Below are 144,179 nucleotides of genomic sequence, written 5' to 3'. Positions count from 1 at the left end.
GCATGCGCATAAATACTCACCAAAATCTCATCGCAATCGGATGAATGGTATAGTGACGCATACGGCACAAAGAAACGGAAATTAAAGACATGACAAACGCATCAAACGATGGTGCGTTTAAAATTCAAGGCAACTCTATCTATTGATGAAGTTAAGAACAAAACTGTTATTAGCGCCTTTATTTTGCTAGCCGCTGCGAGCTCCACTAAGCTGGCTGGTCTCACCAAGGAGAAAAATATGAATTTGCCAGACCTTACTATGTGTATGATCGTGTGGCAGACATAGAAAATGACACTCACTCACGATTTGTATGTCTATGACCTATGATTTTTTTCTGTTATAAAATGAAATTATCATTTTTTCACTCCCTTCGGGATGGAATTTCATATTAATATGTTGTCTATGTGTTAATCAAGGGTATTAACTCGATGTAGGCCAAATTTCATCCAGATCCGTTCAGCCGTTCTGGCGTGATTGAGTAACAAACATCCATCCATCCAAACTTTCACATTTATAATATTAATGGGATGTTGATTTGTATGCTTTAAGCAGCTGTGAAAACAAAACACACATAAATGTTGTAAGTGCATTAACATGACAAAATAAGTCGCAAAGTTTTTTTTTATCACGAGTAGGATACATAGGCCAACATAACATTTACGCATCGCACACGACGTGTAGTGTATAACAAGCGACGAAATTTACAACACATAATTTTTATTGTTTAAATTATTCAGTGTAGCATAAAAAATAAATTTAGATTTTCGGCTTTCATGACCTGAGTACTTATTTGCTGTAAGGTAGAGTTCACGTTAATGAAAATGATGGTGTGTCCACTAATTTATTTAATTAAATTGAATGATGCGGCCATCTTCAAGGGTGGTAAACCTCTGAATGACTGAAATTTTTACAAAGAAATATATAAAAGGGTTATTCGCAACTGACCTGCAATTTGCTTCGGTTAGCAACCATCAGCAAGGCATGTACGTTATTATTGCAACTGAACATGCCCTCTACCTAAAATGCAAGAAATAGTTAATCCGTAGGAATTGTTCAGATAAAAAAATTTAAAAGGTTTTTAATACCAAATAAATAGTGATTCACGGCTTTAAAAGTATCTGGAAAATTTACTCCTTACTAGTAAACATTAAATGAGATAGCTTTAATGCCCCACCCGTTTTGTCAAAACTTAAGTTTTCTTATTAATTAAAATTTTTAATGATAGAAAATAAGTCGATTCGTATGCTTTGACAAACTGTGAAAACACACTAATATGTATGAATCATAGAATACCCGAATCTTGTACATTACAGGACATATTACTGGATACATTCATCTCAATCAAAAGTAGTTCATATGTAACAACTGTAATTAGGAAAAAGTTTTATTTATGTCACAAACATATCCAATTAGATTCGTAATAAACCATTTTAACTAACTAAAGTTGAAAAAATAGAGGTAATAACTATTTTATGAAATGTGTGGTAATACACTTTAAAGGCGAAATCCAGAATATGGACATTATTAATGTATTCACCTCAACAGCAAACAGAAAAAAATCGGAACACACCCGAAGACTCACGAACCACTTAAGCAGGTGAAGCAAAGCTTTGCGGGACTGCACTGGAAACGTTAAGACGCGAGCGCTGTGTTCGCACGCTTGCAGCTCCGGAAGGGAAGCAATGCTCATGAGGGGTTAGGGGTGGCGGGTAGATAATTCAAGGCAGCGGGTAGTTTACGAGGGTTGGAAGGGAGAGATTCGGATGCGGTTACATCCGCATTATTCGGAGGGCCACGCCACCCCACCCCCCGCCCCTTCTCATCGTGGAAATGGATTTGCATTCGCTGAAAAGCGGGCCCCGAGAAAAGATGAGCAGCGAAGCGCGTGTGGAATACAGATTCCATCTCCTTCCGGAGAAGCGCTCCCAGCCCGCCTTCGTTACAGGCAACAAATGTCCTCGACTTAAAAGGGGTGTTGCAATTGAGAGAGTAGGTTCCTGAATTATTTCAAATCTCAATTTTTTCAGTGATTAAAACTGAATAAAAATATATAGAATTCTAGTTGATAGCATATAAATTTGTTTATTCAATTCAATACACGATTTTTAATTGCTTTGCAAACTAATGAAAATTTGTATTTCAATACTAATATTAATTTAGTGTACGAAATCATGCGTTTTCAATCCTTAATAAATATATTAATTTTTCCTAAAACCCTCAAAATATCAGGTTTCTACACTTTTGCAAAAAAAAAAAAAATATTTATTTTAGTAACGAATGGTATACTAAAAAATAGTGTTTTACGACTCGACAAAAGCCACACAAACGTTTAACTCAAATCTGCATTCCACACAATGACATGATCGTTGTTCATGCTAGGATGGAAATGTAAATTGGCCTTTAATAGTCTAAGAACCATGAAATAACAATTACAAAATTTATAAGATCACTAATAAAACAATCACTCATAGTATAATTATTTATTTATTAAAAATAAAAGAATACGACTTTATAGGAGCACAGCAATTTTTATTATTACGCTCTTGCAAGGCTCTTTGGTTCACTTTAGTGGCTACGGAAAATAACACAGCGTACCTTTGTGAATGAAAACTTTAACCGCTGTGTATTACACATCTGCAGAAACGCTTTATTGCTGCTGCTGCTGCTGCTGCTGCTGCTGCTGCTGATGATGATGATGATGATGATTATGATGATGATGATGATTATGATGATGATTATGATTATGATAGTTTGACAAGTCTGTGGACTGTTTTGGATTCCTAGCCATGACTATGTGACGCTACATGTCGATGTTAATTTTCACTATACACAAACATGCAACTTTTGAACTGCATTATTTAGTTCAACAGAAATAATAAAATGACAGCGCAGCCTTTATACAAAATGGTGGCCAACGAATATTTTGGGGAAAAAAAGTTTGTTATAGATATTTTAATTTTTTTTTTTTGAACAAACAGCTAGCTGGTAATGAATAACAACAAAAAATCGTTGTTTATAACCAATAAGCAGGGGAGAAAAATCTGTTGGATTCGCAAGGGGCCCCGCGGAAATTTTCGGTGTCCAGCAGGGGGAGGGGGGGGGGGGCAGAGTTAACGTAGGGTTAACCAACATCAGTAAACTCTGGATACTGTGCTTGTATGTTGTATACTGTCCTCATTTTGGCCTACATGTGTGCAATAAGCAGAAAAATTAAAATATCCAAAAAGATTTCTGTAAGACATAGTTTGGACATCAAACCCGTTTCACAGTCACGCTTTTGCAAGTGCAAGCAGGCTTCTTAATTCCAGTGGGGAGGGGTGGGTACCCCTACCCCCCTCCCACCCCGGATCTACCCCATGCTAATAAGCTTGGCTTAACAAAGTCTTTTTTTCCCCAAGTGATTTCATTTAATTACTTAATTCCTTATTTTAAAAAATCCTGCGTAGTGTACTAAGAAACTTAAGCGTACGATAAAACAAATATTATTCTTAAAACGTTGTTTTGTTGAAACAAAATGATCCTTGGTATCAAAATAATTTTTTTTTAATTTAAAATTTAAAAAAAAAATTAAATCTCAAATTATGCAGCTAAGGTAAGTTCTATAAATAATAAATTAACATTCAGTTACATATGAATTTGTTGATACATTACTAAAAAATATTACAAAATCGAATTTGGTTTCAATTGGCCAAAATTGTTGGTTCTAAACAAACCTTAATAAATAAAATTAATTTGAAAAAATACTAAACCTACAAATTATTCTTAAAGTTTTTTCGTAATTTTGTTTCATCCGTTAATTAAATGTTCATGAATACATATGGACTACATACTCCTAATCCAAAAATCTGCATTTGTGTACTTGAAGATCAAGAAGGAGAAATATTAAATAAAAGTTATGTCAGCAAACAAATTATACATATTTGTGAAAGCTAAAACGCTCCGAAAGCTTTCAATTATTCAAACTATTATTTTGTGTCTGGTTTACTAGAAAATGGGTTTGAGACACGGAGCAGGTTCAATCTAGCGGATCGGAGTGGAACTAATTGCACGCGTGAACTCACGGCTTCGGTGAAGATGGCGCGCGACACTAGACGTCAGATTAGCGTAGCACAGGCATGCGATGGCCGATTTAAAAATTGTGGTTCTCTTAGGTGTAAATTGGGCTCAGTGTCACGTCGACTACGAGCTTACTAGCAGCAGCGGTCGCGGGGATAAGGGGTATATCCTCCCCAGAAGTTGTGACAATTTTTTTTTTTCAAAATGTCAGCTGTAGACCCATATGTCAATGTGTTAGTGTCAAAAGTAATGTTAACTTTTTTTAATACAGTTGTTCAATTTTTTTCTAGTTTTTTAACCACAAACCACCCTTTACTCCACAAAAAAATCTTTATGCGCTACTGGTTAGGTACTGGAGACAGTTAAAATATTGAAACCAGTGATATTCGGGGGGGGGGGGGGGGGGGGGGAAATCAGCCTGAGTATTTTCCAGCGGTTTTTTTTTAAATGATATTCTATTGTTGGTGGTAAAGATAATGTTTCTTGGATATTTTAGGATTTTTGAGGGGGGTGGGCGAAATTACCCACTTGCTTACGCCCCTGCCATTGAGAGAGTTTTCTAACGTTTTATAAGTAACTTCTCGAGTAAATTGTAACAATTTTTTAGACATGAAGTAGCAAAGAACTGTAAAAAAAAGTTTTTAGGCAAAATAAAATTTATCCGAGGATGCATAAAGTATTGCAACAAATTCTAGAATTTAAAAGTTATCACCTTACGATTCATACCGTGTTTTATTTTCCTGGGCGAGTGACCTTACCTCGAATTTCCTTAAGCATTACGCCTGTTTCAGTATGCTTGAAAATTTTAAAGTAGCTAAAAGCCTTGTAATTTTTCAAGATAAGAAGGGTCGTATTTCAAAATCCATAGTGGTTCTTGGAATTGTCAATTAAGTGAAGTTCAAAATATAGCTTTTGGTATGACTTTGTGATAAGATTTTCTGGGTGCAACGCAGTATGTTTCTAGACATCAGCAAACGTGTTTTTGAATTTCACTTCGTCCAAACGTTAAAAAAAATTCGACCTTGGAGTTGGTACTTGTGGTGAATGTTAAGGCTGATGGATTCCTGGTGTAGGAGACAAGTCTTAAGGCCACTACATTTAAACAAGCGAGGAGTTTGCCCAGAGGTTGCCAACAAATAAGTACTTCGGTAAATGTGACGTCTTACCATATAGAAATAATTTTAGTGGTTAAACTCTTGTATATTCTTAGTATAATAAAATCGCATAACCTAAAATAAAAGTCACTTACGAATAAACAGACAATGTGTTAAAATATATTTGTAATAATTCACTCAGTTTTCGAAAGAAACAACCGAATTTTCTTGTACTAAATAAAACAAATATGTTATAAGTTACGATGGTTCATAATTTTAAGCAATTAAACAATAAAATAGTAAATGAATGATTTATCTTTCCTACGTTAGAAATTGCTCTGCAAGTTCTTGGTGAAGCTAATTTTTTTTATCAGTACTAGGTTTAAATGTGAGTTTTCTTAATTACATTTTGCACATTAATTTGTGTAAGTAAACAAAATTATTTACACACTGCGGACTAATTCATATCTTGCTTAAAGGTATCCAGTAGAGGCCGGTGATGTTAAATTATGGGTGTTCACACACTCATACATACACACATGCGAACACATATGCATATATAAGACCTCCTACCTTACTGCGTTCTTGAAGCCTTTTTTGGTGTCAGATTATCTGTGTTGGTGCGGCACTGTAGCAGTTATTGATTATCTTGCAGTCGTGAAAGATATATTTCGATTATTACACAAACTCATGTCTGTATTTGTAGCCCGAATTAACACAACGAAGCTTATTGAGCAGTCTAGCTTTTTTAACAGATTTTAAATTGCAATTCAAAATGGTAGATCGCTGATCAAGCCTCACATAAATAATAAAAAATTATATTTGATGTTCTTGATTTTTTAAATTTGTGGCTGGGCTTAAGCATATCAAAGTGTTGCACCTGAAAGCAATGTGAAGCTAAAAAGTGTGATTTGACAAACTTTAATGCTACAAAGGTATTGCACCATTATTTATTTGTAAAAAAATCCATTCTTCTGGTTTTCAGCTGAGCAAACATGTTGATGACTCTATGATTAAAATCATGCATGCTATTTATTAGAGTCTTTTCTATTGACAACATTGCCAAAGCAGTAAGTCTTTCTTCTGACATAGTGTTCCGAAGAAAAGTCTTGACCCTCTTGAGAGTAGAGAAGCACCGTTCAGCTTCACTTGTTGTCATGGGAGTTGTTACAATAATCCTCAGAAGACTACTAAGTCGAGGAAATGTGTCCTGGTCCTGATTATTGCTCAAAAGAAACTGCTGTATAACCAAAGCACCATCAGCTTGATGAAAGTCATTCCTACCATACAAAACTTGCAGCTCTGTTCGCAGTTGCTCCTTTGATAGAAACGGGTATGTTTCAAGAGCTACTCTAAATTCTTCTTCTGGAAATGCATTTGAAAACACTGTAAAACTATTGACGTGAAGTTTAGAAACTATCAAATGACCATCAAACGAAAATCTATCTTTAATGCCAACAATAATTGCATCGCAGACTTCTTTAGCATTTGCAGTTATGGATGTAAATGATAATTTTCTCTTTTTGTTTTGATCAGTTTGCTCCACTGAAGTACACATGACCACCACTACTTTATCTCTAGCAACCTGTACAAAACTTGCAAACTGCTCAATACATGTTTTGATTTTTCCAGAGTCAATGTCAGTGGTTTGCAGTTGTTTGAACAAAATTTCAGCGTGCGGCATGATACGATAAAAAAACTCGAGCCAAAAAAAAAATACTGGGTCGTGTAAATTAGAAACAAGTCCACTGCTTTCTCGTCGTGTTTTGCCTTCTACTCGCTCTGAATTACAGATATCTTCTAAGCACTCAATCAGCTCGTTCTTTTGCTCAAATACAGTGTTAACTGACCGAATGTTGAAAACCCATCTTGTGGCTGCCAATCTTGGAAGTCTCTTTTTCACAACACTGTCAAGTAGTTTTGTCCTCTGCGAAGACCGAGTAAAGAATGCTGGGAAACCTGACAAATTGGAGAAAAATATTTTCACATAACTGTTTATGGCTGCAGCTTTCGGCAAAACTAAATTAAACTGATGAGCATAGCAGTGAATTTAATACGCAAAAGGATTCTTTACTCTCACTTTTGTTTGCACTCCATTAACACGGCCACTCATGACAGCAGCACCATCATAGCACTGCGCAATTAATTTTGTCTTGTTCTCTCCCAGTTGCGAGTCTACTTCTGAATAAACAGCTTTGTATATAGATTCAGCATCTAAACCTTCTGGATTAAAAACCCCCAAAATCCCTCAAAAATGATTCCATTTCTTTCGTATCGAAATACTAATACCATTTGTTGTGAAGTGGACACATCAGTGGTTTCATCTACCATTACAGCTAAATAACTTGCTTGTTTTATTTCCTCTGAAATTCTTTCCCTGCAAACACACAACATGCATTCTAACAATTCATTCTTGATCGTCTTTGAAGTACCTTTAAACTCAGTGGCATTTTCTACGTGTTCTTTCATTGCAATGTCGATCGAGCTTACAAAATTAACGAGGCACCTGAAGACACCGGGATTTTCAGATGTTTCACTTTCATCATGCCCTCGTAACGCCATTTCAAACGCTCCACAAAATTTTACACAATCTATCAGTCAACCGACAATATATCTGTTCCTGTCCACTTGTTCATTATGTTTTTAACAGACTCTCTGTAAGCACTGTCTAGCTGTGTACTGATGTTTATTCTACCTAACAATGTAAGTTCAATATTGGCATTTTTGTGAGCAAGAGAGTTTTCATGTTTATTAATTTTCTCGCCCAAATGTACGAGGTCCTTATAACCTGACTTTGTCCACGCGCCAACTTCTGCACTAAAAATCCGGCACGGAAAACAAAACGGAGCATTTGTTTTTACACAGCCACATAGCCACTTGTGTTTTGTGTAAATGTTTTTGTTAAGTTTACGTCTGAAAATACGTTTTTGTGACTTTGTTTCCGTAGTTATTTCTAAATGAGGCTGATCAGGACCTATATTTTTAAATGTTAACTTTTCCTCGTACGTAAGTCTTCTGTTCGCTAAAATTGTTTGTACGGAATTCATTATGGTGATTTTTAAAAATGTACATGTTTGCTGTACGCGCCAAAAACGCAGTCACATTTTCACAGTTAAAAGTCTTACAACAAAGGTAAACTTTATAACATACCTCAGAAAAATGTTGTGCTGCGTAAGGCACAGAAAAATATTTTACAAACGCACACGCACACTAATTATTTAAAGATATTTACGCTCGCATTGAACCACACGCAACTACTTGTTTCCACTGGACATAAAAAAAACTGAAAACGAAAAGTTTGTTTGGTTAGGGTGATAGTATTGGAGTGGACAATACTGGAATCTACCGGGCTGATTCATAAGTTATGACTTACTTCTCTGAACGGTGCTGCTGTGCGTGCTGAAATTTGGAACTCCATCAATGAGCAACGAAACGCCAGGACAATCACGAGCACACCATAGTCCTGCACTCGTCCAGTGTTAAATGTCCCGTAGGAGGTGACGTAATTCCTTCGTGCGCATGCGCAAAAGGACCGAGACAGGCATGCAGGCAGCGCGTTTCGTGCATAGATCCATTTTACAGCGTTTCCGTATCGCCGCAATCGTAAAAATAAAAACAGACGTCCGTGACAGAGGCAAACAAAGCGACGAGTGTGACTCTGGCAGCTGCCACTGGTAAAAGTAGATAGAAAGGAACTTTTAACTCTACAAATAAATAAATGTTCTGTAGAAAACTGTGTGTGCACGTGCACCTCTGCTCTTTAATACCGGCCGCTACTGGGGGTATCAGTTTATGCAGTCGAGCATTGAGAAGCGCGTAAGATCATAATTTAAATTACTTTAAATATGTATTGAATAACTTGATTGTTTTCAGTCCTTGGCGCAATCCTTTGTTGCTGCAAAAAAAATAACTTAATTTAACCTAAAAATATTTATGAAATTACATTTGGTGAAAATCATAAAAGTGGCTCGAATTCTGACATCACCGTCGCTAGTAAGCCGCTAATGTAATTTGGGCCGCTATCCTTAAAAATCTGTCATTCTGAACCTTAAAATAAAGAAAAACTATATAAAAAAGAATAAAAAACATTTTAAAATGTACCTATTAATATATTATTTAATTCGATCAATTTGCATCCTTTGTTCGATCATTTGTCACTGCTAAGATTAATTAAAGCTAAAAATCATTACTTAAATTCTTTTTTTGCCATTATCTTTTGTCGAGTTTATTAATCATCCTCACTCTAAAAAATTACTTTATATAAGACAATTAAATAAATGTCTCCTCGATATCATTGTACCAACCACTTATGCCATATTCGGTACACAATATGACTATTAGATGGCCAATTAAATTCATATAAGTCAAGTGTCTCCGAACAATGAGGCTTTATTCGTGGGAACTTGACTTGCATTTCAAACAAGCCATGACCAATGCCAGGCATATAGGCCAAGCATCTCCAACCAAGATCCCGTCTTTTTCAATACATGACATAACTTTTAACCAGGTTATGTACAATGTTGACATATATGCCAAGTGTATCCGAACCAAGAGACCTACTTTTTCGATATTTGTCATACCTTTCAAGCAAACCATGAATTATTTTAAGCCAATAAGACAAGAGTCTCCTAACTGATAATATATATATAACAGTGTATATATATTATATATATTATATATATAACCAATTACAAGCATATAATACAACTAACATGGAATGTTTTACGTTTACTATTGGCAGAAAATGGTTCAACTTACTGCAAGACCAAGAGGTTCTGAACCATTTATTCTTCAGTCCTTACTAAAGATATGACAATGCAAATTTGGGCACACATTCAACAAAAAGAACACAAATCTGGACACATATTTAACAAAATTACACACACATTCGTCTTCTAGGGACACACATTTGAACATAATGTTACGATATATTATTTGGGGAGAACTGGGTTCATAAAGAATAGCCAAGTTACGTTTTATACACAGTTTTATTGACTACTAATATTTACATTGTACTTAAAAACGCATAATCACCAATTACGTGTGCTTAAAAATGTTTATTCTCAAGTCACTCAGTGTGTGTCAAGTTCCACAGTCCGCTCTCCCCACTGGGCCGCACTCCTCGCGGAACTCTGTCGCCAAAAACCTGTCGCCGAACTCACCGCGGAACTCCTTCGCGGGACTCTGTCGCCAAACTCTTGCCGCACTCCGTCGCCGACGTCGCTCTCCCCTTCACTTCGAATCCGCTCGGATCTGCCGTGCGGGCCGGCGTCGCGGCTTAAGTAGCGTGCGGCGCCTTTTCCAGAACCGACTAGCGCCGTTGTGACAATTCGCGTCATCCCGGGCCGACCCAACGCCCGAAGCATCGAGAATAGCGTCGCTCGCTCACGTCACTTCACGCGGCGGCCCGCTGAATTCCCAAGGCCGCTCACCGATAGATAACGGCGAGAAACCTCAAAGCCATCGCCCTATGCGAGTTGCTCAACGCCATGCTTTAATGGGATCGGCCTTGAACGTTACGCTTGCACACGAGTGTGATGAATTGTCTTTACTTATCGTGAATTCACGATTGCCTAGCTAGCTAGAGACTGGTAGTGCACTTCAACACGTTTTTCTCCAACAATGTACTGATAGCCTAATGGGTAAATGCCCTGGTAGATTTAGCCCAAGCACAAATTAAGACGCTGAATAACTAAGGCTATGAAGATTTGCCATGGTAGATTTTCCTAAACGACAAAACCGAATGCAACCGTGGAATTCGATCCGTAGCGTGACATAAAGTTTTTCCTACATCATGTGACCTCGAAGGACGCAATCTGAAAATAAAAGAACGTTTTTAGCCGGACTGGTTAATTTTTTTAAGACACGTGTTGGATGACATTTCGAAATAAATTGGATGCAAATTTTCTATTACTATATCTGTTCTTAAAATTGCCTTCATTTATGATCGTTTTTCGGTCCCGTAAGTAAATTTTGAATCGAACTTTAAAGAAAATCTCAATTTAATGATGTACTTTGTTTTGCAAAATTAGGTCAAAAATACATCAATTAATCCAGTGCCGAATCTCTCACACTGAGCTCCGTCGTTTGCTCTCTCTTCACGCATCTTTTTTTTTTGTAGTTTGCAGCACCCTAAGCATAAATTTGCATCTGAACTGTAGTTCAAGTTGAACGCTCGTGCACAGAGGTTAAAAGGTACACCAATGATTAAAGTGAGTTATGAGCTATGTTAACCAACTTGAAGTTAATAAATTGATTAACTTCATAAACTATGTTGTTGATATTATTATTTACTATTTGATTCAATTTTATACTCTGAGTGCTATTTATGTACTTAATTAAAGTTGTTTTGATCTCAGTTATGAATGGGAAACTGAAGAAGGACCACAAAGTAAGCTGCCAGCGATGCCGCCATTGTTCCCAGCAGAGACATGTCTAAAGTGTGGAAACCACCCGCAGTAAAGCAGGTATCTCGGCTGGTTATCTGTGTGCTAAAATCTTCCAGTTGCTCGCGTAATTGACCATTATGTTGATGCTTAAGCAACAGATCTTCTAAAACCTCTAAACTGTTTTGTATCTCTGAGTGAACAGTTTTGCCAGACAAAATAATGAAAAGTGTTTGGGACATGTAGAGCAGTGTCCTCAAGATGGCAACATACACGGAGCGATCAGTGTAAAAGCCTGAATCAAAGTAAGAAGTCTTGGCTATGGCTATGGTAGTATATAACATAGAATGGAGGGTGACTGTGAAACTCGTAAACAATATTAATGCTATCTGATTTCCATGCACTTTATTTAACAATGTCATAGCTTGAAGAATTTTATCGTAGATTCTCCTCAATAATGATATTTCAGCGTATGCTAGATATTCTTGATAAAAAAGTGAAGCATCAGACCTTCTTTCGCCTCCTACAAAACGATTCTGCAAAATTATACTACCAGCACGAGCTTGGCTTTCAACTGTCAAATCCAACTTTCGCATTTTTATGTTTATGATGCGCAATCTGTCTCTCACAAGACTAGCCATATGGACGAAGTTTAGAGTAAGTTTCAGGTGAACCAAATCCCCGAAATACCACAAAGAGATCACAGACAATGCATTGCCCAAAGTAACTTCCTGATGCCAAGACCAAATTTGCATGCAAACTTCAGCTGTAATGTAGGAAACCACGGCCGCGATCACTTTGAACGAACGCAGAGGACAACCATCGAAGTCACTGGTTCGGCGAACGCTCAACGACTCGTCGAACTCAACCAGGTTTCGGATGATTTCCTGTCTCGCCCCGCACTTGAAGCACATCCTCACCTGGCCTGCGACACACGTCGCCAACAGCGAGGTCAGTGATATGTTTGCGGTGGCGGCGACGGGGTCGTTGTTCAGCAGACTCTCTTTCCTGACCAGCACCACGTACAACCAGACGGAAACTGCGCCCAGCGCGCAGAGAAGGTTGTACGCCGTGCCGGGCAGCGACCGCTCCCAGCTGACCCGCACACCGCCGTCGGCCCGCCTCCGGCAGCGACAGCGGAAAGCGTCCAGCCCGAACAAGCCGCGGATTCCGCGCAGGAAACGCCCGGAAGCGAGGAAGTCCGGCGGCTGTGTGGCCGCCATCTCCACCTGCAAGTTGCAACAACAACAAAAAAACACACAGCCTGCGCGGGTAACAAGCGATCAACTCGAGGAAAGAATCGCCGTGTTAACTCTCACGCCTGTGACACCCGGCATTTCGTGCTGGCGAATGTTTCCGCAATTTACGTATCTGGATTATTTTTGAAATCCTTAAATATTTCTCTCCTTAAGAATTAGTGATAGAATCCGAAAGCGCATTTTAAAATTAAGCTTTCTTCAGAAATAACAATCTTCTATTGTATTTAATTAAAAATTTGGCTTCGTTAAGACGTAAAATGCTTAAAGTTCACAATACTGATACCAACAAACAATTAGATCACTCATTGCATAATTAAGGGCTCAGAGTTTAATTAAATTCGAAGAATTACGTCAATAGTCGCGCTTTTACAAACTCCGAAAACCTCACTTAACAGAAGAAAATTTTCAGTAATGAACGATTTAAGAGTGATTTGTCATACTATAGGCTCAACGGCCTTATGAGCTTCTAACTCCCTTTGAATACGTCTATCCCTTTTTGACGTGATAACGTCTAATAAATCGATGAACGCCGGCTGCACGCACGAAAAAGTGTCCCACTACGGATGTGACGTGTTTGCTCATTGTACGCATGCGTGGCATCTCTCTTCATGCTCATTGTACGCATGCGCGGCATCTCTCTTCCACTCGATTGGAACAACCATCGAATTGACTTTTCAATCATATTTTCGTCGTTTGAATTATTAATATTATGTAATTTAACGATCGTCCACCGATTTTCAGCACAATTGGTACGGTTATTTAAAAGTAATGTTTAATATTCAAATACGTTTTGAACCAACAATGGAGTTTTACAGTTACACATAATAATTCAAATTAGGTACACCCGGGGTCTTTTGCACAATGTTTTAAAAAACATTGTAACACATTATAAATAAGTTTGGTGTATTTGGGATGCGTATTTGTTATCAAATCGTGTTATAAAAACGAAATAATATTATTCACCTACCCTGAAAAAAAGTTTATAATATATATATATGTCATTTGAAACAATTGGTTTCATGTATGGCCTCATGGTCTTTCGGTCAGCGTCGCAAACTTTCCTTTCAAAGGAAATCGGTTCGAATTCTGGCAGGTGTAAAAAATTTTTTTGTACTTCTAAAAATAAATACGGCACACGCAACATTTCAATAGTAATAAATATATTTGAATTAAGAATTAATGCAACTAAAAGTAAATTTATTAATTAAATTGTACATTTCATTTCACTCCTTTGTATCCATACAAAATAGTGATAATTCAATAAAAATGATTGAAATTAAAAAAAAAAATTTCTTCCTCAAAGAATATAATATTTTTAATGCCTAAATGGTTTGGTTGCAGAAGCCTATTACGGCTCAGTCTCAGGCCGAATATGATATTTCCTTTTCTTCTGGATCAATCATTTCATCAATGTTTTGTTATGACGTTGTCACGTAAAACTATCGTCTGTAAACCGACTTTACAGACAACCAATTTTTTCCAAGCAATTTAAATTATATTAAACAACAACAGTTTGATGACTGCTGCAGGTTAACTGAAGTCATGGAATGCAATCTCTTATTATTTAGAGTCTGTACTAAGAGATTTGACACAACAGTAAAACGTTGAACAAGCATTAGGAGGTTTAGGCTTCCAATTTCGGTCCATCCATATTGATTTTTGATTTTCGATGTTTTAACAAAATCATTTACGAAAATATTTGGGATAGTTTTTTTTAATCATTGAACTACCGCTAATACTTTACAAAAATTTCCTTTTCTTATTTTGGATATAATATATGTTTTTAAGTAAATTATGGAAATTATATTTTAATATTTCGATAACTAGTTGCTAAACTATCAAAACAGTCATCGTCAACTTCGTCCAGATAATTTTGCAATTGGTCATTTATAAGGCTGGAAAATCGATATTGAAGGATTATTTCATTCTTCAGGTTATACAATGAACTATTTTGTGTGTTGTGAATTTACAACTGTCGAATATATACATGGACTAAATACTTAAATATGAGACAAAACAATTATTTATACTGTCTGTCAGAATATAAAAAACGGCTATTCATGATGTTCACCATTAAGAATTCATGATCATGGCTGCACTCGAATAATGCATTTTGCGGTTTTTCGGAAATCATAAGTTATAAGCTTCACATACTGCCAACTTGAGTCTGTCCGGCTAAAGAATTTTTTAAAGTTACTTTAATTTTTTTGCTTTTTATAGTACAAATATGCATTTGATAGAAAGTTGTACTCTGTTGTCAAAAATGTGCAGAGGTTTAGAAAGAAACGCACACTCAAAACATGGTGAATATTTATAAATAATATATTGTTAGGGAAGGTATTTAAGAAACTGACATCACTAGGGCTATTTTTTCGGCGGATTCTTTAGAAGATTGTAATTTTTACTGCGTAAAATTAGCTAACATCGGCCTTTTTGTCATCATTTTAAGAATCGTAAATCCTGGTATAAAATCTTAAATGTTTTGTTGAGCCATGAAGCGTAACTTAACCTTAACGTTTTCTTACTTTATATAGTAAAGGTTTTTTTTTTTGATTCAGTCACACGCAAAACTTAGTTTGTGCACGTATATTCCAGCTTGACTTGTTGAATAAAAACGCGGCGAGTGAATCAAATGTAACGACGGTGCGTGGTTGGGATCATTGCAAAGCTTGCTGGTGAACGATGGTTTTGATGTTCATTGGTTATAAAGTTCGCAGTTATGAAACATGCACACTTCAACTGAAAATTCCACCAAGTAAATCAACTAACACGTGAATATTAAAAAAAATGTGACGTTGTTGGTTTGTATTAAATAATACTTATATATACTTACAAATTAAGAGACTATTATAACTTTTTTGTCATGTTGGACCTTGCATCTCTTTGTTCAGATCAAATCTCCAGATAGCTCAATTATTAGTCCGGTGCCACTGATGCTGGAGGCTTGAATTAAGCACAGTAACATTCGTGTTGTATATCTTACCTTCAGGCCGTAGTGCAAAATGTACTGGAATCCCTCATAAATACGGTAGTTCTTCCCTTTTCCAACAGTGGCTCCCCGTTTTTATTCACTCCAGGGCAATTGAAGGAATACGTACATAGCACTCTTCGTTTTATACACAGCCAGACTTTGGAGGCGAGAAGGTTATTTTGAAGTTTTTTTTTTTTGTTGGCCATTTCACGTCGTAAAAACCTTGTCCCATCAAAGCACTAAAGTAAACAGAACATTTTTGTTGTATTTTTCAGGTCCCATATTCTACGATGGCTATTTGAGATATAAGTCGATTGTTATTCCTTTCAAAATATTCTCCAATGCGTCGCTTCATTTTATTTTCCTAACAACATCATTTATTAATGAAGAACTACTTGTCACTCAAGTGCTATGTTTCTTTTATGTTTCATTTCTTCGTTCTCCCTGGACGAGGAACAGAAATACATGATTTCATAAGAAAAAAAATTGTTTTAATATTTCATCGCTCGAAAGGAAAACGAGAGTAGGCGTAGTAATGATGTTTATAGGAATAGTACAATAAATTACAAGAAAAAGCTTTTTATGTTTTGAAATTTTTTATGATTTTTTACCAATTTTAAAAAATTATTTTATTATGTCATTCCAGCAAAGTTTTGCTGATTTATTTCGTTGCAGGTTTGCATGAAAACACTAACAGTTAAACATTTACGTTGCTTTTATTATTGCTCTTTGGTTCACCATTATTTTATCCCGCCCTGCAAGACTCTAGACCAACGAAAATCAGGAAGGCTACAGGCCACAGGGTATGAACAACTTCTACCCCAACTGAGAGAAGGTTTGGGTTTGCACAAATAAATCAGCCAATTACAGCGTAGCTGGAGCTCGAGAAGACATACACGTTGAGGCTCGGTCTCTCTCGCACGCCATGTTGATAATTTAATTTTATGGCATTACTTTGCTCGAAAGGCTATTTCTGCGAATTTAAACACTATACGTCTCTTGCAGTTTTTCGGTCACACTTTTTTTTTCAACAGATACTCACTAAGTGTAAAAAAAAAGTCAAGGGCGAACGCAGGGGGGTGGGATATATCGACGATATATCTCCCTTCCCACAAAAAAGAAACTAAATCATCTATCATTTCTACCAACAAAAGGAAATGGACAGTATCCGAATTATTTTTCTGCTAGCACCACCTGCTAACAGTTGGTCATACAATGCTTTCTTAGCCATGTTAAAAGTCGTGATATCTAAAAATATTCAATAACACGTAAATAACAACGAGCGATTTAAAATATTTAAGTTAGTGTGGTATTATAAATGTTAGCCATCAAAATAAAAAAAATATGAATCTCAAATTATAACATTTTCTAATAAGCATTATATACCCCTCTTTAAGTTTAAATTTACCTTTAGATAATTTTTATACGTCTTTATTTGAGTTACCACATACCCTTATAACGTTTTAATCAAATCTTATGGTGAAAATTAATTATCAAAAAAATAAAATATGATTCCGAAGCTAATGGATGCAGGGATGCATCAGTAGATGGGAGTGTCGCATCCCTAGAAACCTCAATTTAGTGTATGCAATTAGGGATGCATCGGTATCCCTTGTGACAATTCTAAATAAGACGATGTTATATCGATATATCGAAAATATCGATATTTTGGTTCAAAATATCCAGTATTTGATATGATGATTACTGCCGATAATTTTTAATATCGATATTTTGTTTTTGTTCCGATAGTTTCGAATTTTAATAAAATAATATTTTTCAAGTAAAAGGGATTTTATTAAAATTACCTGTAAATAATTTTGGCAGTAAAATATAAAATGGTAGACCGAAGCCTTCGGAACTAACAAATTTATATTTAAAAGGAAGGTAACAAAGGGAAATACTGGAGTTCAGAGTAGAGAATTTCATATGTTGGTAAGCAGGGGCGTAGCCAGGGGAGGGGGGGGTTTAGGGGTTCAACCCCCCCCCCCTTCCACCCTTAGCACCCAATCTTTAATTAATTTCTTATTCATCACTCAAACAAATTTCATATTAAAATTAATAAAATTTTTACGATTACAATATTTAAATTTAAGTACCGAAAACTGCTAAAATAGCACTATTTTACACCTTAAAATCCAAATTTTCCCGGGGGAGGACCCCCGGACCCCCCGCTTTAATACGGAGGGGGGGGGGGCCATGCTTCTTAACACCCCCCATACACAAATCCTGGCTACGCCACTGTTGGTAAGTAGAAGCATTGCAGTGCAGTGACAGGTTTACAGCAGAGCATGGGTAGTGGCAAGTGACGTGGAAGTAGATACGTGGGCGTATGGCTAGTAACTGATATTATATTCGTATTCAGTCTTTTAAATGTTGAAATGTAACGGAGTGATTTTTTATTGTGTTGTGAAGGTATGGCCACTAAAAGTGACATGTGGAATAACATATAAGTACTTAAATAATAATTTCATAGTAAGGAAAGCACGGGTTATTATAATATACCGATATATAGAAAAAAATACCGATATTTAATCGGCATCGATGTATAACGAAAGTCTGATATGTCTATGTGTTGAAGATTTTTTCCATCCCTAATTCAGAAGCGACTCAGATAGCCGCGTCCACTACGAAACACTTTCGATGTGATCCATTAGCCGCCGTTTCCTCATATGCTCGGCCAGGAGCGTTTGACAGCGATACCAGGAACTCTTACGTTCCCATAACTCGCTATATCCATCAGGCTATTGATCGGATTCAACTTATATCAAATAGTGAGAAAATAATCTTCGTTCTAGCAATGTAGATTTAACATATAGGTACGTTATTTATTTTGTTCGTTCTCTGGGATAAATAATCTTTCATTTAATATCTAGGTATTTACTGTAATAATCTGTATACATTATTCGGTTAACTGTATTTTACAATAACATGACAAGAGTAGCCGCCGACATCTTCCGACTGGTTGAGCGAATGCTCGAGACGGGACCACCGACCAAGCAGTTCCACCTTCGCCCGCTAGATGACGCGCAGGTAGGTGTGCGCGCTTTTTTTTCTTCTTTCTAGTTCCCCGCGCGGCGGCTAGGTGCCGCGCAGGTGGCGGTCGTCCCTGCAGCCCCTGTAGAGGGCGGCGCAGTCTTCGCCTCTCAGCCCGGCCATGCCGGCGTCTTGCACCAGACGCGCCCAATCAGACCTCGCGGGTCGCTCGCTGCTCGTCTGGCTGGAACATTCATCATGACTCACGTTGTGGATAATATCTCTCGCACGTTCCTACTAAACTGTTTGCTTTATTTAATACACACACATAAATATTCATTATAACAGCTTGACAGATAATTTCAGATTTGTTTCTGGAACGTTGCAGTAACATTTCAATGTTTCGGAACGATAATTTTACGTAAACGCAATTGAAACAGTAAATGCTAGCTAGTTTACTAGAAGAAAAAATATTAATTTTAATTCAAAATGGAAACAAAACCAACTTGCAATAATACGAGGTTTAGGTGCTACTAAAATACGTCCATCCAGAACATGAAATTAGCTACACTTTTTAAAAACTAATGTAATTACTTTGTAATAAGATACAAAAAGTATTTTTTTTATTTTTAAAAACGCCAATGTGATAGTGCTTATTACATTTTAATCATATAAATATTGTAAACCCTTTTTTAACAGATTGAACAGAAATTATGGTATTTTAGCCAGCGTGGCATCCTTATCACCCTGTTGCAACAGAGAAACACCGAACAGTTTTTATCTGACAGCCAGTATTGTAAGCATCAGGTTACATGCGTGTGCACGCCTATCTGAACTCTAATTTCTGGGCTTAGAACACAAAATATGGGAATACGGAAACAAAATAGCCTAGACCACGGTCATATAGACAGGTCTGGCAACTAACATAATTCTCCGTCGGCTTAGTGAAGCTCGCGGCGGCCTGCGAACTAACGGCGCTAGTAGTAGTTGAGCCCATCATTAACACTGGATTAAATGGGAGTTTCATATAAAAGTAGGTATATTTAAAAAAAAGTGTTTCTTTTGAAACATCGGGTAAAGTTTAGGGTTTTTCATTTATTTGGAAGCTTTGTAGGGTTTGAATACACAGCAATAATTTGTAACTTTGCCGCAAAAAGTCAAGTTTTAATCTAACAAAGATACTATTGAACCGATATTTTTTCTTCGATTCTTAAGACAGTGGCGTGGTGCAGACAGTCTGCCTTGGGAGTCCGAGAGGCGCGCAGACGTGTGCACACGTGTGCGTGTGAGTGCGTTTCGACGAACGTGAGTACTTACGTGCCGCGCGATTAAAGACTGTTTCAGCTGGGCTCTGCCTGCATGCATCTACCTACACAACAACAAACACCGCCGTACTAGCCTGTTAACACGGATGCGCATACACCTACGAAACGCGCCAACACGCTTCGTGTGAAGTGTCGAACAAAGCCATTGGCCGTGGATCTACACAACTGGAAGGACGAGACACTCCGCATGCAGGAAGACGAACTGGTGGTTGTACAGATTGACGGTCGACAACGAAGCATCTTTACCAAGCTGACTTCAACGACACACTGCGAGAGGATCATGCGAACGACTGACGGGTCATCTCAGATTCTAACAGCGTCGGGTGAGTCCATTTTGGCCGACATTCATATTGCCATGGACAACCTCAAAACAGTGCTTGTTATCAACATGTATGTTGAAGTTAAAAATTAAAATATTGTTAATGCTCTGACACCATATGGTAAATTTTTGTCTTTAACTGACGAGCTCTTGGGGGGGGAGGGGACATTACAAATACAAAGTGTAAACCAGGAAACGCGTTGTCAGGATTGAGTTGGATAAAGACATACCGTCGATACTGACAGTTGAAGGTCGCACAGGCGTGGCCGTGTCACAGACACGCAGTCTGTGACACGCACCGGGACAGTGCGACACGTGTGGGCGACCTGCCCCATTTAACCGCGTCGCGACACGCACGTCATGGCCTCAGGCGCTCGCTATGTGGACTGCGCAACCCGGCTCCGGGCAAGAGCGACACAAGAGACATAGCAATGCCGTCCCACCGGAGAACACCGGTACAAACCCCGACAGGTGACCACACGGCTGACAGTTCGGGACAGATGGTTCCCTTTCAGCGTAGCCTACACTATCAAACACGTCTCCCTTTTTGGAGCAAGACAAGGGGGAGTTAATCATGTCACACTGACAAGGAAAGGATTCCAATAATCTTGGGGATAAGTGGAACAACAGGAAGATGATGAGATGTCAGGGGGGAGTGTAAGGGACAGGTGACGACAAGCATAATGCAAGGAGGAAAGGGAGTACCGAGGATTTGCGTGATGTAAGTCGTAAAGAGAAAAAAAATATTTCGTCACAACAGTCATAGCCCCCAACGGAATAAAATTTTCCCCGACAGCCCTCAATCACAGAGAGCTCACTCGGGTGGTTGTAACTAAGCAGGCCATTGAACACTGTAAGGAGGCCTCCCACGGCTCGCCTTCGGTGCAAAATCAATAACTGTAGAAAATAAGCTGAGTGTAATGACAGTAGCAACGGTGAATGGCCGTGCCATGGAGTTGGCATACAAATATCAGTCTAGAGAACGATCATGCCATTAATGTCATTTTCATACAAGAATTGACTTTTAAATAAGATCCCGCACTTTGAAAAATTGCAATGTGTATACAAATGTTGGCACACAAAGAAGAGGGACTGGCATCATTACACGTAGGATTTCCGCAACCTACGTTCAATACTATCAACATGCTGCGAACTAATGCCAAGTCGCAGATATCTCTGAATTGGATACTGTACGAAGAATTTAATACCTATCATGTCCTCCGTGCGCCAAGTAGATAACTACATGCTAGAATTTTAGTAAATGATCATTTTTTTCAGAACCTCACCTGATCATTAAAATTTTTAAACACATTTAATTTCTGTAACTAATAGTTTAATTTTGCCAGAAATATTAAAATGAAAATTTGAAAGAAAAAAAGCGATCCTCAAGGATAGCAAACCTGAGCCCGCATATTATAAGTCCATGCATTTTACCACTATACCACGCCACTGACTTAACAAGTAAAGAAAAATATTGGTTTAATAGTACCTTTGTTACATTAAAACTTTAACTGAAAATTGCGGCAAAGTTACAAGTTATCGCCATGTATTCAAACCCTACAAAGCTTCCAAATAAATTAAAAACTCTGTCCTCTTTGTGGTGGGGGGAAGGCAGCACGCCGAGGAAACACATAGCAACGTCTGTCAAGTTTCCCAACTGTCACAAAATCGTTGTTTTTAACACACCGGGAATCGAATCCAAAATATACAAATAAAAATTTACTTAACAAAAAACTAATTCTGCAACTCTAATTACTACGTGACATCTTGGTTTAGACCTCGCATGGGAAACTAATGCCGAACTTTGGCCACACCATCATTTTCACGACGTCATCTCATTTCAGAATACAAGAAGTACTTTTGTGACTTTACAGAGGAAACCAAAATTTCTATGCTTTTACAGAACATTCCTTTGGAAACCAGTTTCCAAGAATAGTTTGTAATACCACTTTGTACAACACATTTCTATGGTTAATTTCTAAATACGTTTTTCGAGATAATACTGAGTATTTCTCACGTAAAATGGCCCATAAAGCAAGCATAATATTTTTAAACGATGTATACGCTAATTCAAGCGAATATTCAATCATTTGACTCTATTTTTATTTTATGATGCATATTAAAGGTGCGCAGTTAATACTGGAAAGCTATCCAGGGAACGGTTTACAAATAACTTTAACTATTGAAGGTACTGGGGGCAACACAAAGCATAAATACCCGGTTAAAAATTCCGAACCCAGAATTACTGCGAACAGTATTTTACAGTGATATAGTTGTTTTCACGTAAATGTACAATTTTACAAATATCTGTAAATTTGAATGAATATTTCTGTTCCATTTACCGATACATAATGACATTGTGGCCTTGAGAACGTACGGTCTGGATGTGGTCGCCGCGGCGACGTCGGAGCGAAAGCCGTCGCGTGCTGCGGGCCGCAGGACGTCTCCCGAGGAAGAAGGGTCCGTGGTTGCGGGCGCTGACCCGGGGCGGGTGTACCGGCGCCGGCCCGTCAGCCCGTACCTCGTCACCAGCCGTCTGTTCGCCTCGCACGTCCTCCGCTGGGCGCAGCGCAGCTCGCTGTCTTCGAGTAGCAGCCACTGGTGGTCCCCGTGTACCTGCGCCGAGATCGCCCTTTCGTCACATGCATCACCTGTTCCTGTGCTGTTGTCTTTCCCGATGCTAAGGGAGCATCCAACTTTCTGGTCAGCTGAGTGGGGTAGGGGGCCGAAGGTGGTACACATGCTGGGATGGATAGCCCCAGCCCCTGTGTATATAGCCCGAAGCTCTAACGCCCTTCCCGGTTGCGTATGCGGCGTGAACCGCACCCATGCCCATGGGGGGCCCCAGGGCGGTAGGGCCATTAGGCTAAGAGCGCTGGGTCAAAAAAGAAAAGAGGGGGGGGGGGAGAAACCCCCTTGCACGACATAATAACATAATAATAATGTCTTTCCGGGTGGCACGAGGCCCCCGCCTACCCGGGCACACACACTGTTCGCAGAGATTCAGGGGAAAACAACGCGATTTCAAAACTAATCATCATATCCGAGTAGGGTCTGTTTACGAAAAGCATTTAAGAACTCGCTGAGGGCCGAAAAGTACTTTTTGATTTCGGGTTGAGTTTCTAAAATGTAACTTCAGGAGAGTTAAATAAAAATAGCTAAAAGGCGTGTTTTCAGAGTAGTTTTTAGGCTTATAACAACCGGTACAGATTCTTGAAAGCACTCAAGGGACTTGCATTGCAACTTTATCTTTATTTCTATGCCAAATAATGTTACGGTCACCGCTCGAATTTCACAGTTGTCCTATTCTCTATAAGAAGACTGCGCGCTAGTTCACAGCTTTGCGCTTAGAGGCGACACCGCGCTAGAAGCACCGGCGAGCGTTGCGCCTCACTAGCATACACCCCGACTAGACGGGCTCCTTAAGCGCTACAGGATGGCTCCCAATTTCAAGCCTGGAATTTTTTTAGATGCTCTAGCGACTCGCCCCGGCTTCGCAAGGACGCGCGACCTACTATCGTGACGTCATTTAGATTTAATAGGCAAGTACATGTATGATATGGTGTATTTTGATCTCAAATGTAGTGCCTTAGCTAACAATCATATTTAATTGGATAAAAATCAATCATCAAAATAGTTTCACAATGAACTCATAATTATTCAACCAATTTTGAAAGGTAAAAATGATTACTGTTGTTTATCCTTAGAAGACAGACATATGGTATCGCGGAATTTTCTGTAGGTCTTTTTAAGATATACAATTCTGCAGTGCATTAATTTGATGTATCAGTCGTATATAAGTCAGTGTAAGACGTGTAAGCGCCCTTAAAAGCGTCTTTTTACGAATTTATTACAATGCAATGAGATTTCTCTACTATCTTTAAATTAAATATGAATGAATTATTCACATAAAACTTTCGGAAGATATTCACTTAATAATGGTGAAAACCGGATCAAAATACATTGTGCAGTTTAGAATAAATAAAGGAACAAACGGACAGACGCGTATAGCGAATTTATCCAATTGAAACTAATTAAATATTTAGCAGAAAACTATGTAACTGTTTATTATTTAATTATTTTACTAATATTAGTTTATTTATGAAACTAAAGTTATGAGTCAATTATTTAATATATAATTAATGATGATTATTCATATGCACATGTATAAAATTGTATTTTAGTTATACAATGAAAATATCATTTTTAAACCAATCTTAGTACATTGAAATATAAACAGAATTATCTAAATAATGTATTTTTATCTCTTGTTTAGAATATAAAATATAATTTTATAAAATTTAATTTTATAAAATATAATTTTATCCTAGTGATATGCCTCTATTATGGTTTTAAAAAAAATTGGTTGTCTGTAAAGTCGGTTTACGGACGATAGTTTAACGTGACAACGTCATGACAAAACATTGATGAAATGATTGATCCAGAAGAAAAGGAACTATCATATTCGGCCTGAGACACAGCCGTAATAGGTTTTTGCAACCAAACCATTTAGGCATTAAAAATATTATATTCTTTGAGGAAGAATTTTTTTTAAATTTTTCTATCTTTTGTATTATAAAATTACCTCTGCATACTTTTATGAATAAAATTGAATCATTTTTATTGAATTATCACTATTTTGTATGGATACAAAGGAGTGAAATGAAATGTTCAATTTAATTTATAAATTTACTTTTATTTGCATTCATTATTCAAATATATTTATTACTTTTGAAATGTTACGTGCGTCGTATTAGTTTTACAAGTACGAAATATTTTTGCACCTGCCGGGATTCGATCCAACTACCTTTCAATTGGAAGATAACGTCGCTGATCGCTCACCCACGAGGTCATATTCGATAATAATTTGTTTCAGATGTTATATATACATTTATAAAAATTTTGTTTGCGGTAGGGGAATAATATTATTTCGGTTTTTATAACTCTATTTTATAACAAATACGCATCCCAAATATACCAAACTTATTTATAATATGTTACAATATTTTTTAAAACATTGTGCAAAAGATCCCGGTTGTAATTTGCATTATTATGTGTAAATGTAAAACACCATTGTTGGTTCAAAACGTATTTGAATATTCAACATTACTTTTGAATAACTGTACCGATTGTGCTGAAAATCGGTGGATAATCGTTAAATAACATAATATTAATAATTCAAACGACGAAAATATGATTGAAAAGTCAAATAGATGGTTGTTCCAATCGAGTGGAAGAGAGATGCCACGCATGCGTAGGCCCTACAATGAGCATGAAGAGAGATGCCACGCATGCGTACAATGAGCAAATAGGACACATCCGTAGTGGGACATCCGTAGTGGGACACTTTTTCGTGCGTGCAGCCGGCGTTCATCGATTTATTAGACGTTGTCACGTCAAAATTAATAAATATAAATTTTGATATCAATATGGGTTGAAAAGAAATGCATATATGATGCTTCGTATTTGAGAATAACTATTGCAAAACAATACTTTCTGAATTCAGTTACAGATTCGAAATTTATATTTTGAAAGTGTCTCTGGATGTAGTTTTAGTCTTCGTCAGTGCAAAAGTGACCCACAAATTGGAAAATAATAATTTATAAAATGAAATTAATGTTTACTACAAACAAAACATCAAAAGTAATTTACATCATCATGCCACCCAAAAAGTAATAATTGTGTATATTTGAGTCTAAACGTGCGAAGTTGACAATTTGCAGGTAGAGATTTTCTCTGCGAATACCTACTAGTTTTTTTCTATGTGAATTTAATGTCAAATGTTGAAAATATTCGCTAAGTCGAATCAAATTTGGAATATTGTTCTCAGCGAAGCTGTATTAAACTTACTGTATAAAACACAGTATAAAAGTAAAAAAATAATCATTTTAGGTTGTAATGTCTGAACTAGTGATAGGTCAGTCCCGGTTCTCGATTCGGCCGGTATGCTGCCAAACCTATATAAAGTGTATACAAAAGTGTGAACATTTTTTTATACGGAGTATAGCAGTGCGATGGCCGACCACTAATGCACAGACTATTGCATGCTGATCTTCGGTGCTAGGGACTGTGGTTTCAAATCTCATGTAATTGACAAAACAGGTCACAACTCTGGTCACTAAAATTTTTAAATCGAAAATAATCTCGTCATAAGTTATGTAGTAATTCAATGTCAGCTTCATTTAATTTGTACCGGATAACTTAAAAGTTAAAATGAATTTAGCCCAAGGTCGCTGGCCTTAAAACGCACAAACATAAAGTTTACAATTTATTCTTGAACCATATGTTCGTAGGTTTAAAAAGCCTAGAATGCGATTGAATACCAAAAGAAATGTTCTGTTATTTTTACAAATGCGTTAGACTTAAACGTTGATGCCCCTGTACCATGAACTGGCTACATCGATTTTTTTAGAAGTACTTCATTAAAACTACTCTCAGGATGCTTGGTAAAGTCTTGGCCTGTTAAGAACACAGGTGGACTAAACTTCTTCTGATATTACAGGTCCTACACAGAGCTACGGCAATCTGGGAATTTAAAGAATAATTTACGTTAAGATATATGACCTTGGTGCACTTGTCTCTCTATTTATGTCCGTGGTTTGTAATGTCCTCTGAAACTTTCATACATCGTAATTCTATAATAAAACCGTTACGTCATACTTCCTCCTCTCATTGGTTGCCAAACTTGTAATGTTCTGCGTACACTGTTTAAAATAAGTGAAAATATAAGGGATTTTAAAACAAAGATTCCACTCTTCGTAGCCCCAGACATCTGATTTTTACATGCTTTATATTAGCTTCACCTGTATGTTTGTCTGTCCGTCTGTAACTCTGTCTGTCCGTCTGTAACTTTTTCGACTAAGAGTGAGTGACTGATGACTGTAAAATGTCCCACCCATTTCATTACATTCGTTAGCCGAGCGGTCTAAGGCGCGCGACTTCTGTGACGTCAGCTTTCGGATTCAGCGATCGTGGGTTCTACTCCCGGCCACGCCGAAAAAAAATATGTTTTTTTTTTCCCGGTAAATTCTAATATTATATCCATACATCTAACTGCAAATGATTCGTAGAGACTTTACCATTTCTTTGTGACGTTGCAACTCCAAATAGTTATCTCAGATGGTAATAGGTAGTGTCGGTAACTCATTTCCCTGTGATAATTATACATAAATATAGTTTAAAAAACTAAAAAAACATGCTTTTAAAGAATATTAAACTAAAAAGTTAAAAATAAATATAGTTTAAAAAACTAAAAAACATGCTTTTAAAGAATATCAAACTAAAAAGTTAAAAATAAATATAGTTTAAAAAACTAAAAAACATGCTTTTAAAGAATATCAAACTAAAAAGTTAAAAATAAATATAGTTTAAAAAACTAAAGAAACATGCTTTTAAAGATTATCAAACTAAAAAGTAAAAAATAATTTTAAAATTAAATTTATGACAATAGTATATAAGCAATACTAGTATAAATGAGAAAAAAGCATGGGGCGCTTAATATTCAAAAAATATGGCACAAAGCGCCTCAAGCTTTTTTCTCATTTATACTAGTATTGCTTATATACTATTGTCATAAATTTAATTTTAAAATTATTTTTTACTTTTTAGTTTGATAATCTTTAAAAGCATGTTTCTTTAGTTTTTTAAACTATATTTATTCGTTAATACCTACGCTGGGTTCGTATTTCCAAATTGTGTTGTTCCGTTATGAACAGAGAAACCAAGCCCGTGGAAGGAAGAAGACTGACTTTACGATAGATTTTAAAAATCTCCGATTTATGTTTACACTAATTTAAGAAGAGTCCTGAGATTTCACTTATGACGTGAGGATAAACAGTAGCTGTATATTTAGGAATATCTCTGAATGATTACTAGCATGATTTGATAAATAATTTGGTAAGCTTACTTATAGATAGCGCAAGTGTTATCTGCATACATAGTCATAAAGTTTAAGTCCTATGAGTAAGTAATCTGTGATCTCAAAGTCATTCTGCCAGTAATTAATTGTTAAACCATTGTTTACTAAAAAAATTATGTGGAGTTACATTAAAGAAGAATAAAATTGTAATTCGTGGTGCGATTAATTTTTTTTCCACTATAAATTAAATCCACGAAGGAAATCCATGAGGAGACCTTTACATACTTTGCGTGACTCATGTCCAAACTATTATGAATTTTTTTCGGTTTTGAGTAAATGAATTTCCACCTTCACAGAACAAGCATCTAGTATGAACCATTTCCTGATACACGTAAATCAGCTGTCACGCCCAAATTCATCTATAAAGGTCCATGGTTTGGTTTAAGCTGGCCACAGACGAGTGGAATCGGACGAGATAGGTTCTTCGAAGATTCAAGGGTGAACAAATTTGACGGTGTAGACGCGGCGACGCCAAGTCGGTGGAGCTCTTGTACGCAAAAGGTCCCCCCCCCCCCCACCACAACCATTTCCTTTTCCAACGAACGCAGTGTCTCGCACGCAGCCATTGGCGGAGCTGAGCGCATCACTAGTCGACCCTTCGGTCGCCAGGCGTCGCTGGATAGCCCTTCCGCGCGGTGTTCGTCTCCTGTGTGTGTGTGTTCTTTTTTTTTCAAATCCCGCGGCCTTCTAATTAGAGCGTGGTTTGCGCATGTGGAGGGTCCCTGCGCCCTCTCACTACTACACCCCCTTCCTACTTCTTGCCCTCTTGTTAATCAGCGAGGGGAATGAGTCACGACGGAGAGAGAGAGAGCTGCTGTCGGTTTCGAGTTCGTCCCGGCGTTCCCGGGGTTCCAGCCTGTGATTTGCTTCCCTGGTCGCTCGTCCCGCTGAACAGAATAACCCAGGAGTCCTCTTGTTCACCTTGCTTCGTCAGAGGCCAGTCTTGTATGCATCAAATTATTTTGTTTCTGTTTGAATCTAGAGAAATATAAATAGTGATGGGTCATATCCCAGTATTCTCGAATCCGAATCACAAATTAGAATCCCCAAGACTACCTCAAATATACCCCTCGAATCCGAATTGCCGTCTCAAGTGTCCAAAATAGAATAATGTATAATAAATTTTAAAAAATATATTAACTTTGATGTTGAAGTATTATACCACTTAAATTGTTGTTTCCTGAACTAAGTTTCCAGAACCAAGATAAAATGTAGTTTTATTTACATAATTGCATATTAAAGCTACAATATCTTAGGGAATGGTTACAAGATTAATTTTAAAAAAATAGAACTAGTTAACTTCAGATGTTATCAGTGTTGATTTTTTTTTATTTAATTTTTTCCTCTAATATTTTTCTTGTAATCTTTTACCTCGAATAACTAATCATTCCAATACTAAGAATAATATGGTATTTTATGATTTGAGGATTTGATTTGTCCATCCATAATCAAAATGTATGTTCTTAGTCATTGTTAAATAAAATTCTCAAGCGAAGATAGTAAAATAGGGTTCTATTTCCCCTTCTCATGACTTTTACCTTACGTTACTGCAAATAAAATCTTATGTCCGTCATTGATTTTGCAGCACAACTAAATGTAAATATGAATCAAAATAACAATATTGAAAACATTTGGAGGTATGTACAATATGATAAACACAATGTTAGGTGACTTTTTATTCCATTTTTACCATCAACAATTTTAAGTTTAGTATACATCTTACTAGATCTCACAATAAATTATTTTAAATATTACAAAGAATTTTACATGTACTATACTGGTAGCACAAAACTATCATTTTCTTAGACCTGTTATAAAAACAAACCACAAAGTTCTTGGTATAAATGGTTTTAAAATATTCAACTATTTATTTCCCTACAGGTTCATTATAAGTTTTCATTTTAGGTACTTTGCAGGAGTAATTTAAAACCTTTTGATATGTTATGGATATAGATACAACACACAGTGTCGTAAAACTCTTACCTTATAAAAGAAATGTAAGTTCTGACCCATGTGTGACGTAACTAATAGTTTTACCCACAAGGTGAAACCCTCGTTGACGTAGTTGAACTTCTGAGGCTGCGCCTTAGGTGTATGGAATGCTACCCGCACAACAGTTGGGAGTAGCGCATTGCCTCTTTCGCCTGTCGCCGAGGCACGTTTCTCGCAATAAATAATTTATTTAATTCACTGAATTCAAAATTTCGCGTTACGTTTTTCTCAAAGTTGTATTGAATGAAAATTGAAAGCGTTAACTGAAATACTTTTTACATGCTTTTGATTTGACTTACTTAAAAAAATTCTAATAATGTTTATTTTATTATTATTATTTAAATGAATTTATTTTTTTATTCTTGTAAGTGAACTGTTTTATTGTGTTTTCTTAACCGTTGAAATTCACTAATGGTTTTTTAAAGTTACATTTCTAGATTGATTTTTCATCTATATTAACTAATGAGTTTTTATAAAATTATTTTATTTAGAAAGTTTTGTGAGACAGAATATTACAACTTAATTACGTACGCTACTTAACATTTATTCAAGAAAAATTATAAATAAATAGGACTTGCCTTGAAGGTAGAAGAAAATTGCATTGACTCTCGCAGGAGTCTGTCATCCTATGCTAGGTTATTTCGTCTTGAATGGAATTTTTATCCCCGCAATTAATTACTTTAAAAACTTTAATGCATTTAGACTTAACTCTGAGTGCACTGACTTATCTTCTTATACAAGTGAAAGAACTTGGAAAATATGAATAAAGAATAACTTTGCCTTCAAGTGAAATGTATTTCGTTTTTAGACCAGTGATTTGTAACAATTATGGCCGAAATTGCTTTGTGGAACTTTACTTCAAATATTAAGAGAAAAATATGTATTTTTAACATGAAGTAAATTTAAGATGATATTAAAATCAATAAATTTAAAAGTTTTACAGTATGTTTTGTGTTCAATAGTTTTAGTAGGCCATTTTCTTAGTTACTAATAAAATTAAAACGTTTGTTATCTCTCTCTCTATATATATATATATATATATATATATATATATATATATATATAGACATACATATAGTGTTTTTTAATAATAGATACTTTTTAAATGAATAATTTTATAAAGTTATTTTTAGGAAAGAGTAACATTAATATATAAAATTTGTAAGTTAACATAATTCACTTCTTATTTATCTGACATCACACTTCTATGGTTATGATCGCTAAGTTTTTATGTTTATTGGTCAAGGGTTTTGGCCTATAGTGGCTTCTATCCAACTGCCATTACATTATTCTTCACTATGAGGAACATGTAGGTCAATTAGTGGTACAGCTATTTCTATTATCTTACGGATGTCTCTTCAGCGCACTAGTGCATTAAAAAATTACATAAAGCTTTACATTTACCTTTAAACTTTCGCTTAGATAACACAAAGATGATTTTTTTTCCTTGATGCTACGATTTTTTAAGTCACCATTTCGTTGGTCTATTTCTATTTGTTACACAGACAGGGGTCAAGTTTGAAATGGCGGTTGCATGAGTGAGAGCATATACCTGGGGACTCGGTGTCACCTGTAAGGGTGACATGGAGTGTGAGGTCACTTCTGGTGGCTATGTTTGGAAGATTCATTCACTTTTTTTAAGGAGATATGTACTTTAAATAATTTTGATTTAAAACAGTACTTGCACGCAGGTCACTGAGAAGCTTCGTGTGATAGCAAGTATAGCAATAATAGGGATGAATATGTGATCACAACCAGAGAAAAAACACATCGAAGAACCATAATATCATTGCAATTATTAGAATTTTATTTTGCTTCAAAACTTGTAGTTAACTATATGTTTGGTTGGAAGACACAATAATTTCAAATACCCTATACAGATTCACAATATTTTTTCATGTCACTTTCATTTCTAGCAACTAACATATTCTAAAATTATTCAGCTGAACCAGTTCACAAATCTCATAAATATTTTGTCTTGTTTTTGTTTTTTTTTTTTATCTCGGCTACTCACGAACGGTAATTCCCGTACAGGGGAAATTGTTTAAAAAACAAAAGCAGAGAGTAATCGTGACTCAATAATTCTTAGATTCTTTTTCAAAGTTTTGCGACAAATGGTCTCGTCACGGGCTCGTCAAGGCCATGAAGCAAGTGCAAAAATGTTTTGCAAAGCGCACAACTAAAATTTGAACATTTCTTCAAAACTTTACTTTAATGGAAACTTGAATACATAACGCAAAATTGTACATTGTGAAATTATAGGAATTAAAAAATAAAACTGTAATACAACTATTATTTAATATCTACTTTGTTTTATAATTTATAGTCACAAAAATAAATGACAACTTTATTAGAATCCTGGCATTAAAATTTTTACAACCCTTAGTAAACTTTTAAATGCAGAGATAGCTAGAGACACCTAAAAGTTTTAGCCTACATATATTCGACGCAATAAAAAAATAAAATAATTTTGCGATGAAAATTTTTCTGTTAGATCTTAAATGTTGAACCACTTCAATGAGGTGGAGGTTTTTTTGAAAGAATTATCTACAGGCTGATTTCAAATTGTTTAAGCAAAAACAAATATGCAAACATAGGTACTTAGTGTTATAATGTATGTTTTAAAATGCCTCAGGTTAATATTTTAGTAATTCCATAGAAGTATAACTTCTCACGTATGTGTCTAAGAACACACTCCCTTTTTGATAAATAATTCCACGTTTAATTTCGTAACCAAGTTTTATATCATAAGTGTTTTAGCAACATGAGAACACATGAATTTTCTAGTTGCCGAGGTAATATACTACGCATCCCTGGCGAGAATTGAAAGAAACGCTCATATTTTTTTTTCAAAACCTTTTGCACGTATCCTAGTGGCATTCTCGGTATTCCACAAACAGCATAAAAACATTTAAATATTTTAGTTTAATACAAATAATATACCTTTAAATAATATATTTCATTTAATTATAATCACATAGTATCACTGAAATTGACTATACAGATAGGTTAATGTGTTCTTTAAATGATTCATGAAACGGGGGAATTTCGATTTAATGCAGTTTTTTGGACATACACCACTGCAGATTTTGGTTTAAGTGTGCGTAGAGAAACATTGAAATAATAGCTTTAGCATAAAAATATATCAATTTGATACGAAACTTTGAAATAAATTTAAGTACCCGAAATCAGGAGGAGGTATAAAGTAAGTAACAACGTATATTGGTCCTCATGTAACAAAAAAAATTTCAAGTTGATCTAGTAAACGAATAAAAAAAAAATACTAAGTATTTTCCATGTTTATACACCTACTTCAAAAACAAATCACGTATGTAAACTCTCGATGAATTTTTTAAAATAAACATCCTGAATATATGGAATTCTATATGTGGATTGTTTGTATTTTCGAAACAGCCATTTTATTTTTTAGTTTCCTTCGTCTGAAAATATGAACTGAATAAAATAAATTTATTTTATTTATTAAATTTACGATGAATTTAAAAATGTGTAAAACTACAGCGAGACAAAATAATAAAATATATTCAGTGCCTCTGAAATGTTATGATCCAAATGTATTTCATAACTTAACAATTAACCATGTTGTACGGGTTGTTCCTTCAAATAATTAATAGTTATGCAAACAAATAATGGTTTTGCAAAAAAAAATTGTTTTGCCATGTACTGTAATAACAATTTGAATATTTTTTTTCTTACAAGCAGTGGATTCGTGCAACGTCATAACTTGAAAAAAAATCTAATGTAGGTCAACATCCATTACCTTGGGTAAACATGCATTATCCTCGATCATCACTTCGTTTGTTCTTGTGCGTAGTTAATGCCGGGGCGTTCGGAAACCAGCTAGTGATTTCAGTGTCGTGTTTCAGTAAGCAAAGGGAGGTTTTTGTGTAGTTTAGGCTTAACACGACCTTCGCAGTTAAGTTATTTAAGGTGTTGCATTTTGAACTCTAGTATACCGAGTGATCCTTAAAATTGTTCATTTAAAGTTGTCAACTAATGTTTCTTCAGTTCAAGTTAAACTTGCCGCTTAAGTAAAAATAACATTTTACTATGGCTTTACTTTTAAATCTAGTATGTGTCAAGCAACGTTAATTTATATCGTGTGATGCAAAATATAATATATTCTCGTGCATTGAACAAAATTTTAAAACATATTGATAAAAAAACATTTACTATTATAAATTCGAAAGTTGTACTTCACAGCTAAGTGAATTTTATCTTCTAATGATTGATGTGCGTAAGTTACCTCTTCTTTATATGTAACATAACTTTGCTCATGAAACGCGCTATCATAAATTTTTGTCAAGGTTTACCTTAGACTGCTCGATATTGCTGTAATTATCGTAACAGTCTGTGTAGCTGTAAAGAAGTTAAAGACTGATTATAGGTTATTTTAGTCATTAGTGTAAGTAAATCAGGAATAAACCAAAAAATATGTTTCAAAACTTCAATTTATGTTCCATTCCCTGAATTTTTGTAAATATTTTCATATACTTTAATCAACATCTGTTAGTTTAATCATTTTGGATTTTTAAGGAGCCTAGATATGTTTATATTAAGTTACTTTTGTTTGTGCATTAAATTAATCATCTGTTGCCAGTAAAAAAACTTTTATAGATGTATATTTATCAACCGCATGCAAAAAATTAATCAAGCTTTTTCTTGAAATAAAATTACATGAATTTATAACAATGATAGAGTTTTGTCAGATATGTTGTCAGAAGTTTAGAGTCTTACAAAATTACCAGTATTAAATATGCTTTTAAGATTTTTGAGTGGAAATTTTTATGTTAAATCATAGTTATATTGTACGTTTAGATAGGATAGGCAAATATTGGGCAGGAAAATGCTGGTCGGCGTTCTGGTATTTGTTCTAAGCTGAGTTTGGGTCACACACTGATATACGAGACAGTTAACGAAACATTTAGATTTATATTTTATCTTGAAAACATTTATAACAAATAATATGAGAGATGACCATTATTAACAAACGTAAATACAGCCTTAAATCTTTAAAAAAAAATTTATATCAGTTACATTTTAGTAACAAACGTAAAAAATAAATATTCTTGTTCAATGAAATGAAATATTAATACTGTGTATGGAATCATGTGTTCATCAAGGATCAACATAATTTGGAAACACATAATACTAAAACAAAATGATATAGCTAGGACAAGTATAATTAAACATTCGTACCAAACTACCAAGCGGAACTATTGTAACATTAGAGTTAAAATTCATAAAGTAAGACTTAAGACTGTCAAAGAAAAAATAGACGATCTATTTGCTTGTGTTTTAGCTAGGAACAGTGAGATTTAAGACAAAACGGTGCGACATGCACAAAAATTATGGCAAATCTAGCCGCTTGTTTGCTGATAACCACACACCAAATATCCTTCAATTTATTTTGTTTGATTTACGTTATTTTGTCATGAGAAGATGTTACATAACAAGCAGCTGCAAATACTTTCCCCCTCCTCATAAAAATGTTTTAGATATTAAAGTTTTTTAAGTAAAAGTGTTTCATTGAGAAAAGTTTTGCAAGTAATTGCCAATTGTGCTTAAAGAAACTAATTTATTTGTTGGAGATCTAGCATATAAAGTCTGAAAATATTCTGCCGTTCACTCCCCATTGTGTCACGTGGCACTTTAAAGGAAATAAATGTCCTTCTTTGGTATCAGACTGGAAATTTAAAGCTACTATTTTATAACTTAGGTTTTTGAGTGACGTACCTTGTTTGAACCGTACAGTTGTTGCTCTGTATCTCGACGTTTTCGGCCATGCAAAGCCTCCAGCAAGGAGGTCTGCTTCGAAAGGGTGATCAAACCAGTCTGAAATATTTGTACAATGTTTTACTTTATTTAGCTAATAAGGCTCATAAAAATGTATTTCAAAAGATTTTATTTTAAAATTTAAGTCCATATACGCAGAAAAGTAGTCAAAACTAAGTAAGAAAAGAAAGTGATTAATAACGTATCTAATTATATTAAAGTACCTTACAGGTATCCACACGGCACGTAAATGGAAAACAAAATGGGGGCAAAATTACACGTAAGGAAATTGACAAGAACAATCCTCCATATTAAGGATTTATATCAATTAAGTCAAAGCTCATTAATTAACTTTCGGTAAAAACATGTAACTAAATTTGCTATGTTCACTTACGCTCTAATAGTACGTTTTGCATAACTGTCAAAGACAGAGAACTGATTTAGAAATGAATATTATATCCCTTACTATCACTATAAAGCAAACATTGGAAAACATTTAAGATACATTAAAAAAATTCCCACAAATACAAATTAGGAATTATTTTACTAATTTCTCTTTAAAACAACTTTTGTATTTTTTATTTTTGTCCAAAAATAATCCGTAATTTTCTTCATTTACACGCTACCTAATTAATGCCCGGCGTGCGTTGCAATTTCTCATACAATAGTTTTTTTTTAATTTTAAGTAGATACATATATACAAAGCATATCTATATATCTCTCTATATATATCTTTATATCTCTATACCTCATTATCCCTCTACATTTCTATATATCCCTATACCTCTACATTTATACATATCCATATCTCTCTACCACTCAATGTCTCTCTATCTCTCTGTACCTTTCTAGCTCTCTATATCTTTATCTCTCGATATATATCCCTCTATAACACCCATTATCTATTTCCTCTATATACCTATATCTATGTATCTGTCTATTTGTCTCTATATATCTTTATCTATCTCTATAGTTCATTCTCTGTACTTCTCTCTATTTCCCTCTATTTATATAGCTTTCTCTAACACTCTATCGCTCTCAATCTCTCTTTTATTTTTAATTCAATTCAATTCTGTCATGCATGTGCACTCACACAACGAAAATAAACGAACTGCCACTAAACTATATTAAATAAATACATTTGTTGAAACGACTCACGCGCTACCTATTGTAAAATGGTTTAACTAACTCAGACAACCTTCTCAGGCATGCTCATAACAACTCACTAAAGTTTCATCGCAATCGGATGAATGGTATAGCAACACATACGGCACAAACAAACCAATGTTCATACATATTCATAAATATTTGCTTTATACAGCTACACTTTGTTTTACTATCCAATTGCTAATACTTGACTTCAACTTCAGAACAGACACCCACTACAAAGACTAATATCTCCATGGATACAACTCGCCTGTCATCTATTGTACGTTATCTCACCTTCGCAGTAACCTTCCTCGTGTTTCAAAGGTCAAGTTTGCAAAATTTCATAGATATCGGATGAATGATGCATTAACAATTAAATGGCGAAATATCATCAAGAATAATTAAATTATGCTTTAAGGTTTATCTTTATCGAAATCTCGCCTAAACATTGATCATCCTCGTGTTTCAAAGGTCAAGTATGCAAAGTTTCATCGAAATCGGATCAATAGTTTAGGAACGTATAAGGAACAAACATTAATTTATATATGTAGATATATATTCCTTGGTTTATTGCAAAAAAAGTGTGAAAAACATACGAGATTAAACTAATTTATTATATTACAGTCTTCAGACTTCAGTTGCATTCCATAAACAGGTGAAGTAGTATACTGTCAGTCATTTAAATAATATATAAAATGTTAATTTACTCCAGGCGTTTATTTGTTGACACTTTTAAAATTATTTTTTTAATTCACAATAAGGTAGGCATAAATAAAAATAATAATTCATACTAACGTACAAAACAATTGCATATAAATACTAATACAGAGATTAAAAGTGAGAGGAAATTATTTATGTGAAATTTGTGAGATATAATGCAGCGTACCTGTAACGTACTGAGGACAATCAGGAACCCAATCAGCCCCATTGCTATGTCGCTTTTATATCTGTGAGGTCTGAAAAAAAAGCATTTTCATAAAGATACATTTCGTACAAATATGCATTTAAATACAACACAGAAGATATTTTTAACTTAAAAAATTTACTAAACATACCTATACTAGAGCGATGAAAAATATTTACGTTGCCAGTATCACATGTTAAGCACTAACAACAATTATTTTCCTTTTAGCCTGACATGTCACAGAAGACTTTTTGAATATTTAATTATGAAACCCGAATAAATAAAAAGTTTTGTATTTCTAAGCTCAAATTTACTTGTAACATTTAAATGAGTTAGCCATTTTCTTACAATTTGACATCATATGTACCACATTTTTTTGATATCCTAGCTTCGCTTTTTAAATCTTTTATATTTCTAGGGTGTTACTTTTAAAGAACACGCATATATTTATGTTCTAATTATAGAAGAATTCGGGTACAAATAAGCAGTGACGAGTTCATAGTTATATAATATTGGGAAAACCTTAAGAATGTGTTTGTTTTAGAGATTGTCTGAATGTTATTTTTGTAGCTTCAGAAATAAGGTTTGGGAAATATTCAAAAATAAATAATTATAAAATTTTCCATAAAGACAACATAATTTGTTAAGGTTATCAAGCTTTGTAAAGGCTTCTTTTAATCTAAAATCATCATTTAATTTAAACTTTCTTGCATTAATTTTTTTCTCAAATTTAAAAACACTACAGAATCAAAATTCCCCGAAATTGATATCTGTGGGAAGATTTCATTTTTCAGATATCGTTGTATTGGTTGAAATTTCTTAACCTTGAGAAAATTTAGAAAATTCCGTTAAAAAATGTCGTTACATTGTATAAAATATGTTTTGTTTACATTTAAGACAAGGCCAAAATTTACTTGAATTTATTTTCTTCAATGTTCTGTAACATTTAAACATCTAATTATGGAGACATAAAATGTTTACACGTTTAAAAAGCTGATAGGGCCAACTTCTCAATTTATTTCCTCTCAAATTCCCATGAACGCAACATTTTTTTTCTTTTTTTTTTTTTTTTGGTAGCTAGAGAGTTATCTGAACGTTTGTTAGGGGAGCATATAGCCTTTCAAACGAACGCATTTGTGAATATTGAATGCCACCCTATTTTTATGCACATAGTCTCTTTCAGTTTGCGAAATGTTCAAAAACAATTAATTAATCATAAATACTAAGCAGATATCATTAAATATTATCTAGGAGCATATGTTTATTAATATTCTAGATTATCTACTCTAGAGTTCAGCACTTAGCGATTGCCAAACTTTACATTTATTGATACTTAGACACTTATTTATTTTATGAAACCAATAAATTTATTGTTTTCTTATAACTTTTAATGTAGTATTATATAAATCCTAATACAATTTTTGCCAAACTTCTGATGGGGTTTTTCGTGAGCTTGCAATACTAAGCTTTTTTATTTTAATAGTTGATAGGCATTAATTTAAAAATCTGCAGAAAATTATTTATCTACAATTTTTACAGCACCCGGGCACCCAAATCACTGATGACATTCTTTGAGGATCAACTATTCAAAGACAACTTTACATGTTGCCACGCCTAAACTCATATACGACTAAACAAAACATTTCAATCAGCATGCAAGTTTTCCTTTTCCATAACAAAAATGAGAAATATCTGAGTGCAGATATTAAAAGAGTCAAATGCATTAAGAGCATGCCTATGTAAGCATGCACATCTCACCCCTCGTGGCCCTCCAAATGTTCCCGCCCACCATGATGGTCCAGACCGTGGTTGAAAGGGCTGAAGTGGTCTCCATGTGGCACTGGGCTGAAATGGTCTCCCTGTGGCACGTGGCTGAAGTGCTCACCATGGGCCGCGTACCCTATGGCATGGTTATCGGCAGGGTGTCCTGAAATATATGTTGATACACAGTGATGTACAACTTATTTCAGTGACGCATATAATGGTATCAGTGACTTACTCAAAGCATATGTATAAAATACATGATTTTTCATGTTATGTACATACATTTAAGTAATTATAGCTTTTAAGTTCAAACTAAAAAATCCAGTTAAAGCAAGGAATATTTCACCAAACTCGTACCATTCAATTGCCAAACTGCAAATTTCGCTCTGCAAATCGAATGATACGATAGTCAACGTAGCTGCTCCGGCAGCGAATTCTAGCGGCGGGTGCGGAAACTACGTGTGATTCGCGTCCGGTAATGTAGCTTAAAACACAATTTGCGTATACAGAATTATTTTTTAAGAATTCTACGTTATATTCCGTGTCCGATTTTCGTATTATAAATGTATTTGCAACATGAGAGCACATGTATATGCGCGTTACCGAGGTTAGATTTTACACATATCTGGTGAGTAGTACTTAAATATTCGCTCACACTTTGAAGTGTAACTTCCATGCTGAGGGGGGCTACAAATTTCAAGCGCTACGAAAATTCCTATCGCGTGAGGGGAACAGTTGGGTACGTGGTGGGGGAACCGGCAGAGGAGGAGAGTGCGTCAGCGGCGACGCCGCTCCAACGCATGCGCTAGCGGTCGAAAGGGAAGAATTCAATTGGGGGGATAGGTACGTGGCTTAGCATGCTCTATGCTAGTTGTAACGGCTGGAAGGGGTGACGGCATGGGAGAGGGAGAAATGACACAGTATTGATACCACTTAATTCTCGCAGCGCTGCTTATTTTTGTCTACTCCTCAGTAATTATTAACGCTACCATTTTTCTTTTATTTAATTTAAAGTATCTACAATTTATTTATTCGTCTGAAAAAAAAATTATTGATTTTTGCAATTAATTTACTTTGTAACAATCATGTATTTTTTTTTTTATGAAAATAGTTTGTTTGGAAACGTAAAGAATTCATCTCTACCTATACTTAATAAGCGTGGACTCCGCATTCACACATGTTTGAAACTGAATTGACGTTCGACAGTAATCGGGCCCGGCCGTGGTTCCGAACTTGTGGTGGGGTTGGGGCGGGAATTCATAGCAGCAGAGCGGGCGTGCGACGTGCGTGTGCGGGCACCGACCTTGGAAGGCGTAGGGGTAGTCGGTGGACTCGGAGGCCTGCAGGTCAGCCTGACGGCCGGCGGCGCTGAAGGGGCGGGTGGCGGCGGCGCTGAAGGGGTGGGTGGCGGCGGCGCTGAAGGGGCGGCTGGCGGCGGCAGTCCGGTACGTCGGCGGCCCCTCCTCCAGCAGGCTGCTAGGCGCTGCCGGGTACCGGCCGGGATCTGCACACGCCCTCCACTCGTCACTCGCACCAGAGCCACACCCGAGCAGTTCCGAAGTGAGCACGGGTTTCCATGTTGGCAGACCAATATAAATGTTGGTTTAGACCTCGTAGGGTTAATTCGAGTTACGTGAACAATGTTTTTTTTTTCTTAGCCTTTTTTTTCTTTACTATGCAGTATTGCGGACAAATAATCTGTCTGTGTTGTTCATTTATTCAAAAAAATGAAAAACAAATAGTGGGAGGTAAAGTAATATTCTAGTTAGTCGGCCGAGCGAAGCAAGGTGTCCAAATAAACGTGAACGAATCGGCGTCCGTATGTATGTGTGTATGTATGTGAATTTTTCGAACTATAACTTTCGAACCGTTGTTTGGATCTTCATAAAATTTGGTTGGTAGGCATGTATGTCTAGTTGGATTTTCAAGTTCTATATGAGCTTAATGGGTCGAGGAGTTGTTCATATGTTTTTGGTCGAAGAAGGGGGGGGGGGGTTGAGATTTTAAAGTGAGTCAGATCAAGTGGGGTATACTATGAAAGTTCTTTGTACATATCAATGCTATTTTTACTGTACCTTTGATGTTTTTGGTAATAGTAACCCTATTATAGTCGAAACCTCATTTAGTATGCTGCAAAGGACGTACAATGGAATTTAAATTTACAAAATCAAATAAAAACTAGGTTATGGAGTACCAATAAAAGCTTTTTTACACCATTAAACAATTATTTACTTATAAAACTACAAATTTAAATTAAAAATTCTCATTGTAATACAAAATTCATAACTAGACGTACAAGAAAAATTTTTTCAAATGCTGAATCGTGCTAACAAAAACATACACTACATTTGCGTTAAACTTAGAAATGTTTTCACACAAATATCTACTTTCAGTTTCATTTTGCCAGTAGTTTGTTGACTGCATTATAAATTTTAGTCATTTGTTTGGTATTATTTTACTTTAAACTTATTGGTTTATTCGTTTAATTTTATCTAAATGTTAATTTGCACAGTTTAACAGCAACGTACCTGCACTTGTAGTTTTTCTTGGAATTATTTTCTGATTTAATTTAAATTCATTAGTAGGTTTGTACTACATTACTTCTAGCTGTTTCCTTGGTTTTTTCTGATAACAAATAAGCGTGTAGTGAATTTAGTCAGTTCTGACATCCCGGAGCGCTACTAGTTGTCCACAGCTGACGCAAGGGGCGCTAGGGCCAGCTCAGCCAGGGACAACCCGGGCTGTCGCGTGCGGGAAGTCTACGATTCACTCGTCCTTCTGGACATACCCGAACACACGCTGGCAAGCCTTCTTTCAACAGACGAGAGAACCAAACGCCCGATCGTGCATCTTCATTTTTTTTTTGTTTATTGTAAATAAATATACAACTCATGATAACTAATGGTCAATTAGGTTAGGTTAGCTACATTATAAATACTTTAAAAAATTGTGGACTGTTGATTTGGTTAGTATAGCTACATTAAAGATACTGTGAAATCATGTAAACTGTTTCCCCCAAATAAATACACCTGTTGTGGTACGGAAAAAAAAAAGGCGAGCATGAACTTCGGGGAACTTCGGGTTTGGCTCTCTCGTATGTGAAAAGAAGGCTTGCCAACGTGAGTATTCGGGTTATGCCCAGAAGGACGAGTGAATCGTAGGCTTCCCGTCGCGTGCTTCGGGCTTACCGAAGGCGTGATTGGCCAGTGCTTCCGCGTGACGCGTGGCCGTCACGGCGGTGCCTCGGTGCAGCTCGGGCGAAGCGACGTGCAGCTCGGGCGACGCGACGTGCAGCTCGGTGATGTTCGCGGCTGCAGCAGAGACCGCGACCACGGCACACAAGTACCAGCAGGAGAGCATCCTGGAGAACAACGAACTTGGCCTGGACTTTCTCGAGAGGAAAACAAAAAACTGATGCGTGGTCTTAACGGTGTTCATTCCGTCCCAGTTGACGCTAAACAACTTCGACGTCAATAGCTTACTTTATACAAGATGTAATTATGTATTACAAAGTTTTGTTGCGTTAATTAGCTGCCAAAGTTACATTTTTAACATTTCTGTGCACCACCGATGAGAAGAATTTAAATGAATTACAGAGTTGAATTTTTTTTATTTTTAAGACAACATAGTACTAACATAAAATCTATGATTTAGTTTTTAATTGATATAATATTTTTTTAGGTTATTTAGCTGACAAATAACTAAAATTGTGAGAAATCTTTAATGCAAAATTATGCCACAAAAATATTTTAAAAATATTTATTTTATGAGTAAATTATTATTGCGAGTTGTTGATAAAATTTCTTGTATTTTTTCCTTGCAAATGAATCTCGAAAATGTGCTCTGTAATGGTAATAAACATGGCCATGTATTTTTTCGCAAAAATATTTTCAGACCAGCTGCGAGGTAAATTTTGTAGCGTTTTCTGTGTTTAGTGGTTGACTGGGTATTATTTCAGGCGCATCTTCACTGGTAGCACACCCATCACAGCCATCCATTCTGGAAGCAAATGAGTCCTGAATGGTTTGGCCAAACAAGGCATGGCTTTTTTTGCAGATTTTAAGGGAACAATCGTCGCTGGTGCAGGCATGCCTTATTGCAGTCTTAATAGCGATGAAATTTTTTTTTCGCGAAAATGCATGCCCCTATTTATAGGTTTTTTAACATTGGCTTCTGGTCCTCTATGGATGAGACAAATATCCTGTACTACATTGAATAAGATCCATTCGAGTGCATACACAATTGGAGTCTAGAATGTTGTACGAAAATTAACGTCAAGTCCGCAGGCCTCTGGTATTGGCTGATGCCACGAATATATCACGGATTCGTTTCACTCCAGGCTAGACTCAACCGATGTGACCAAAAGTAATTTGTAAAAACCGTTCTTTGAATAGCTTTCTAGTATTAATTGCGCACATTTATAAGCAAAATTAAAAAAAAATATTGGCCATTAAATTATCTTTTCCATGTTTTAAGAAATTTAGGCTTATATAAAACAACTGCCATATATTAAAATATGTGCCAATTATCGTAATGTTCTGTATTTCTACTAAAAACGTATTTTATATATAAAAAATAAAATAGCAATTTTTCGTAACATTTCCTTTAGTAATGAAAACTTTCTTGGCAACCGGTTTCCGAAGGAAGGCCAAAAATAAGGATTCTCTGTAATGAGTACGGGAAATCCTCGCGCAGCTGCAGTGATGCAGTCCGAGGGACGATTCCTGGTAAAACCATAAAGACTCAAAAAAATTTACTTCTGAAAAAAAAAAATAGGTACGTAGGAGCGTAACCGCCACGCGCACTAGAGGAGCAATATTGTGGATAAGAGGGATAGGAAATATTTACTGTACTCTTATATTTGAAACACGTACATTCATGCGTTTAAATTAGCCATTATCTACTACTACTGTCTGCCCATGTCTTCAATGGAATCTGAGAACGTATTTAATGGGTTTTTGTGATAGCTTAAATGTGACGCATAACACCACTGGTAATGTTTGGACACATTGTCACACATTCTAATGCTAACAACGGGAGTTGAGAGTTCAGAATTTTCGGAAGTATGCAAAAGTGTATAAATGTTTGCCATAAAAGTATGCAAAAAATATGAGAAAGTATGCGAAAGTTTGCGGAAGTATGATAAAGTATGCAACAGTTTGCCAAAGTATTTAAAAGTATGGTAAATTTTGTAAAAAAAAAAAATAGTACGGAAAAGTATTCTAAGGAGTTTGGACGAATACGAGAAAGTATGCGAAACTATGCGAATGTTTTCAAAAGAATGCAAAAGCGTGGGCAAGTTTGCAAACAGTATTTAAAGTTTGATAAATTACGTAAAAGTAGGCAATGAGTAGAGACCTGTAAAATTCGCGGATTCATTTCGCGATAGGATGGAGTCCGAATACTTTTGACATTATTTTGCTTCAGCGATTGGGCCACAGTTTATCTGAAGGACTCTGGGCCAATGTGAAAAATCTTTTAACAGAAGAATTAGCGAATCACGATCATTCCAGTCAACAGGTGTTATACGAGTCGGTAGGTAACCAATCAGCAGATTTTAATTTGCAAGAGTGCGTAGAGGATCATGGAGTCAATCCTTTTAGGGATTTGAAATCGCGTGATTTTTACAGGTCTCTAGCAATGAGTCGGGACGAACACGAGAAAGAATGCCGACAATCACGAAGGCAACGCGAGTGTGATGCAGGCGCGGGACAACGCGGAGACTCACCCGGCTGACGACCTCCCGGCGACAGTCGCGGGTCGGGCCGCTGGCGGGTCCTTTTACCCGAGCAGTCAGTCGCGCCGGGCGGTGACCCGGTGACCCCGGTGACCCCGGTGACCCCGGTGACTCCGAGGGCCGCCGCTCGGTTCCGGCAGCCCCGTCCCCGAGGCGTCTTTCCGCTTTCCGCGCGCGCTCGGAGGCCTCCAGCCGAGGAACACAACACAATTGCATTCGCCGAGGTCTCGCTGCTGCGAGTCCGTTACAGCCTCCTCTGCAGGAACCATTCACTTCGTTATCTTTGAAAGATTCGTGCAACGGGAGTGCATGACTTGATGTAAGCTTTCGAAAATACGCCATTCCGAACCACATGTATGTATGTCTGTAGAAGAAAACTACAAAAAAAAAACCCAAAAGACAAAAAAACACAAATTAAGCAAAAATTTGCTGTTGTCAACAGGATATATACACCACATAATATTCCATAACTTTCCACTTTGTTAATCTGAAATACTTTCAACGTTTTATTTACCGCCCATAAATGAATGACGTTATCAAAGAACACAGACGTTGCGGTTTCAATTCGCGATAGGCTGGGTTCCCTTCCTTCTTCTTCACTGATTTGACCATATTTTAGCTAAAAGCCGGTGAAAAATCAACTTAATAAAAATCTAAACCACACGCATCCTGGTTAACAGGTGTCATGAGCCAATGAGCAAGTGTAATTTTCCCAAGTAAGTACAGGTTCATGGAGTCTATCCTGTAGGTCATAGAAACCGCGATTATTTCCAGTCTTTAGTTATTAATACGTATTGAAGTGAAACATTATTTATAGCCGGTTACAGAAGATGGCAGCAGCAGCGTATCATTTCGAATGATTTCCAATAATTTTGTATATGTCCTAGGTTGACTCGCCGACTGACCTATGGAGCGCGCTAGGGTTGGTGGCGGCTTGCAGACTGGAAATGTTTTATGATGGTGATGGTTGTTTTGATCTTAGTCTGGAAAGGGGAATAAAGATGTCATTGTGACGTAGCGGAGGAGCACAAAGCCCGAGTCTGCTCAGAAAAATAAATAGTAGTTAACATATAGGTGAGAGCGTGCGATGTGTGCTGCTGCAGAGTATAAAAGTGACTTTGAAAACATTATTTCAGAAATTGTTAACTATGAAGGAATCAGTGAAGGTTCTAGATCTATTTTCAGGATAGACATAACTTAAAGCGACGAGGATAGTTTGAATGAGAAATGATAAGTTTGGGTGGAGAGATTCTCAGATATATCTAAAATAGATTGGATTGTTAATAGTTTAAAAAAACTAAAAACTTATTTTACAAGTATCTCAAAATTGTATGTGGTCTCTTTCGGTTGATTTTAATACACCTTTTATTCCAGAATTTATTTATTATTGGTATCTACAAGTATATATTATTTGCCCAAACTATGAACTGTTTCTTTATCTGTTTTCCAATTTATGAATGATTTAAAAGTCAAATTTTACATAAATCTACATGAGCAAAATAAAATTGAAAACGAATACTACGTCACCTAATTTAGGCGAGTTTGTCGTCACAATCTTAACTGTTACCTTATAAAATATTTTCATGTTATTTTGCTGCAGATAGCCGTAAAAATTATTATTTTAACTAGTTATAAGCTGGTCACAATTTCAGACAGAAAATTTTGTGATATGAAGACATCATACTTAATTAAATTATAATGTGAATACATTTATGCACACACATTGGCCAAGTGATAAATCACAGCTTAACATTTATCAAATTTAGGCAAATAGGAGTGTAGTATAAACATTTTTTATATAATATCAATTAAAATCATTTGAAACAATACATATTACAGAGACAATCACCAACGTATCTCGTATCCTTATATAATATGATTCTTAAAAATAGATATTTAAATACTGCGAACAAATGTTTTCAATATGAAATGGATTATTTTTTAATGGAAACATTCGTTTATCTATTTAACGCTTTCGTTCTAAATAATGAAGTAAATTCTATGAAGTAGACAGCTTACACCACGGTCACCTCGTTGACCCCCTTTGAGTTAAGACAGTGGCATTTTGGGTTAAAAGCATAAACTTGCATCAACCACGCTACTGATACGTCTGTATATTTTATTCAGAATGTATGTTTTTGTAAGTATTTTTTTAATTGGTTTTATTAATGTATAAAATTATGTAACAGTTCAGTACATTACAAAATAAATGGTCTACTCTTAAGCTCTAAGAACTATTGCAACAAATTGTTGCTCATTGAGATGACGTAAGGGGGTACATCCACAGTTTTAGCGTCACAGCTTTGTGACCCTGAACTTCAGAGCTCTCTAGCCTGTAATTGAATTTAAATTTTTAAGAACGTAATTTTTATTTATTCCTTTTAATTTTATAGTCTTTAAATTATTTAACCATAATACTATTATGTAAGTTTAAGTTATAGTTACTGATTTAAATTAGTTTTTAACTATAAAATTTAGTTGGATGGTTTAGTTTTGTAAAATTGGTAAAATGAACTAAGCTGGTGATTGGTAATGTCGTACACAGTAGACGCAGCTCCTAGGAGGGTGCGGGAATTGTCGGGAAAAGTTGTAAATTTGTTTCGCCATATAAAAACAAATATGTTTTACAGGCTAATAACCCTTTCTCTCTGTGCATCTGAAAGCACAGATCGATATTATTTATGCTATTTTAAGCCGAATATTCGAATAAATATCTTAAGACTATCATTATAGCATACGTAAAATTGGATCAAGTGTTTATCGTTTGAATGGCAGGAGGCGAAGAAAATTGCAGCTCGCATTATTTAAGTCTAGCTTTCTCACAATCACAGAGATAACAAAAAGAAAAATACATTTTCTTTAATCTAGAATATAATTCTAAAGTATTGCCTGCAGTAAGTGATTCGTTTCCACAACGTGTGATTCAACACATAAATTCAGCTCTCTTCTTGTAATATTTGGCACCTGCTCGTGGATAGAAGCCTCCGCATAAGCTCCACCGCAGTCCGCTGAGCTTACAGCCGAGCTGAGCGAAACACACGCGTGATCTGGCCTCCCGGTCCAAAATAGTTTCTTTGTGTTCTCTTTGGAGCGGAAAGAGGTTCTCGCTCGGATCGTTCGCATAGCGTAATTATCGCCGACACGCGTCCGCTCCAACCGTATCCTGCCCATGGATCAGCTTCACCTTGTACCCTCGTAGCAAACCCTCGGGAATCGTACGGAAGAAAAGCATTGATAAGTATATTTTAACATTAATTTTGTGCCGATTGTCAAACATTCGCTTTTGGTTATCTGTAACTGGTAATAACGGTATGGTGTGTTCGTTCGTGCATACATTAAGCTTGCTATTTCTTAATCGTAACATTTTCAAATATTTTCTCTTCAAAAAAATAACATTTCCCGTATGCTCGATATTCGCGTGTGCTGAACTGGAATTATTGTACACTGCGGTGGTAATTATGGCACGCGCATGGGTATTCATGGGAAAATTATCGTGCATAGAATGTGTTACGGGCAGAAATTATGGTACGCCCTCCTAGCCACACGCACCTGTGGCTGGATGATTATCCCACATTCGTTTTACATAGCATTACATCTACATGAAAAGAGCCTCCTTAAAGTTTTCTAACCACACGTGAGCTATGTATGTGAGCTATTTATAGTAATAAAATAGAGAGTTTGACTGTTTGTCTGTAGTTCGTGTAGCGTGGAGACTGGAAGGCCTAGAACCGTGAAATTTGGTACGTAGATTCTTCAGGAGTGATCCGTGGACACTTCAGAGTGATTTTTTAAAATTAAATTTAGTTTTTTTCAATACAGATTTCAGTGATTTTTCTACAACATTTTCCGGGTAATATCCATGGCAATGCCTTTTGAATTGCTGATACTGTATTCAGTTTCTGATCTGAACCCGGTATTTCTGTAATTATTTTTGCCATCATTTTGACACAGTATTAGTTAAATTAAATGCGAATTTGAAGCCCATAAAACATTTGAATCCAAGATGGCGACATCAGTTTATTTTTCTTAGGTCCGACGAATTTTTTTTTGTTCGAAGCGTGGAGAACGGGCATTTCTAAAGAGCAGTGCAAAAGTGTTTTGCCTGTATACAGCCGTAGCGAAGCATCAGCAAGTAAGCAATATTAATTAAAGTACGAAAGTGCTTAACGTCTTGTCAACGCCGAGGTAATTATAGGTGAGTGGGGGAAACGGGAAAACCCCGAAAAAATAAAAACCTGCCCACGGCAACGTCTGTCGCGTTTCCCACTTGCCTCTTTGCTTAGGTGGTAGGCAAGTCTTCTGGCCACTTTACACCATGGCACCTTTAAACCGTACGAAGATGAAAGTCAGACCTCGTTTTTGATGAGTGGAAGGTCATCAACCAATCGTTCCACCACCGAGTATAGAATCATAAACGCTATAGAAGTAACTTTTTTAAGTCAGCATTGGTGACGATTTTGTTAAATATTTAAGGATAATCTAGTTCTTAAGAGATTTTACAATTTTGAACATGTGACATACCAGGTAATACGGAATAGCAGGCAATAACGTGAACTGAGAATAGTTACATTAAGGTTCCTTCCATCACTACCAGCCGTTTCTCAATAGCCTTAGTTTATCGATAACTGGTACTCGTTTCGATATCTGCTACGTACCATATCAATTCTCATTTCTGCCTCAATTAGTACGTGAGATTTTAACTACTACAAGACTGCTTAGAAGCTGTTGAGAACATACAGCATTACACCTGATCCAGGATTCACAGATTCCATCATAATTCAACAGCAATCTATTGCGGGGAAAATACAACCAGGTTAACTCTTTTTGTTACTTAGTCAACCACATTGTAGTGTATCAGAGTTTTCTCAAAGTTTCACAGCAGACAATGTGGCTTTCAAGCCACGAAGTCTCCTGTTCAAGCACTGCTTCAATTTAAAAAAAAAGTTAAAATAATTTTATATGAAAAAACATAATCAAAAGCTTCAAACTGATTCAAGTGACCTAGGAATGGTTTCTTGACATAACTAAGACTGTTTTCCGCAAAACTTCCACGCAATGCTGCAAAACACGATAAGTCCTTTGTTCAGCATATGCATAAGCTATCCCCCATAATAACGAAATACCAAGAGATCTACAGAGTTTACCCTTTTTAAGGTGAAACTAAATTATGGGACACAAGCTACTAACCACCCTAAGCAGTATAGTGATGTGGTCGATAGCTTGGTTGTTTTTCAAAGTATCAGTAAAGTCTGGAGAGTCATGAAGAACTTCCGCGAACCTCATCGATGTATCGTCTAAACATATTGCAACTCAGCAGATTCAAAACGGGAAATCTCATTAATTAAAGTACTACGTTAAAAAATTTTAATACTAGGTTGAAAATAAAATCCGTCAAATTGTCAATAAAACACATTGTATACTCGATCCGTTCACTGTCATTGAGTTGAACTCCTCCAAAAAAAACTAATAAAATAAAAACGCCATTCTGCAGGTCTTGGTAATATTGGTATCGAACAAGCATCCCAAAATGGCGTTCCTGTAAAGCATTGGTAGTTGGTACACACAATGAATACCTTTGTTAAATAACGTGGATTCCGAATCACTGGGAGAAAGTGACTGAGAGACGTTAGTCATGAAATCTGGGAAAGGTCCAAAAGAGATCAAAAGTTAAAACCCAATGTAAGCATGCATTACATTACACGCAGTGCATTTTGCAGCTGCAGGATTCTTTCATCTTTTCGTACCTATTCAATTTCCTCTATTGCCGATAACAAAACTTGCCAGCAGGCATAATGCTTTGTAACATTTCTTTCGTTTAGCCCAGTTATCTTGTAATTATAATAACGAATTAATCACCCAAAAAGTGTTTTTTTTTCTTTTTAATTTCAAACGTTTTATATTCTTGCCACGCAAATAAATATACTTCTAAATTTTATGAATATTTTCAAGATGCATGTATGTATCGATATGCCAAATTTATTTTCAGGATATCTAGAGCACGATAAAATACTCTCCAAATTATAGTTTCTTTAAGCCCACATATAAATTTTACACCAGACTCCAATAACAAAGCTAATGTTTCCGTATCCATTACTTCTAAGATTGCTCATTGATTTAATGTAGCAGTGCATCAGTTGTACCACCAAGCTTGGTATTAATTTGAAAACTTTTATATTTTATACCACTTAAACAATTCTAAAACTTATGTTAGGCAGTGAACATGTTTACTTCTTTCAAGATTTTTGAGAGAAGAAAAAAAAACAATTTATGGAATGTTTTCGCCATCAGGCACAAGTGAAAGACACTATTACTGCGTTTTGGTGGTGCGGGTTGATGACAGCCACCGAAACACTTGATGCGTACTCCGTCGCAGAAGCGCGTCCTTGGGAATTTTTTTTTCTTCTCTACTGTCACGTGGCGGGACAACGTGAGAACCCGACGGGAGATGGCGTGCGGCCTAATCCCCCCACCCCCACCCCTCTCTCCAGGCAGGCCGGGGATTGGCGAAGAGGCGCCAAGCTCGCCAGGGTGTGGCCGGCTCACGAGGGCTTCCTCCCCCCCCCCCCCACCCGGGGGCACCACGTGCTTCTCTCCCTGCGCGTGTCACGTGACGGGAACACGCGGTCTCGGCGCCGTGACGTCGGCGCCGACATCCTCGCTGTCCTCCTCGACAATGAACCAGGCTCGACGCTTTGTTCATCCCCAGCCCGAGTCGACCATGACGTCTTCGGTGACATTTACACCGAGATTTAAAAAAACCACTCTTAATCAATGGTACTGTAATTAACGGCGTTAATGTAGCTACCATTTTCTGCGGCCAAACATTGGTGGGCTCTTTACTGATTGGAAATCTTAAATAACTACCAGCGGCACCAAATTCTCAATATATTTTTTTCCCCCAGAAACATGTAATTTTTTTTTTGAATGACACATATTACTAAAAAATCTTTACAGTGTACTTAGCCTCGTATAGCAAAATTTTCTTATATTTCCATAGGTAGGTTATTTTTTCTTCATTTGTGAACACCAAGGCGATTGAGTTCAATTTTCTGCGGCGTCAAGTCTGGGTATTTCACAATTGGAAAATGTGTGGTCTCCTGCATCGGTAGATTTTCTCAAGGTACTCCTGTTTTCTTCACCCACTCATTCCTGCAATACTCTGATAAAATCTCATCACTTCTTATCGTATGTCATGAATGACCCTGGTCTCGAAAAAGACGTTAAGCTCAGTTTATTCTTTCATTTGTAAAAAATATATATTCAGAGAAAATAGATCACAGGATTTCAGTTGCACGATTAGTCGACCTCGTAGGTGAACTAATCATACAGTATTGGTTTGCATCCTTCAACGATAATAAACTTAGCTACTGCTCACTAATCATGCTTATACAGGTTATTCGCCATAACATAATTTCAGCGTAATTCCACGCGCCTGCGTGCATTTGACTTATTACACCCGTGGAACTATTGGCGTCCGAGCGCACAGATCTGCGATGCTACAGCCGCGGCTCTAGCCACTCATAGCTGAGCTCCGGGCACATCGCCTGCTCGTGCGACTGAAGCTTCGGCACGGGTGCTGAGCGGGTTGCAGCCCGTCCTGGACAATACAGTGACAACACAGCAACGCAACAGTGAAACTGCCTTCTCCAACAAACCAAATTTCTACCTTTTAGTAACCAACCACTAGGCACAATCAGCACGTTTGTGCATGATTATGGAAGCAGATGATAGTTTAGGCCAGTCAAGTTAGCATTTATTGAGTAATTAATCTCCAGAAAGCTGGAATAGTTTTAATACCTTCTTTTGGTCCTAAATACGTGTAGTCTGAAATTGCACCAACCCAGGAGGTGAACTTGACCTTTGGAAGCAGAAAAAGCTCAAAGTTTTTGCACTTATTTCAGTTTATTTCAGTTTTTTCTGTTAGCTCGAAAACTGCGCGTCTGGCGGAAAATATCGCCCCATTCAATATTACAAAGGGTTCAATTCAATGGTATAGCCAAAATAAAAATTTAAAAACCAGATAAATTTCTCGTTTTGGTGCAAACTTACATTTTGCGACTATCCAAGACCACATTTCTGTGAAACGACTACACCTATTGAATAAATCCATGCAATAAAAGTTATGGACAAAATTTCAAGGTAAATAGACACCTCAATTTTCAAATTTATACCATTTGAATGACTAAATTTTGCATAAATTCATAAACCAATTTTAAGTTATTCTAAGTTGCACAAATCCCATAAATGTGAGGTGTGATTCCTACATTTAATGTATAATGAGGTTGAAGAATATTTCAATGCAAATTTCTAAGAGTATTGCTAAGATTATTGGCAACGACTTCAGTAATGTCAAGTTTCAACGAAATACAGAGTGGTTCCTCTTAAAGCCTTAAGCTCGCAAGTCAAGATTCTCGGCGAAGATGTGCCAATAAATCCAGTTACACTTTTCCGACGCATTACACTTCTTTAAGAAATCAGACGAACTGCTCAAGAATTCTTTCGAGTTTGAATTGGCTCCTTATCCCATTTTATTTGTTTGATGAAACAGGCATAGGAAAAACCAATAAATCTGTGTTTTATGATTTGTTCTCACCAGTGTCTTATTCACTCAATCTTGCAGGTAGTGGCATTGTAATTGATGGTGGGTTCCTTCTTCATCGAGTGGTTTGGCAGTCAAAGAAAAAATTTCAAACTTTCTCTCTAAATATGTCGACTAGGTTAAGCTCTGCCAGTACAACCACTGTTTCTGTTGGTTACTATGATGAGGCATCAGTAAAACGTACAAATAATCGGAGTGGCTTCACCGAAAAACCAACCACTCTTCAGCAAACGTGGTGTTCACTGAAACGATGACTGCAACCATGCCGATATACAGTTTCTCTTCAAGGACAACAACGAAGAACGGCGTATGTCCATGCTGCGTGAGGTAAGCTCTTGAGGATGCTGAGACCCTCATTATTAACACCGCCATTCAAATGATAGAGAGGTTTTCGACAGTCATAATAGTCGGAGAGGACATCAATATATTGATCCTATTAACCGCCAAAGCTCCAAATTCTTCAAACATTTCAATCATGAAACCTGGAAAGCGGACCTCTCTCAAAACACATTCCACTCACCTAGGTACTTCAAATTTTCTTCTTCTGTCAAACAGAACCTTCTGTTCCTACATATAATCAGTGGGTGTGACACAATCTCTACATTTTATCACCAAATAAAGTTGAAATTCGTCAAGCTCCTTTACAAGAACAGGGCTTTACAGGAAGATGTCAAGGTTTTCCACCATGCAGATGCTGATCCTGAGGACCTCATTTCAGCAGGTAAACTGTTCCTTGCAGCCTATATTCGCCTAAGGCCGATGAGATCTCTTTAGAAAAAATTTGCCATGAGATATTTTCAAAATCCTTTGCAAAGCAAGCTTTCAATCTGGCCTCTCTACCCCCAACACATGCAGCCGCCACCCAACATATTCGGCGAGTCTACCAACAAATCCAGAGCTGGTATGATAGACCAAAGGATCCTTTCAGCTGGGGTTGAAGGAGGGCGGACCTAGGCCCTTTCCCCACCATGACCACCAAGGATCCACTCCAGGTGAATTCCTCAACACAGTGTCCTGCAGATGTTCCACAATTTGCCTCAACTGCTACGGCCAGTCATGCTCGAATTCAGCACCGTTCGAGGATGAGGGGCTGTCCCAGATGCCAATCACCACAGAAGGTAAAATAGGTGAGGACAGTCCCTTTTAATATTATCCTGATGAAGAGGGCCTCGACATGCCACTGCAGCTTGAGAGCTTCGTTGATGAGGGGCCATCAAAATCGAAGAAAAGACGCACATAAATGCTACCTCATTTTGTGCTTCATGCGTATTGATTTATATATGCTTTATGCTATTTCTCATAACAATTTTTAATGTTTTTATTACTTTATTGTAAATTAACTAATTATGATTAATTACTACTTAATGGCAATATATAAATTTGTTAAAATCAACGATGTTCTTCATTCTTACTACCTCGAATCTTTACCTAGTGTGTGTATATTTATATAACTAGTTTTTTTAATTGGGTATATCTTAGAACATTTTGATTTCATCGTTGGGTTTGTCTGTCCGTCGCTGTGTTGTCCAAGGGTGTTGTTTGTATTTACTGTTCTTGATGTAGTTGACTCGTCGTTGTCAGCCTATGTCAGTCTGTGCTGTAATTTTCCTGACTGAATTCCTGCCATGAAATTATCCGTGATGCCTAGGTATTTAAAAATTTTCATAAGCTAATTTTGGTTAGTTCTCCGAATTTTTAGGTATTATTTTTTTATTCTTCAGGTTTTTCTATAGTAACTAGTGTAAAACAGCAACGGTGAGATGTTATCCTTACTAATATTATAAATGCGAAAGTAACTCTGTCTGTCTGTCTGTTTGTTACCTTTTCCCGGCTGAACGGCTTAACGGATCGTAATGAAATTTGGCAAGGAGATAGATTATATCCTGGGGATGGACATAGGCTATCTTTTGTCTAAAAAAAATAAATTTTAAACGGGTTAAAAAATATATCTTAATTTTATGTAATGTGTGTCATAGATATACAAACTGTTAGTCTCATTCCTCTATGTCTGCCGAGCAATAGCTTTCAAGCCATTACGTTACGTTTTGCTATTGTAAGGAACTAAGTAGAGAGTAAGAAAAAAATAAAGATCTTGACAGTTTGTAGTGTCGTCATATTTGTTTCAATTTTCAATACCGTTTGTGTATTATTACAATTTAAATTGCAGAAAAAAATCATGTTTCATAGACACATATATAGTGAGTGTGTGTCATTTCTCTATGTCCACGAGGTACCGCCGCGTCAATTTTCTCCTTGGGGCGAACCCGTAAATTAAATGAACAGTTTTTATCGTTTATGATTTCATGATTTATTTCTTGAAGATCTGCTCTCTTAAAAAAGTTAGTTTTATATACATTCAATAGGTCTCTCTCTCTCTCTCTCTCTCTCTCTCTCTCTCTCTCTCTCTCTCTCTCTCTCTCTCTCTCTCTGAAGATCAATCTATGAATCGTTACAAATTTATTTCCTTTATTTTTTTAAGTTTGATTTGATACAATATGATTTCACTAAAAATCAATTTCTACCCCTTGCTATTTTCATTTCCACATTACGAAGTTTCACTTCTTCCACGAGGAGGGACTCCACGCAATATTTTTGCATGCAATTAAAAACTATTTTTTAATGATGCCAAAGAAGTATAACTTCTCATGCGCGTACCTAAGTACACGCACCCATTTTTTTAAATTTAATTTCTTCTATATATTTTTTTCCTCCCTACCTAGGGCACTCATAATTCTATTAAATTTCACGTGTATGTTTTCAATGTCATTCGAGTTGTATAATTTTTTTTGTCAAATTGGTCATTATTTATACTTTGTTTCATTTTGGAAACATACGTATTTTAGGTATTATGACAAATAAAAAAAATTAATTTAACTAACATTCTTAGGTTTTTATTGTGTGGATAGTTTCAAGTTTAATATTACGTATGTACATAAATTCTTAAACTTATAAATTTCTTCGAAATTTATTCATAGGTTGGTAGGGCCTACTAATATTTTCTATTTGTAAATATTGTTATTTTTTTTACAGTACCTACTTATTTGCAAGGAGTTTGGTTTAGTGTTTATAATTTATCTGCTGAGCGTCAAGAGTCTTAGGGCTGCTGAGACCGAAGACCAGAAATATTTATCAATTATGTAATATATTGTTGAAAATTTTGAATTTTACTATTTCAGGAAAGTTTATTTTTTTTATTAATTAGAATAGTTACGTGTAATTGCCATCTTCCTTTATTTCATATTAAACATTATGTTTGGTTGAGTGTGAGATAATTTTATTTATGTATGTTTTAATTTCATTTAATTTCTTATATATATTCTTACCTTCATACTTATATTAAATTTCAGGTGGATGTTAAAATTGTCATTCCAGTTGTATAAATTTTTTTGTCAAATTAGTTGTTATTTATACTTTTTGTTTCATTTTGGACTTTTTTTTTTTTTACTTAATTCAAAGATTTGTGGTGTATACAAGGAGTGATATCTCTATTAATTTCTATACTCCTTTGCATAAGCAGAATATTGCCACCACAGTTTTACTATAAACAAATCCTACAAATGTTTTAAACATTATGACAAAAAAAAATAGTTTCACTAACATCCATAGTTTTTTTTTTTGGTGTGTATAGTTGGAAGTTTAATATTATGTATGTACGTAAATTCTTAAACATACAGTTATTTATTAATTTATTTAGATAATTATTTAGGTAGGTAATAAGCTTTCTATTTGTCAATATTGTTATTATGGTAGATATGAGTACAGTAAATGACTACATTCTTTCTCTTTTCTATGCTTATATTCCTTTATATCTCTTTCGATTTGGAGTGTTTCTGAGCCATTCGGGGTCCTCAACATCACCCTCCCCCCCCCCCAGGTGGTTAAAGCACCAAAATTTCGAAAGTTTAAAAAATTTTAAAAATCTTTCTCTTTCGACTTTAAGGGTTTTCAAGCCATTCAGGGTCCTCGAACCCCCCGCCCCCCTCTGGGAACAAAGCTCCAAAATTTCGACAATTTCAGGAATTTCAAATATATATTTTTTTCGAGATGGAGTGTTCCAAACCATTCGAGGTCCTGAACATCCACTTTCCGCAAAAGTGAAAGCCCCAAAATTTCGAAATATAAGAATATATATAATTGGATGTTGGCATGTATGACGTCGATAAACTCTTACACCGTCTGACCGATCGCCATGAAAGTTGGCACATCGAAGTGTTTTTTTTATCATGGAGAAGGTTTTTATGCTATCCATTTTTTGTAACTCGCCGCTAGATGGCGCTGTAGCGCATCAACTTCTAAACCTTTCAACCGATCGCCATGGGTAAACAGAAAAACATAGGTCACAGATACACAAACAGTAATTATGTGTCATTTATTAATGTCCACCACACTGGACATATCGCTATCCATTTTGCTGTAACTCGCGGACAATATATCACCCGGCGTTCAGCCCGGGCAAAGCCGGGTACTGCAGCTAGTTTCCAATAAAATAACAGTACAGTATTTAAACAGCCCTCCAAGTATTAGCGTTATGTTTGAAGTGAAACTTATTTGGGCGCAATAAGAGTAAAATTTCAAGGCCAAATTTGAATGCAACGTTTTGGTGAAACATTTTTATGCTACGTTTCTTACGCAAAAATAATAGATAATAGGTACTTGGCCAATGAGATATAAAGAGTGCACTATGCTATATATACGTAGTGGACTAATTTTGGTTTTTCTCTTTGTACGATGATACGTCCCCCGCTTAAGAAAAATGTAATCGAGATAGATAGATGAATGAACGAATAAAAGAGAGTGTGCGCATGCATTTGTTTCGTAAAATAGATATAGGTATCGTTTACAGTCAGCTGTGAGTGCCTTGAATTTTATATTTGATACCAGCACGCTCGCGTTTCTCCTTGTTTTACCCGCAGCGTAGAGAGCGCTGTTGAGACAGTCCCTGCATTTCCCGCATAGGTAGCGCTACTTATGAATATTATATTTCGTTTAGAGATTTGGTGAGTTCCAAATGGTAGAGTCTTTTTTAAGAAACGGGTACACGCACCGTTTTTCTTTTTGATGTATTTCAACAGTGAGTAATATTAATTGTTAAATAATCATTATTGATTGATCAATAACTGTTGATAACCTGAGCAGTTGTTTTTGTTTTTAAGTGAGTGGTAATTTTGATATTTCATGTTGATTAATTTATTTTTTATTTTACTCAAATGTCATCAATGCAACAAAAAGGTTAGGTTTCTTAAATACTTTAAAAAGAAATAGAAGCCAAAAAACCACGCTGTGTTATTTTTAGAAAATATTCTTATTTCTCTCTCTCTTTCTCTCTCTCTTTCTCTCTCTCTCTCTCTCTGCCGTTTTACCCCTTACGATTTACTTAAGAGCCGAGGTTTGAATTGCCAAAAACGTTTCACTTTTATCTCGTGTACTGAGTTAAACGCGTTCTTTTATAATTAGAATACTCCCAAAAATAGCGATCAATAAGAGATCAATATTGATCATTAGATAATTTTAATAGAATCATATTAAACTGGCCCTGAAAATTGTGTTATTATAAAGGCTATTATTTATATATGTGCACAAGAATATATGTATATGACATTTTTGGCGCTTATTAGTTGCATGTATTGACATAGGGTTAGGTATTGTGTAAGTTTCACCACACTTTAACCTCCATCATTAAGTGAGGACTCTGAAGTAACTAATTGTTTTAACCAGAGAAAAACGGTTCAGTAAAAATATCATAGTTTGGCACATGTAGTTTCAAAAACCATCTGGTGGCATGATGATAAAATTTTAATGCTTTCGAATACAGACTGATAAAAAAAAAATAATTGAGTCATAATTCAAGTACATTATTACACTGCAGTTGTACATGAAGTAAGCAATAAATAAGTGGTATAAAAATTATTTTTCATAACTCTGTAATACACGTTTAACTGAGAGAAAATTACCAGAGAAATAAAGTATTGCACGCATTAAATGATAATGAAGTCAGGTGAAGGGAATAAGTACTGCAGCAATAATTTTAAAGATGCTTCAACTTTTTTACTTGAAACATTATTAACACAACAATATTGATTTTTAATCAATATAATATTAAATATTTTTATTATAAGTAATTTTAAAATACATTACGAAAAGTGTGGTTCAGAAAATATTTACGAACGATTTAAGGCGGTAGTATCCGAAAATAATTTTCTTTCATTTTTCTGTGTTTCTTTGCACATAATTTGGAATAAGTTCATAATGTAGCCATATTTTACTGTTTAAGAATAGCTTTTTAAATACAGAAGTATTTATTTAATGGTTATTATGAACGCAAAGGCATATTTTATGTCGTTCCTAGCATGTACTTAAAACATTAAATTATGTAGTACTCCATACAGTGTTGGATTAAGCGTTCGTATGTGGCCTTCATCTTAAAAGGCTTTATTTTTGGTATATCATAGATAAGTCAGTAAAAGTAAGGTTTTCCCAAACCCCTAAAAAAAACTAAGGTGTTTGTGGTTTCGGGGAAGCCTATTATTTATTGATTTACGAACGATGTATTAATAATAAAAAGACTTAATTATTCTTACTTAGTATTTTTGGTAAAGACGTAATATTACTGGCAGTAAAACATTATAACTCTTGGCGATTATATCATTAAGACTATATGGCTGATTTGATCCATTAACCAATCTTCTGGTTTCCCATTTATCATTAAGAGTTCTGCACTACATTCAGCGTTTCAAAAATTTTAGTAAATGTGAGGCTTGAAAACTTAACACTAAAGAAAATAAGTATCAATTTTTCCTTATGCTTGTAGAAAAATACGTTCAGTATCACAAAATATTTCGAGCTATGAGAAAAAAGCATATTAGTTTACATGTCTTGATACCAAATTTTTATCATGTTTATACTCATGGAGCTCATGCATGCTACCATATCTGCTTTCATTCAATTTGTTTACATCAATAATTTACCATGCGTTATTCTTTACTTAATGACACATCTAAGTTTTCTCCTACGAAAAGTAATTTGAATCCTATTTCAATTCTTTAATTGTTCAAATGTAAAAGAAACAGAGCTATTCATAAATACAAAAAAAAATTACTTATGTATATGATCGCATTACTCACTGCAAAACAAGGATGGTAAGTATGAATAGTTTGCAAGCTCTATGGGCTGGTTTTACTTACGTCATTATCCATCTACATTTTTGACAAATCCCGTTGGCGCACGTACCTTAACTTGCTCTGCAACAGCAACAGTTACATAAAACCTGTGGCCAAAACTGAACCTTTCCTCTGTGATAAAGGCTATGAAGGTTTTAAACCTTAATAAACCAAAAACAGATATTCATCCTCAAAGACTGGAAAAACAACATAAAATTTAACTTTAAAGTTTTAATTTTATTAGCATTTTATCAACATACATAGCATTTACTTTAAAATCATGCTTTTCCACTTTATACTTGGGGAGGAATTTAAAGGTTTATGTCTTGAGTGGAGCACCATATTTTATGACACTTTGTCATATTGTTCTGAAAAATACGTATACAGCAACACTAAAATATTGGAAAGCGACCAATTTAGAGAAATAAATATTACAAAAATGTTTAAAAACTTATTTTATGTTAGCTTAAATATTCAATTTAAATAATGAGCTGGGGTTATTCAGATCTATGCGAAGGTATATCATTTTGTTTATTTTTATCCCTTCCTTTTACAAAAGAGGCGAGGCTTATAGCTGTGAAGGAAAATGAAATGGCTGGTGTGATAACCTTCCCATGTCCCTTGCAGAGAATAAAACACTCTGATACCCGGCAAGCTGTCGCTGACAAATCCATTTGTGAACGAGGCCTGGTGCGCCCCCTGACTGCTCAGTTACACCTACGTGCATCTCCGTGTTGCGGGAAGCCCGCCTCCCAGGCGCAGCGACGTCACGAGTCCGAATATCGACCGGGCGCTGCGTGTGACATCAGCGACTGCCGCCCTTCGCCCCTCCGGCCCAACAGTGCCTCCGGTTGCCGTGGCAACGAGCGAGTGTAGAGGGGATGGAGAGGGGTAGGGGGTGCTCGTGCGCCTGACGGCAGGGAGAGGCTGGCGCCCACGACCCAGTCTCGTGAGAGAGCGCACGACGTCTGTGAGGCCACCTGCGACACGCAGGAGCTTCAAGTCGCGCGAGCTGTTGCTCGGGTCGTGGACGAGTTGAGGTCCCAAGGTCATGAGCACCGGGACTCCGGGCGACGCCAGTGGCTGCTGACCGCACGGAGGGCTCGCAAAAGGATCTCCCTCGGCGCGGGAGGATCGCGCTGAGACCCGCGGCTATTTTCTGCTGCGGGAACCTGGGCCCGTCGCGGGGGGCGCGAACCCCGTCGGCCACCATCGATCGCCCCGGGGCGCCGCCCGCCATCTTGGTGAAGGGCGACCGCGCCGCGGCGGCCGGGAGTCCCCCTGCGGAGGAGGCGGGCGGCCCCGCCGGGCATGCTGTGAGCTCGCCGGCGCTCCTCAAGGTCGTGTGGCACCTGGTGGCGGCCGCGAACATGGGCACCGTGCTGAGCTTCAGCCCGCGCGAGCGGCGGCCCGCGTACGGCGGCCAGGGCGGCGGCGGCGGTGACTTCACCCTCAACAACTTCAGCTACGAGCAGCTCAACAACGCGCGCAACAAGAGCGTCACGGCGTCCTCCAACAGCATCGGCGGCGGCGGGGGCGCGGGCGACGGCAACCACCACAACAACAACATCAACAACGAGAACGCGCGCATCATCTCGGAGAAGAACGCGCTGGAGAAAAACTTCAAGAAGCACTCGCTGTTCATCAACGCGCTCAGCTGGAAGCGGTTCTCCACGGCCAACAACAACAAGAAGAAGCTCGACAACAAGAACAAGAACCTGACCGCGTTCCGGCAGCCTCTCGTCGACAACATCCACCCGCTGGTCGTCGACAAGAACAAGAACATCCAGAAGGCGGCGGCCATCTCGTGCTACTACCCGCCCAAGTCGGCGTCCTCCGCCACGCCCAGCAGCACCGCGTCCCCCGTCGTCGACACCGCGACGACTCGCTCCAACAACTCCAACAACAACGCCACCCACCAGCTGTGCGAGAAGCTGGCTCCCAAGGCCGTGCTGCAGCTTGCCGCGCCCGCCCTCCCCGCCCCCGCCAACAACAACAACAACACCGCCCACCTCCACCACCACCACAACAACAACAGCCAACACCAGCCCCTGCCGCCGCCCAAGAAGACCGTCATCCAGGCGTCCACGTCTGAGCTGCTCAAGTGCCTGGGCATCTACCTGCACACCAAGTGCTACCGGCTCAAGGACTTCCAGGCGGGCGACGCCGTCATGTGGCTGAGGACGGTGGACAGGAGCCTCCTGCTGCAGGGTTGGCAGGTGAGCCCGGCGCTGGCGCTGCCCCGCGGCCGCAGCGGGAACTACCGCTCGCGAGGGCGGCCATCTTGCGTGCCTCCCCAGGCCCGACCCATTAGCGTCGCATGCAACGTGGAACTGCGCCGCGTATTTTTATTCAAAATTTCAATCAGTAGCTCAATCAGGAGGAATTTATTTCGAATCCCGGTCCATATTACCTGAATTAGGATTTACGTTTTTCAAAATCATTCAAGCCCATTCCAAGATGGTACTTTACAATTAGATATGGCCGATTTCTTCCCCAATTTGTCCGTAATGTGTGTCCGTCTGTAGATAACCTCGTTGACGAAACGTAAAACCGTCTGCCCCCAACCCAGAAATATATTATTCAGCAGCTCTTCAGGATTTTTATTATGCTGGTTGTGTATATGTTGTATTTACAACCATATTTGATACATTTATCTCTGTTTTACAAACCACTTATTAAAATAGTTTTTATAAGATATTCAATGATTATGCCTTTAAAATTTCTGAATGAGATCCTTAGATCTGTTTTTAATATCGTGTCAGAAATTATATCTTGTCGGTTTAAAGTTACTCATTATTAGTGCAGCCATTTTGTTTTAATATATAGCTGAATTATTTTCCAATAACAGTTCTACTTCCATTGGAAACAAAATTTTAATGTGATATGCATTACCGTTACTTTTAAACAAAGCTATGCATACTGTTTTAAAGGTTCGTGATCTTTCATAAAATATATACTGCATGTCATAAAACTTTCTTCATTATACTATGTATTATTAAGAGTGACTTTTCAAGAAATATAAATTCAACTTATAAATAATGGCGTAATTTCATCTTAATCAAATTCCAAAAATTAATGTTTACAAAAAATATAATAAATTGCATGATATGTAACAAAAAAAAACCTAGATAGTGATTGTTTTAAGGAAATTCATGAACGCAGGCCGTAGAAAATAGTTGCATCGAGGCCACGTGTATACATTAAGATTGCCTTGTTTAAGGTACAAACAGTGACATGTCAGTTTGTACTAATGGCAAGCCAGTGTGTAACGTAGTGAAACTAATATCATACCCGCCAGTCATTACTACATCAGTCATCTAAACTTAATAATTCGGTGATCACGTAAATTGATTAACTTGTAATGTTACACCAGGGTGACCATTTTGTAAATTTTTGTATTCCCGTTAAAAATAACTTAATACAAAAACTGATCAACCTTAGTTTTACTATACGTATGAGCCCTTTTTTTACTTTTGCACGGAAGAGGATAATAATACCAATTACAGTTGCATTTTGTTTTTGAACATCATTATTAAAATCCCCATCTAGAAATGTTTTGTAATATATATTGTATATCAATTTTTTTTACATAAATGTGTTATTGAATGTTATTATATTAGATTCGTAAGTCATATTATGTATTATCTCTTTTGTTGTTAATCTGAAGCTAGAATTTTACAACGAACTGTTAAAAAATATAAAGTATTTAAATGAGTCATGCAATGGGAAATTTTGATTTAGTATAATTCTTTGGACACACGCCATTGCTACCAGTACTAAGCATCAAAGACTTCAATATTATTTACCTATCCAACAAAAATCTAGTCATAAAGAAATCATTGAAATGCAAATATAATGAAAAAACAAAATAATTCTAGGTTCAGCAGACCGAAATGCACATCCAAAACAAAATTAAAAATATGCAGTCACAATTGCACCTAGAAAACTTTCAGAGTACAAAAAAAAAATATCTGATTTCAGTATTGCTCCTCGCAAAATCCCTGTTTTAAACATAGTTTATTCTATAGGAAATGTTATATTTAAACTGCCAGCATTTGAACAGGGGAGTTTCGGTGGACCGTTCGGACCGACATTACGTCATCCAGGTCACCAAAACCAAATATTTCCTCTGGTGAGCTTAAAGCCATTAAAACACAAAGCAGATTCTGACATCATCATCCTTCCCACTGACAAAGGCTGGACCAGAGTCATACTAGACGGAACAGATAATGATGATAAAATCACTAACCTGATTACCTGAGACAAATATGTATATCTGAACAAAGATCCAACTTTCAAAATTGAACGCAAAGTGTAACTGAACCTGAAAAATCACTAGAGTCACATACTAGACTAAACCAGAGCGTCCTAACACCACACAGCCGTAATCCACCTCACATTTATGGCCTACCATATAGTCCACAAACGAGGCATGCCTTTACGACTTATCATTATCTATTGTAAATCTCCATGCAAAAACTTTCTAAATTTATGCTAAAAATGTCGGACCACTCACAGGTTCCTTAATGATTCTGGTTACTAAATCTCCATAACCAAGACATTATAAATAGAACCAACCAACATACTAGTGAGCTTTGATGTTCAAAGCCTTTTCACCAACTTACCTGTACCAAAAACACTTACTGGAAAACGACAGCGTTTTGAAAGAAAGAACAATTTGCCTATCCCATCACTAATGGAACTTACTACTCTCTGTGTCAATATAACCTATTTCCAGTTCAAAGACGAATTCTACAAGCAAACCCTTGGAATTGCAATGTGTTAATCACGTTCTTCCTTCATTATCAACATTTTCATGAAGAGTTTCAAGCAAGTATCCCTGAAAATAACCAACACTCCGCCAAAAATCTGGCTTCCTTATGTTGACGACACTTTACTTGTTTGGTAACATGGCCCCGAAAAGTTTTAAGAGTTTGCCAATTTCCTCAAATCATTTAGTCAGGTCATCTATACAGTTCACATATGAATTGGAAACCAAAGGGAACCTTCTTTTCCTAGAAGTCCTTGTTTACAGGGAAACTGAATAATTACCTCTAAAGTATACAGGAAACCGCCACATACAGGCCAATACATTCATTTCAATTCCAACGATCCGAAAAACACCAAAACTAGCTCATTCACACTTTAACTAACTGATCTGAGATAATTTGTCCAAACAATATATTAGTTTCTGATGAACCAAATCACTTAAAAGATGAATGTCTATCTAATAGTTATCCACGTAGCATCATCAAATAGAATATGACAGCCAACAAATCCCAATTCCCATGTTTGTGGCCTCTCGGAGAAAAAAAGACACCTTGGAAACAAACACAGATTAAGAACAGTTTTCATGTCAAATTTCACTGCTAAAAGCATTATTATCAGAGTAAATCCAGCTATAGATAAGTTGCAATGTCAGAACTGTGTTTATCGGATCCCCTGTAAATGTGGTTGCAAGTACATTGCAGAAAGTGGCAGAGTCCTTTCAACACGCATTTAAGAACAAAAAAAATAACAAGAAGGGTGAAACTCAAAAATGTATACTTGCTGAACATTTCTGGGTCAACATCCATAAATTATTCTGAGATAATGCTGCACAAATCATACAGTAAGAACACATTATTAAGAGGAAACTAAAGAATTCACCATTTATTGTCAGCAATAATAATAATATTATCAGTCAACAAGTATTAAACTAAAATATATATGGTGCCTTTGATTTAAAAAGAAATTAATTCACCACAAAACCCAACCCTCGTAGTAAGACACCAGCCAGTAACATCAGACATTAGGTGCGCGGCAGATCAGGGGAGCATGTCATTGGCTAGAACAGATGCCAGTTCCCAAAACGTTGCAAATATTTGTTCATAGGAAGTGTATATATACACACACACATACATATTAGCTGCAGTACCCAGTGTTTCCCGAGCTGAACACAGGGTGATATTGCTGTTTGTGTATCTATTTCCTATGATTTTCTGATTACCCATGGCGATCGGTTGAACGTTTTAGAAGTTGATGCGCTGCAGCGCCATCTAGTGGCAAGTTACAAAAAATAAATAGCATAAAATCCTTCTCCATGAAAAAATAATTGGGTGGGGCTGTGTGTGTTACGTGAATACATGTACGTAACAGGTAATATTTTCTATACACAATATAAAATACACTATTATATGTTTTTTTATAATAATGTTTGAACACTAAGAAGTCGCGTATAGGCCGACATTATATATTATTTATTTTTTTTAACACCATATATATTCAATGTAACTATTTTACACTAATATTTTATATATGCTATCGATAGAATTTGACGAGCTGACGATTGAAACTGAAACAAACGTCGTAGCTTCTCCGAGTCAAAAGTTATACTGAATGGAAAACTCGAAACACAGAAAAATGACCTCAAAATGGTGGCGTTTCCCCCTATACCGCGCGGTATGCGTTACAGTCTTCACTTGTAACGAATTTTTTGATCCTTTAGCTGTCCAGTGGTGTAATTAAATTTTGGATGGAGATGATAGATATGTAGCTGCAACACCAAACTGTATCCCCCGATTTTATCATTCTTTTTTTTTTTAATTGCCTCCCACTATGGAAGCAATTTTAAAGACGAATTCACGTCAAAAAACATTTCGATGTGCCATATTTCATGGCGATCGGTCAAATTGTGTCGGAGTTTATCAAAGTCACACATATTAGCATCCAATTTTGTATATATTGATTAGCTGCAGTACTCGGAATTGACCGGGCTTAACACAGGGTGATATATTGTCTGTGAGTTAAGGCAAAATTGTAAGCGCTATATGACAGTGTGGTGGACATAGAGAAATGACACACAATTACTGTTTGTATGTCTATGACCTATGATTTTATGTTTACCCATGGCGACCGGTTGAATGGTTTAGAAGCTGATGCGTTGCAGCGCCATTTAGTGGCGAGTTACAAAAAAATTGATAGCATAAAAACCTAGAACTTATATCACCTGTTTATTATCCAGTGCATATTTTACTCTTCTGGGGGGGGGAGGTGTACCCCGTGCCCCGTGCCCCTCTCTAAATCCACCACTCATGGTATGTTAATTACTAATTATTTTTTTAATTCTATTACTGTTTTTCTAACCCCTTGCTGCACTTGTTCGTTTTATCAAAAATTAATTCAGAAAAAAGTATTAGACACAAATTAGACGAATTACAAACAATTTGAACGGATTCGATAGTATGCCTAGTAAGGTAGTTATGATCTCTTTTTTTTTTTACATTCAAACATTTTTTTCACCCCTTGCTATAGTTGATTGGTCGTATAAAAATTATTTTTAACGGAAGTTATTGAAATTATTTTAAGATTTTACAATAAATAATAACATTTTAGTTAGTGTACGTGGTATGGAATTTTTTTTAATTATATCCCATGTTTTTTCATCCTTTTTCTGCAATTTTTCGTTTTATCAAAAATTGTTCAGACAATAGTTTTAGATAAAAATCATACCATTTTCAAATAATTCGAACGGATACGATAGTGTGCCTACTAAGGGAGTAATGAATTTATTTTTGTTCCGAACCTTGTTTTTTTACCCCTTACAGTTATTAATGGTAATATCAAAAATATATTTAGATAAAAGTTTTTTTTATGAATCCTACGAGTTTTCATGCGTTTTAAATGAATGCGATATTTGTAAACTTAAGGGATCTATAGCGATTTTCTGTTGTTTTTTATTTTTAATACCTTCCCCATTTCTAACCCTTTGGTGGATTTTTGCCCATTAACGAACTCGACCGATATTTTCCATTACTTTAGTTTATGAATCAGTTTGAAAGTTATTCGTGCAAAATTACGGCAGTTATCGTGCCCATAAAATTGTGACATAGCGTGCCTATATTGCGCACATTCTGTATGGCCCCGGCGTGGACGAAACGTGGACGCTGATCGACACACACTCTCTCACTTTCCTTCCGGACTGAACGACTTTGTTACAACAGCATGTAACAAAGTAAAACAGTATGGATTCAAATTAATTTAGTTTTTTTTATATTTTATTGGTGCCTTATGTGTGGTCTGAGCTATCGTCATATATTTCATCCATGCACTGAATTTTCCTCATAAGTTTGTTTTACCTTTAACACATTCACCCTCTTGTCGGACTACAGACAACCTTCAATCGGCCAGGTATCGAACGACAGCTGTGCACATCGGATAAGACAGCTATCTTACGTGAAACTCGTACACATCGGTGTTTTTCATAATTTTAGTGAACAGCTTTTTGATAACCACTGAGATATTTTAATATTATTATAACTACTGACTTTTAGATTGAGTTAATAAATTACTGGTTAATGTTTTTTATTTCTAAAGAAACTTTGTGAACATTAATATTTTCAAAAGATAAAAATGACTGCATGGTACTGATGACTTCAGATTTTTTCAAGCTTACTTAGAAATTATCTCACTTTAATTATCTGTCTAAACAACGTTTCGATTATATCTGCCGGTTATTTATTAGAAAAGTATTTTTTCGTGGTATATCCCAAAAGTTGGCCACAAATTGTATGCATAGTAATTAATGTCAATGTTCATTACTGATATATGTATTAGCAACAATTTCCTTTTCCTGGAAGCTTTTACATTCGCGGTAAACCTGTTACAATGTCACTTTATATGTTAATTCATGAAAAAAATTAATTTGTTTGACTTTGTAGAGATCCAGTCCTTTCTGGGATATTGGTATCAGAATAGGATACACTTTTTTTTATTTGTAACGTGCATTCCCTTAGAATTTAATCTATTTCACACTAGTTTGCAAAGCTATCTTGTTAACGCATAAATTAAATATCATACTTTTAATTACTTACTATCTTTAAAAAATAAAAATTTCTAAAATAAAATAAAAAGGATATTTGATTGTGTATAGATTTTGCTTACATAAAAAAATCTGTAAATCTATTTTTATAAAAATGGATGTTGGTATATATAATATTGATAATTTCTGACACCGTTTGATGAATCATTATGAAGGTTTGGCACATCTAAAAAAAATTTCATGGAGGTTTTTATGCTATCCATTTTTGTAACCCTCCACTGGATGGCGCTGCAGTGCATCACAACTTCTATACCGTTCAACCGATCGCCATGGGTCAATTTATTTTTATAACAAAAAATCATAGGACATAGACATACAAACAGTAAGTGTGCGTCATTTCTCTACGTCTGTCACCTGATCATATAGTAAGGTATGGGTCCTTGCTATCCTTCCCCTTGGTGAGACCCGTCCACTTAGTGGAGCTCGCAGCGGCTAGCGAAATAACTGCACTAATAACAGTTTAGTTTTGAATTTCGTCAATAGATAGCGTTGCCTTGAATTTTAAACGCGATATCTATGGTATGTCTGCCACGTCTTGAATGTTTGTTTGTTTGTCCTCTATGCGTTCGTATACCATTCATCCGATTGCGATGAATCTTTGGTGAGTGGTTATGCGCATGCCCAAGAAGGTTTCTGAGTTATTACAACCATTTTTCAATTGGTGTCCGTGAGTCGTTTCAATAAATGTGTTTATTTCGTATAGCTTAGCGGCAGTTCGTGTATTTTCGTTGTATGAGTGCGCACACATGACAGAATTGAAATTAATTAAATATAAAAGAGAGATAGAGCGATAGAGAGGTAGAGAAGTATATACATAGATATATAGAATGAAAAAGAGAGATAGAGAGAGACAGAGAGAGATAGGTGGAGATATAGAGAGGCATAGAGAATGAGATAGAAAGTTAGATAAAGATATGTACAAAAAGAGATATATAGTGACATAAAGAGATATAGAGTGATAGGTATATAGGGGAGACATATATCGGGATATATAGGGATATATAGAGAGATTAAGATATAGAGAGAGGTATTGAGAGATACAGATATATATGTATACGGAGATAAAGGTATATTTAGAGAAATAGAGAGCTATAGAATTAGAGAGAAAGCTAGAGAGCTGTATTGTATATGTGTACCTACTTCAGCCAAATTACAAAATAAAAATGAACATGGCATTGCAACACATGTCGAGCTTTAGCTAGATAACGGAATCTTTTCAGTATTAGTAATCTTTCATTTTTCCATTTTTTTCTACAACGTTTTATAGATTTTAGATAACATACAGACCATCAGTTTTTAGAAGTATAGAGATAAATAAATATACAGTGACAGAACAACGTCTTCCGGGTTCTTCCAGTGATATAAATTATTTTACACACTTAACGTTCAAATTATGAAGACAATAAATTACTGTCAACTTTTGATTTTAAAAAAAACTCCCCTTTACCCGGTGTTCAGCCTTGCCAATACCGGGTACTGCAGATCGTGTGTTGAGAATTCGAAGAAATGGAAGAAGTCTTAACGTATTTATTCGAATAGTGAAATAATGTTATTTGCATAACTTAATCCTCCCTTTCATTGGCTCGTAAATTAAAAAATTATAGCTTTAGATAACGCAGATAGAATTTTTATTAATGTAAAAGTTTTTCTAATAATACAGATAACGTTAGCTTTCTATATAATAGGTGCCTCAATGTCTGCAAAAGCATCTCCTGTGTAGCTAAACAAATTATATTATACTATGGATTTTTTTGTTCAATCATTTTCAGAAAATATTGTTATTAGTTATTAGATTTTAAGGAAAAAAGAGCATTTTTAAGGTAACTTATAGCTGACAGTGTGGTGTGAAATGCCACCAGAGATACGTCTCATATTTGAAAGCTGTAACAACACTTGCTTTGGCCAGGGAATGAACCCCGCCTAGAAAAAATGGCACCCACATTGCAAGTGATCTAACAGACAAACATTCTTTAATCAAACCTTTAAAGTCCATTGTTTCTCTTTTCACAATTATACGATTTTATTTTTGAAAAATTGCTTTCAAAAATATATTTTCTGTTTACTTTGGAATTTGTTACTTCGTTATTAATGATAATGCAAAATACAGTATGTCCGTAAAGTCAAGGTGAAGTTACGAACGCTTGTAGTGGCTAATAGAAATGAAACGAAAGCTTGAAACTTGAGCTTCATTGAACAGAACTGAACAGGTATGCAAACTTTGAGAGTTTGCCTTTTATTTGGCGAAGATTTCACATTTATATCCATCCATCTTGTTTCGTTGTTTTCCTTTGACCGGTAGAGAAAAAAAACACCATGACTTTACGGACACACTGAATTTATCAATGAAAATTAATAGTAATTTGTTTGTGACTTTTACTAGGTTTGGCTGTCAGTGAAACAGACAGCAGGCTATTCGAGAGGTAGCGAAAGACATGAAACTTGTATGTTTTAAGCTCTTCGAAATTACACAATTATAGCTGTCACGACAAGTCGCGTGTCTTCGGTATGAGTAATTCCGGTTGCGTAAGGCAAGTAAACTATGTGTAGAGGAAAGTCTAATACGTTTGCTTGGTTCGGGAGCAAAGGTCAGATTATTTTGGTGTTATATGTCACATGTGAGAGCGAAGGAATAAAACCATAATAGCATACGAAAAATGTTATCATTCCATTGCTAGCTAGCTTTAAATATTTCAGGAAAAATTTACATATGGCTATAACAGTAAGCTAAATGTTTGACTTGTTCTTTTAATTTTACGTGACAACAGAAAAATAAAATGTTTACCATTGACAGTTTAAATTGGCTCCTAATGCCTGTGATAAGTATTTTAGAAATCTGGTCTTTTCTTACAAATATATAAATGATAATATTTATTTTTATTTTAATGTTTGTTTAGTGAATTTAAAGTTTATAATAAAATATATTAAATTAAAATATTATATTTTTCCCTACATCTGTATGGCATGCGTCTAAGTTATTCAAATAGCCGCATAGATAAATGAATCAGGACACTTGGCGATCGAAACCATCAACGAAAAGTAACACAGCAGTTTAAGTACCATAACAGGAATTTTTTTGTTGCAATTTTACCTGTCTGTTAGGGACTCATGTTAAGTTCAAAGTTAAGGTGGATTAGGCCTTGATATTTCAGATTTTTCCCATTTTTTGATATAATTTTAATTTTGTATCAGTAGTATATATTTGTTCCCCCAGCTACACGAGTAGAAGTGAGGTGCTGGTGCCGTTGTCCGCCAACTTGGATTGTGACGGCATGGCGGCCATCTTGGATGACCTTGACCTTGGCACTTGAACTTGAACATAGCGGAAATCTTGAATACGCCATCTTGGATTCTGCCAGTTTGTATTTCACATCCGCCATTTTGTTTTCCACCATATTGGATTCTAGAACTTTTCGCCATTTTGAATGACGTCTTCGTTGAAATTTTCGTTATGGCCGCCATCTTAAAATTCGTAATTATTAACAAACAATTTTGAGTAAAATTGTAATATTTATAGAAAATTTCAATTATTCGAATTTTAATAAAATTTTAACTGAAAAGCACTTACTTCACGTGACTCATAGTCCCCCAGATCGAACCTGGTGAGAGCAAAAATAAAAATGGCGACGGATCCTTCCTCTACGGAAGTCACTGGCAGACTGATCTCCCACCACTAAATCCAAGGTATATTTATATATATCACCAGCTAACATGATGTCACATCCGTCATCTTGTTTTCGCTGCTGGAGGCCGCCATTTGGTTTTCGGCTGCTAGAGTGCCCTGCCAACATGTTAGGTTAATCTTCATCCGCTAGAGTGCAGCAATCATTTATTACTGTGGTGCCCGCCATCTTGACTTTTGCATGCAATCTTGGTAATTCGTAATTATTTAGCTATAAATTCAGGAAAATTGCAGACTATCATTTTAAAAAATCACTTATTAATTTACGGATTGATTCAATCGATTCCTGCCCTTGGTTCAATACTTTATCTATGTAAAAAAATTAATTTTGTGTAAAAAATATTAATTTCAATAAATATTGTGGAAAGTCATAAAAGAATCTTAAATCCCTCTACTACCAGCCTCCAGGAAGGTTTTGATGACATTTATTTACCACAATCTTGAAATTCTCGAATTATTAAGCTAGAAATTCGAGAAAACAATTCCAAAAATTCGTTTAAAAAATAACTCACTAAGTTGATAACGAAATTCCAACTGTAGAGAAGAGAAAATATGAATCAATTTGAGATATACATGTGATTTTATTTGACAATTCCTACATTCAAATTGATACATTTTAGTCATTAATTAAAATTTAAGGTTTTTTAAGTAAACTCTTTTATGGAATTCAAAAATAAAATTAAAATGTAGGCATAACTTAGTGTAATGATTGAAAATAGTTTAATCTATAAACCCATGTATCGTCCAAACAAATGTAATCTTTCGAAAAGTTGTAGCCGAATTAGAATACAACTTTATTGTCAGATTCGTCACATTGAAACGAAATGTTTCCAAGCAGGATATCTTGTCTATCTTCCAAGTATACCAAGTATATTCAGCACGATTTTGTTTCATTGAATTTCATGCACAACTCGAAGTTTAGACAGCCTGTCCTATACGCAGTATAGTTCGAAGTTGTTTCCCATCTTACAATCACATTGTAGTTCTAGAGCAGGGCTCTTGTTTGCTTCAGGCATTATGCGATTCAATCATTACGATAGCGTTCTAAAAAAAACAATTCCAGCAAAAAATGTTAATGATTCTAAATAATTTTTTTTTCAATCCTCAAAATTTGTTATCAGGTTTGAGCAATGAATTAACAGCGTATTTGTTAGGGAATGGGAACACACGAGCACGCAAATCCATACACGTTATTTTCATGGGGGAAAAGAAAGAAATTGGTAAGTTCACCAGATACCATTTCATCTTCAGGCAGGGGGGGGGTAGGGAGTCTTCAAACTAGGGCGACGAGCGATACAGGGATGCCCCTGAAGAGGAGGGGGTGGGGTATTGTGGCGCGACAATGCCTGTCATCCGCTCCCCGCCTGCCTGTCTTCGTCCGGCCCCTCGAACCTCCCTCGCGCCGTCGGTGGTCGGCTAGCCGGCGAGGCTCCTCCGGAGTCCCTGACCTCGCTCTGGCGTCTGGGTCGTGCCCGGGGACCTCCTTGGGGTCTGAGGTCAGCAGGTGGACCGCTGCAAGCAGGTTGTGGCCCCAGCGGCTTGGTTGCCAGTGGTCCCACCCAGTCAGAGGTGCAGCTGTGTCGGCGACGCTCGCTGGTGCTTCCATCGGGGCGACTGAATTGTTGCCCATTGGAAGGGCAGCCCATCCAATTTCTGAAAACACGCTCCTTTAAGAGTTTAAATAATCCTGAAAACTTGCCCCTTGGATGGGCAGCCCATCAGGATTTTTCTGACAGTGGTGTTTTTGAAAGCTTGTCTGAATTGTTGCCCCTTGGATGGGCAGCCCGTCAGGATTTTTCTGACAGTGGTTAGGTTGTAAAGTGACCTAACCTAACCTTACCTAACCTAAACTAACCTAAACTAACCACTGTCAGAAAAATCCTGATGGGCTGCCCATCCAAGGGGCAACAATTCAGACAACCTTTCAAAAACACCACTGTAAGAAAAATCCTGATGGGCTGCCCTTCCAAGGGGCAAGTTTTCAGGATTATTTAAACACTTAAAGAAACATGTTTTCAGAAATTGGATGGGCTGCCCTTACAGTTTCTGTACAAACAAACCATTGCCAGAAAAATCCTGAAGGGCTGCCCATCCAACGGGCAACAATTCAGCTCCCCCCTTCCAACAGCCTCTGAACTGGCGCGCAGTCTGCTCTTTGTCGTTCATTGGGCTGTTGAGAGATTTGAGCGGTAACCATCACAACAGCATATGTTGGAGTAATTCAAGTCCGCGAATGTTTTCAAATATACCTCTACCCGATATTTCATGCCTGAACTTTATTCCGGATACGAGCGTTTCAGCCGTTTTTTTCACTCTTCTGCTGGACATACAGTTTAAAAAAACCAAAATGCGGAAACAAGAATGTGGCTCGTCCGCCCTCGGCGTATTCTTACGTTTTTTTTTTGTTTTTTTTTTTTTTCGTGAAGAGACGCCGCTCGGATATCTTGAGCTGTTATCAGATAGCGCGAGTTCTTCTGGAGCTCTGCACATCGTGTGTGTGTCCGGGGAGGCCCCGTCTACGTGACGAGGTGGTGGCAGTTGGCAACACATGTGACTCTGTATGTCTCAGTTTAAGTGCAGTAAGTTGTTGATATTTCTTTACTTTTTAACTACACTAAAATACGTACAGTAAGTAAGCGCAATATGTCTGAAAGCTTGTCAAACAATACAACCACCTTACAATAAGGGAAAAGTGGGAATTTTTTTTAAATTTATAACTCTTAATTTTAAATATTCTTGAATTTTTTATAGCTGTTGTAAAGAAAATAATAATCTGGACTAGCATTTATTGTCATTGTTCTATAGTGAATTCAACTATTAACGAAAGCGTGGCTTAGTATTTGTAACTTTTACCTACTTTGTCAAAATATAATTTTACAGTTATAATTTTACAACAAAGTTTGCGTCTAGTCGTTCCATTTGTAAACAAACACGCGTGTCATTTTTAGATCCGCTGATTCTAACAGTTTTATTGGCCAGAAGACAATAACCTGTATATATCACTAAAAGTTGATAGAGGTTAATGTTTCTCTCTCTATGTTAAAAAAAAATTCCATGAGAAAAACGGCAGCTATAATTACCCTATCAATTTTAAGTGCGTATTTTAATAAGAAATAAATTATAATACAATAGTGTAATCATTTGAAAAACACAGTAAAATAAACGTAATAAACTTTAAGACAGGTTTCGCTTTTCAAGTGTATGTTTTTTAACTTCATAGCAATACAGAAGAGAATTACGTTAAGAGTCTTAAACATTCTTTAATTTATTCTGTCATGTAACTGACATTCCTGCGTAAAATATTTTTAGTGAACCCAAACACATACATATTTTCAGCTATTTTACCTGCATTCAAACACAGAACAATGTAGCAACAATATTACTGGGGATGCACGAATACTGACTGTTCTTTCTTTCAGCTGATTCCACATGTCACCAAACAAGGTTTAAAATCATTAGTGAGAAGGCAGTTTCAAAAGTTCCAACTGACCAATAGTTTGCCCTGTGAAATCATTGGCGTTAAGTATTAAAATTATTTCGGTAATGACTAAAACTAAAATAATATTATCAACACACAAAATAAAATGGTTATTGAAAATCTCTTAACGTATGATCTTTGAAAATTTGCCAGATTTAAGGCAATCTTAAAAGATAAAAAATGATCGTTATGGCATACAAATTTCGGACATAAATATTATGTCTTTCATTTTCTATCACTACCTCTGAAGCGAAAATTACACCGAAATAAGAGAACTGTGAACATCCTTCGGAGTCAAACAGGCATTTCCGATTCCTATGTGGCTTTAGAATATAGGGAATAGTTTCCGGATATGCTGTATGTGGTTCGCTTGCAGATAACGCTTTGCGGATTGCAGCCCCCACCCTATTGGATTTCCTTCGTTCTAGAAAACCCTTTGAAACGTATGTTCCACACATACATCCATAACTGTACCAAATAAAACTATTGTTTCCACCTTGCTTTTCATTGCCACGTTTGGAATTACGGAAATTTGAGTCGTGTTCGACCATAAACAACTGCGAAAATAAAAAACATAATTGTTACCTTCATGACATGTAAAATCTGATAACAATAATCCATTTTAAAAAAGTTCATATTTCAACAGTTTAACATTGTTCCTGTGAAGCAAACTGTATCTAGGAAGTATGTCTTGCAACAAACCAGAACTCAAGATGTATAAGGGAGAACTACTTGCCACAGTAGACGTCGCTGAGGTTGAATTCCGGTTTCATATCAAAGATTTCTCTTGCTCCAAGCCGCACTTATTTTCGAAAATTTCCTTGCTGTGAAAATAACTATACTTCTTCTGCATCGTTTTATAGATAGATGAAAATTCAAACATTTTATATGAACATAATTTTTTTTTATTTATAGTTAATTTTATTCCTGTATGGAAAATAAACTTAGTAATGTTAATTTTATCATTTATACTTAAACACTTATTGAAAGCGCAATATTCGTGACTATTTTCTTTTTTCTTGATGTTTTACATAATTTATGTAATAAATAACATCCCGAGAGCCATATTCAACTAAATGCAACCTCGGACTAGGTTCGTCGAGTCGCCAGCTGAAACCCCAGGAACAGGAATATGATCGTGGTTCGTGACGAGTGCTAACTGCCACTGGAAGCTGTGCGATACACATCGATTATTCTTCAGGAGCGTTGAATAGTTCTTTTAGATATCACAAAGTTAAAGGTACTGTCCGTTTCTAAAAGGTAATATTGCATCACTATATTTATGTCCAAGCTACAATAAATTCATGTCTTTTAATTCTAATGAATTTGTAATTTATTAACTTATTATTTTAATCAAATCATTTTGATAAAAATCGGTACCAACTGATTCAAATAACTATGCCAATATTAGCTTATCTTACATGTTGAATCACACACTGTTTACTTTACTTGTTCACATGAATTTGAGTAATTTAGACTCAGAAGTCCTGCTCTTCAGACATTGAGCTGAGCCAGATCTTGCAATAAAATAATATATAATATTATATAATAAATAATATTTTATATTTTGTAATAATATAATTTATAATATAATATATAATATTTTAGAATACAAGTTTCAGAAGAAGAAAATGTATTTCGAGAGTAATAATTGAAGAATTATCTATTTGCGATTGTATTTCTGGTACTGACATAATCGTGCAATGCTTGGAATCAATAGTATTTCTGACATAAGCTGTATCTATTTACAACTCAATTCGTTATATTTTCTGTTGCAAATCCCTTTGTGAACTATTAAATGGAAAAAAGCTGTTCAAAAAACAAAACTAAAATACTTAAATAATAATGTCACTTCTGAATTATTGGAGATAATTTTTCATGTTTCTGTAGTATACGGCGCCCATTACGAGTACATTTAAACAGTGATAGTCCTCATAGCTAATTTTGGAAATTGATTTTATAATTTTCTTAGGAACACACATTTTAGTTCGGTATATTATTATGTTTGAAATACAAAAATCAAACTTCATAGTCAAAAACAAGACAGATTCGTCTAACAACGTGTAGGCATATAGAGTTGTGTCACTACAACACCAGATCGCATCACGGTAATGGGATATGTGGTTTACCTCTACCTTCCAAATAATAAAGTTTAAGCAACCACACCCGCGTAAAATCCCCAACTCGCCATTCAAAATTCTTAACCACTGTGCGAAACGCTCGAGCATGGATATGCGTATAATACCTTTAAATTTGCTGTAGTTTTAAGTAGTTTTTCAGACATACTTAATTTTCTCAGTAATTTTCTCCTTTTTTTTAGTGTGTTCTCAAAGACAGTACAAGTGACCTTTGGCAAATCCAACTCAGTAATCATTTTCAACTATTCATTTACGAAAGGATAATTTCTTCCATACTCAAGTAGCGGGTATATTATCTGAGACAGTAAGAGATACGACATATGGCCAAGCCTTCTTACAATACTTAATACTTTAATACCTTAAATTTATAATTCGTTAATAATTTTTTGTAGGTTTTAGATTTAGTTGCCAGTGCGGTACACATACAACCAACACCGGGCAGTTAAATTGGTGAAGCAACCGGTTATGCTTGTGTTAAGTAACGTCCCCGCGTACAACTACAGATAGTTAAAGACACCGTGTAAACCTATTTGAGGATTTTGCGGCGAAAACGTGAATGCTAAATGTACCAATTATTTAACCGCACCACTCAATCGTAATGTATTACATCGTAAAAAATAATAATTCATGACGTATTAGAATGCTGAGTAATTACGTCACAAAACACAAGTTCAGTTTTTCAATAAAATGATTGATGAGATACTGATGTTACTTACGTACAAACGTAATAATGTATTCAAATCTTTAAAGTGATTTCCTATATTTAAACCACTTCAATTGATTATTTTCTAAATTATAATAAAATCACCTATTTTATAAACTTTTTAAAATCTCAAAATCACGAACTTTAATAATTCTGTCAATAAAGTGTCTTCACTATAGGGAAGAATTTATCGAATCTGGAGCCAAACAGAAAAATTCTAGTAAAATTGAAAATGTAATCCTTTTTTTACTATACAGCAAATTTTATGTATACATTGAACTGATGTCAACTTAAAGAGACTTTGCTAAAGTAAAGATATTTCTGATGCTGTTTTCGTTTATATTTTAACACCATCACACAAAATTATTAATGCCTTTTACTCTTGATACATAAGCATAAGATTCTACACGCAATAAATTATTTAAAATTTTTTTCTTAAGATTAAATGCATGCATATATGTGTATGCATGTATTTATGTTTATATCCGTACATATATAGGATAAATACATCATTTAATTCTTTCGAACGAAGCTTGGACATTCAGGTATTAAACATTACTATATAAATGGCTAAATCGGGGCCAAAAAAAAATTGAAAGGTTTTTCGCGAAGTCCGTTTTGCTCCGCTGACGAGCGAAGACAATGAATACTCTGGATCACGCTGATGGGAAACTCGCTTCTGTAGCCTCGGCTGTTCTGCGGTCTGTTGTCGGCCTCCTGCCCGGATACAGGGTATCGCAGTTCGAGTTCCCACCGCCAGGGGCGCCGCGAAGCCGTACACGTACGACCTCCCCCGCCCCCTGGACGACCGGTGCGGATCGATTAATCGATACACCTGCTGTTTTGCTCTCGCTCTCCCACGATTCCTCTTCCCCTTCCCCCACCAGGCATTTAGACCACGGCCCCGGAAGAAGCTGTTTACGCGTGTCCGGATTGGCTAATCCAACCCCTCTCCCCCCCCCCCCCCCATGATCATATACCCGCTTAATCAGCACGCGTCCGGTTTCGCGCGCTACTCCGGGGCATCATTAATTACGACTACCTGATACTGCACATGCGAAAATAAGGGTAAAATTCCTTACTACACAAGCAATAACTTATTCAGTTGAAAATATTTTATATTCGAGGATGAGTGCCCAATTAATACTATGATTTTCAAAAGTCCTTTCTGAAAGGCATTGCACTTTTTTTTTTTTTAAAGAACTTTAACTGTTTTAGTAAATGAAGATTTATTCTCTGTCAGCAGCTAGTTTATTTTGGTTTTTTTATCTAGCCAGAAAGAATGTGTTCAAGTATGGTTGGTATGAGTAAATTATTACACTGCAATTACATTTCATTTAAGTAAATATGGTTTTAATTACTTCCGAAAATTAATTATATCATTTCTGGATTAATTAAAAATATTGCTTCGAAAGCACCAGAGTCGTTATAAATACAGACACCATATTTTCGTAGTACGATGACCAACAATTAGATTCCACAGTTCTACTCATAATCGCAGGATGGTAAACTGTTTATTGGTTGCCACTTTGTTTGTATACATTGGAGGGCGCCGCGCCGTATGGGGAAGTAATAAGCAGTGTTGTTAAGTAACGAATTACAAGTAATCGGATTACTTGTAACGATTACTTTTCAAGTAATTTATACTTGTAACGAATTACATTTAAAAAAATGTAATCCGTACTTGTAATCGGAATACATAACATTAATTGTAATCGATACATTAAGGTAATCGATACTTTATATTTACTTGCCCTTACTTTTATTCTCGGAACTTATAATGAATACAATTAGGAACAAGAAGATCATACACTTTTGTGTTCGTAAAATTTATAATTTTACGCTTGTAGTGCTACGATCGTATGCACAACATCTATGATCAAAAATGAAGATCCATAGTGACTTGCAGTGTCTCCAACATTACCCTATCCTAAAATCTGCATTTTTAAAATTTAACACATCGCTACCGTCAAGTGCTCCCGTTGAGCATCTTTTTAGTGTTGGTAAAGATGTTTTTGCCATCAAGAGAGGGAATCTATCTGATGAGAACTTTAAAATGTAATTGTTTCGTAAGGTCAGTTCCAAAATTTAAAGAGTGTTACTTTTATTACAGGTAGCTACTTGTATGAAGTCTTTTGATGTTATTCAAGCAAGTTTGTACTCAAATATTATTCATTTAATTAAAGATAATAAATTTAATCATTACATGAAATCATTTTTTTAACAAAACATATATGTATGTTTATTAATGTAACAAAGTGTAAAAAAAATTAATCGTAGGTCAGTTTTAAAATGGTAGCGGAAAGTAATTGTAATTGTAATTGTAATTGTAATGTTACTGATTACTTCTATATAAAGTAATTTTTACTTGTAATTAGTTACATTATCATCACAGTAATTGTAATTGAGCCCAATTACTTTTTCTGAGTACTTTTAACAACACTGGTAATAAGGTAGTATATACTCCTCTTCCCCTCAACGTTTTTAAAAAAATCTGCAAAATATCAGTGACGGCAGTATGTTATTTAGGATGATTCGATGTGAGCTGTTACATCTGCGATTTCAACTGTGTGAGAAGCCGCGTCGCTTACGGCTGCTTTTTTTGGCACATATGTCAGTGTGTTAGTTTCAATAGTAAAGAAAGTTTTAATTAATACACGTATTTTTGAATTTTTTGTGTTTTTAATCCCCTTTTTTTTTCAGAAAAATATTTCTGTATTCGCTCTGGTTGTATATCATCTTCATCTTTCACCGGCTCTCTCGGCGGATTGTTGAATGATTACCGCTATCTCGATAAGATTAATTATGGTTCGATTTAAGAAGATGTAGAAACTCATGTGAAATATTTGAAAGTAGCGTGGTGGAAAAATATGCCGAAAAATAGTAGAGTTGCTATTTATAAAAGGTGGATGAATAGTTCCATTAAATATATTATGGTAGCATGTCTAAAACTAAAATCTTTTCAGAAATCGAAGCTTTCAGATCCTTGGACATCAAAATGGCTGCGGTAATAACGTTTTATTGAATTCGTGTATTTTTTAAGCAATTGCGATTTGAAGAAAAATACAGAACTAGGGTTTCCGTGTTTTAATCTCAGTTTACACAAGAATTTTTGTGAAATTTTAAAATGTTCAATATTGGGTTTATCTCAGTTCTCCAGCCACCACTCAATTAGTGCAACACTATAGGCTAAACAAAATACACAAATATTGGTACGTGTTATAGTAAACAGAAGTCCAGATAGGATAGCCTAATTAATAATTTACAGTTTTATTTATCAGTTTTTTTCATTTTTCCTTAAATTAAAACAATTTAAATGACTTTCCGCCAACTAATCACTCTTTATAAGTCCACTATTCACTCTCCCCACTAGAGTTCTGCTCGACAGTGGCTGTCTTAACCACTCACCTCGGACCCAGCACACTGCTTCGCACCACTCACTCGTCCGCCGCGCCACGTTGCCGACCCCGATGTTCAGATTCTCGCACGCGAAGCCCTTCTCTCGTCGACCGCTATCGCTCGCCAGGGTGTCACTCACCCTCTTCACTTCTCTGTCGCATCGCTTCGAGGATTCGCCGGTGTCGCCGCCAGCCTTCTCTCACTCGCGACCCTATCCGCAGGTAGGTTTTCCTTATATGCATGGCAAGCTCCGATCTGGAAATTTCTCGTAGCCCTCAGAAGTTTTTGCGTCATCGATGTCCCCAACTGAACACTCGAAGCTTCAATAGCAATGGTGTCTGTCCTAGTTACACCTCTTCACGCGACGGGTCAAGATCCCTTGGGAAGGCACTGGGATAGGGTAAGGGGGTCGTGTTTGGTTGTCAGAAAGTGGGCGTGCTAATGGAGGGTCTTTGTACCTGCGCTGCGTGCGCTTCAGGAGTGGAAAAGGGGGTGGGCAGGTCGTATAGTGATTCAGCAGGGTGGCGTGCCGAACCAGTGTTGAGCATAGTTTTCTGTCTCTCGAACGCCTCCATTTCCATTACTACATTGAGTGACAACTAGGCTAATATTAAAAAACCATTTGTTCCAAAATGGTCAAACAAATAGGTTGTGATTCTCGATACTAATGATTAGATATTATTATAATTAATATGTTGCCAAAGGATGAATTTTATTGAATTAAGGAAAGGTTTTGTCAATTTGTATGAAAATAAAATTAATTTTGTTTGTCGGTAAGAAAAGAGAAAATTTTGTTACAGTTTATTTCCCTTTGTACGTGAACTACTACTTTGGTTACTCAAACAAACGTTTTCATTAATGACAAACGTCAAGTTTTTAATAACTTATTCAACGAATATTTTATTTGAAAAAAAAAAGAGTTTCCATTATTTTTACGTACGAAAAAAAAAACATATTATGTCATTGTGTGTACTTATTGTTCATTCGGTATGTACTGTGTGTTCATTACATATCCAGTATGTATACTGTGTGTCCATTGCGTGTCCTGTGTGAACTGTGTCCAGTGTGTGTACTGTGTGTGTACTGTGTGTCCATTTCATGTGCAGTGTGTGTACCGAGTGTTCAATGAGTGTGTACTGTGTGTTCATTACGTGTCCAGTGTGTGTACTGTGTCCATTTTGTGTCCAGTGTGTCCTCTTTTTTTTTTTGTTGTTGAATGTGTATCGTTTCGTTAAATGTGCTTCCTTTTTAATGTTGTGTTAACTCGTTTTTTATAGTAAATGGTTCTTGTGTTGATAGAATATTATTCGATCGGTCGCGGGTATATAAGCGTAACTCAAACGACAGGACTTTCAGTTTGTTACTAGCTATGAGGGTGTAAGGACCACCTACTTTGACTCATCTGATACATGAGTCACATAGTAACTTTTTTTTTTAAATCTCGATGGCATCTTTACCATATTTAACACAGAACTCGATGGAATTTGTACCATCGTCAACGGTCTGCCGCCCTCTCTACCTCAACCTGGCCAAATACAAAGGAGGCACAGAGGTCAACAGTGAAAGCATGGGGAACGGGCTCAATGGTGCTTTGTTAGGCGTGTAGTAAAATCATGAGAACCTTGAGCCGACTGGGGAGGCCATATTACAGGATAAAATAGTTAATAATTAACTAGTCAAAATTAATACAGACAGTGATTTTAGTTAAATGAATACAACAATATCGTTTCTCTGTTCCTTATATTTTCTTTTCTTTAAATTATTTTACTTTAAATAATAACAATAACAAGGTTAATATCAAATGATGAGTATACAGTCATACTGATAGTAAAGGTAAATGTTAAGATAAGGGGCCCCTTTAAATACTTAAGTTAAACACATAGATTTTGATGTTAAGAATTACATAGGTTGAGTCAAAAAATATTAATTAATTATTAGTCCAAACCAATGCCGAAAATGCTAGGTTAATATTTTCTCTTTAGATATGTGGTGGCTCATGGTTGCTCTTCTGCATGCAGAAAGTAACAAAGATCTTTCCTGATTAGACGAACAGGTGACGAAGAAGTTGTGTGTCACGAAGTAATCGCGCCCATGGCCACCCACGCCTTCCGCACACACACTGTACATAAATGTATTACAAAATAAGATAACTGAACGAAATATCATTTCCACATATTCTTGAAGGAATATGCGATTTTACTCACCACTTGCGGTGTACGGAGAATTAATTAAGACATTGATGTCAACAGATTAAGAAACGGCCGAAGCTAGGAACAGTTACATCATGGCCGACATGCTTCAAAAAGAAAGACGTATTATTTTGTGCAACTGAAGAAGACCATAGAGTTGAGACATTAAAGACTGCACATGTAAAACAAATAGAGTTACATTATAGTGCGGTTTCCCAAATCAACATTCATTATGGACAAAAGTAAAATTATTTTGTTGTAAAACTAATATAAGGATTTTAACACAGAAACTTGTCCTTTTATAAATATAAATCATGCTGAAATTTTTGGTTACAAAATGATTAACAAATTCAAGTATAAAAAAGATTATGGCTCCCAGTTTGCTATACAAAATAAAATAAAAACAATAACTATAAAATAGATAAAGTGAGCATGCGCATTTACTAAAAATGTGCAATGGCATAACGGGAATCCTGACAGCAGCGACGACGACGGTGAAGCAGAACCCGTTGACATCGTCGGTGACGGTGACGCAGATCCCATTGGCATCGTCGACGACAATCACGAAGACCTTTATGGAAGCTGTACCATCGACTGGGGAGGTATCGTCAGCGAGGATACAGATCCCGATGGAATGTGTATCACCGTCACCAACAACACTAGAGGAGACTTTAACAGGCGTGGGGTACCGCCAGCAGAAGAGACTTTAATGGATGCAGTGCTGGTTGCAGATCAATCCTCGATGAATGACGTTTCGTCAGCGAAGGATACTTCATTGGTTGGTGATTCGTCAAAAACTATCAAGCATCGATGTTGTCACTGTAACAAGATTTTTTCGAACAACAATATTGCTCACAGACATAAGAAAACAGAATGTTCTAATAAATTTTTCGCAAAATTATTAGCTGTTAAAAGTGTCACAAGCAATTTACAAAAGAAAAGAGATAATATGAAATAACACTTGAAGACATGCAAAGTTCCTGTTGTGTGGCAGAAATTAAAGTTTGGCTACAAAACCGAAAGTTCGCTTAAGAGTACACCAGAAATTGGTACTACAGTAGTTACATTAGCATTTGGTCACAGCGTGAAAGATTCGTCTTCATCAACTAGGCATACTTGCAGCTACTGCGATAAGTCGTTCGCATTTTCTCATGAAACACGAAAACACGAGAGAAGTAAATGTACGAAGAATTCTTCTCGTATGAAATTTCGCTGCGTCGAGTGCCATACTTTGTTTACAGGTAATGATAATTTGCGATGACATGCAAAAAAACTGTAAAGATGAAGTCCGTGTGCCTACTGTTGAACTACATGCAGACATTTCGACTCCTCGTTTAAGGTTGGAACTTTTATGCGTAAAGCTCCAAAAACCTATGTTCAGCCTAGGCATGAGTATAAACCTAAGACTGTGCTTAGTGATTACAGGTAAATGATAACGGGTTTTACGTGGCGAAATCGGCATTTCGTGAAATGTTGAAAGACTTCTACTATCTAAATACACTTAGTGAGACAAAAGACATTTGTACTTTTCTTGATATCAAGCAGAAAATAATCAATTAACTTACAGATGAAGTAGCAACGTACGGATCTTTAAAATATAATTTGTGGTTGGACTGTGTATATGGCAAACCATATCCGTTCGAGGACAAAGTGAAGAAGTGGGCATTCAATACTGTGAATAAATCCCATTTAGAATTCCAACGATGAGAAGCAGTCTGTTAAACACAGTATCGAGAAACTCTGTCGGGAAGAAAAGGACTATGTAGGTAAAGGATCTGGCTGGTCTCTATCTCCCGCAAACCAATTGGAGCTAAGAATTAGTCAATTCAAGCCAATGCAGAACTATATGTTTATTAGATTGCTAACTTTAGCAAGTGTTCCTGTAGTAGTGTAGGATTTATGGAATAAATTTTTTGTTTGTAATTTTGTTTTATTTTTGACCCTGTTACTTTTATGGTGAATTGAAATTATATTTAATTAAATTTGTATTTTTTCATTTACCAAGGTTCAAACCGAGGAAGGATACTGATCGAATAAATAAGTACATTAATGAGTTATGTTTTCCGTATTTCTAGGCCAAACATTATGGATTTCCAAGATAGCCGCCAATATATAATCATCGGCTTACTGGAGGCTGGTAGACTAGGAAACTAAGCTTCTTCTAGGACTTTTCACCATATTTTATTAAATAAGAGTTATTTTGACCTAAAATTAACTTTTTTGGATCGAGCAAGATCGAATCCAGCACTTTAATCCATCTTATCAATTAATTAATGATTTTTTTTTATTTTTAGACTTTTTCACGAATTTTTAGTTTAATAAATACAGATTTCCAAGATGATGACCAAGACAATATTGCGGACGCCCTGGCACTAAACTATTACTGCACTCTAGCGGGTGAAAAATAAACTTATATTACTGTAGCATTCTCTAGCAGACGAAAATAATGTGTCAGATCCAGATGGCGGCCTCCAGCAGACGAAAACAAGATAGTGGGCGTAACGTCATACTAGCTGGCGATATATTTACCTCGGCATTGGTGGTGTGAGGTCAGTATGTAGTTGACTTTTGTGGAGGAAGGATCCATTGCCATTCTTTTACTTTACCCAGTTCAAACCGAGGACTCCGTGATGTAAAAGTATTTTTAAATAAAATTTTATTTAAACTATAAATAAATATTTTTTTATTAAATTCAAATTTTTACCATTCAAACCTGTTATAATTACGGATTGTCCAAATGGTGGACGTAATTTCATAATTTTCAAATGGCCGAACACTTTTATTAAAATTTTATTAATTATTTTTTATTCATTTTAAAATTTTCCCCGATTTTTCTGATGAAATTTGTGGATTTTCAAGATGGCGGATGTAACTTAATAATTAGAAAATAGCAGCACTTTTATATTAAAATTTTATTAATTTGTTTTTTATTAATTTTAACATTTTCCCTGATTTTTCAAATGAAAATTGTGGATTTTCAAGATGTCGGCCGTAACTAAAAGTACAACGGTGAGCCTTTACTTTCAAAAGGGCGGCCAATGCATCCTAATTGTCAAGGTCATGACCTCGGCAGCTAATGGCTGGAAACTTTGGCGGCTTGCTAATGGGAAATTTAAGCCGCTTTGAGGAATTTTCAAACCGTTGACATGTTTGAGAACTAAAACGGGAAATTTTCCCTCAAAACGGGAATATTTTCCTCAAAATATTTAAAAATAAATATATTTCTTGAGATTTTTAGGCGGAAATTATCTGTAAGAACTGGAAATTTTGGCGGATTTTGGCGAATTTCGGATAGATTTTGAAAGTCAAGGTCAATTATCAAGGTCATCCAAGATGGCCGATGTGACGTCATAATCCAAGATGGTGGATATCAGCTTCGGCTCCACACCCAGAACCCAGGCACCAGTCATACATTTACATACTACTGTCCAGATATGTATAGAAGTTTCAAGAACATTTCCATTAGAAATACGATACTTCTAAATCTACCTACGCCTGTAGGTTGTGCTGAAAGGGACTTTTTATTTGTACTTATATTTCTATGGAGGTGAGATTATGTACATAGGCTATGTTTCATTTTATATACGCATTTAAAAAAATTATGGTTCCCTAAGATAAAGCAATATTTGTAACTAGAACCAGAGCTCTGCGAACTTTCGCTTGGTAAAACGTTATAGGTAAAACGTTTTTTTAAAATGTAGGCATAAATGCAAACAAAAATATCATTGAAACTTTAAACATTGGCCAGTGGCCATTTTCGCCGTTGATTATCATTGTGAATTGAATTAAACATCCAAAAACCTAAGTAATATGATTTTTTTAACAAACTAGAATTTCTCCATTCCCTCAACTCATCAAGCCTTCCATCTCATTGCCTATAAATAAATTTGGGATTCCAATTATTTTGAATCGTAGCCTACGCCTCTTAAACTTATGCACTCAGGAGCAACATAATTTAAACTATCATCCTCATAGGACCAGCAGCTAGTCAAATGACGCACGTTCCTTGCTTTTCCATTATCTCAGCCGACTTAACTTTTCAATTTAAGCGACTACAATTTCCAGTTAAAATTGCATTTGCGATTACCGTCAACAAATCTCAGAGTCAAACATACAAATAAGTTGGTTTTTATCTGAGAAAAGAATGCTTTTCTCACGACAACTGTATTTGGTCTATCTATATCAGGAAGTCCGAAGAGACAGTATGTCCGTTCAGAAATAATACCAAGAATTTAGTAAACTCAGAAATATTGAAATAATTCAGTCTCTGTAAAATTAAACAGGTCTTTTACTTATCTCGTCTTATACATATTGAGTACTTGTCAGTACACGTTTCTGTGATTTATGTTGCAATTGTTTGGAAATTAGCAATAAATTGAATATGATTTTTTTTATTATGATACTTCAAAATAGTTGTTTCTCTGTTAAAAATATAAATCTACCTGAGTGAAGCTGGGACGTGTTTTTAGTCTTTTATAAATGTACTTAAACACAGATTTGTACTGCTATACTTAATTAAACAGCTTCTAAGTGTGTGAATATCATGCTACTTAAAGGTAAACTTGCTATGGGTAGGAACATTTTTAGGGTGACTGAGGTGTACTCTTAACTTAGTTTTGTATTTAAGCATACATAAGCACTACACTAAACTGTTGGATGAAAGTATATATACCCATCTATACCCATCTATACCCACCTACACACACAAACACACATACACCCACCAGCTTCTATTTCGTGAAAGTTATTGATCGCGAAATTCATTTAACTCTGTTAAAGTTTTCTAGTTAGATTTTCTAGTGACTTTTCTTTAGAAAATGTTTTTTTTTCTCATACGTACGACAAGAAGCCAAAAAGAGGGGTTTTTTTTGCACTTGCTTTCATTCCTAAGAATAAAAGGCAGCGACAAAAGTGGGGAACCGTTCTCCCAAACATGGTGTTATCGATACGTCTTGTGTCTTCGTTTACTTCTGCTCTCCGGAAATAAGAAGCTAGAGGAAAGATAAAGTCACAAGCACACATGTGAACAGAGAAAGAGAACTCAAAACAAATAACGCGTAGGGGACAAAAAATTCTACGAGAGACAGCGAACCGCAACTAAAAGCTAGTACTGATGTCCCACAAAAGCTGCTTTATCTATTAGAATCTCAATGATGTACTATAAACTTTGAAAACCTGTCACTGGTACACTATTAGAAATTACAGTAGACTCACGGATTTTCAAGGAAGAATTTGCCTCAAATAAACGAAGAGTTCTTTGACATTTCATAAAACTGAATCTTATTATAAACTATACCATATTTCAACTCCAGAGTTAGGACCTATATGCGCCTCGTTATAAACAAAATAAAAACACGCATGTAATAAAGAAGAACGATATTTTTTAAGACTTAACAAGTTTTTATTTTTTCAGTATACCAACATTAATTTTGTACATTCACATTCAAAGAAATTTTTATCAGTTCCTGTAAAATTACGAATATTCTTGGATAATTTGCAACCATAATAATTCATAAATTTGAGGTAGATATTTTTAAGAACGTTGATATTTTTTCACCTTAAATTGATGAAGTTCACTGGTTAATAAATAATCTGTTTTTTTCGTGAACTTAACGAATATCTTTGTGAATTTACGGATGCTCTGTATACTTAATTTGAACTCACTAAATGTATCATGGAAGGTAAACAATATCATTAGAAACTCAGCATCCACCCAAGTGCCTGTTTACCCTGTTTACCCTGTTTACCACGAAAAACAGAACTTGAAGTTCGTATTCCAGCTATTTGGGGCTACGAACAACGTTTCGTTTATTTAGTTGAAAAATCCGTAAAATTACTGTAATTTCTAAACTTGTTACACTTTTTAAGCGCACCCAAGTTTAAAGTGTCCGTCTACCAAGAGTTATTATTACTTGAACAGAAACCAGGAAGCACTAAGGGTGATAGCTGCTCGCACATCAAGTACCCAGTCACCTCTATGCAAACGGATGTGAGTGGTATTTTTGTCGTATCGAGTGTACCTATAACACTTTAAATGTTGTCCCTATAACATTTATTACTGGAAAGTTAGCCTTATGTAGTTTCGTAGATATTCAACTTCAAGATTTCACGATGCAGTAGTGTGAAAGTTACAATTTTGGTTATTTTTGAGAACTTCAAATAAGTGTTTGCCAGACGCTAAATATACTGAAAATTGGAATCCAACTGAGATTCAAAATTTTATTTATTTCTTTTTCTCTTTCATTTTAAACAAAGATATATAATAGCTATAATATTATACTTCAAACACACAACAGCGTAATTTCGGGCAAGGTGGGTGGCCCCTTCAGACAGGAGATCTTAATGGATTACAGTTACAGTTGGTTCCAAAGAACGTGAGAGCTTATTTCGTTCTCATATATCATAAATAGAGACCGGAAAATTTCGTGGATTCATTTTGCATTATGCTATAATCCAAACACATGTACCTTTATATTGCTTCTGTAATTGGCTCACAGTTTATATGAAGGACTCTGAGCCAATGAAAAACCTTCAACCCAAATGTATCGGATCAGAAGCATCCCAGTTTACAGGTCTCACAATGAGCATGTGTCGTTTCCTTGAGTATGTAGGGGGTTGTGGAGTCTGTCCTAAAGGTAATTGAAACCGCGAATTTTTCCAGTCCCTAATAATAAATAATACGGCAGGTTAGGCACAAAATAACAATTATTTTGCTTCTTTACATTTGGTTTTTGGTTTTTTTAAGGCAAATAGAACTTTCCAGTCCCTCAGTAGGCGAATTCTCTTCTGAAGATGGTGACTGAAATGTCTGCTGGAACGTCGGTGAACCCTTTGACCTTCAACGTAACATTTAACCCACAAGCCAAGTGACTTCAGACAATGGCCGCGAAAGACTTCGATCCTTATTTTTTTCCATTAATTTTTTTTGCGGTTTTGATTATAAAATAAAGTATGACACACTACCATTATGTGTATTTTCTTGTGTGCCTATTGTCAACAGTTATGCTTCTATATTTCCTGCATGCAAACCAAATATTGTAGAAATTTTCTGCCATATTTATTACTTTATAACATGACCTTGATTCTTAACGCATATTATAATAATTCGTTTACTTCCAACATGTCTACAATGTTACTTCATTGAAAAAAGGAGATGTCTCCGCTTCATTGAAATATTATTGTGTAAAAGAAATGTTTAACCAACAATACCATTAATATTTATATAATAAGCTGGAAAAACAGTTGAAAAGTAAATCAATCATCCATAATAATAGATTTAAAAATTACATTTAAGTTTTAATATTGTTTTACTTAATATGCGAACTCGTATGTGAACTTAAGACTCTGAAGGAGTAGCAGGGACTGGCATAGAATTTGAGGAAAAGAGATAGTTTACGTCCTTTTGTTTTAGCTAATTCTCATAAATTCTAGTGGTTCTACATTTTATGATTATTCAGATGAGTACCTACATTAAAAACCAAAATTTACGTTTTTTTAATCACTGTTAATTATTTAATTAATTTAGGAGCTTTATAAATGAACTGGCGTGTTTTTATAATGGGAGTATTCATTCAGATTTCTATCAAACCAACGATAAATTTTCAGAATTGTGTGGCATAATAGTATTAATGAAATTATATGTTAGGTAAGGTTTTTCATAATTTCCATGAACCAAAATATTCAACTCTATGAGTATCTGTAATGGTACTACAATGGTATTACAACAACTGCGTATTATACTAGCCAGAATTTAATACAATTTTATTTGTTAACGATGTAGCGATCTCTTGGGAAGATTCAAAGTAACAAAACCCCAACGACTACGCAAAAGAAACTGAAAGTTTGCATGAAAAATATTTTTCAGTGTTACGTTATGTTAATCCATTGCAATGATACTGAAGATAAAATTTTGTCTCGAATATAATTTCACTTGTCATAACACATATCGTTCTTGCATAAAATAATACATAGAATTCGTTGGAACTATCGGTTAACGGTTGCAAATAAGGCCTTGGGGCATGTAGTATATGAATCAGACCTTAACGAATTGTAAGTTCCAGAACATATTACAAATTTGAAAGGAAAGAATTGATTCGACATATCGACTGTTTCATTTGTCTGCTTCAAATAGTTAAGAGATTTCAGATAGTTAAAAATAATTTTTATATCGGTAAAAATTAATTATAGATATATCCACCTAGTGATCTATTATGGGTTTAATTTACTAACGAAACATGCAAACGCGAAGGAAGATTTGCTTCATTCGGCGTAGCTGTTTCTTCAGATCGCGACAAATCTAAGCGAATTGAAAACTTGGTTTTCTCGGTGTTATTTGTCAGACGGATCTGTAGCAAGTCCTCTTCCCTTTCGGTCGCTGTCTGGTGAAGAGGTAGTAAGATGATTTGGTTTGGGGGGGAGGGGTTGTTTGGAAGAGCTCCACCATCTTGTGTCAACACCCTCCGTGCCTGTTAGTTATGTGGTGTTCAGGGGGGAGGGGGGAACGTGCGGGGGATCATCTATTTGCCGACCGCCTGCATTGATCCCCTCTGACAGATGAGATGATGCCGACTACCCTCCCCCCCCCTTCCCCCCTGTCCCGTAGCTCCGGCCACACCTAGCGTCTCACACGCCAGGAATACCTCAAGCATCTGGGCGCAGAGATGGCCTGGCACATTCTAACAGCCACGCGAAAGTAGCAGTTGAAACTTGTCAAGAGAAAAGTGAAAAAGCGAGTAATATTACTACGGCGCTAACTGTATTTCACTACCGCGAGTGAACTTAAGGTTTAATTTTATTAGTTTGTTATCAGCAACACAGATGTCGTAACTGGTAATCTGTAAATAATGGAATGAGCTGTGATTTTTTTTTTTCCTAGTTCAATGTTCAATGCACAACTATAAGCTAAAACCAGCAAAACAATTTTATAATGTAAAAAATTACTGTACATTTTTATTTTTTATCTAAAAAAAAAAAGGCTCAAACTAGTTTGTGATAACTTCGGAATCGGATCCGTTTCCTTTTTTTTACGTTGTTTCCGTGTCATTACAGAACGGGCCTTTAAGGATCGGCCTCATATCAAATCAACATAAGATTTTCACAAGCAAAACACGGTGTTATACGTAACAGTTGACTTGCGTGTAATTCAAACTGGCTAGTTACAATCGCACGTCGCGACTAGGAACCGGAAAAATTCGCGGTTTCAATAGCCTTCAGGATAGACTGCACATTCCCCTGTACACTTGGGCAAATAAAGCCAGTTCATCGGCTGCTGACTTGCGAGTCGTCTCAGCTTGATTGCCTGCGATTCGAAAACCTTATTTGGTTGGAGGTTTTATAATTGGTTGGGTTTCGTGCAGATGAACAGTAAGCCAATGGCAAAACCATCTAAAAAGGTGTATGTGTATTTGACTTCTGGCCTATCGCCGAATGAATCCGCGAATGTTTCCTGGTCTCTAGACGTAAGCACTGAGCTTCCCGGTGCTAGCTCGCTCCTCCCCTAGCCCTGCAGGGCCGGCTGCAGTCGACGCGCGTGGGCGCGCACCTCTGAGGGCGAGCCCTGCGCCCCGGTCAGATCGATGAGAGAAAGCGGGGGCGTTGAACCACCCCCTCCCTGACCCCCTCCACAAGCCCGACTGCTCGGGGCCAATGGGCGGGCTCTGGTTCGAGATGTCTGCCTGTTAATGAGTACAGACCTGAAAAATTCGACCGTCCATTTCGTGTTATGCTAAAAATTCAAATAATCATACCTTAGTGCTGATTCTGCCATTGGTTCACTGTTAGTCTGGAGGACCGAGGGGCCAATTAGAGACCCTCACCTCAGAGAAGTGTCGAATCACAGGCCACCCAGTCGAAACGACTCGCAAGTCAGCAGCCAATGAACAGTTGGCATTTGCCCGAGTGTGTAGAGGATATTGGAGTCCGTCCTGCAGGTCATTGAACGCGCGAATTTTTCGGGTCTCTATTAATGAGGTAGCTGGTCTCGTCCCGCCCGCCGCTACTGGTAAACTACTCGCCCGCGTTGGTCGAGCACTTTTGCAGCTTCCAGGTTTACACGAAGAAAAATTTCAAAAAAAAATATATTTCAAAAGATAAGTTCCACGCGCTTTTACCAGTATACGCCAAACACCAAGTTTTAGATGTGTCTTCGTGTCTGAATAATTACAAATAGCAAATAAAGTGTGTATCATAAAAACAGGTTGTTCGGAAACTCAACCCGAAGTATTTCGGAAAGTGATTCCTTGTAGAAACTGAGTTAGGAGTTCAAAAGCCACCAAACAATTTATACCAATTGTCAATTTATACTAATCTTATACCAATTCATAAGGCTAAAAGTTCAGAGCCTGAAAAAATAGCTTTAGGAATGTGTAAACGTGAAAAATATTTTGAAAGCAATTGGAAAACAAACTACAATTCTGGATACAATGTTTTAAGATAAGAAGTTATATTTCCTTCTTAACAGAACCTATTCACCTTCCATCAAAATAAAAGTACCTAATGGGACTCTCGTATCTATACACATATAGATAAAGAAAAGTGTGTGGGTTTATTTTTTATACAAATCTAAAATTTTACTCCAAGATTGATAATTTTTTGCAAACTTGGCCTTAAAATAGGAGGAATATTACTGTGTACATCTCTGGACGATCCGGCAAAACATTAAGTACCATAAAGCGTGCAATTTAAGGTTATAAATACTCGTACATTTCAGTGGTATTTAAAAACGGGCTTTAACACAAGCTTTTCACAAGCACAACACAGTATTACAGATACCAATTGAACTCCGTGCAATTCAATCTAACAATCGTGCATTGCAACAAGCATGCCACCATTTCCGTCTTTGGTGCGTTTCAGAATCTCGTTCCATGTGGCCACTCATATGACAGGATGGACTTAACGGGTTCTTGAGTGCACTAGTTTGAATCATACTCTCTCTCTTCCCCAAGGTTGATCAGTTGACAATATCATCATTATCAGTCGGATTGTTTGTGCCTGGTGAAGGGAGCAGATGTTAGTTCCCAAAACGCCGGAACTTTTGTCGTTGTGTTGTCTACAGTACATGTTCAGTTTAATGTTTAGGCTCGTTTTCGCATCGCTGTATCACCAGGGTTGTTGTGTTTCTGTATTTGTTGTAATTTTTTCTGACTAAATTCCTTTTACGGATTTTTCTGTGTTGTCTAAGCATTTTACATTTAACATCACCTACTGATATTGACTTTTTCTTCGTGTCTTCGTGTATTCGCTTTTGTTGTCCATTTTGGACGTTTTTCCATGAAATACAGCATAAACCAGAATTGACGTTTTTTCATGAAATAATTTAAAATGGTTTTTATTTTAATAATTTCACCTACTTTGCGCGAATTTACTATCATGGCTTCAGATATCGTTTCCTGAAAACTAGATTATACAGAAAAATAATTTACGTGTTTGTGATTTGTTTCTGCACGAAAAGAAAAAAAATATCCGGATGCCTTCTGCCAAGACATTTAGAATTGTTTAATTATTATTTGAAGACCTTCACCGTAGTAGTACTTAATTTTCATGCGGCTTAGGCATGTAATACTACGTAGTGTGGTGGCGGAGTGGAGAGTCATTGCACTCGCATTATAGGGTTCTCGAGTTCGAATCCCGATTTAGATATCCTAACTTTGAATTTCCCATGATTCCGCGAAAACTACTTCAGCAATTGGTGGCATAGTTTTATTTTTAAGGACATGGCCGCTTTCTTTGGCCGTTTCCTTTCTCAATATCATTTTTTGTATACTGTTAAAAATTTTCATCCTTAAAATTACGAAAAACGCTGGTTGAAAGTTTTCCAGGGATCTTCACAAATTGACCGTTACCTTCGTAAATTTACGGGTACAAGCTTTGTTGCCTTTTAACATGAATCCAAGAAAATAATCTTGGTATACTAGCAAAACATTCAAAAACTTGTTAAGACGCCTGCAAAAACACTCTTATTTCTTCTACGAGTGTGTTTACGTTAAAAAACCAAACTACGGCTTAGTTTCTACGAAGATTCAGTTATATAAAATAACGAAGAACTCTTTGTTTATTTGAGGAGAATCGTTCGTTGAACAGTCTGTAAGTTTACTGTAATTTCTAGGAGTTTACGCTATCGACGAGACGTTTAACACATTAAATGATTGTTTGAACCTTCTAACTTCTCAACCTTCTAACTACCTGCGAAACTGCCCACGAGGTCTGCTTTCAACTCTTTAAACACGTTTAGTTTGTTTCATTAGACAATCTATTGTGACTTATGTTAGACGACAAAAATGTACACACATGACTTTAACGGGGTGTCTTCTATTTCAGGTCATGATTTTTATTTACAGTAATTATAGATCAACTTTTTGACTTTTTTAATTGATTAACTTTCACAAAATAAAAAATATATATACATCACATAAGTTTTGCCTAATTATCTGCCGGATTTATTTTCAATTTTTTTGGGCCTTACAAATAGTGAGTACCAACTAGAAAATAGGGCGGAAACATTTTTAGCTTTAACTGCGATTCATGAAATGGTTAGAATTTCTTTCGGAAAATATTATTTAATTTTACCTGCCATTTAAAAATTTGTGAGGATTTCAACAGCCAAGTAACATAAAATGGGTTTCTGTGGTAGTAAAACAAACCATATTATGAAGTGGCCAGTAGCACTGCAGTTAAACCTAAAAAGTTTCAGTTCTGCAATACATTAAATTCTCTTTATTTGTTCAATCCAAATATGTTACAAATGTAGCGTTGACAGCTAATTATGCAAAAAGTATGCGCTGTGTATATTTTTCATTTCGTGAAATTTGAACCATTTTAAAATTCTAAAAGTTTATCTGTGATTAATATGAATATAAAATCGTGACCTGAAATGGGTGGCACCCCCTTAATCCAGAACCACTTGCACCGGAAGCGGGCGTACGTCCGACTGTGCTACCGAGGTCGGGCCAATCAACCACAGAGCTTATTGAACAGTTTATTCCCGTGGCATTGTGGCACTTAGCGCTTCCTGTACCCTTACAAATAGCAGTTGTTATGGTAACTCCACGCAGGCGGGACTTTAAAGGCGAGTAAATTTGCGGACGTTTTTACAGTAGTTCTTTAAACCTAAAGTGGTTTTGAAGTTTAGCCTGTTTTTTTTTAATTAAATTTCCTAAATTTCCCCGCGCCCAACCAAAAATATTTAGCTGCGCGATCTGATCGATGAAAGCGAGGGCAGCGACGCCAACTTAACCACAAAGTAAGCCTGGCGTGCGACACGGCAGTGGTTACGACCTCGCGGGTAATGTTGGCAGCATGCGACAGAAATGGAGGTGGGGGGGGGGGGGGTAAAATTCAATGTAATGAGGTCGTGAACAGTTGCGGACTTAAAAGGCTCTGACTCACACGCCATTCTAGTCAGTAGGCCCTACTATTATTTGAGGAAATTTCTTGTAAATATATCACGAATCCGCTCTTGCATTATGTGTTACGTCCCAAATTTTATCAACGTATACATCTTACACATTCTTAAATAGAAGTAAAATATCACGCAATTGTTCATAATAATTATGATTACTTGCAGGTCATTTTACCGCTTTAAAATTACATTCAGTAAATAGCTAATGAAAACATTTGTGACCGTACAACGAATTCAAGAGCATTATAGGAATAAATTTAATTGATGAGAAAATTTGTGACCTTACTTACAACCAATTTAAGAAAGCTATAGAAACAAATTTAACTGATGAGAAAATTTATGACCTTACAACGAATGCAAGAGAGTTATAGGAAAATCTTTAGAGGAAAATCCCTTACTCAGCATAAATCAAAATAAAATGAAATAACCAACTCGGGGTGTAAGAACAAGCCTTCAATAACATCCATATTTTTACAGGTACATACAGCATTGACAAGTAAGTTTAGCACACAGTCTAATAAACAATTAACAATAACTGAAGAATACAAAATTTATAGTCGCAATTCTTGCCAAAATGAAACCAAACATATATTGTGTACGTGACTGAAAATCATGAACAGAATAACAGGATTGTTTGCTCTACAAAAGTTATGCAAGTAAAATATCAAACTCCTATACTCAACGGTTAAAAAAAATTATCTTATAGGCAAAATTTTTAATTTTTGGTTATCAACTGCAATTTCAACATGCCGGGGTTTTAAAAATTTTAAGGGGCTATGGAATTTTTTATAATCGAACACAGTCGGATAATTTCCTTTGGTGTCAAAAATTACATTTTTTAACAACAATATTGTTTCCACTGTACTGTAGCCTCTCATTATGTAAAGATACACTTAAAAGCTGATTCCGAACTAACTGAGGGTTTCCATTTTAGGGGTAGCTTAAAAATGTTATTTAAGAGCAATCATACATCATATTAGCCACAGACTAGATCTTTCATAATAGGCATTTTTCGTAACCAATTACGATTTCTAGAAGAGTTTATCTGCAAGAATTGCAATTTTTAATATTAAATAAATCTTCATTTGGAATATTTCGCACGCAGTTCTACAGTAAGCTATTTAAGGTTCAAAAGTTTTAATTTGATAAAACTTTGTCTTTTTTTGTTATTTGTACAACATTAATTTTGTAAAATTATTTCAACAGTTTCAAATATATTAAATATTTGTTTTTAATCATTATTTGTATAAATTTAGATTATATAATTTGATAAAAGGCTATATACAAGCTGCGAAATCCGTTTTGAAAATGATGTTAGTGTATTTCACACACCAAAAATTGCACGAAGTCCACAATAACTCTATGTACGGTAAAAAAAAATATGTAAATGCATCATCTAGAGCCAAACAATAGTATATAAATATTGAAGGAAACAGAATTTTGAAAGATCTGTTGGTACTGAACCACTTAGGATACTGACTCAGCAAAACTTGAGAAAAACGGAGGCTACGTTTGAGCTGTGGACTGTCACAGTTCAAACACAATGCTTCAAGGATGAATATTTTTTTCAGAAATTTTATCTAATATTTTACCAAAACATTATAATCATGGAACATGAAATTTATTTTATTTACAACGAGTGCAGGAAGTAAGACATTAATGTATATAGAATTAAAAATCTTTTTAACTATTATAGTTACCCTTATATACTTCTGAGTTTTAAAACTTCACTTGAATATTTGTAGTAAAATAATTGTGCTCAGTGAAACAAAATGAGTTCCAGCCTGTGACCACCACGTATCATGCATACTAATAAATAACCAAAATACGATTAACTTTACAGATCAGAATGTAATCTATAAATAAATTCGTTTGGTGGAAAATATAAACACATTTACTAAAGTTATGGGGAAAAATCATAGGATACTTGGTTTTAAGTTATTAAGAATGCATATATATTGTTTTTGAAATCGTTGTCTTTTTGCTTGTTCATTCCGGCATCACCAAAAAATCCTGAATGTATTTAGATGAAACTTCATTGTTCGTAAATGATTCAGCTATCTTTAACTCTAGGCTATATGTCATTAAGAAACACCATCCCTAAGGGGTTCTAACTTGGATAAGTTTAATATCTCAAAGAAAATTTCGTGTTTCTTAATCTACTCAAGGGGATGGTTAGTAGGCCTACTAAAATGAATTTAAAACATAAAATTTTGTCATGTTTCTTTATCTTTTTTAATCTGTACAAAAATAAAAATATTTTTACTGTGGTGTTTCGTTTAAAGAACTCTAAATTATTAAGACCCTCGTTCCTAGGCATGAAAAAAATATTTTGTCACTTATTTTCAGTTTTAAATCAAACTAGTATATTTTAAAATAATTTATTTTTTATTTATAAGTCCGTTTAACATCTACAATCCTATTACGTAAAGAATGACAAAGAAACTACCTAAATATGGTGCTGCTGTACATGCCTTCGGCCTGGAAAACCGTAAAATGTGAGTTGTAGTGATGCAATTATCACGATTATTTGCTGAAAATTCTCATGCGTAAAGCTTTTGTGTATACACATCACGTGTCGGTTCAAGGGTATCTACGTCATTATTCCCACGCGCCTTTACAAGATGACCCAGTCCAATCCGTCCTTTCAAAAGGAAGTAGGTTAACAAAGAGGAACTCGGTCGTGCCTTTACAAGTTGCGGTAATGGCTTACACACGTCTCGTTAAGCCAGGCGACTGGATCTCCGAGGGCTTCCGAACAAACAAACAAACAGACAGACAGACAGAGCACCAAGGCTCAAGCAGCCCCTCTGTGTGACCTCGCTCCAGTCAGTAAGTCTGAGCGAAACACTAATTTAAAATACTCAATATTTATGCCAAACATTTTCTTAATCTATATACATAAAAATGTAAATGTTCGTCCGTTCAAAATCTTAAATCTCCGTTAGTTCTTCACCGATTGCTTTGAAATTTTGAAACAACGTTGAATTCGAAAAGGCGCATGTTTTTATATACCTGTGTCACACTTGTGACAGGTAGAACTATAGATAAAAATATAGATAGGTAAAAATCATATTTTTTTTATATTTTCATTGCTATGTAGTAACATGTATAAAGATGTATGCATTATTTGTATATGAGAGATATAGAGGGAGATATAGATATAGAGAGATAGAGAGACAGAGAGGTATATATATAGATAGAGATGTAGAGATAGAGGGATAGAGAGATGCTTTGTATATGTGTACCTACTTCAAACAAATTACAAAAAAAAATTGATTGAGGCATTGCAACGAATGCCGGACAATAGTTAGTTATATATAAATAAGTTGACATGATTTTCATTTTAAAAAAATATTTTTACATTTCAATTTTTTTGTAGAATTGTTGGGGAGTTGGCGGTATTTTAATGTTTTGCACACGAAACAATAAACACCAGATTAAACTTACTTAAAAACGTAATAATATTAAATAATGTATTTTTCTAAGCATTTATTTTAAATAAAAGGTGAATAAACGGTAATAAGAAAAATCTCGGTTAGTAACTCAAAATTATTAATTTCTACTTTCAACCAGAATGAAAATAAGTTAAAATAAAATGCGTTGGAGGGGGTCAGATACAACGTGCAGTACACGTACGCAGTGTGTGTCGACAATGCCGCAGGCGCTACAAGTTTTTTTTTCCTATTGCCTATTAACATTGTTGCCACGCAATAGATGCCTTTTCATTCTTAATTTTACCATACGAGTAAAAAACACCCTTGTTATATTAACAACAAACCAATCCGTACCCTCATAAGAGTTCGATTAGTATTTAAATACTTTTTTTTGGAACTTTAAATCGCAAACCTAAACTATTGTTTGTTTGTTTTTTTCATCTGTCTGTGTTTCGCTTGTTTTTATTTTCTATTACTAGAATATTTTTTTTAATTATTTTTGATCAATTTTCATTTTTCGGACCATCACTAATTTTCCTCTCCCGTTGCAATTCTGACAAGGATTTGTTATTCTAATGTATAGTTTTTGTGAATATAACTTCTTTTTTCCCTTGTTCATCTCTGCTGTTAGTCTGATATCGGCTGATAGGATTTCTGTTAATTTCATATGTGGTTCTAGAGTCAATCTTATTTATATTTAATTGTGTTTGACTGTGGTTTAACTATTTTTCATTGGCTTATGTTATGCAATGGAATACGTCATATTACAATTCATAGAGCAGTAATTATTTCCCTTTCTGTTTCATTCATAGCAGTGTTCCCTCTGTGGATGAACAGCGTGGTTTTCGTTTGACAGCTATGTCAAAAGAAATGCTTCAATCACATGTTTAAGTGTTTAACATGTTATGCTACGACGGGCGCATTTTCTAAACAACTACGTTCGACACATCTGTTACGTTAGCGCTACGAAATTCGCGGGCGTGGCAGACATTTCAAATAGAAAAGGTTTTGCAGCGGAAATACTATTGCTATTCGTGAATTTAAAAAAATTACCTAATTCATCAGTGAAATGTTTGCAATGTGTTTACACACAGTGATTTTCCTGAATTAATTTTAAACTTAAGGGCCCCGCCTGCCTGGGCACACACACGGTGCGCATAGCTTCAGGAAATCCACCCGATTTGAAAACTGCTCAAGATATTCTGTTGGGGTCTGTTTACGAAATACATTTAATAATTCGCTGAGGACCCAAAAGTACTTTTGACTTCGGATTAGGTTTTTAAAATGTATTTTAAGACGAGTTAAAATTACTAAAAGGTGTATTCAGAATAATTGTTAGGCATAAATAAATCGGTACAGATTCTTGAAAGCATTTAAGGGACTTGCAATACACCTTTACCTTCATTTCTAAGCCACATAATATTACGGTCACCGCTCAAATTTCACAGTTTCCAATGGACGACGAAAAGACTGCACGCCGGTTCACAGCCTTGTGCTTAGAGGCGACACCACGCTTGAAGCACCAGCGAGCGTCACACTTATCATCCCGCCTCACCGACACAGGTACACCCCTGAATAGACGGGCCCCTTAAATTGAGTATATTTCTCTCAAACATGTCGATTTAAAAAAATACAAACATTAATGGCTGCCGTATTTTCGGTGCGTATATAAAGGGCCAGAAACTTGGGTTTTTTTTTTTTTTTGTAGCGCGGGTAAAATTCGCGTGCACACGACAACGCGATGTTTGGTTGTCGCGTCGCGTACTTGGCGTCGCGCCCACCGTCGCGATGTCGTGACGCCAGCACGAAGCTCTTGTCTCGGTGAGTGGCTGGGGTCTCGGTGAGTGGCTGGGTTCCCAGGTGTAGTAGCGCCCTGAGAAGGCATCGTACTCGACGGTAATGACTAGAGACCCATGAATTTCGCGTATTCATTTCGTGTAATGCTAAAATTCAAATGATTATACCTTAGTGCTGTTTCTGTCATTGGTTCTCTGTTAATCTGGAGGACTGAGGGCCAATTAGAGACCCTCACTCATAGAAATGTCTAATCACAGGCCACCCAGTCGAGACGACTCACAAGTCAGCAGCCAATGAACAGATGGCATTTGCCCGAGTGTGTAGAGGATATTGGAGTCCATCCTGGAGGTCATTGAATCCGCGAAATTCACGGGTCTCTAGTAATGACACACTGTTGGTACGCAAGGGGGGGGGGAGGAATAATGAAGACATATCCCCCTCCCCCGAAATCCTTTGAATTATAAAAATATATATTAGCGATGGGCCAGTCAAATCCTCAAATCCTCAAATACCACCAAATCCTTGGTGTTATAGTGATTCTATGTTCCAGGAAAAATATTCGAAGAAAAATATTAGAGGAAACATATTAAACTAAAAGATTCAACGCTGATAACCTCTGGAGTTTATTGGGACGATTCTTACCTTCAAAAAAATTAATTCTACCATTCCCCAATTTAACATTTAATTATATAAATAAAATTAAAATATGTATTGATTCTGGATTATTACTTCATGAAAAAAACATTAAAATGATTAAATGTTTCAACACCAGTTTTTTTTTCACTTCTTGTACATTATTTTATTTTTAACCCTTGAGACCAAGATTCGGATACGAGGGGTGTATTCGATGCACTTTTTTGGGATTTGAATTCGAGAAGATTGTGATTTGACCCATCCCCCTGACAGAAGGAAAGAATTTGAAAGCAAACAGCAGGCGAAAGGGGGTTCTATCCCCCCCTTCCCCCTTAGAAATGAAATGCTGCGTGCGCCCCTGATGACGCAGACTGCATGCAGTTAGCCGACCCGCGGGGTAACACCGCGACATGCTTGGTTCGTTTCGACGAAACGCCATCCGCTCGAGGTGACGCACGCGCCCGTCCTTTTAGTTTCATCGACGTCCTCCCTCCCCCCCCCCCCCCTTCATATTCCCAGCACTTTGAGGGGAACTCCCACCTGCATTTCCACAGCCGCTTCTCACCTCGTTTAGCCTCTGGACGAGGGGAGACCGCTCACCCTTCGCTGCTCTTCTGCGTGACGTCGAAACCTCCTCGTCTCGATTTGTTTCGATTAGATCGTGAGCCACTAACTCCGACAAATTTTTGACGTGACAACGTCTAATAAATCGATGAACGCTTCCCTTAACGCTGTGTCCCGTTACGCTCATTGTACGCTTGCGCCGCATCTATTTCTCTTCCACTCGATTGGAACAACCATCGATTTGACTTTTTCGAGGCACATTAAACTTGAAACACTCCCATTCGTTTCCTACTTTTCCTATCATCGTCCTATCCTTAACAGAATAACACAGATTGGAAGAAGTTAAATAGCAAACATGTATAAAAGTTATAGTTAAAATAATCTCATCGTGAAAGTAATAAACATATTTGAATTAATGAGTGCAAATAAAAGTAAATTTATCAATTAAATTGTAGATTTCATTTCACTCCTTCTTTGTATCCATACAAAATAGTGATAATTCAATAAAAATGATTCAATTTTATTCATAAAAGTATGCAATCATTTCATCAATGTTTTGTTATGACGTTGTCACGTTAAACTATCGTCCGTAAACCGATTTTACAGACAACCAATTTTTTTTTGCAATATGCTGAATCCAGTAAACGAAGTAAATAAGTCTACGATGCCTGACTTTGTGGGCCCCCACCCACACGGGCACACACACGTGATGTGCAGAGCTTCAGGAGAAAACCACGCGATTTGAAAAAGTCCTCGAGATATCCGAGTGGTGTCTGTTTACGAAAAAAAAACATTTAAGAATACTCGTACGCTAAGAGCGGATGAGTAGTTCTGTTTCCGTGTTCAAACTGTTAAAACGCGCGTTTCAGAATAATTTTTGGGCATGAAAGCACTCAAAGGACTTGGATTACATTTTTATCTCAATTTTTTCGCCATCTGATGTCACAGTTCCCACTCAAGATATCATAGGTACCTACTTAGTTGTCTTGTGAAAGATGAGAAGACTGTGCGCCAGTCCACAGCATTGCACCACCGAGTGTCGATCTTATTCCGCTGCACTAACATGACTAGGCGGGCTCTTCAAATAGGACCTATGAAATCGTTGTAATTTTTTTTTTTTTTTTTTAGAAAAATTAACAACACGATACTTTTTTTTACTGTCAACTTTCTTCCAAGAGGGTTATTTTTATTATGTTTGGTAGTTTTATTAATCACTCGTTCGTGTCGAAGCGAGTTTGTGATTTTCGAACAGGAAATTTTTACACCGTCCGTCCGGGAGCAGGTCGCAGTGCCACGCGCGCCCCTGTGACGTCACGCGGCTACTACTGCCCACTCCCCTACGCTAGCCCGAATGGACCCGCCGCCTGGCTGGCGGGCTGTATCGATTGTGCGGCCCCCGCGGCGCCCGAAGAGGAGGGTGTAGCCTTGTGGCCAGGCTCTGACTGGCGGGGTCTCCGCCGCTAGCGCTGTTTGTTGCCACGTCTTAAGGGGCATGTGTATGTGTGTGTTGGTGAGGCTGGATGATGAGCGCGACGCTCGCTGGTGCTTCTAGCGCGGTGTCGCCTCTGGACTGGCGCGCAGTCTTCTCGTCGTCACATGATAACTGTGAAACTTGAGCGGTGACAGTAACATTATATTGTGGAGAAATGAAGATAAATGAGTAATGCAAGTCCCTTAAATGCTTTCAGGAATCTGTACGCCTAAAAATTACTCTGAAAACATGCGTTTTAGCCATTTTAACTCTGCTAAAAAATGCAGTTTAAAAACTTAATCTAAAATCAAAAGTACTTTTCGGCCCTCAGCGAACTCTTAAATGCCTTTTCGTAAGCAGACCCCACTCGGATATCTTGATTAGTTTTGGAATCGCGTTGTTTTTCCTGAAGCTCTGCGCACCGTGTGTGTGCCCGGGTAGGCGGGGGCCTTTAAGGTTGGGTAGTCACTCTGCCGGATGGCTGTTCTGAGGAGTCCCAGGGATTAATAGTTTAGTATGGGCGCCATCTTTGCTACTGGAGGGGGTTAGTGAGCTTCTGCTTGTTGCTGAATGAGTTAAGAGGGTAGCGTCGGTGTCAGTGCTGGGATAGGTTCTCTCAGCCTCTCCCCCAAACAGCTCCGAACCAGCACTGAAGTGACGTGTCCACTTCCCTCGCTAGACGCCAGACCACGCCAAAACATTCGTACCCATCTCAGGGTGTTTATGCTGGTCCCGCAAGCTAAATAAACTAGCGTGTAACAAATCCAGCACAAGATAATATTCATTTGGATACTATATCTAGTACTTTTTAAAGATTTTTAGTTTTTTATAGTTCGCCCAAGTGGCTAGAGTGTGTGGTTCGATTAACGGCCAGAGAGAGGATAAACCTTCCCCCTGGGCTCGGGACTGGGCGTTTTTTATGTCTCCCTCACCTTAATCTGGCGGAAGGCAAAGGCAAACCATCGCTGAATCATCCTGCGCTGGCCATCACCGTGACATTGCCTGTGCTCACGACACCCAGGAACGGGTAAAACGACTCATCATGACATCAGTGTTTCAGTACGTCCATACACAGACCTAGTGCATTTTATTTTTCAAATCTAAACTCTGCAGGCGAGCTAATGTTCCCTTTTTTAAAAAAATCCTTAGTCAAAGCTGTTCATAGCCCCCTTTTTCCATCAGCAGAACATTTTCAGCAGTGATATTAAACACAAGTAATTTAAGAAACACGCTCTAAACACATTTAGCAACAACAACAACAAAATATTCATCAGCTACAGATTTTTCTCTTTCATAATAGAACGTTAATTTAGCAAGCTGTACTAAAAAATATAATAATCATTTTTGCCTCGTGAGCTACAACCCTTTGAAAGTGTACCTATGATATAAATAATTAATCAATAATTTAAATTATGATGTACAATTATTTTAACCCTTCAAAAAGTGTTTTGTTAAAAAATAAAACATTACATTATAAATCAACAAACGTGTCAAGTATAAAATTACAATTCGAGACTGCGAGTAGAGGCCAAAAAATCATTTACATTTACAACGCTTGATTAAAAGTTTGCCTTTTTTTAACTTTAATATTTGCTGTCAGTTCAGTGTCTCTATATTTTAATTTAATTTATAAGAGCGTATCAATATCACAAATATGTCTAGAAATGTAAAACAAAATAAAATAACAATCTAATACTTATTCACCATATCCAGTACTTTTTTCCTGCCAAAGTTGGTAGGAAATATTTTTGCATGTTTGCGACCGTGGAGGTATAAGTGTAGGACTGCTAATGTCCGGCATGTGTTGCTATGCCTCCTTCAATTTGTTGTATTTTTTTTTGAAGTAGGTACACATATACAAAGCATTTCTATCTACCTATCTATCTCTCTGTATATGTCCTATAAATCTTACTATGTCTATATATATATACATCTCTATCCCTATCTATCCATATTACTTTATCTCTTTATGTATCCATCTATAACTTAACCTATCTCCCTATCTATATCTCTCGACATCACTCTACGTATCTATACATCCCTCACTCTTTCTCTACATATCTGTATATTTCTCTCTCTATCCCTCTATACCTCTACGTCTATATCTTCCTGTCTATATCTTAACTTCATAAAACAAAATACGAACACACAATCATTAATTTTTATTGATATTCTTATCCATCATTTACTTGTCACAGGTGTGAAATTTATATATATATATATAAACCACGTGCGTATTCTGATGCAACGTTGTGTCAAAATTCCAAAATAATCTGTGAAGAACTTTCTGAGTTTTAAGAATTTTTAACGAAACGAACATTTAAATTTTTATTTATATACTAGCTGCCCGACCCGGCTTCGCACGGCTATACTAATGGAAAAAAATTAAGCCACATCTCCCATTTCCAGTAATGGCAAATAAAAAAAATTCAGTGAAAATTTATTACAATGCTGTATAATGTACCGGAAAGAAAATGAATAGCACCGTTGGTTTCCCGACTCGTGCACGCAACGTACAACTGATGTACCCGTACTTCGCTACGGCAGTCTACAGGCAGATCACTCTTGCGCCGCTCATGATACATGCCCCTCCTTGTGGGTACGCCACTGACGCGCGATGCCCGTTGCCATGGAGACGCAGAAGGCATGAACAATGCAAAATCCTGTTCTCATGCAGACAAAGTACCCACTGTTGCCTGGTTTTAACCACCCATGGGATCTAATTTTCGAAATAATGTCATCCTGCGTAACATAAGGAACATTACTGTGAAGTTTCAAGTCTGTAATATATATATATACTTGAAAAAAGGGCAATTTTTGATATTTAAAGTACCCGCAAAATTTCAACGGTGATGAGGACTGCACTAACAATGAAATAGTCGTTGCCATAGAAACGAATTAAGCATCAACAAAGCAACAGCCGTTGCCATGGTGATTTCCTACCAAAAACTGGAAATTTTGATATATTACGCCCCCGAAACTCCCCTTGGGATCGGATTTCCGCAGAATCCGTTCTTAGTGAGCGTCTACATCGCAAAATGAGTAACACTGAAAGAAATTTTTGTATATTTTACAAGGAAAATCCTTGGAAACCCTGTTGCCAAGGATATTACTTGTAAAACTACAAGGCAGAGCTTTGTACCATGTGCGATTTTGCAAGGCTCTGCCTTGTAGTTTTGCAAGAAATATCCTTGGCAACAGGGTTTCCAAGAATTTCCCTTGTAAAAGTACAAAAATTTTTTTAGAGTGAACTATGCTAAATTTCAAGTCAATCGGGTGTATATTTTTAGAGATCTCGTGATGAGTGAGTTAGTGAGTGGTATTTCACTTAATAAACTTCTAGCGCCTGCGGCATTGTCAACACACACTTCGTACGTGTACTGCATGTGTATCTAACCCCCTCCAACGCATTTGATTCTAAATTGGACTTTTAGTAAGGATCCATAATGTTATTGATAATATAATATAGCCTATAGCCTTTCTCGATAAATGTACTATCCAACACTGAAAAAAAATTTCAAATCGGACCAGTGGTTTCCTGAGATTAGCGCGTTCAAACAAACAAACAAACTCTTCAGCTTTATAATATTAGTATAGATATGGAGGGGGTATCTGTTCTGAGTTTGAATCAAGTGGTTAGCCATTCGATAGCAAAACAAATCGTAGTTGCATAAAGGCTAATATGCTATTTTTGTTTAATAGCTTGAAAATAACTGGCTAGAGAGAATCGTAAAGATGCCATCGTGTAGTGAGGATTGCTAAACAACATAATACCAACACATCTGCAAGAAATTAGCATTGAACTTCATTTCACCGAAACACGTTTTTTTGCTACGCACATGGGAAACGGGGTAGAGGGATGTTCTCATGTTGACTTCAAGTGTCGACATGGAAAAGATTTTACACACACCAACTCCCTTGCTCCTTATCTCCACGGGAGCGACTGGCAGCTCGCGTCGAAGAACTAATGGCCACGCCGGAGTTACTGCCGCGTTCCAACGTTTCTTACGAGGGGCTTGGGGTGGAAGCTTTGGGGCGAATTCCCCATAAACTCTTCGAAAGAGGACAAAGACAAAATTGCTTTCCCACAGCATAAAATAAAAGTGAAGTTTCTTTCCTTTCTCGCTGGACAAGAATGATTGTGGTAGCTTTCAGCTACGAGCACACACAAAAAAATTTGTGTGGAGCTGTTTCGGAACCCACGGCCGTTGGTTTAACGTGAAAACGTCTGTGTCAGCGAGTCGCTCTTAGTGAAATGGATTGAAATGAAAACGAGACCTTTTACTGCATGCTAAAACTTTTAAAATAGAACAGACACTGAATGGTACATAAAGATATATTTCAATTAATATGTCCATTGTCACAGGTACAACCGCTGTAGAGGTGCTCGCATACTTTTTATAGGCTTACTTTACATATTTGCATAAGTATATTGTCCTAAATACACCATCTTGGTTTAAATCAATCGATCTGAATAAACTCTATACACAAACACACGAACCACTGCGCTATCACGTCTGAGTCGTGAGCTGCACTGAGTATAAAGGAGCGAGAGCGCCGGTTTGGACCAATCCGCGCGGTTCCCCTTCCCCGCCAACCCGCCCGCGAAGCAAACTCAAGGTCGTATCAGCCAGCTGACTATATAAGTTAAATAATGACACCACACTTACTTCTCAAAGACTAACAGTCAGGGAATTATTAAGGCAAGATAATATACACCTTTACGCTACGGTACAGATTTCTCTTCTGGTACCCGTATGTATCGGTTTGATTTTAAATACGTTATCAACTCAAAAAAACACAGCATACAACCATAATATAACTAATTTAAGCCAGATTTATCATCACTAGTAAACATTCCAAGCTCTGCACGGTCAAAAAACCTATACGTAAGTGTTTTTATGAATGCGGAGCAGTAGACTCTTACTAACATTCTGGATGACTCTATTGTACGACACGCTGGATGACTCCAATGTACGACACGCTGGATGACTCTATTGTACGACACGCTAGATGACTCTATTGTATGACACGCTGGATGACTCTATTGTACGACACGCTGGATGACTCTATTGTACGACACGCTGGATGACTCCAATGTACGACACGCTGGATGACTCTATTGTACGACACGCTAGATGACTCTATTGTACGACACGCTGGATGACTCTATTGTACGACACGCTGGATGACTCTAATGTACGACATGCTGGATGACTATTGTTCGACACGCTGGATGACTCTATTGTACGACACGCTGGATGACTCTATTGTACGACACGCTAGATGACTATTGTACGACACGCTGGATGACTCTAATGTACGACACGCTGAATGACTTCAATGTACGACACGCTAGATGACTCTATTGTACGACACGTTGGATGACTCTATTGTACGACACGCTGGATGACTCCAATGTACGACACGCTGGATGACTCTATTGTACGACACGCTAGATGACTCTATTGTATGACACGCTGGATGACTCTATTGTACGACACGCTGGATGACTCTATTGTACGACACGCTGGATGACTCCAATGTACGACACGCTGGATGACTCTATTGTACGACACGCTAGATGACTCTATTGTACGACACGCTGGATGACTCTATTGTACGACACGCTGGATGACTCTAATGTACGACATGCTGGATGACTATATCGACACGCTGGATGACTCTATTGTACGACACGCTGGATGACTCTATTGTACGACACGCTAGATGACTATTGTACGACACGCTGGATGACTCTAATGTACGACACGCTGAATGACTTCAATGTACGACACGCTAGATGACTCTATTGTACGACACGTTGGATGACTCTATTGTACGACACGCTGGATGACTCTATTGTACGACACACTGGATGACTCTATTGTACGACACACTGGATGACTCTATTGTACGACACGCTAGATGACTCTATTGTACGACACGCTAGATGACTCTATTGTACGACACGCTGGATGACTCTATTGTACGACACGCTACATGACTCTATTGTACGACACGTTAGATGACTCTATTGTACGACATGCTGGATGACTCTATTGTACGACACGCTGGATGACTCTAATGTACGACACGCTGGATGACTCTATTGTACGACACGCTGGATGACTCTATTGTACGACACGCTGGATGACTCTATTGTACGACACGCTAGATGACTCTATTGTACGACACGCTAGATGACTATTGTACGACACACTGGATGACTCCAATGGATCGACACGCTGGATGACTCTATTGTACGACACGCTGGATGAATCTATTGTACGACACGCTAGATGACTCTATTGTACGACACGCTGGATGACTCTATTGTACGACACGCTGGATGACTCTATTGTACGACACGCTGGATGACTCTATTGTACGACACGCTGGATGACTCTATTGTACGACATGCTGGATGACTCTATTGTACACCACACTGGATGACCTTAATGTACGACACGCTGGATGATTCTATTGTACGACACGCTGGATGACTCTATTGTACGACACGCTGGATGACTCAATTGTACGACATGCTGGATGACTACAGTGTACGACACGCTGGATGACTTCAGTGTACGACATTCTGGATGACTCTAATGTACGACGCGCTTCAACAAAGGCGACTGCACAGCCGCGCGGTAGTAACGTCACAGCGAACGATGCCCTGGGTGACTCGGGGACCAGCCCCTTCTCGGATTCTTCAGACGCCGCTGACTTCTTTCTCGTCGCCTCACGAGCGAAGTGACCAGGAGGTCATCGCAGTCAGGGAAGTCCACCGGTCCTTCGATTCCCGGTTCTTTCCATCTGTACTTTCGGGACTCGACATCGACAGCAAAAGAATTCGTTTTCATTGCGCGCTACGGTTAGTTTTATTTATTTCCCTCCTCTGGCGACGCGATCATTGCGGGTGAAGTGAAGGGAGAGTGTCTGCCGCTTCTCAGTCGCCAGTCGGTGTTCGGACTACTGAGTGCGATGCGTGTGTACCTGTGGTTGTTCCTTAAATAACTTTTTTTTAAATGGAAGTTTGTTATGAAAATAATTTTTTTTAAGTTAATTCTGTGATTTTGTATGGTTTAATCATTTTTCTTTCAAATTTAAAGGTTAAGTGTATGTGATTTGATCACGTTGGTAGATACTTTTTTCAATAAAAAAATTGTAACACAAATTTTTATCATTTTACTTCTTTTTTTGTCACTAAAACTTGTTTAATCGATCAAAACTATTACTACTTCAGTCACCTACTTCTGCACCATTAATATAAAAAAACTATTTAGTACCTAAAGTACCGGAAATTCTCGGTTCCGTTGAAGACTAGTACCGAAATTCCCGATTCTAAAAATCTATTACGTTTCATAATACCCTAATCCCAGTCAGCTGCTCGATGTCTGGTCCTGACTTCTTCCTCCATGAACCTATGACGTGGTGGTCAGAGTGTTTAGCGAACAAAGAAATGCGTATTCGATTCCCGGTAAGAACAAAAACGGAGCTGATGGTTTCTCTCGGGGTACTCCCTTTTTCCTGACTAATGCATTCTTTTGAAGTTCCATCTTAAGCCGTAATTGCAATAGTTTATTAGTCACGTGACCTGCAGCCAATCATAAGGCCTGAAAAATTCCATCCGTCTAGTCAAATTTTATTATAATTTTAAATCTTTAGGTGAGTACATAAATTGTTTAATCATGTTTGAACACATGTTAAAGGTTGTGTTTAAAAAAATCATCTTATTCGCAAAAGTGTAATTAATTACGCATGGTAACTCTGGAAGAGTTGAAATAAATACCAGATTGAAAAAATGTTATGTTTGATGAGTTATAGGTGCATATAAGACATGATTGTCAAACTAATCTAAAGATACAAGACAAATTTTCTCCAAAATTTAAGTTTTCTCAACAGTTGGCAGCATGTATAAGGGAAAATATTATGACGAATGAACGTACCAATGGAGGACAACGGACGGGTAACGGACACAGAAGCGGCGGGCTATTGTATTTCCGGATTTACCGTTTACACCATTCGGGTGTTTCTAATCGACTATATCTAGATGATAAGTCAAACTATTTTTTTTTCATTAACTCTTACGACATCTAACTCCACGCCGGGCATCCGCTTAAGGCTTCGCATCCGCTATCGTCTTCTTGTAAGAACGTTGGAAACTCAAGGATGACCATCTTCTCAGCCGGACAACCAATCATCGCCCGCTGCTGGTGACGTCTTTTGCTGGGGAATGACCAAGCTGGCAGCCGCTAAACCGAGGCCACACAGAAACTTCGCTACGTTCGCTGTGTTTGAGATGCTCCCTATGTTCTCTGCGCCAGGCGGCCAGACAGGATGGTCTAGTTCACGATGTCGGAGAGACTACATGCCGTGGGATTCCAGTGATGATTCCGACGTTGATAATGTTCCGTTGGCTCTCACAATATGTGAACAAAAGAAGAAATGGGTTCACGAATTTAATATAAAAACAAAAGAATTGGGAGAATTCCGTCATTTGATTAAGCAGTTGATTGTGAGGACGAAACCAAATTTATGGATTATTTCAGGATAAATTAAACTCATTTTGACAGCATTCCCTTGGACTCAAATCCCAGGCATTGTCTTGCATAACCTGCCTTCTACATTCTTCCATCGATTTATTCCATAAACATGGATGTTTCCGTAATCTTCTAATTAACTTTTTCCGTCGACTTGTCTATTTAGATAACGATACTGAGAGAAATTAATCTTCATAAAAAGCAAACGCAGAAGTACAGCACAATTCCGCGTGAGAACAGATTTTTTTGACGTGACGTATAATAAATTGATGAATGCCGGCTGCACGCACGAAAAAGTGTCCCGTTACGCACATTGTCCCGTTACGCTGTGTCCCGTTACACTTGCGCCGCATATATCTCTCTTCCACTCGATTGTAACAACCATCGATTTGACTTTTTCGAGGCACATTAAACTTGAAAAACTCCCATTTGTTTCCTACTTTTCCTATCATCGTCCTATCCTTAACAGAATAACACATATTGGAAGAAGTTAAATAGCAAACATGTATAAAAGTTATAGTTAAAATAATCTCTTCTTTAAAGTAATAAATATATTTTAATTAATGAGTGCAAATAAAAGTAAATTTATCAATTAAATTGTAGATTTCATTTCACTACTTCTTTGTATCCATTCAAAATAGTGATAATTCAATAAAAATGATTGAATTATATACATAAAAGTATGCAATAATTTCATCAATGTTTTGTTATGACGTTGTCACGTTAAACTATCGCCCGTAAACCGACTTTACAGACAACCAATTTTTTGTTCATATGCGCATGCGCGAAATCAGCGACTTTTTAAAAAAATAGTCGAGAACCAAACACCCCGGCGACGTAGCCAAGATCGCCAACATCGCGAACATGGCGAGCACAGCGCCGTGTGTGGCCGCAGCTCCAGAGGTGATGTCTACCCCTGGAAATGTCATGTGCTGACAACCCGCGGTACTAGCCTGCATGCCGGATCACCGCGGCTTCTCATCCGCAGGCGCACCAAATCCCGCCAAAGTTTTAATTCGCGAGAGAAGACTCTTTTAGGATGGGGGGGGGGGGGAGGAGGAGGGCCGCAAAAGCTCAAGTGAACATTGTCGAAAGGTTAAGCGTTCATAGCGCAGATGTATTATGGAAACACTCCTAGCTTTATCCTCGCCACATAATACACGACCGATAGGTGACTAGAATTCAGCATTTTACCCCTTACGTACTTCCAAAGCCACATCGTAAATCTCTTCAAAGTCGCGTGCGATATGTCAACATTGGGATTAATTCTCAAGATTTTCGGCGGGTACAGTGCGAAACAAATTTATAACTACATTATGTTCACATTCAAACAGATAATGAAGAATCCTACAATCATTTTAAAACACTCGATGAAGGAAAGAGAAGGTTATTACTTAAAACTTTTTGTAGACCTTTTTTTTATCTTCAAACAGAAGCTTCAACCAAAGAAGCGACCATTTTAATATCAATTGAGAAAAAAAAGTAACAGGGGCTTTTAGGTAGATTTCAAATTAAGGCTACCTCTTGTAGCCATACCATGGTGCAACTTCCGGAAAATATTTACATAGTTTCTCGTTCATGGTTTATACACCCTAAAACCATCAGCAACTCAAAAATGTGTTAGTATTTATGTATGTATGTGTGTGTATGTATATAAATATATATTTATATTTATATATATTTATATCTATTTATATCTATTTATATTTATATACACACATTTTATGGCCATAATAACTGCAGTAATTTTGCATAAATCACTTCCAAACAGATATATAATATATAGTAATGAAAAATCTTGGCCGAGTTTGTTTATGGGCAAAATCTAACCAAAAAGATATAAATGGGAAGGTTTTTTTTAAAAAATAGAAAAATCGTTATTAATCATTTAATATGATAAATATCACAACCGTATGTAGTTAATTATATATTTAGAGTTAAACCAAAAATTTTTGATGAGACCAGCCATAACTGTGAGGATTGTAAACAAAACAGTAGTTGGACGATAAACAAATTAAAACCTCCTTTAGTAGGCACACCACAAATCTGGAGGATATCGCCCCTTGCCCATAATCCCTAGAACTCAAAATAACTGGAGATGAAGACCAAAAAAAATATTACTCTTCAAGATGACTGAAATGCGTTAAAATAGCCTAAGGGGCTGTTACTTTTATTTTAATTTCTAACTCCCTATCTAAATTTTTATACCTACCACCCAAAACCTTTACGACAGGTGCCGCTCCCACCCAACCTGCTCCCTCTTCCCACCCAAAATTGGAAGCTGTGTTCGCCCCTGCCAGTGGAAACTGTCGCTTGCGGAGCGAGTTTAGGAACACAGTGGCAGAAGGACTAACACCTAGACCAGTGATGGTCAACCTCAATCGTTTCGAGGACAAGATGTCATTTTTGATACTAATCCGAGGCCAATGCACATGTAAATCAATATAAAATTTCTTACAACTTTTTATAATGCAGGAATATTGTGTAGAATAACCTATGAATGTTATAAAGAAACTAAAAATAGTTAACTTAAAAACTGCATTTACAGTATAAGAAGAATTACCATGAAATGATACATAGATCAACTTATTCTACATAAATGCAAATAAAATTTTGGCTAATACAAAGAGGCCACATTATATGGTGAATAATAATAACAACCGAAATAACAGCGAAATTGACGTCAATACATCGCCAAACACCGAAATGGAAAGTAAAACACAAAATGCGGCAAAATTCGCATCAATTATTTCAATTTGTCTTAAAATATAAATCTGATTTCATACATATTTAGTTTGGGGTATTATTAAAAACCTTAAATATTATATACTAAGTAAAATAAATTATTTAGTTATTACCAATTTTTTTCTAAAGTAAAGTAAATTTAAAGCAGTCTATAGCTGTTACCTACAGCTCTGGCTAAATGCCTACAGACAAACATGTGATTTAGGATATTTAACTTTGCATTTTTTTTTTCATATTAGTAGTATTGAAATAATAAGTCAGTGACAAAAAAAAATTTTCATTTGAAAATATGTTGAAATTTCTCAAGAGCTAAGAAACATTACAGAAGAATATTGAATGTTTTCTATAACTTACTCTTAACAATATATGTAGTTAAGCATCTTAACACAAATTTTTATAGCAGTTGATCAACATTTATTGTGCTTATAAGTACTTTATTAATACATATGTTTAATCTTTAATGGCAATAAAGAGACAAGGTCTGCTATTTTTAATGATGATATTTCCATTCTTTATAACACCACTGTATAGGTGTACCGGCAGTGGCGTAGCCAGGATTTGTGTATGGGAGGTGTTAAGAAGCATGCCCTCTCCCCCCCCCCCCCCCCCGGGAAAATTTGGATTTTAAGGTGTAAAATAGAGCTATTTTAGCAGTTTTCGGTACCTACTTAAATTTAAATATTGTAATGGTAAAAATTTTATTAATTTTAATATGAAATTTGTTTGAGTGATGAATAAGAAATTAATTAAAGATTTGGTGCTAAGGGGGGGGGGGGGGGGGTTGAACCCCTAAGACCCCCCTCCTGGCTACGCTCCGGTGTACCGGTACACGATGATTGATTGCGGGCCGTGGGCTCCGGCTGTTGCAGGACGTGGCCTTCATCAACCCGGCCAACGTGGTGTTTGTGTACATGCTGGTGCGCGAGCTGGTGCAGCAGGACGAGCTGGCCTGCGAGCAGGAGCTGCAGGCCGTCGTGCTCACCTGCCTCTACCTGTCCTACGCCTACATGGGCAACGAGATCTCCTACCCGCTCAAGCCGTTCCTCGTGGACGACGACAAGGAGCGCTTCTGGGACCGCTGCCTGCGCATCGCCAACCGCCTCAGCCGCGACATGCTGCGCATCAACGCCGAGCCGGGCTTCTTCACCGAGGTGTTCGCCGAGCTGAAGGCGTGCGGCGCGTCCGCCCCGGCCACGCCCACCGAGGCCCCCGCCACCCCCGAGGCCCCCGCCGCCACCACGGCCGCTTGACCGCGCCGCCGCCGCCCCTGCTCCGCGCTGCTGGTGCGGCTGTCGCTGGGCGACCCGCGCGGCGCGCGCCGGCCCTGCCAGCAGTACGTCACCACCCTCTGACCACACACACATGCGTGAAGCCCCGCCAGACCTCTTGTCCACCCGTCAGGCTGACTGTACTCTTTTCAGTATGGATAAAGTTTCGAAAATAAAAATTTCAGTTTGATGCCGCTATAAAAAATAAGCAAGCATGCCATTTTATAATAAAAAATATACCAAAAAAAAATATCTTTTTTTTTCAACACGATTGCAACTTCTCGAATGAATAATAATTCAATAATAAGGGGCCTTCTCACACATTATAAGAGTTTTAAATTTGCCATGAGCGGGACACTGTTCAACTTGTCCGGTAGGTATTGAAGTTTTCAGGAGTGTTATGCAGCGTTAAAACTAAAACAAAATAACTATTGAATTCCTTTATCTGATGTCGAGTAAAAATTTTCGTGATTTTCAGCTATTTGTGTGCAGTGTTGAAAAAGTAAACAAAACATGCCTTCCGAAGCATTGTTCTATCGCCTGTACACTTATGACTGCCACATGAATTACTGTGATTATTTCTGTTGCACTATGTATGAGATTAAAGGGATAAGTTTGGCACAATTTTTGACCGGAAGTGAAATAAGAAGCTTTAAGATTTCAGCCAAGATTACCTGATTAAATATAAAGATAATTCAGTGAAAGTTATAATAGGAATAAGGGGAAAAAAACTGGAAAAATTCAGAATGCCACCTGAAAATAAATGGCCTCCATTCTGCTAGCTGAAGGAACACAACCCAACTCAGTTTATTTATTAAGGTATGCCTACTGAATTAATAAATCAGGTATTACACACTGATAGTATGTGGTGCATAGCCATTAGTTGATTAATTATTGGACGTAGCATAAGAACATAAAACCTTCTGTAAAACAACACAAAAGCAGGTCACCTTACAACTTCTTCCTAAATTTATATACTATCTGAAGTTTTAATTTTTATCAAATACAGATGCAGTATTCCAAATTTAATTTTATATAAATTAATTGCCACAAGGATAAGAGTTGGAACAGCTACAAAAAAACAAAACTACTGAATTATTCATAATATTTACTGAGAGTATTAACATCTATAATTTTTTTTCTATTATATAATTTAGTTATAGAAAAAATAATAATGTAACAACATATTTTATTAGATTATAAAATATTTTACTATGTTATAAAAAATATACAATAGGTATGTTCTTATTTGCAAGTAAAATCTCAATTTAAGACCATAATGCCAGTTTCTGTAAAATATTTTAATCAGTTCTACACATTATGTGTTCTTGGTTATGGACAATCAGAAGGAATCAAGATTACAATTCACGAAGTCAAAAATCACTGTAACAAACTAAAGGATTTCACTTATTCCAGTAAAGTAGTTTTCATTGATTCTAACTTATTTTCATTACTCTAAGATTATTACAGTAAGCCATTGATAAAATGAAATTGATACAAAACCTCAATCATAAAATAAACTTTACCAAAATCACCTACTGGATATATAAAAGGTATAATGTTATTTCACAACTTTAAACAATTATATTTATTGTTTAGGTACTAAATCAGCATGCAATGTAATTTATGTTTGACTATAATAAAATGAAAATGTTGTAAATATAAATTTGTTCATCTATGCACCTATTGTTTGGTAAATTTTTATTTCTAAATTTGTTTGAATTTGAGGAACAAAACTTTCGCGGAATGTGTTATGTGTCAAGAACTGAAACACAATTATTTTAACAAACTTATTTTTAAGTAGTGATTCTTAAGCATTGGTGCATTGTAGGTCACAGTTAAAGATACCAAATAAAACTTTTTACTATTGCTGGATATATCTTTCTGGTAAATACCACATTATTTTCTACCATATGATACTTGTCTTTTGCAATTGTCTTACCAAAGAATGTCAGTACATCAACATACTACACATTAGCCTAATATATGATTATTATATATGATTTTATTGATGTATAGGCAGTAAGTTATAAAGTGCCACGCCTCATATGAAAATTATGGTGAAATTTTTTAAGAAACTTATTGGAAATAATGTTTTAAAAAACTAAGGTACTAAAATAATAATGCAGCAAAACTTTATATCAGGTCTCAAGACAGTGGCAAAACACTTATGCTTGAATTCTTCATTACTAATCAATGAATAGATTTTTAAAAAAAATCATATATATTTCTCACAAATTTACAACTGTATTTCACTCCACTAAATCAGCAAATAACAACTTAATGTATCCCAGGGAAATTCATTGCAACACATATATTTTCAATTTCATGTGAAGAAAGATTATCAAGGTTTTAACAAGGCATTAGTTTTTATACTGGGAAACAAATGCAGAGTATGTTTGATGACAATATCTTAAAAGCCCAAGTTTTTCTAACCAAAATAACACTTTCACCAGCTTAGAAAATTACTTTTTTAGATATTCAAAGGGTTTTTCTTTCTATTTCATTAAGCATAATAAAAATTCCTTTTTAAAACTTCAATACATTTGTCCATATGTTCACAAACTTTTTTTTTTTTTGCAAGTCAAAACTAATTTTAATATGTATAGCAGAAAGAATATGAATCAGTTATGTCTGTATCTGAAAAAAAATCATTGCTGAATAAAAATTAATGTGATTTATTACAAACACAGACACAGAGCAAACACTGCCCGACTCTTCCTGGTAACAATGTTGCAAAAAGGGATGTCTGCTATTGCAAATGGCATCAATTTCCTTCAAATGAAATTCACTTTATTTCTTCCAGTCTCTGTATGAGCAAAAGTTTTACAATAGTTGACTTACTTTTACTGTTGTCAATTAAATCACTTAAAATATTTAGGGTCATGAACGGCGGTGTGGTCGGACTTTCAGAAAACTTCTTGCAACTATCTGATTACAAAAAAAAAGCATACCCAAGACTCTACAAGATGAAAATTAGAAGACAGCAGCTTGTGGGGAAGATTTTAAGTAAGGTGTTAAAGTATGCTAGGAATGAGATTACGATAGAATACCCATTCATATTTCTTAAATACCTAGATATCATTTTATGTGTGTTATGCTTGACTCCATCTAGTAAGGCTAATCCAAATGGTTTTATTATTTTTTTATAAATTACTAAAGTCATTAATAAGCTTACAGAAATTGAGTTTAACAGCAGAAACATTTATTATCAATACCATTTCAAGACTTATTTTACAAAGTAAAAAAAATATTTTGAAATTAAAAATTATTATTTTGCTTTCTTATAAATGTCTTCAATTGAATTCAATTTCTGTCAAATTTATTTTTTAAAAATAAATTTGATTGTTTTGGTGGTAAGTTTATCAGGTGGCATTTAAAACAGAACGTGCTCAAGATTTCTTTAAAGGAAGATGGAGAAAATCAGAAAGAAAAAAAAATCAGAGTGAATGTTTGGGAACAGTATTGCCACAGAGGATATCTGTAAACTGAAGGCAGTGCAAATAGGAAATTAAACGATGCGTAGCTAAAGTAGTTAAGAAAATATTGAAATTTATCTTCCAGCATCCAAACCATGTATTATTATTTCCTTGACTAGATACCGTAATGAGATATAGACGTATCACATTTGATGATAGGTGTACTTAAATTTAAATTTATAAAGAATGACATATTCTTGGCTGGGCATGTGCAATATTGTATGTAATGCAATACTTAATTACTGTGAATGCTTTGATTAATTTGTTATATTGTAAAGATAATATTTATAGTAGTTGTAAATTTTTTGCTGTTTATTTTTAAATCCATTGTATTTCTATTGTAGCTTTATTATTATAATTATTCATGTATACACCACACTACTCGAACACAAAATGTTTGTTGTCATTTGCAGGGCTCATGCAAGTATCAAAAAAGGGTAAACTATGCTTATCCTGTTATCAATATGAGTTACATAGATGATCATCACTAAGACAAGTATGATCGACTCCATCATAGGCAATGTTACTGAACTTGTTAGCTTGTTTTAAGTAGTGATAAATATATTTTAATGTTAGTAATTCTAAGACTAGGTTGTTGTTTTCCATATCTTCTGATGTGATCCTTTAATGGAAGTTGTCTAAGTATTCAACCATTGTGTCAATTTTGGTTCCTAGCACATTAATACTTCTCCCTCAGTGCAAACCAAATACAAGCGGCCATTATGCTCCAGGCTTCAGAACATTTCTAACACTTTGAAACACTAATTAGATTACAGAAGTCATTAAAAAAAAGGCTAAGATCAGCTATTTGCAACAGTTCTAGAAAGATTTTTTTCTTTCAATACAAAAAATTTTAACATGCTTGTATTAAAATCAAAAGAACACCATCAATGTATTACATATTAAGTTTCTGTGTATTACACATTCAATAGCGCACTTCACAGAAGTGTGTCACATTAGTTGGTAGATACTATTTTCTTTCATCTTCTATTATTAAAATTTGAAAAAGATTCCACTAACTTTTATTTTGCTTCTGCAGCACCACCAAAATCAACAAAGCATTATCTTCCTCCAAAACATATTACCTAGTTAGGTCTTCATAAATACTTCACATTAGAGATAAAAGAGTAAAAATAAAATGAAACTCAAAAGTAAAATGGAAAATTATGTAGTTATTTGGTTCCAACAAAAATATTTTAATTTATGTATCTGTGCATAGTGTGGTGTTCATTCATATAGTATTGTAAATAATACTTTGGTTTACATGTACAATATTTTTAGGTGACAAGGTCTGTATGTTGCAATGCTAATGAATTGATCTGTAATACGTATACCACAAACCTAAATCATGGTGGTGCACTGGAATGATCACGCAGGCTCATCAGTAGTATTACTGATCATTTTTTATGTTTATTGGCTTGAATGCTAGAGAAGTGATGTGGTAGAAGGGAATATACTGGTGCAGTAAAAGCTTTGATCTGTTTCCAAGTGGAAAAAAAAATTGTTGACTCGTGGTTATAGAACAAAAAAAAAAGATAAAATGAAGTTCACTGAACATCACAAAAATCACAGGAACATGAAGTAGCTTCAAAACATTCTTTTAGGATTATAATACTCAGGTGATGAAATACAGTATTATTATATCTGTAACTCTTTTAAACGACTAAATATAGACTGTTTGTAGAAAAATTTGAAAGCTGGACAGTTTAGAAAGCTGCGTAAACTTTTAAATTCAGTGCATTTCATTTTTATTTGTAGATGTGCGGAAAAAAAAAATAAAACTATATTCAAAGCAGATTCTACGATAACATGGATGTGTATAACAGTTTACATCATAAGAAATTTCTGTTTTTCAGAACTTCATCATTTTACAGTGCCAATAATGATATTAAATAAATGTTTGTTGCTGATTATATGGATGTGTTTAATTTAAATAAGTATGTTATTTTTTTATGTTCAAAAAGAGCCTGTGTTTTTTGTGACATGAAATAGATATTATATAAAAATAAATAAAATATGAAAAAAAATAACTTTAAGTATTTTATTTTTGACTGCTCTCAAATTGAATATTAATGCCAACGGTTTCAGTTAGCTAAAAACAAGCATTACCATGATACCAGATACTCTTACTGACATGATACCTACTAAATTCTGCATACAGAATGCAAACCTTTGCCAAGTTATTAACCTTATCAGCATAAGCATGGAATGAGGTTCAAGCCTGAGGCATTAATGTGTTTTTAGAAGTTTCATCTCATTATAGCCGACACTCCCAGCCTAAAATTCATTTCCATAGCCCTACTGTATATAAATCTATGACATGAGACACTTGTAAAGTGTTAGAGAATACAGTTAAGTCATTTAATTTTTCAAACCACACTTAGTGATATGATAGAAAATATCTTTAATAAAATAGTTTTAACTTCATTACAAGCAAATACAATGATTTTATCATGTTTAGTAATGTATAAATATATTTCCATTCTAAAAATATTTTGTGTGCAGGCATACATACTACATACACAAGCATTTAAGATACATATGAATACGTACAGGTATGTGACATATGTAGTCTTCAGCCCAAATCAAAATGAACAAAATTATCTAACTTATAAGAAACTTTCATAAAATTTATTCCAGTCCATGTGAAAACAAATAATCCATTTTGGAAAATTTTTCAATATGTTTACTTTTAAGGCACTTAATCATTCAGTCAATAAGTTACAATGGATTAAAAATAATGTGTGCTTTTACAATGATGAAGAACTAGGAAATGAATACAAATGAGTACTTTGGTTTAAGAACTTTAATTAATAAAAATTTAGAAAACACTTAAGTAGCATACAAAACACTAAAACTTTAAATTCTTAAACAATAATGACTGTTGAATGAAAGTTGAACTGCAGTCAAAAAATGTTTATATAAAAAAAAGCATTACAACCTTTCATATTCCTGAAAGTTGCACTCTCTACAGGAATATGCCACAAATGATTTATTTCAATAGTCATAAATTTGTATAATACACATAAAATGTCCATTTACAATATTTCATTAAAACCCATCAAAATTTTTGGGGAAAAAAAAAAAATTATTTTGGCCTTATTAAGCAAGAAAACTTCTCAAAAGCATGTAAAAAATATATATATATATCATTTTCATGGGTTGAATTGTTGGTTTTGTTAAATATACAATAATAAATTCTAAGTGCAATTACAGTTTACTTATAGCATATTTATTGGGACAGAAAATTTTAGTGAATTAAAAATAATATGAAATCAAGTACATTTCATAAAAAATATGAAACTCTTTTAATAATAGCTTTTCATGTGAAATATTGAAAAATAAACATTTGAAAAATTATCTATTCTTCCGAGTTGGTTGTTAATGGCTGTAAAAAAATATAAAAAAATATCTCACAAAGGAAATAAACAAGTAACATAAAGTTGTAACATTTTGTGAAACAGAAGAAATTTCATTCGTCAAACTCATTTTCCTAGCTATTTTTATTTGGGTAGATATGGGTACAAATACTGTTTTGCCAAATATACACTGAGAACAATAATTAGTAACAAAAAAAATTACTACAAAACTCTAAAAACAAACTGAACACCATCAGTGGTCTGCTCATTCAGCTCTTTTTGATAATTATTAATTAGAAAAGAACAAACTAATTCAAAACTCATACACGACAACTTTTACGATATTTGTGGGAAAAATCTGGCATTATCATCACACCAGTCCAATAGATGGCAGAATAAGTTTATAATTTACAATACCAACATGACAATAGTAAAACATAAACTTTTTTTTATTTTCTTTGAATGGTTCTTATAATGCAGAAGATTGATTTAAAATGTTTTTGTAATACAGTTTAGGTTCAGAGCATTCCAGCTGATCCGAAACTTTTGGCATCAATGTCTGACGGTCATTACCATTAACAGACTGATCTGTCTGCCTGTGCCAGCAGACGGGAACAGATCTCTGTCCCTGAAACATCGCAACTGTTGTCTCTTCAGAAGCCCTACTATGTTCGTATGAGTTGTCTTTGTTGTGGAGTCAGAATATTTGTTTCATATCATTGCTGGGTTCACATGTGCATCCACTGTATTGTCATTTGAATCATCCTCTGGTTCCTCTGTTTGTAGCTTTATTGTACAAAGTTGTTGTTTTGTTTTAATTCACTGCTTAAGTCGCAACTGTCTCGTCGTCGTCGTCAGCCGACTGTGTCCGTCAGTGAAACTTCTTTTGGCGCGATGGAAATTGAATTTCAAGGCCGAATTGTAATTCAACCGTTTTATGAACGATTTTTGTGAAACGATTTCTGGCATTAAAAATTTGCGGGCGGTGCAGAGAACTTGGCGGGCCGCGGGGCTATATATGGTGGCGTGCGGCTCTGGTTTAACCCTGCCATGCTGCAGGGATAGGCGGGTCACGCCAGTCTGAACCTACCTGCGCCTGACGCCAGCCAACTTGCTCACATTTACTAAGGGAGAGTTTGGCAGAGGGCAACACAACGGGGTTTGAGTATTGTTGTGCACAGCACCACGGCCCGTATTCAAGAGAAAATGGTGTTCTTTTAAGTACGTATAATTTTAATTACTTGTGTAAATCAGTACTGTTAAACAGTGTTTAATAAGTATTGTTTTAGCTGTGTAACTAAACATTTTTTTTACTGGTACAATTCTTTCCACGCTTTAGTTTGATAGGGTAATTATTTGTCACAAATTATTATTTGATTAACTAAATCACACATTGTATTATAATTATGAGCCAACGAGCGTGTAAATATGTTGAGTCCAACTAAGAATATGCTAGTTAAAAAAAGGTTTGAACAAATCCTATGCGTGGGATATTAATTGTTTTTATGTTCACTTTGTGGCAATATGGTTATAATGTAAAGAATTACAGTGAGGAAGGCCCGTGCCATTTATTTATCGCGTCGTGGAGCTCAATCCTAGCTTTGATATTTACTAAACAAATTTTCTTATGGTGCGAGTATTTAAACAGGTAGGTAGTTAATATTTATTGTTAATTAATAATTATTGATTGATCAATAATTATTGATATCCTGAGCAGTTATTTTGAAGTGAGTAATAATTTTATTAGTTAATGTTTATTTAGAAAATTGTTTTTTTCTCTCTTTCTCTATCTATGCCATTTTATCCCTACGTTCTATGTACTTACGAGTCGAGGTTAGAATGCCAATGTAGTTTCACTTCTATCACATGTACTGAGTTACACGTGCACTTTTTTTTATTTGTTTCTGACAAATTTATTCCAGGAATTTTCGGTCCTGTCATTGTTCTTTGATTTTTTGACATCGGCTGATTCTGGCTTATTTCCTATGTGTTTCCATATTCATCTGTTTTGTATATAAACATATTTTTTGTCTGTTATTCAGGTTTCTTATTACTACATACAATGTAACCAGCAATGGTGTATGTCTACAAAAACAACTTAAATCAAACTTTCTCTTCTCTAAGCAAAAACTTACTATAAAAACAAACCTCAAGATCTTCAAAATACTTTATAGAAGTGAAAAATGTTTGTTACATGATAATAAAATGCTTTACTTCACTAATGTTCTTATATATAAAAATGAATGTGTGTGTGTTCATCTTCTATATGCTCACGCATCGTTCATCCAATTGAGTTGAAACTTTATACACTTGACCTTCGGAACAAGGGGAAAGTCACTGTCTAGGTGAGATTTTGATAAAACAAAACCAAAAGCAAAATTTTAATTATTCTTGGTGAAATCTCGCCATTCCATCATTGTAGTACAGACTAACCACGAAAGAATGTGGGCTATTAAATGTAGTTCATGTGGCACGAGACAGAGCGTGCACGTTGCATGTAATCGGTGAGCTATCGATATTGATATTGGACTATGCTGCGCACTCTACACCAAATATGAATGTGCTGCAGATTAAGACTATAAGATTGAAAAGGACTTTCAAAGATATTTAACACATCTTTACATATCACAAACTTCATATTTCTGTTAATTAACAGAATATCCTAACAAATAATGGTTTTCAACTCTAAAATACATTGTTTTATATGGGAAAAGAAATTTATAATAAAAATAACGTAGATCTTAATTATTGGCGGGATCAAAACATTTAACAGTATTTGAGGGAAAATCGTTGTAATGGTAATAACCGTACTGTGTAGGTAAGATTCTGATAAAACCAAACCTTAAACCAGAATTTATTTATTCTTCATAAAATTTCATCATTGCATTGATAACTCATCATTCATCCAATCTCTATGAAATTTTGCATGCTTGACCTTTGAAACCATGGAGGTATTAGTCTATGGAATGGTTGTCTGTTCTTAAGTACCTGATATAGTAGCTGTATAAAGGCTAATATGCTATATATTTGTTTAATAGCTTGAAAATAACTCGCTAGGAAGAATCATAAATATGTCATCATTAGAGACATGCAGTTTTGGGGTTTATTTTATAGCAAAATTCGTTGTTATTTACCCTTAAAAGTGGTGTTATCATACATCAAAAGCGGTGTTATTTTTTAAATAGTTTTAGCACTATAAATTAAAAAAATTAAGCTAAGCATACCTTGAAATTTTGGACACATTCTTGCATTGTACAGTTACACTAGCAGCAGTAATTTACAATCAAATTTGCACATCACTTTTTACATACAGTAATTGAAAATATTTTAGTACCTAAACCAGCAAGAATAAATATGAAGTCTCTAAAATAGTGACATAAACACATGGGACAAAATCCTCAAACTTTAGCTCTTGAAAGCAAAAGTAGCCATGATACACAAATTAGCCTCACTTAAATTTGTCCTGCGGTCTGTTAAGACTGTGTTATATAAGGACAAAAATTGATCATAGTCAACGTTTGCAGAAGGCATCCAGATGGCTTCAAGGCAGCTGGAAGCAAACAATGGCTGTGACAGCTTTACTACATTCAATGACTTCACTACGTCCACTGAACTGTCTGTTTCCATTTGTTTTGTAACAATGTCCTGAAGCTGACCAAAACCAGCTGTTAATTTTTCAGTGCTTATGGAGTAGAGACTATGGACAGTTTTCAGTTTCTGCACCATTTCTGGGTTTAATTTAGCAAGCAACAAACTTTCCTGACTAAAAATTTGAATTGCTTCAAATCTCTTTCTACTTGGGTCAGTTGTCATGAGAGAGTTCAGTTTGGAAAGGGCTTGTGTTGCTGTTCTTGTGATGGACACTTTAGCTTCAACAGCTTTAGCGGGGGGCATGTTAGACAAAGCTCTACTGGTTGCCTCAAAATAAATGCCACGAGTGATGTTTTCAAATTTTTTTTTTATATCTTGCAAGTCCCCATATAGTGAATGGGCAGTTGGATACAAAGAACCTTCAAGTTTCTGAATTAGCTCTACAAGGCTCTTGGCATGCTCTTTCACAAAGACAGTTTGACAAAGAATGAGAGAAATGTCATTTTCTGTGAGTGAACACAGAAACTCAACCCCTGAATTTTGTGTTGCCTTTAGTTCATCTGTTTTGCAGAAATCAACAATGCCATGTATGTAGTCTGCTACATAAAAAACGCTGTTGAACCAGGAATTCCATCTAGTAACAACAGGAAGTGGGAACAATAGACGTTTCTCTCCATGCTTTTCTTCAAGAAAGCTAGCATACAGGTGCCTTCTTTTCCTGGTGTTGTTGAACACATTTTTTATTTTGCTCATAGCATTGTTCAACTCAGGCAACTCTTTCACCCAGACATTGCCAACAAGGTTTAACTTATGTGCCCAGCACTGGACATGCGTTAACTGGTCTCCAAGGATTACTTCGAGAGTACTAACAGCCTTGGTCATATAACGAGCAGCATCGGTTACTACTGAGAGCACATCACCATACTGTACATTGTACATTTTGAGTGAATCTAAAATTGCCCTCACACAGTTTGTGGCATTAGCAGCTTCAAGAAAGTGAACTCCTGCAACAAATATTTCTGGTTTATCCTGTTGAAGATTCAGAATTCTAAATAAAACAACAAATACACACCTACCCATTTTATCTGTTGTTTCGTCGCACAGTATGTCAATTTTTTTGTCCTTTAATGCAGTTTTGGCATCTTCAATTCTGCATTTGGCTATGTCCCCTACATATTACTCACGGACTGTTCTCGCAAGTGGCATGTCTCCAGCACCTTCGATGTATTTGTTCAGCCATACCCTGATATTAGGATCATCAAGCTTTTCAAGGGGTATATTTGCCTTTATAAAGGTCTCTGTTGTTGCCTTTATAAATTCCAACTTTTTGTCTTTTTGGACATTATTTTTTGCTGTCTGAAACGCTGAAGATATTGACGACTGGCGTTCAGACGTACTAGATGAGCCTTGCAATGAAGAGACACGCTTCTTGTGTTTTTCACTGCCTTCATGTTTTTAACATGAGTCTTTCCTATCCCAAGAGACGGTGACAATACAGTGACGACAAAAAAGTGTGGTTGAATCACTAGCATAAAGTCTGTGTTGAGAAAATTCAGAGGCTCGCTGTTTTGCAGTTACTGGCACTTTAGGCATTTTAATAGGCCTAATGTTTTAGCCGACGTTTAAATTGTACACCTTTAATTTATTTCACAGACGTTGAAAACTATCTGCAACAAAATTCGACCCGTTAAACTTTAACTTGCGCACAACAGAATGTTACGAATCGTCACCGTGTTTGCATTTTAAATTTGGTATTTGGTTAATAAAAATGGACGCAATGGACAAACAACACTAAAAACTATATAAGAGAACAACGCTTCGAGAAACAACCTGCTGTAAACACCGTGATAATCGACTGTCCAGGCGAGCCTAACATCAAAATACAACAAAACCACTTATTTGCACTTTTCATGGGGACAAAGTAAAAAGCGGGAAAGTGTAAATAAAGGGAAAAGTAAGAAATACGTTAAAGTTAATTAAAATACAGTTGCATCCTGCAGCGTTCAGAACAAATACGGGCTACATTACACAGTAAAAATAAATAAAAAAGGGGCGCAAATTGATGAAAATTTACCGTCAATAGCGCGCCTTGCGCGGAGAAAGGTCATTGTACTCGATCATCTGTTGTTACAGCGCGGCGTCTGTTCTCTGAGCTGCGCATGCGCAGTATAACTCATTCAATGCTCCGCCCAGACTCGTGACCTTCCATCAGCAGCCAGCCAATAGAAGCGAGCTTAGTGGAAAAAAATATAAGCTCCACCTCCCGTTTTGTCCAGTTCTAATACCAGTTTATATCTTGATGTCTTGATACCAATAATTAATTATTTACGATCCCCACAAATAAATGGTTAGTTTAAAAAATATGCGTCAACCGTATAATACTTCCGAAATTATAAAATACGTATAAAACAGTTACCAAGATTCCACTCATTTTATCTTGTGAAGTTCATGTCTCGTACCAGTATTTCGGCTAAGTTGTGACATAAATACAGTACCAGCACTTACAATGTTACGATCAGCCACGTAATATTTCCGACATTTCCGTTACGTTTCTACATTCGTGAGTTTACGTTTTTCCCTAGTACATTTTAGATTGTCTCCTGCTGTAATTACTCGAACTTTTACACGCCTAGGCTTAAATTGTTACATGTTTAGAAATAAAAGCAACTTTTCATGTTATAAAATATGTATATTTTGGGATTTTAAATGTGTGTTGTATATTGTTCGTCAACTTGCTATACACTGTGTGGGTAGTTATCTATGGTTTTTTGTTGTTTCACGTTTGTTACTGTATTTACAAATTGAATTGCCGTGTTCGAATGAGGAAAATGTTCTGACTGTTCGCAGAAAATTCAAGGATTTCGCGTTATTATCCAAAATGTGAGAAATTTGCGTTATTCTTAAAAATGTACTCAAATTCGCGTAAAAATTCGTTTTATCGCAATCGCGAAATATGCATGTCTCTAGTCATCATGTAGTGAATATAGCCAACGAAACATATTACCAACACATCTGCAAGAAATTAGGGTTAAACTTTATTATAAACACAAATGTTTTGCTATGCAGAAGAAAAAAAGGGTTACAGGTCATTCTCATTTTGACTTCAAGTATTAAAATAGCAAAGATTTTATACACCAACTCCCTTACTTCTTACCTCCATATTTAAAACATGAAGGAGGTCACTGTTCAGATGAGATTTCGATAATACCAACCCTTAAAACAAAAATTAAGTTGGCGCACAAGTAGTAACGGATAATTATTACCAGCAAGTACTTTATGTCAGTTCCTTTTTTTCTAAGGTCCGAATAAATAGAGATATAGAGAATTATCGCGCTATATTTATATAGCTAGCTATATATATATGTATAGAGATATATGAAGATACATACAGAAATATAGACAGATATGGATATATTTAGTAAGTTATAGATATAGTATATAGATAGGGATATGGAGATATTAATATAAAGGGATAGAGATATATTAAGAGATATAAATAAATACAAAGAGATAAAGAGAGATAGAGAGAGAAGCTTTGTATGTGCATACAAGCTTAAAAAAAATTTTAAAAATATTACAATGAGGCATTGCAATGCATGCCGAGCATTAGCTAGTAACTAATAAAAAATAAATTATTGCAGTATCACTCTATGTCAATAAGTTATTTATGGCATGTTAATAGCACAGAGCTGTCTGGTATTGGTTGCTACAGTATTTGTTAGTCTGACCCTAAGTGAAGATGGTTTTATTTGTCTGTTCTAAGCTATGTTTCAATCATTAGGGTTAAAAAAACATGTAGGGTTCCTGTCATTACCAAGTGAATAAACCCAACAGTCTCCATTATTATTTTTTTGTACAAAACTCACAGAAAGAAAATATCATAGGTAAATTTATTCCACAAAGTCTACAAAACTTAAAATAGCATTGTACTTTAAAAGAACAGTTTTAACTTTCATGTTGCAATTAAAAAGTACATAAAATGATTGTATTTATAATAGCCAAAAACTTAATTGTGCCTGCAAATTATAAACTAAAGTTAAGTTTCCACTAAACTATCAGCCCCGATTCCACACAATTCAGTCACTACAAGCTATGCAAACACACAAACTTAAGACTGGTTACAGAATCAATGAAAATTCTCTCCTAATAAGCAGGCCTTATCTGTGAATAATCAAATATGTTTATAAAATTGTCTGTTTAAATAAATAAATACCTACACCCTTGACTATTCTATTTACATTCAAGATACAAAACCTACTTCCAATTATTGTCCCAAAAGCTAATACATATTAAAATATGAGTTTTTCTTTTATATCACATTAATCACAAGTCATACTAATACTGAAAGCATATCAAATTATATCAGTACATACTGATAGAATAACACAGTTTAAAATCACATAAACATATTATATTACTATTATATTATAAAAGTATATTTTAAAATACATAGATATAGTTCATTGCACAGTTTTTACAAGCTAGAAACATACAGTAAGCAGTTCCAACTAATCTAACAGTAGGGATGGGTATAGAGGATTAGGTTGGTAGATTATATCACTTTTTGTTTAGTGATTAATCAAGTTGTTTGTTCACTAAACGGGGTTCACAGAAAGTTACAGTAAGTTACAGTAACAGTTACAGTAAAGTTACAGTAAGTTATTTTCTTTGAAGAAAGTAAAAGTTTTAAACAAATGGCCATTTATTTCAATTCCTTTAAAAATTTGAATAAGCATATTTACATGTGTTATCACAAATTCGCTGGTCAGAACTTTAGCTAACAAATGCAATTATTTTCTGCAAACATATTAACTTACTAAGTAAAAACAAGCAAACCCTAAAATTTAAATACTACATAGACAAAATTAAAATTAAAAGTAGTTCTTTAATTAGTCTCCTACTTCCACTAAAATGTCAATTCTTCTGGTTTTTTATGCACATCGAATACAAAATGTAAATAGTAGGGATGTGCCAATAATATCCTCAAATACCACCAAATCCTTAGCAATAGAAGGATTTGATACTTGATGAAAAAATACTGGAGGAAATATACTAAAATCAAAACATTCTACACTGATAACTTTCAGGTCCTATTACTGTTGCCCAATATATTTTGTAATAATTATTTATAAACAAGTAAATACAACAATAATATGTACTGACTTGGAAAACTTAGTTTGTGATGTAAACATTTAAAAGGTTCACTGTTTCAATACCATAGTTAATATATTTTATTTCTTGAGACCTAGATTCGAAATGGGATGTAACCCATCACTACTCAATAGTAAAACCTCTATAAAAAAAACTGAAACAAATGGATTTTGTGTTTGTTATAATAGTATTTTTTTTATAAAGCAGTGGAGCAAAATAATGCTCATACGTATAAAATCCACAATATTCTTAGACACACATATAGAATTTTAGGTGTGTTTAATACCAAAAGCCAGTGTATCTTTTAACTATGTATGTATAAATTAGTTACTGAAATTAAATCATTTTACATCATTTCTATTCCATTCATAGCAAATGCCCTTAAATTATGTCGAACAATTAACATATAATATGTGAGCACTTTTTAAAAATCAACTACTGAAACTTCATCTTTTGACTTTTCTACAAACTGAACTAAGCTGGGCAGACTCCTAAAACCTTAATTTTTTTTTCCAGTAAGCCAATTTTTATTAAATTAAGTCTGTATGTTGCCCCAAGCTATGCTCCAGTTGCCCGTGAAAACCCCCATGAAAATTCAAGTAGTTTTGAAGATTAGCAAGTTCAAAATGAGAGACAGGCAGACAAACAAAGTTTTTAAAAATAGTTTTACATGTATTCTGTTATACTCCATACATCACTCTCAATCAGTATTTGCCAAGTGTTTTCAATGTACAGACATGACGGTTCTACAGTTTTATTATAGTATTAACAAGTTGGATAAATTGACACATGACCAAACATACTCAATGACTTGTGAAACATAACTTAGTGGCACTAATCACTATTGTACAGCTGTGTGTATCGGCTGGTGACAATCACTAAGTTAAACACAAATTGAAAAATTGTAGTTTTCTTCCCAAATTTAGTACATTCTTTGCCAGTCAGGAATGTACAGAATGAAGCATCAACAATTACTGAAGGAAGGGGGGAACCCCCTCAAGAAAGATTACACCAAATTCAAGGTAATAATAATAGAATTTAATTGAGTCCTCTGCAATGACTAATGATTAATGAATGATTGTCAGCTACATCTCAAAGATTTAAATTCTAATCCTCTTTTAATGGGTTACTCCCTAACGTACCTAACTATTAGGATGTTATCACAATGTTGTAAGTTATTTTCATGCTAAATCCAATAATAACAAAAATTATTTGCAAAATAAAAGGTTTCCTCATTACACAGAGCGAAGTTTTTTCTGTAGAGTCAAATTTTTATACATATTTTTACCTCTTTAATAACACAGATAATATACTTGCATTTATTTTTGCATTCAAACATTTAAATTTTTAAATATATACATCCTAAATTACTTGTTTGCAAAAGGTTCACTGTATACTGTCTTTTATTTCTTCCTCAAAATTTTTACATTATTTTTTTTTTTTTTTTGGTAAAATGTGAAGATAGTATTTTTTTTTTTGTTGTTTTTTCAATAAACCAGCCCAAGTCAAACAACTAAATATCCACTTGCATATTTTCTAAGAAAGGCATTTTACTTTCTTTAGCACTAACTTTTGATGATATTTCCAGTCCTGTCATAATACAATGTAAGCCTATAATTCCTCTTACAAAAAGGAATTTCTCACTACAGTGTACTGTATTATGCAGTACAGCTAAGTTATGTAATGACTTAAGCACTGCTACAACACTTTTCCCCTGAATATACCCAATTGCCTACTGACTCTTCATGTTGATAAGCAAACAACTTAAATCATAAAAGCAAAACATACACATACAACATTTAAAAATAATTCAGATTAATTGTTATTATCTACTTTATGCTGGTAGGCATCCAGCATTTAAACCTACAGCCCATCCCTGATGTTTCAAGAAACTGCTCCATAAAGGTTGGCTATACAGAAATTGGCTATTAGCTACAACACTACTAAGATTGCTGCAAATGCATAGCTCACATAAATAAATAAGATATAAGTTATTGTCAATAATAACATAAGAACCCTCTAAGTATAAAAAGAAACTAATTACAAGAGAAATGATTGTTATATGACTTTAAACTTTGAGATACAAAAAAATCTTTCAAAAATAAGGAAAAATCAAAATTCTCCCAGAATGCTTCTGAAAATAAATCAGTCTTTTAAATATTTTGGAATGTACAGTTTTTGGAATTCACAAAAAAAGTATAAAAAAACACAGCACATGCTACACCACCACTCCAAGAGTGTACATATCAAACACTTTCATGCAACTGCATAGCAATATAACTAATTATTTTTTCTCTCTTTAAAAAATATATTTTGGTTTTGCAGACTCAACCAAGAAAAACTTATACAACCCATTATGGTTACAATATTTTCATGTCATCGGAGTAACAGTAAAAAAATACTGCAGCTGAAGCAGTGATTAATGAGTGATACACCAACACCTGAATTGTAATAAAATAAACAATAAAAACACATAAGCTGTTGCATGTTTCTAACGTGACACCACATCCCATACTGTTAAAACCAGTCCAAAAAATACATTAGCCCTAAAGCACCACTAAAAAAGCAATATAAATAATTATTTAACAATACTTTAATATGTTACCCTGCATACAATTCAAGAACCTTCAAAAACCACCTCTAAATGTCATACACATGATGAGATTACAAAATAAAATAAAAGCACAGAAAAAGAGTCACTATCAACGTATCAACATACTGACAATGACAAATGACATCTTGGCAATGAGCGACTAACAAACTAAGTTCCTCAGGAACATAGTGATAGTCACTTTTGCAACTACATGTACATTTTCATTACCAAGCATATAGGGGTCTGCGACTACTAAAAACATATTAAATGTTCATAAACAATTTTATATTCTATTCAACATTTCAAATTGAATATACATACAGTGTAAACTCTATATAACAACCCTTAACGGACTGAGCATTTTTCGGCGTTATAGAGAGTGGTCGTTAAATGGAGAGAAATAAAAGATATCAATTTACTATTCTATAATAATATGTATTTACTAAAATAGTACACATTTTACTCACGAACATTAATATTCATACAAATAACAACACTTATTGCGTATAGTTTGTTATTTTATCTTTGTTTTTCCATATTGTAGACACGGTAGAGCGGCTAAATCCAAAGCGTCTTTCAACATCACTGATCTTTTCTCCCGCCTCTATTGAGCGTATTAATAAAACTTTTACATCAATACACAAAGATTTTCGTTTACTCGCCATGTTTACAGTTCGAAAGTCTGTAAGCAACTGCGATAATGATAACGTGCAACAACTTGACAAAAGTCTAGTGACCGAGGTAAACATGTGTAAGTTCATCAGACAAAAACAAAAGACAAAATTTCTTAGAATTTCCGGTACGTCAGTCGAAGTAAACACGTGCTAGATAATACAACACCAAAACAGCAAACAAAAGAACGTACACAGCTGCAGTTCCTATCAACTTCGGCAACTTAGAAAGTACTGCTTAATGATTTATAATGCTGTATTGTTGTCATTAAATAGAGTGAGCGTGACGCTATAAAGAGTGTATTATTGTATAGAAAACAAGGTAAACCAACCAAAGTCATGCAATTTCGACGTTTTATGGAGTTTGTCGTTAAATCGAGTGACGTTATAAAGAGATTACATTGTATTTTTAAAATTATTTGTTACTAACAGATAGGCATACACCATGATGGACAAAATAACTCTCTCTCTCTCTCTCATATATCTCTCTCATATCTCTCTCTCTCATATCTCTCTCTCTCATATCTCTCTCATATCTCTCTCCCATATCTCTCCCATATCTCTCTCTCATATCTCTCTCATATCTCTCTCATATCTCTCTCTCATATCTCTCTCTCATATCTCTCTCATATCTCTCTCATATCTCTCACTCTATCTCTCATATCTCTCTCATCTCTCATCTCTCTCTCTCATCTCTCATATCTCTCTCATCTCTCATATCTCTCTTATATCTCTCTCATCTCTCATATCTCTCTCTCATCTCTCATATCTCTCTCATCTCTCTCTCATCTCTATCTCTCTCTCTATATATATATATATATATATATATATATATATATATATATATATATATATATATCTTAATATATATAAATCTCGTGTCACAATGTTTGTCCTCAATGGACTCCTAAACCACTTAACCGATTTCGATGAAAATTGGCATTTAGGTGTAATATTTTCCAACTTGAGAGATAGGATATTTTTTATTTCGATTAATGGTCTTAATCTTATAATTTTAGAGTTTTCTAATGTGATGTATGTATGAGTTGGCAGAAAATCACCACGGCAACGGCTGTAGCATTGTTGATGCTTCATTCGTCTCCATGGCAACGACTATTTCATTGTTAGTGTAGTCCTCATCACTCATTAAATACAGACCACCAATTTTTAGATATATACAGGTAAATAACTATACACTGGTAGAACAAAGTCGGTCGGGATTTGAAAGTGATATAAATTATTCAAATTAAGAAGACAATTACTAACTACATCTGATTTCTAAAAAGGTCCCCTTCACCAAGTCAACTGATTTCGATGAAAATGGGCATTTATGTGTAATTTTTTCCAACTTGAGAGATAGGGTAGTTTTTATTTCGATCAATGTTGATTGGTGTTTAAGCCCGGGAAACAGTGGGTACTTCGTTTCCATGACAACGTTACGTGCTCGAGAGTCGGGAAACCATCGGTGCTATTCGTTTTTTCTTCGGTACATTACAAAGCATTGTATTAAATTTTTGTCAAAATTAATTAATTTTCATTTTATTTCATTTATTATAACTGTAAATAAGAGATTTGGTCTCATTTCCCCCTCCCCCCCCCCCCCCCAATTAATACAACCGTGCGAAGCTGGATCAAGCAGCTAGTATATATATATATATATATATATATATATATATATATATATATATATATATATATATATATATATATATATATATATATATATATATATCAAGTATGAGGCTAAGATGATTTGACAAATTTAGATTTGTACTGCAACATTATTCACACATTGGTTTATATTTTGCAAATATAATGATAATAATTTAAAATTATCAATAGTATTCTATTTTATGTATGTTTCATGTTTATTTATCATCCCACGTATCTTTTAATATTGAATTTTTTAAGTTTTCAAAATTTCTAACTTTTTTCTTTTTCTGCAGTTTTAATTGCAAATCTGCCACCTCCGCTTCTCTGGACTCAGCTAACAAACTATATACTTCTCTACCTGCAGCTTGTTTTCCCTATTTAAAAAAATGGTAATTTGATAGAGAAGGTGCTTGAATAAAAAAATATTTTTTACTTCTGAAAATAGTTATTTTGACTACTTACTGCTTGTTCTAAAAAATGTGGTTTAGTATTTTTATTTTAATGTTGCTAACCTAACCTAACAAACTATTTACATCATTTACAGTATTTTAATGCAGAGTACATAAACTAACCAATTTTTCACAGCATTTTCCAGTGTTTGAAAAAGACTTTCCTAATACAAACCCACCCATTCATACAATTCACAGAATTTTTTTTTTAATGTAGCAACCAAACCTAAGCAATTATTCAAATGTTTTTACAGTATTTTAGCTACCAACCTAATGTAACCCAACATTCTATTCAAATGGTAAACTACCAGTAAACTACTTGAAATATTGCAATGGCAATTTACAGTAACATCAAATATCTTAAAGAGTACTCAAAAATACCATTTTCTGAACTTTATTTAAAAATGTTCAGAAAATTATCAAAATAATTACCTTAAATAACAAAGTAAACCCTACTCTAAAACATTAAGATTAACATTTCAAATTTATATTACACCAATTTTTGCTGGTTTCTACAAACTTGGAATTCCAAAATTCCCTGACTTTACAGGTTTTGCAGACATGAATTAACCAATTTCCTCAACCTTTCACACACGAACAAATGGTGGATAAATTAGATTTGAATCTGAGATTCGAATCCAAAACCATATCAGAGTTATGGTACATATTGTAATATGAAATAAGAGACATTGTGCAACAACAGCACACATTAATTTAATTTAAAAAAAACAGTGTTTGAAAGAAGAAATAACAAGTTTACTACAAAATTATTTTAAAAAAATAATCTGGGTGAGATCTTACCAGATTTTAATAAGAGCCCACCTTAAGAGCTAATATGTGATATTTCATAAGCACTGCCAACATTTAATAATAATTTAAAAAATCCTAAAGTTACACAAGGGCAAGTATTTTGGCATGTACGAAAGGATTTGTGCATTTTAGGCTTCCTGTTAAACTGACTGCCGTTAACAACATAAATGGTTGAAAAACTAAGGTTTAAAATGTAAATATATTGCTATTTCAACACTATTTTGTGAGTAAAGCATAGGTATAACAAAACAAAAACTACTTTTTAAAGTGAAATGGTCTGGATTTTGTGGTATTTTGAGGTTTACGAAAAATTTCCTGGTTTATATTTAGAGTAGAGGCTTTTGGGAAATAAGGTTAATAATATCTAACGCAAAGATTGGTTAGGTTAACTGCATGAAAACACTTTTTTTTTTGAAAACTTAAATATTTTATCCAAAATTTTATGAATTATTACTGTAGCTGACAAACATTACAGTTCGACAAGAAACAAAAGATCCTTTTCGGACATTTACGTTGCTGGCTGCGCAGGTTTTTTTATAGTTGTCACATTATACCAATGTTTCACTTCAATTATTATTTGTCTAATTTTCTAGAAGCCACTACTCTACAAATTTACATTTCGTTTTTCTATGTAAATATTTATGTGATGTAAAAAAAATGTTAGTGTAATTACAATTATTCTCATCTTACTATTAGAATCAATATTCCTGTTTGAGTGTACCTAATGTTCAAAAGAGTACAACAGAAAATTTGGGATTAAATACTTATAAAAAAATTCCGTGCAGATAAGATACCATGATGCAAGTAAGATAAGATTGCTCATTGAGCACATTCACAGTCAGACAAGAGGCACAGGAATCATCATGACTGGCTTTGCGGAAATACTTCCACAGAATAAACATCATACAATGTGTGTACTAAAACGGTACACAAACAGAAAAATAGTGAATTGCCCAACTCTTAAAATAAATATACATAACTTACATCTGGCATGACTCAAAACTGAAAATCTCGATGCCTTTGGATTTAACTAAAATCTGGAATTACACACGATAGCAGTGATGTAGTTTCCGCAGCCATCTTAGATCATCATAGCACTTGGGAAGCACAAAATTTATCCACTGTCATATTGTAGTTATTGTTATTTTTAATCAAACCAGTTTAACAAAACATATAGCTTCACAACTTACGAATATTCCGAAGTTTTATTCACAAGTCCAAACTTCTAAAGAGATCACTTTAGGAGAATATTTATATTTATCAAATAAACTACAAACTTTTCACATCCAAGCATTAATCACAGCCATGCACAAAAGAAGATATAAATTAGTGATGTGTCTGTTCCAGTTCTTGGATCCCGGTTCTAGGCAATATAACAAGCAACGAGAACCGTAAATGCACCACGGACATCTTTACAGCCAAACCTTTTCCCGATTAAAATATAGTACACTTCTGGTCAAATACTAATGTTTAGGGACACTTGCACATGGACACATCTTCTTAACTTCCCTTCAAACTGCCAATGAAAGATGCAAGCATGAAAATAATGGTAACTAAATATTTGCAAATTGCCGGCAGTGTGCAGTGTCCCCCCCCCCCTTTTATTTCTCTTTCTTTCAACCCCTTGTGGTTAGCCTACCCAGAAGGAAAAATGCCTCGGACAAATTAAAATGGTTTAAATATCTCATTGTCTAAACTTGTTACAGAGCATAAGTCGAGACAATGTAAGCAGCAGAGACTAACACAAATTTTTTACTACAGTAGAATCCCGCCGATGCGACCCCCCTCTGATGCGTCCATTCCGTTTATACGACCGTTTTTTGAGAAACCGTGAAAAATATGAGCAGATAAAGTCGAAAATTTGAGTAAAATCGGCTGAAAAACAAGTCTGTTACACTTTGTTGGGCGCTGTGTGTTCACGTTTATCTTGGCGAGCGCTGTACTGTAAGCAGGCAGGCATACAAAAGACGGCTAAAAATAGATACCACCCCTCTAGCTAGACTGTCCACGCTACCCAATACCGGTAAACTGCGCGCATCACCTGATAGCATCTACGCGCGCGTCTATTGACGTCCCGGTCCCGGTCCCGTTTGACGATTGTGACTCGTTTTTCAATTTACACGGACTCGTGGATTCGTGAAAATGAGTATAAAGCGAGCCAGTTTGTCGCTAATGAAAAATTATGAGATTATCCAGCAAGTGGATAAGAAAACAATTTCCAAGACGAAGATAGCACAGAAATATGGCATTCCGAAGTCTACTCTCTTCACAATTCTTAAAAAGAGAGAAATTTGAGGGGCGCGACTTATTAGGTGCTTCAAGTGTGCGTGAGAGATAAGATAAAGAAGTTGTAGAGGGCGAGACCTGCCAGCCAATATATTTGTGGGAGGGGAAGACAGAGATAAAAGAGAGCGAGCCCTGCAGTAAGCGGAAGTGCAAGTTCAAGGTCGACATTTACCGTCACACTCTCGCTAGCTAACGATGCTGCTGGTCGCCAGCCTCGCACACGCACGCGCACGCACACACGCACATACGCGTGCGCGCGCCGCCGCCGCCGCCGCCAGACAGTGGCGACTGGCGAGTAGATGCGTGCGCAGCCAGCAGTTCCGCTCTCCTTCCCCTCATTTACCCGTTCAAACGTGTTTTTTTCTTCTTTTTTTTTACGTTGTGAAGGGACGTGGAAAAGATAATTGCTTGAGCTGTCAAAATAAACATCGCTGA

General features: G+C 35.9%; 1 protein-coding gene across 1 annotated transcript; it reads left to right on the top strand.

The window, feature by feature from the left end:
- Positions 1-62,766: 62,766 nt before the first annotated feature.
- On the top strand, positions 62,767-119,684 carry LOC134534522 (cyclin-dependent kinase 5 activator 1). The gene is made up of 2 exons (XM_063373004.1): positions 62,767-63,615; positions 119,304-119,684. Exons 1-2 carry the CDS (start codon positions 62,767-62,769, stop codon positions 119,682-119,684), a joined length of 1,230 nt encoding a protein of 409 aa, XP_063229074.1.
- Positions 119,685-144,179: the final 24,495 nt, after the last annotated feature.

Source organism: Bacillus rossius, chromosome 7, assembly GCF_032445375.1.
Source record: "Bacillus rossius redtenbacheri isolate Brsri chromosome 7, Brsri_v3, whole genome shotgun sequence".
NCBI classification, from domain to species: Eukaryota; Metazoa; Arthropoda; class Insecta; order Phasmatodea; family Bacillidae; genus Bacillus; species Bacillus rossius.
This window is presented reverse-complemented; position numbering and strand designations above follow the sequence as displayed.

Excerpts from the sequence above, each read along its gene's own strand:
- LOC134534522 (XM_063373004.1), top strand. The coding sequence starts at position 62,767 with ATGGGCACCGTGCTGAGCTTCAGCCCGCGCGAGCGGCGGCCCGCGTAC. Across the intron at positions 63,616-119,303 it reads TCCTGCTGCAGGGTTGGCAG|GACGTGGCCTTCATCAACCC; the intron begins GTGAGCCCGGCG and ends CGGCTGTTGCAG.